The 136,443-nt window shown below is 49.0% G+C and overlaps 1 protein-coding gene across 1 annotated transcript; it reads left to right on the top strand.

Moving 5' to 3' along the window:
• The first annotated feature begins 25,368 nt into the window (after positions 1–25,368).
• On the top strand, positions 25,369–136,001 carry IQGAP1 (IQ motif containing GTPase activating protein 1). The gene is made up of 38 exons (XM_008275315.4): positions 25,369–25,568; positions 27,498–27,597; positions 64,072–64,228; positions 66,279–66,356; positions 71,207–71,283; positions 75,027–75,094; positions 76,117–76,230; positions 76,886–77,064; positions 78,351–78,435; positions 82,170–82,333; positions 83,079–83,163; positions 83,870–84,033; positions 84,221–84,381; positions 85,467–85,591; positions 89,001–89,164; positions 101,090–101,180; positions 101,380–101,547; positions 102,423–102,565; positions 105,178–105,348; positions 105,940–106,023; positions 106,115–106,186; positions 106,271–106,340; positions 106,814–107,022; positions 109,135–109,290; positions 110,334–110,497; positions 110,896–111,120; positions 116,249–116,389; positions 116,477–116,561; positions 117,597–117,829; positions 118,325–118,457; positions 119,665–119,767; positions 120,146–120,281; positions 120,697–120,784; positions 124,759–124,971; positions 125,511–125,677; positions 128,630–128,752; positions 131,942–132,050; positions 133,890–136,001. Exons 1-38 carry the CDS (start codon positions 25,514–25,516, stop codon positions 134,001–134,003), a joined length of 4,974 nt encoding a protein of 1,657 aa, XP_008273537.2. The 5' UTR covers positions 25,369–25,513; the 3' UTR covers positions 134,004–136,001.
• Positions 136,002–136,443: the final 442 nt, after the last annotated feature.

Below are 136,443 nucleotides of genomic sequence, written 5' to 3'. Positions count from 1 at the left end.
GCCAGGAATGCCATTCTGATCTCTCACGTGGGTGACAGGGGCCAAGCACTTGGGCCATCGTTCATTGCCTTCCCAGACTCATTAGCAGGAAGCTGGATGGGGAGCCAAGCAACTAGGACTCAAATTTATCTGGGATGCTGGTACTGCAAGCAATAGCTTAACTCTGAATCACAAAACTGAAGCCAGCAATGTGACCTTTTTTCCTTTTTTTTTTTTTTTTTTTTTTTTTTTTGACAGGCAGAGTGGACAGTGAGATAGAGAGACAGAGAGAGAAAGGTCTTCCTTTTGCCGTTGGTTCACCCTCCAATGGCCGCCGCTGCAGCCGGCACACCGCGCTGATCCGATGGCAGGAGCCAGGAGCCAGGTGCTTTTCCTGGTCTCCCATGGGGTGCAGGGCCCAAGCACCTGGGCCATCCTCCACTGCACTCCCTGGCCATAGCAGAGAGCTGGCCTGGAAGAGGGGCAACCAGGACAGAATCCGGCGCCCTGACCGGGACTAGAACCCGGTGTGCCGGCGCCGCAAGGTGGAGGATTAGCCTATTGAGCCACGGCGCCGGCCCTTTTTTTTTTTTTTGACAGGCAGAGTTAGACAGTGAGAGAGAGAGAGAGAGAGAGAGAGAGAGAGAGAGAAAGGTCTTCCTTCCATTGGTTTACCCCCCAAATGGCCTCTACAGCCGGCGCGCCAGGAGCCAGGTGCTTCCTCCTGGTCTCCCATGTGGGTGCAGGGCCCAAGCACTTGGGCCATCCTCCACTGCCTTCCTGGGCCACAGCAGAGAGCTGGCCTGGAAGAGGAGCAACCGGGACAGAATCCAGCGCCCCGACCAGGACTAGAACCCGTGGTGCCAGCGCTGCAGGCGGAGGATTAGCCTAGTGAGCCGCAGCTCTGGCCAAACTTTTTTTTTTAAGATTTTAAAAATTGGGGCTGATGGTGTGGTGTAGAAGGTTAAGCCTCCACCTGCAGTGCCAACATCCCATATGGGCACCGGTTTGAGTCCCGGCTGCTCCACTTCTGATCCAGCTCCCAGCCAATGTGCTGGGAAAGCAGTGGAAGATGGTCTAAGTCCCCCTGAACCCGTGTGAGAGACCCACAAAGAGATTCTGGCTGCTGGCTCTGGATTCGGGATTCTGGCTCTGTATCTCTGCCTTCAAATAAATAAATATTTATTTTATTTTTAAAATATTTATTTATTTATTGAAAGGCAGAGTTACAGAGAGGCAGAGAGAGAGAGAGGTCTTCTATCCTCTGGTTCACTCCCCAGATGGCTCCAATGGCCAGAGCTGCGCCAATCTGAAGCCAGGAGCCAGGAGCTTCTTCCAGGTCTCCCATGTGGGTGCAGCCACCCAAGCACTTGGGCCATCTTCTACTGCTTTCCAAGGCCACAACAGAGAGCTGGATTGGAAGAGGAGCAGCCGGGACATGAACCTGCACCCACATGGGATGGTGGCTTTACCAGCTACCCCACAGCGCCAGCCCCAATAAATAAATATTTTAAAAAAAGATTTTTAAAATTTATTTGAAAAGCAGAGTTACAGAGAAGGAGAGAGAGCGAGACAGACACAGAAAGAGATCTTCCATCTACTGGTTCACTCCCCAAATGGTCACCCACGTGGGCCATGTTTCACTGCTTTCCCAGCTGGATCGGAAGTGCAGGGGCCGGGACATGAAACCATTGGCCATATAAGATGGCAGCGTTGCATGCAGCAGCTTGACCCACCATGCCACAACGCTGGCCCCAAGATACGAACTCTTGAAGGGCAATGTGTGACCTCTTTGTGGCCTTGCCAACCCCTTCCCTTTTCCTTGTTCCCCCACCCCACACACAGAGACTTGAGTAGGGGTTATTTATTTGAGAAGCACACACACACACACACACAGAGCAAGCTCCCACCTGCCAGTCCACTCCCCAAATGCCCCTGGTGGCCCCAGGCTGGGGCTGAAGCTGGTAGGCAGGAACCCAATCCAGGTCTCCTTTGCAGATGGCAGGAACCCACCAACTTGAACACTCACTCTGGGTCTGCATTAGCAAGAGAAGAAACAGGCACTGAGCCCAGTGACTCTGATGTGGGCTGGCAGGCTTCTGAGTTGCTCAACCAACCTGAGCAGGGGAGTGGAAGAAAATGCCTTCCGCAGCTGGACCCTTTGATAGGTTTCCCAGCCCAGCATGCTCTAGAATGGGACCCTCTAAGAGCCTTTAATGTCTACATCTGAAGGCCTCTTGTTGGTCTTCCCATTCAGTTACTCTTTACTGTTTGCTGCCATTTTATGTACTAGGGTACTTCAACAAGTTTATGGAAAACGGGACTAAAAATAAGCTTATTTTGATGTAGAAACATTGAAAATTCAGGCAAAGCTTCCCCCTTGTGACTGGTTTCTTCTTGCACGTGCTCTACACATCCGGTCTTCTTTACTCCTAAATCGAGGTCTGTTGGTTTTACCTCTGACTCCTCTCAAAGCTGTCTGATAAACCTCTCCAGCTCCACTGCCCTCTCCAGTTGAGAACGACCCCAGTCTCTTTGCTGAATCCCTGATTTGGTCTTTGCTCGAATTTCTTCTCCCAGAAGCTGGAGGGGTGTCTGAGACTCCTAAATCTAGGTGCATCACCTTTCTTCCCATTGCTTGAAGACCCAACTCCTTCCCCAGGCCTGTGAGGCCCTGTGGGTTGGTCCCTCCCTCTCCCAGTGTCTTTTTTTTTTTTTTTTTTTGACAGGCAGAGTGGACAGTGAGAGAGAGACAGAGAGAAAGGTCTGCCTTTGCCGTTGGTTCACCCTCCAATGGCCACCGCGGCCGGCGCACCGCGCTGATCCGATGGCAGGAGCCAGGTGCTTCTCCTGGTCTCCCATGGGATGCAGGGCCCAAGCACTTGGGCCATCCTCCACTGCACTCCCGGGCCACAGCAGAGAGCTGGCCTGGAAGAGGGGCAACCGGGACAGAATCCGGCGCCCTGACCGGGATTAGAACCTGGTGTGCCGGCGCCACAAGGTGGAGGATTAGCCTAGTGAGCCGCGGTGCCGGCTCTCCCAGTGTCTTCCAATGTCAGGGTCCCCTCCCTCCTGCACCTCAGCACAGTTATAGTCTCTGCTCCCGGCTTGCACCAGGGTTGGGCAGAACTTAGCATCTTGGCATCATTGTTCCAGCTGCCCAGATCAACCAGGTCGCAGCCTAAACTCTTCTCCCTACCAGGACTCCTTCGCTTCCCGTCTATCTCATTTAGTCCTTCTCCCCCAACTCTCACCTTCTATCACAGTATCCCTTTATTTTCATCAAAGTCTTTATACCTGTCTAACAACTTCTTGCTTATTTTTTTGGGCAAACTCAAAGCCGCCACATATGATGCTGGCATCCTAAATTGGAGCACCGATTCGAGTCCCGGCTGCACCGCTTCCGATTCAGCTCCCTGCTAATGCACCTGGGAAAGCTGCAGAGGATGGTCCAGGTGCTTTGGGCCCCTGCATCCATGTGAGACCAGGATGGAGTTCCTGGCTCCTGGCTTCAGCCTGGACCAGCCCTGGCTGCTGCAGCCATTTGGGGAGTGAACCAGCAGCTGGAAGACCTCTCTCTGTCTCTTTCTCTCTGTCACTCTGCCTTTCTGTTAGACCCTCTGAGGATGCTAACATGTCGAGAGGCACGCCCCAAAGACTCAGAGTCCAGACCAGCTGATGCAAAAGCAAGAGGATTTATTCAGCGTCTGCGCAGACGGGCCTCCTGAATTCGGGAGTCCAGAGAGCACCCCCAGCACAGAGCCACACAGTTTATATACCCGCAGCGACCAATCAGAAGCACTATAGTGTCCATGCACACAGCAGTCCAATCCGTGAGCTGATCATGTGAAAGGCATGTGTCTTCTATCCAATCAGCTACAGGGTCACATGGGAGGCATGCACCTCGTCGCCATTTTGTTGTTTACTTCTTCAGCAGTTCCTTTCCCTGTCAGCGTCCTCTTGTTCACCCTGAGGGGGACGGCGTCTCGCTCCCTTCGTTCCCCTGGAGGGAGAGCAGCGTCCCGCTTCCCACACCGTTATTTGAGTATTAGGAGGTATACAAACTGGGTTAGGTCTTAGCACAGCCAGGCACAAGTGTCACAGCTAGCTAAGCATAGGGTCCCTTATTTTTATAGCTGCACCTAATGTTAGCTTTGGGGAAAAAGTTTAGGGCTATAATTTTTAAACTTTAATTTTATTTGGGGCAAAGGTGACTTCTTGTTTTTAATAGTGTTAGCTTAAATCACTCCATCTTGGTTTGATTTTTAAGGTTCTTCATTTCAAATAAATAAATAAACTTTTAAAAATTATCTGAGAGGCAGAGAAAAAGAGACAGACACACAGACATACAGATGAAAGAGCAAACTCACATCTACTGGTTCACTCCCTGCTTGCTTCCATTGGCTGGGGCTGGGGCTGGGGCTGGGGCTGGGGCAGGAACTCAATCCAGGTCTCCCATGTGAGTGTCAGGAATCCAATCACTTGAGCCATTGCTGCTGCCTCCCAGAGTCTGCTTTAGCAGGAAGCTGGAGTTGGAGCTGGATCCTGGAACGCTTAGCCTAGCAGTTAGGATTCTCATGTGTGTGAGCTAAACGTTTCCTCTCCAGCAAACGTTTGATAGGGTTTCCGCCCCTGGCAGGCTTCTAGAACTGGACTCTCTCAGGTCTTTTGATATCCGCATCAGAAACCTCTTGTTAGTCTCCTTCCCATTCAGTTAGTCTTTACTGTTGCTACCATTTACTTACGAAGGCACTTCAAAAAGTTTATGGAAAATGGAATTAAAAGATGAGCTTATTTTGGGGTAAAACATTTTAAAATCCATGGAAGTTTTTTTTTTTCCTGTGAACTTTGGAAGACCCCTTAGGTATATGGATTTCAAATTTTTTTTGCATCAAAATAAATGTGCTCTTTTTTTTTCTTTTAAGATTTATTTATTTGAGAGGGAGAGTTATGGAGAGAGAGAGAGAGAGAGAGAGAGAGGTCTTCCATCCGCTGTTTCACTCTCCAGATGGCCTCAACAGCCAGAGCTGGGCCAATCTGAAGCCAGGAGCCGGGAGCTTTTTCTGGGTCTCCCACACTGGTGCAGGGGCCCAGGCACTTGGGCCATCTTCCACTGCTTTCCCAGGACATAGCAGAGAGCTGGATCGGAAGAGGAGCTGCTGAGACACAAACTGGCGTTCATATGAGTTGCTGGCACCGCAGGTGGAGGCTTAGCCTAGTACGGCACGGTGCCAGGTGACAGGGACCCAGGCACTTAGTCCATCATCCATTGCCTTTGCAGCATTTTAACAGGGGAGCTGAGTAACCAGAACTCAGCTTTTTTTTTTTTTTTTAAGAGAAGCATCTTTATTCCCACGGGGTGGGGTGGGGTCCTGTGGTCGACGGGGAGGGCACCTCCGGGCTGGCTGCTCTCACCTCTTACCCGCCGGCAGCCTCAGACACTGGGGCACCTTGCCCTCCGATATGGGATGTCGCAAGCAGAAGCTTAGCCCTCTGTTGCACAACACACATTCCATCTCTCTCTTTAGAAAATTTAGATTTCTGTTTATATTTATTTGAATGGCAGAGAGAGAGAGAGAGAGACAAAGACAGAGTATTCCCATCTACTGGTTCACTTACCAAATGTACAGAACTACTAGAGTTGGACCAGACCCAAATCAGGAGCCCAGAACTCATTCTGGGTCTCTCTCTGGGTGTCAGAGTCCCAGGTACTTAAGCCATCAATGCTGTCTCACAGGGTGCACGTTCGCAGGAAGCTGGAATCAGAAGCAGAGGCAGGACTCAAACCCAGGCACTGACACGGGATGCAAATGTCCCAAGCAGCATTTTTTTTTTTTTTGACAGATAGAGTTAGACAGTGAGAGAGAAAGATAAAGAGAAAGGTCTTCCTTCTGTTGGTTCACCCCCCAAATGGCTGCTACAGCCAGAGCTGCACTGATCTGAAGCCAGGAGCTGGGTGCCTCTTCCTGGTCTCCCATGGGGGTGCAAGGGCCCAAGCACTTGGGCCATCCTCCACTGCCTTCCTGGCCACAGCAGGGAGCTGGACTGGAAGAGGAGCAGCTGGGACTAGAACCCTTCGCCCATATGGGATGCCGGCGCCACAGGCGGAGGATTAACCAAGTGAGCCATGGTGCCGGCACCCCAAGCAGCATCTTAAGAGCTACAGGAAATGCCCACCCTTCTATACCATCTCTTTAAAATAATAATAATAATAAAAGCATGTTGTCGTAAAAAATTAGAAAAAAATAAAAAAAAGAAGTGCCCAACTGGAAGCATGGAACTGCTTTGTCCCCTCGTCTCCTCCTCCGTCCCTCTCATCTCCCTCCGTGCATTCCAGCACAGCAATGGTCTGGCAGGCCACGTCCTGTTCCCAGCTCTTCTTTTCCATTGCCCACTGCCATCATCTGAGCTAAAGGGATGATTTTCCATCTGGTCTCCTTGACTTCACTCAGTTCAGCTCAACAAACACTTATTGAGTGCCTGCCACACACTAACTCCTACACCAAGACCCCAGAGGTTCAAAGACAAATGTTACTGTTTGGACAGGATTTGCTGCCCGAAACTCATGCAGCTGTCTAACCTCAAAGTCTTTTGTTAACAGTTAATGGTTGTTGGATTTAGGGCAGAGACGATTCAGTGATGGCGTTTGTCTGAAGATGGGGCCTCTGGGGCCTGACTGGGTTGGATTAGGTTGCTAGGGTGGGGCCCCATCGCTGAATCAGGATGGCTTTATAAAGGCAGACCCCTGGCCGTGGGGAGGAGCGTGCCTCCTGTCTCTACAGGCTGGCTGCTACCTGATTCTGGAGTTGCCATCCTCCTGTCTCAGCAGATACCGCCTGCTCTTGAACTGTGTGAACCCCCACACCTGTGAGCTGAAACAAGCCTTCTCCCTTTCTAAGTAGCGTCTCTCAGATATCGAAGTATCCCAAGTGGCACATCAACCACTGTGCCAAATTCCTGCCTTGGTAACTTTATTTTGGTGCAAAACAACTTTAAAATTCATGAACAGTTTTTACATAATATTTTTTCCATGAACTTTTTGAAGAGCTCTTGTATTTTTTAAAAAGATTTATTTATTTGAAAGGCATCAAGAGATTGAGAGAGAGAAAGAGCGAGATCTTTAATCCAATGGTTCACTCTCCAAATGGCTGAAATGGCCAAGGGGCTGGACCAGGCTGAAGCCAGGAGCCTGGGACTCCATCTGGGTCTCCCATGTGGGTGCAGGGGAGCTGCAGAGAGCTGAATCAGAAACAGGGAAGCCAGGATTGGCTCCCAGGCACTTCCATGTAGGATGTGGGTTTCCCAAGCAGCAGTTTAACTGTGTGTGCCAGAACACCCACTCCAAGTTTCTGTTTCTTTCTTTCTTTTTTGCTAAGATTTATCTCTTTGTTTGAAAGGCGGAGTTACAGAGAGAGATCTTCCCTCTGTTGCTTCACTTCCCAAAGGGCTGCAACGGCCAGGGCTGGGCCAGGCTGAGGCCAGGACCCAGGAGCTCCTTCCAGGTCTCCCACATGGGTTGCAGGGGCCCAAGCACTTGGGCCATCTTCTACTGTTTTCTCAGGTGCATTAGCGGGAGTTGGAGCGAAAGTGGAGCAGCTGGGACTTGAACTAGTGCCCATATGAGATGTCAGCATCCGAGGTGGCAGCTTAACCCACTGTGATTCAATGCAGACCCCATACTTAATATGGAGGTCTTAAAAATAATATATTCCATAATATAAACAATATATAATAATATACAATAAAATATAAGCAATAAAATAATAAAAATATTAAAAATAAATAAAATTAATCAATGGCTGTAAATATAAAATAAACTAATAACAATAATATATAATATACTTATTAAGAAGAAAAAAGCAAATAGGAAAATAGAACACTCTTCCAGAAATATTTTTTCTACTTAAATTTCATAGCTATACTTCAGGGAGAGGTATGGGATGGAAAGCTGTGTGCTCAAGCCCTGGGCAGACACCAAACCAGCCCCTCCATCCTGTCTTTCACACACATACACACAATGCACACTTTTGAAATCATTCTTTAACTTTTCCTGCCAAATCTCCCAAAAAAAAAATCTAAACTAAAAACCCCCTTCCTTTATGGACACAATCAGTGCAATCAACATCTCCCCTTCTGCATGTTATCCAGTGTGCACCTGCCCTCTGAATGTGGTGCTCTGTACGTGAACAATGCTCACGTCAACGTCCTTTTTCCCCAGACAAAAGTGTATCCACGTTTCAGTTTCCACAGAGTGTGAACGTTTTTCCAGCTCCAGTTTCTTGCTGCCAGTATCGTTCTCTAAGTGAATTGTACCAATTTCCAGTGTTCTCAGCAATAAATGACAACTAGTTTCAGCACACCCTTGCTGGTGAAAAATGATTCTGTTAATGTCATATACCTGGTCCTTTTTTTTTTCAGACCTGATTCTTTTTTTTTTTTTTTTTAACAGGCAGAGTGGACAGTGAGAGAGAGACAGAGTGAAAGGTCTTCCTTCCATTGGTTCACCCCCACAAATGGCCACTACGGCCGGCGTGCTGCACCAATCCAAAGCCAGGAGCCAGGTGCTTCTTCCTGGTCTCCCATGCAGGTGCAGGGCCCAAGCACTTGGGCCATCCTCCACTGCACTCCCAGGCCACAGCAGAGAGCTGGACTGGAAGAGGAGCAACCGGGACAGAACCCAAGTGCTGGTGCCACAGGTGGAGGATTAGCCACGTGAGCCGCAGTGCCAGCCCAGACCTGATTCTTACACATTGTCTTGATTTGCATTTCTTTGATTACTCAGGGAGTTAAACTTTTTTTAAATAAATAAATATATTTTATATATAAGTTTCTTTCTTGTATTTCTTCTGTCATCAGTCATTTGTATATTCAAAGCAGGGTCAGGAACTGAAAAACTTGACCACAGCATTTTGAGGACGTCTTTTTTAAAATTTTTTTATTTTTAGTTTGAAAGGCAGAGTTGGGCGGTGGGGGAGAATGCTTCTATCTGCTGGTTTACTACCAAAATGGCCCAAACAGCTGCGGCTGGGCCAGGCCAAAGCCAGAGCCTGGAATTCCATCCAGGTCTCCCGTGTGGGTGGCAGGGGACCAAGCACTGGGGCATCTTCCGCTGCTTTCCCGGGTGCACTAGCAGGGAGCTGGATCGGAAGAAGCAGAGCAGCCGGGACTCAGACCAATGCTCTGATACAGGGTGCTGGCATCGCCGATGGCTTAACCCACTGCGCTGCAACGTGTGCCCCTGTGCAAGTCACTTTTTTCCTGTTCTTTTTGTTCTCTCTCCCTGCTGTATTTTTTTTTTAAATTTCATGTGTTACACATGTTCGTTTATAGAAATGTCGGAAAGTACAACTAAACAAAAAGCAAACAAAGAGTATAATCACCTGTCTCCCACCCTTCGGAGATACCACTAGCACGTGTTGCATATCCCTTTAAGCTTTTTCTCTGCCAAAAATATATGCAAATAGCACAGCTAACTTTTCTGTCTGCTGCCTCATCTCTGAATGGGAATGCTTGGCCCTCGTTGATCGATGTGAGCTGGTGTGTGTGAAAGCGTCCTCTAAAACACAGGATATTGCACAAATGCAAGTGGCTCTTAGGACCAAAAAATGCCCTTTCTTCTGCCAAGCGGAGTGATGACGCTGTGTCCCTGAGCTCTCTTGGTACAATTTCTTCCCTCTAGAATGACTTCATGCCTCAATTCCTCCTGCTCAGCTTCCATCCCCCCTTGACAAACAAGGCGGTAATTAAAGCACACAAAGTGTACAAGGATCAGAGTCAGAAACAACCGTATACGCACTAAGCAGGTTAAGAAATAAAATGTTACTAAGACCCTTGAGTCCTGGGGACCCCCTCCTAGTCACAGGCCCTTTCCCAATCTGTGTTCCACTCTCCTGAGTGTGGCATTTCTCATTCATATGTGCCTTTATATTTACTTATGTATTCTCTCTCTCTCTCTCTCTCTCTCTCTGTATATCACATGCTATAAATGTATATATTGCAGTTATAGTTGAAGAGGTATCCCTAAGAACTGTATAACATTTGTTTGTATAAACTTGTTTAAACTGCCTATGGGGGCCAGCGCTGTGGCGTAGCTGGTAAACCTGCTGCCTGCAGTGCCGGTATTCCACATGGGCACTAGTTCAAGTCCCAGCTGCTCCACTTCTGATCCAGCTCCCTGCTAATGCACCTGGGAAAGCAGTAGAAGATGGTCCCTGCATCTTTGGGCTCCTGCATCTGTATGGGAGACCCAGAAGTAGCTCCTGGCTCCTGGCTTTGGATTGGCCCAGCTCTGGCCGTTGCAGCCATCTGGGGAGTGAACCAGTGGATGAAAGACTTTCTCTCTCTCTCTCTCTCTCTCTCTCTCTCTCTTTCTCTCCCTCTCCTTCTACGCCTCTGATCTCTGTAACTCTGCCTTTCAAATAAATAAATAAATCTTAAAAAAATAATAAACTGCCTATGAAACCATCAAGGGAACTGCTTTGTTTGTGAGGTTCACACATGTTGACACACGTGGTCGCGCTTTGTTCCTCTGCCTGCTTTAATATTCGGTACCTAATCATGCCGCTGTTGATCTGTTTTCCTGCTGGTAGCCACTTAGTTTATTTCTGGTCCTTGCTGTCGCAGGCATTTCTGCTATGAACATATTGGCACATCACTTTACCTGTGTAGGAACTTCTCCAAGTGTGCTTACCTGGGAGCGGGCTGCTGAGGCCACAGGCTGGGAGTACCTTTTTTTAAAATTTTTATTTATTTATTTTTCAACAGGCAGAGTGGACAGTGAGAGAGACAGAGAGAAAGGTCTTCCTTTTCCATTGGTTCACCCCCCAAATGGCTGCTGCGGCTGGCGCACCGCGCTGATTCGAAGCCAGGAGCTAGGTGCTTCTCCTGGTCTCCCATGCGGGTGCAGGGGCCAAGCACTTGGGCCATCCTCCACTGCACTCCCGGGCCACAGCAGAGAGCTGGCCTGGAAGAGGGGCAACCGGGACAGAATCCGGCGCCCCTACTGGGACTAGAACCTGGTGTGCCGGCGCCGCTAGGCGGAAGATTAGCCTAGTGAGCCGCGGTGCCGGCAGGAGTAGCTTTAAGCAGGTCTCGCCAAGGGATCCCAGAGCGGTTGCACCAATTTCCGTTCTCATCAGCCCCGCGCTTCCTTGTCAGCTCTTGGTTTTCCTGCCCTTGAGGAGATGTGCCGTCTGGTGGGTGCGGAAGGCTTTGCCATGGTGGCTTCAATCCATGTCTCCCTGATGGTGGGGAAGCCGAATGACTTGTACAAGTGTGTGGCTTTGCACTTGGCCTGGTCAGGAAGTTCTGTGTCCGTAAAGCCTCCTTCTTCGAGGCCTCTGGGAAACACCTCACCCTCCGGAGACTGTTTCCAGGTGTCCTCCATCAAGTACGCGGGATCCTTGGCACTCCTTCCTCCCCGCGGCTCAGGTTCCACCTGCCCTGCATCTCACCGTGTGCTACAGGCTCTTGTGTTCCCAACTGAAGGGCAGGGCTATGCTGAACTCACCGTTACGCCCTGAGGTTTACTGGTCCAAAGCAAACAGTTCATAAATCTTCATGGACTCAAACCATGCTCCTCCCCGTTTATAAAATCCTGGCTTCCTTCTGTCTACAGAAGAGAGCCCTCTTTTATCGTAGAATCGAAGACCCTGCCATGGGCTCTGCTGGCCATCTTCCCTTCTGTCTTCTGCAACGACCCTGTCCTGGCCCAGACACTGGATCCTGTGTCCGCGATGCGATGTCATCCAGGACCACACATCTGAGTTCCCTATGCAACATTGCGGAGCCTGTGGTTTCCGCTGCATAGAAGGGGGCATGGAAGGTGGGCTTTGCCTGCCACGCGGATGGCTGGGACTCTCCTGCAGGGCTTGGCTGCAGCTATCAAACCGTGGGGCGTTACACGGGTTAACAGGCAGCTAGGTCAGGAAAAACTGGATGTTTGTTGGAAATGGCCCAGAAATGTCCTCTGGTCCCACGATAAGCGAAGAGACCCATGACTCACTTAGTAGACATAATTTCAAGTCCTGCCTCCCTGGTCGGTTGTTGATCCCTACCTTCACAGACCAATTAAAAGTGTCTGTTTCCAGGGCTGGCACTGTGGTGTAGTAGGTTAAGCATCTGCCTGTGGCATGGGCAACCCGCATGGGCACCGGTTCGAGTCCCGACTGCTCCTCACTCTTTACTGATGGCCTAGGAAAACAATAGAAGACGGCTCAAGTGCTTGGGCCACTGCATCCATATAGGAGACCCAGAAAAACCTCCTGGCTCCTGGCTCTGGATCTGTCCAGCTCCAGCACTTACACCCATTTGGGGAGTAAACCAGCGGATGGAAGATTCTCTCTCTCAATCTCTCTCTCTCTCTCCCTCTCTGTCTGTAATCATGCCTCTCAAGTAAATAAATACATTCGCCTCTCCAATTAGACATAATTTCAATCCCTTAGCCAATCAGAGAGCAGAATGCCCCTTTTGGCTGATTTTGTGTGATAAATGAGCCTGTCCTTACAGGCTAGCCTGGCAAGTCCTCCGTAGGACCCTCCCCCCGACTGCCACAACAGGAGGCTCCCTGCTTTCAAGAAAACTCCCGCTTTGCTCACGCACTGTCCGCATGGGAATTCTTCAGCATGGAACAAGAACGGACGTCCTCCTCCTCGTGAGCTAAAACAAAACCACAGTTCAGCTAGGGCTGACACCGCACTCCCGCGTGAGTCAGCTGGGCCTATTGAACCTCAGTGCCTTTCTCTAGCACCACCTACCCCCTCGTATCAGCATGGGAGTCAAGGAAGACTTCCTGGAGGAGGTGTCACTTAGGCCGATTGGTATAGGGATAAGCAGACGCATTCAAGGCAGGATGTTAAAACAAAGCTTTGTTTCGCCTTCACGTGTGAATTCCACCACCTAAGACATGAGACATTTGGATACACGCAGGGGCTGCCAATAATTCCACTCAACTGAACCACGTGTTTGGTGGTTATGGTCTGGAGACCTTGTCTCTGTACTGTGAGGAGACAGCGGGAACCTGGCCATTTTCCTCTCAGACCAGACACGTGTCAGGTGACATTGCTGCACTGGCGAGTGTCACCCCTGGGTTTTCCATGTGGTGACTGGAGACTGACAGCGCTCCCCTGGGACCTGTTCTGGCGATATCAGCTGTGGCCAGAAAGTCCCCAGTTGTCTGGAATCTCAGGAGAGGCCCAGGCAGAGTTCTCCTAAGGGACTTCCAGAGGAACCCATGAGAAGGTGGCCTTCCACACGGGAAGCAGGCTTTCTTTTCTTGCTTTTATTTGTTTATTTGAAAGGCTGAGTGATGGGGAGATCCATCCTCTGGTTCACTCCCCAAATGGCTGCAACAGCCAGCGTGGCTGGGCCGGGCTAAGTCAGGAGCCTGGAACTCCGTCTGGGGTCTCTCACGTGTGTGGCAGGGGCTCAAGCACTTTGGTCAGCATCCATTGCCTCCCAGTTGCCTTAGCAGGGAGCTGGACCGGCAGCAGAGCAACTGGGACACAAACCAGTTCGCCGGTAAGGAATGCTGGTGTTGCAAGTGGCGGCTGAACCCATTGCGCCACAGCGCAGGCCCTGAGGGAAACCCCTTGCAGGAGACAGTAAAAATCAGCTGTCCCTGTCTGAGCTCCCAGATTTTGGCCCTGATGTCTGAGAGTTCCCTGAGCGTGCTCTGTCACGTGTGAGTCCATTGCGTTTATCGGTGGGTGTGGCCTCATACAGCTTTCGGCTGGGCTCTCTGGGTGGCCACTGCGTGCGTGGACAGAAGCGGCACATCAGTGGACAAGTGTCGGTCACTCACATAACATGGGCTTTTAGGTTTGAATCCAGTCTATGGAATTTACTGGTTGTGTACTCCTTGGAACATTAGTGCACCTTTCTCCTCCTTAATTGCATACATTCACGGGGTGTGATCATTGAACGCAGATAATGTGCCAAGGTCAACTCAGGATGGCCGGCATTTCCATCTCCATATATATATATATATATTTTTTTTTTTTTGACAGGCAGATTGGACAGTGAGAGAGAGAGACAGAGAGAAAGGTCTTCCTTTGCCGTTGGTTCACCCTCCAATGGCCGCCGTGGCTGGCGCGCTGCGGCCGGCGCACCGCGCTGATCCGATGGCAGGAGCCAGGTGCTTCTCCTGGTCTCCCATGGGGTGCAGGGCCCAAGCACCTGGGCAATCCTCCACTGCACTCCCTGGCCACAGCAGAGAGCTGGCCTGGAAGAGGGGCAACCGGGACGGAATCCAGCGCCCTGACCGGGACTAGAACCCGGTGTGCCGGCGCCGCAAGGCGGAGGATTAGCCTAGTGAGCTGCGGCGCCGGCCCATCTCCTTATATATTAACACACTTTTTTTTTTTTTTTCCAATTCACAGTTATTGTACACACTTTAGTTTTCTGGGTCTCAGTTTGCCTCAGCTTTGAACTGGAGCATTCTAGTAGTTCGTAGCCCGCAGGGCTGTTGAGGGCCGATGAGATAGGACATAGCGCATAGTGGTACAAGGTAGCACCGTTAAGCAATGCATTGCCATCCCTGGGGAGGTTTAGGAGGTGTGCTGAGAGTGACGTTAATAGCACAGAGAGTGAGGAGGCCGGGTCTGGTTCCTGTTCTCATAGCCACTGCTCCAGAGACATAGCGCCGGAGCAACGGGGAGCCGGGACAGGCGCTGGGCGAGTGTGCCACGCTAACAAGAAATCATTAGGCATGGGCAAAGGCAATTCTAAGAAGCCCAGAGGCAAAATGTCATCCTACCGGTTCTCTGTGCAAACTTGCTGGGAGGAGCACTAGAAGAAGCTCCCAGATGCTTCCGCCAGCTCTTCAGAGTTCTCTAAGGGCTCAGGCATAGCGGGTAAAGCCGCCGCCTGCCGTGCTGGGATTCCGTATGGTCGCTGGTTTGAGTCCTGGCTGCTCCACTTCTGATCCAGCTCCCTGCTGTGGCCTGGAAAGCAGTAGAGGAGGGCCCAGGTCCTTGGGCCCCTGCACCCACAAGGGAGATCTGGAAGAAGCTCCTGGCTCCTGGCTTCAGACTGACCCAACTTCCCCACTGTGGCCATTTGCAGAGTGAATCAGTGGATGGAAGACCTCTTTCTCTGCCTCTACCTCTATCTCTGGAACTCTGCCTTTCAAACAAATAAATAAATCTTTTTTTTTTTTTTTTTTAATTTCAAAACAAGAAGGGCTCAGAGAGGAGTAGGAACCATGGGTGCTAAAAAGAAGGGAAAGGTTGAAGACCTGGCAAAGGCAGACAAGGCTCTTGGGAAAGAGAAATGAGGCACCAGTGCTGTGGCGCCAGTTCAAGTCCTGGCTGCCCCACTTCTGATCCAGCTCCCTACTAATGTACCTGGGAAAGCAGCAAGGACACCCAAGTGCTTGGACCCCTGCTTTGGCCTGGCCCAGTTCCAGCTGTCGTGGCCATTTGGGAAATGAACCAGCAGTTGAGAGATCTCTCCCTCCCTCTTTCTGTAATTCTGTCTTTCAAGTAAATAAATAAATATTTTAGGCCGGCACCGTGGCTCACTAGGCTAATCCTCCGCCTTGCGGCGCCGGCACACCGGGTTCTAGTCCTGGTCGGGGCGCCGGATTCTGTCCCGGTTGCCCCTCTTCCAGGCCAGCTCTCTGCTATGGCCAGGGAGTGCAGTGGAGGATTGCCCAAGTACTTGGGCCCTGCACCCCATGGGAGGCCAGGAGAAGCACCTGGCTCCTGGCTTTGGATCAGCACGGTGCGCCGGCCGCAGCGCGCTGGCCGCGGTGGCCATTGGAGGGTGAACCAACAGCAAAGAAAGACCTTTCTCTCTGTCTCTCTCTCTCACTGTCCACTCTGCCTGTCAAAAATAAATAAATAAATAAATAAATAAATATTTAAAAAAATATGGACAAAGTAAAGGGTGCCATGATGTCTGGGAACCCGGCCCTTGCAGCCTTGTCTCGGGATTGGATGCTGTGTGTCTTGTCCCATCTACCTTCCTTTCCTCCCGTGCTTTGTTCTAACTGCCCCGAGCTCCGACTCCTACCCCAGTCTCTTGAGGGTCATTCGATTGTCCTTTGAGTTCAGCCTTGAGAGAGCACGGGCCTTGTGGCCTGTTCTAACCGCAACCCAGAAACCTGTGTCCCCATGCCTTTCGGGGCTGACTTCCTCACACAACTTCCGGGTCTCTGTTGCTATACGAGGTCCCAAGACTGAAACGTGGGCGTTCATAAATGTTTGTTGAGGGCTTTCCAGAGGGGTTAGTAGGTTCAGGAAGTGAGGGAACACCTGCTCACCGATACACTATTCCTAAACTGGGAGGTGGGGTGGACGGTGGCTTGTCAGAGCTTCTTAGAGCTAGGCTTGATTTTCAGCTTTCAACTGTTTGAGTGAAATATCTAACCTCTATGCCTGTTTCCTCATTTTACAAATTTTATAAACAGGGGTCGCTGTTGCGGTGCAGCAGGTTAAGCTGTTGCTTTGCAACACTGGCATCCCATATCAGAGTACCAGTTTGAGTCCTGGCTACTACGCATCCGATCCAGCTCTCTGCTATGGCCTGGGAAAGCAGTGGAAGATGGCCCAAGTGCTTGGGCCCCTGCACCCATGTGGGAGACCCAGAGAGAGTTCCTATCCTAGCTCCTGGCTTCTACCTGGCCCAGCTCCAGCTATTGTAGCCAACTGGGGAGTGATCTAGCTGATAGAAGACCTCTCTCTCTCTCTCTCTCTCTCTCTCTCTGTCACTCTTTCAAATAAGGAAATCTTTTTTTTTAATAAAAGACTTATGAAATTAATAAAATAAAATGAGGACTGTTATGCCTTACTGAAAGGGTTAGTGTGAGAATTAAATGAGTGTGTTCCAGAACATGGTAAGCAATGGATACGCCTGTGATTACAAACAGGTGGTTAAAGACTTGTGCTGCTTTCTGAAAAACTAAGAATTGAAGAAGTATCCAAGGTCAGGATGCCCAGGGTGGATCGTGTGGGTCAGTGGGTTAAGCTGCTACTTTGGAATGCCTGCTTCTAGGATCAAAATGCCTAGGACTGAGCCCTGCCTCTGCTTCCAATCCAGCTTTCTGCTAATGCACCTGGGAGGTAACTCTGACGCCCAAGTGCTGAGTTCCTGATACCCACTGGGAGACCTGGGTGGAGTTTCTGGCTCCTGGTTCTGGTCTGGTCCACTCCCAGCTGCGGTGGGCATTTGGGGGAGTGCACAAGCGTGAGGATGACCTCTCTCTTCCCGTTTCTGTCACTCTGCCATTCAAATAAATAAAAATGAATGAATGAATAAACATTTTAAAAAACACTTTTTTAAAAAAGATGCCACTTAGGACATTTACATTTCGTATGCGCGTGTCTGGGTTCAAGACCTGTTTCTGCTCCTGATTCCAGCTCCCTGTTAATGCACTTGGGAAAGCAGCAGAAGATGGCCCAAGTCCTTGGGTCCCTGCGACCCACGTGGAAGACCCAGATGGAGTTCCAGGCTCCTGGCTTCAGTCTGGTCCATCTCTGGATGTTATAGGCATTTGGGGGAATGAACCAGTGGATGAGTGATTTCTCTTCCCCCTCCCACATTTCAAAATGAATAAATAAGGAAACTATAATACAACCTTTCGCTCTCCAAATTATAATCCAAATATTATTCAATTTCAAAAATGATACCAATACAACTAGAAAACATGGCCACTATAATGATAAACTTTCTTTGTCCTGTAACAGTTTAAGATACAATCACATAAAAACTAGATGAAAATCAATTCTTAAAGTCTCAACATGAGAATGCTGCTTTTGTTAAACCATTGACATTGAGTTTTATTTACCCAAATTTTTGTCTTTGTTAATGACCTGTCTAGGAAGATGGACAAGTAAATAATCAATTTTAATTCAATGAGCTGCATGCTATAATGGAGCCATCGAAAGTTACAAGCTGGGGCCAGCGCTATGGCATAGCGGGTAAAGCCACAGCCTGCAGTGCTGGCATCCCATATAGTTGCTGTTCAAGTCCCGGCTGCTCCACTTCCAATCCAGCTCTCTACTGTGGCCTGGGAAAGCAGTGGAAGATGGCCCAAGTGCTTGGGCCCTGCACCCACATGGGAAGCCTCATAGGAAGCTCTTGGCTCCTGGCTTTGGATCCACGCAGCTCAGGTCATTGTGACCAACCGAGGAGTGAGCTAGCTGATGGAAGACCTCTCTCTCTCTCTCTCTCTCTCTCTGCCTCTCCCTCTCTCTCTGTAACTCTGACTTTCAAATAAATAAATAAAACTTCTTTAAAGAACGTTACAAGCTCTCTGGAATCCAAGATGTCTGTACGATTCCCACAGCTTCTGGGACTATGAACAAATGTGCTCTGGAATTGATATGGGCAGTAGGCAGCTGGAGGGTGGAGCTGCAGTTTGATGCCTTTGGGAGAACTGCTGTGGTTGCACAGCCATGCACGCAGGCTGTGACTGACAGAGCCAGCTGACCCTTGAAGCAGCGGGGGTGGCTTTGGACAGCTCCAGCAGCCCAGCCCGCATGACAACCCCCCTTCTGCACACCACCCAGGCCCATCTCTGTGCACCTCCACGTCCCCACTCCCACTCTGTCTTTTCTGTTTGGGAAACCTTTGTTGCAAAGGTAGAAGCGGGGTCAACTGGAAATATCCAATATGGCTGCAGGATGTATCCCCAGGATGACCTTTAGGTTATTATAATGTCATTATAGTAAACTTATTGCAGATGGCACTCCTACTCCTATCATGCGCCAGAGCCATTGATGCTTCCAATATCACCAAAAAAGGGCACAGAAACGGGTGGTTCTCCAGCCCTGCCCCAAACTCCGCCTCTGAATATTAATTAAGCCCCATCCCAGACACCCACCCTTATGCCTCCCAATGATGTGAAGAGACTGCCTGAAGCCCGTGGGAGGGGTTTGTTTTGGGTTTTTATGTTTTGGATCTTTGGTTTCATTCTCTCTCTCTTGAACTTTCCTACACTTTTCCCTTTGCTCCACATAAATCCTGTTTCCCTGCACAGCCCCGTGCCTCCACTTTGCGTGGAGCTGGGACAGCACCACCCACTACACAGTGTGTGTGTGTGTGTGTGTGTGTGTGTGTAGCAATGGCTCGCATCTGTCCTCAGGAATGACTTACCAGTCTTTTCTCCACATCACAGTCTGAGCCACGGCTGGCTCTCTCTCCTTGGAGCCAGCTGGTCAGTCCAAGGTGTGACTCTGTCTTCAAATCTAGCTCTGAAACGTCTCTGGCCTTTTGTGAGAAATTAGTTAAATCCACACATCTGCAGGTGCTGATAATTCTATTATGCTTCCATCTACGTTTGTCCTTGGTAACCAGCTAGTTTCTTTGAATGCTGGTGGTAAGAAATATCCTGATTTCTGGAGCACTTCAGCGTGAAAAATCTTGGGACTTTTTTTTTGTGTGTGTGTATGAAGATACAAATCGTGCCCCAGGGAAATAAATGCGGAAGTGATTCATTTTTCCTGGGGGAGGAGTGCGGTTTGTGTTGGGTCTGGGAAGCTGAGAGGGAGTTTCTAGGGCAGATAAGAGGCTGGAGGGTATTCCAAGGAAAACCTCTATTAGGGTGCTTATCTCCAGCTATCCTGAGATTACTGCTCCACTCCTGCAGCCTGCAAATTCCTTGAGGTTATGAGCCAATTTTATTTCTCAAAAATGACCATTCAGCTCATTATTTTGCCCATTAATAATTGCATATTCATCGTATGTTAATAGGCTTATTTATTTATTTACTTTCATTTTATTTGAAAGGCAGAGAGACAGAGAGTGAGACACAGACATTGTCCATAGGCTGTTTCACTCCTCAAATGTCTGCAACAGCCAGGGTTGGACCAGGTCTAAGTCAGGAGCTTGAAGTCCATCCCGGTTTCCCATGTAGATGGCAGGGACCGGAGCACTTGGGCTATCATGGCTGCCTCCGAGGGTGCATCAGCAAGAAGCCGGGTCAGAAGTGGAGTCCACAGAGCTCCACTATGCAGGCGTCCCAAGCAGCAGGTTAAGCGCTGCACCACACACGTGCCCCTGCATTTACTACTTCTACTCTGATTTATATTTACTAATAAAATCGTATTTTTAGTAGGTCATTGTAGAAAACGGTAAATATGGAGAAATACACAGGTCCAGCATAATTTTACCCCGGAGAGAAATCACTGAGAGTATATGCTTATTTTCTCTATCCTCATGCCCATTTCTTTTTCTTTTAGATTTATTTTATTTATTTGAAAGGCAGAGTTATAGAGAGACAGAGAGAGACACAGAGAGAGAGAGAGAGAGAGAGAGAGATTCCAGCCACTGGTTCACTCCTGAAATGGCCAAAACAGCTGGAGCTGGGCCAGGCCAAAGCCAGGAGCAAAGGAGTTTCTTCCAGGTCTCCCACTCCCAGGTGGGTGCCCGGGTCCAGGCACTTGGTCATCTGCTGCTGCTTTTCCATGCACATTAGCAGGGGACTTGGATCAGAAGTGGAACAGTTGCGACCCAAACCAGCGCCTATATGAGAACTGGATCAGAAGTGGAACAGCTGGGACTCAAACCGGCGCCTATATGGGATGCTGGTGTTGCCAGTGGCAGCTTTACCCCCTACACCACAATGCTGTCCCCATTCCTATCTATCTTTAAAGAAAGCTTGCTGGCTGGCATTGTGTGGCCCAGCAGGTTAAGCTGTTGCTTGCAATGCCATCATCCCGTATCAGACTGCTGGCCTGAGTCCTGGCTCCTCTGCTTCTGATCCAGCTCCCTGCCAACGTGCCTGGGAAGGCAGCAGATGATGCTTCAAGTACTTGGGTCTCTCACACTCGTGTGGGAGACTGGGAGGGAGGTCCTGGCTCCTGACTTTGTCCTGGCCCAGATCTGGCTGTTTCAGCCATTTGGGGAAAGAATCAGTGGACGGAAAATTTCTCTGTTTCTCCCTTTCTCTGTGCCATTCTGCCTTTCAAAAATAAAATAATAGCCCGGCGCCGCGGCTCACTAGGTTAATCCTCCGCCTTGCGGCACCGGCACACCGGGTTCTAGTCCCAGTCGGGGCGCCGGATTCTGTCCCGGTTGCCCCTCTTCCAGGCCAGCTCTCTGCTGTGGCCCAGGAGTGCAGTGGAGGATGGCCCAAGTGCTTGGCCCCTGCACCCCATGGGAGACCAGGAGAAGTACCTGGCTCCTGCTATTGGATCAGCGCGGTGCGCCGGCCATAGCGCGCTGGCCGCGGCGGCCATTGAAGGGTGAACCAACAGCAAAGGAAGACCTTTCTCCCTGTCTCTCTCTCTCACTGTCCACTCTGCCTGTCAAAAAAAAAAAAAAATAATAAAACAAAATAATAAAATACAACTACATTAATACATTTTCTTAAAAAAAAAGAAAAACTTGCATCAGAACATATTTATTAGGACTTTAAAAATGTTTTATTTATTTGAGAGGCAGAGACACAGAAATACAGAGAGAGAGAGAGAGAAGTAGACAAAGAGCTCTCATTTGTTGTTTCACTCCCCAAAAGCCTGCAACAGCCGGAGCTAAAACTGGGAGCCAGGAGCTTTCTCCTGGTTTCCCACATGGGTGGTAGGGGCCCAAGTACTTGAGCCAACCAACATCGTTGCCTCCCAGTGTCTGAATTAACAAGAAACTGGAACTGGGAGCAGAGCTGAGACTCAAACCCAGGCGTGGTTGTCCCAGGCGGTGTTGCCATGCTGGGTGTCTCATGTTGTCCCACACACCCACCTGACTTGTATTTATCCACCAGGAATGCAGACCTTGTCAATAGGTCAACATGGATTTGAGTCTCAGCTCTGCCTCTTGCTGTGTGGCTTCGGGTTAGGACGGCAGCTTGCTTAAGTGCAAAACAGAGATAAGAGGAGTCTTTACATTGCTGAATTATTACGAGGATAAGATGAGGAAGTAAATTCCAAACAGTGCACTGAGGTCTTGAGGAATTTCAGTTATTATAAAGACGGACTTAATAATCGTGACTATACATCAGCTAGACACCTAACACTCAATGTGATGTTGCTTTAAAATCCTGTGACGGGTTGGCATTGTGGTGTAGCAGGTAAAGCTGCTGCCTGCAATGCCAGCATCCCATATGGGTACTGGTTCAACTCGTGGCTGCTGCACTTCCAATCCTGCTCCCTGTGCTAATGGCCTGGGAAAAGCAGTGCTTGGGCCCCTTGTACCCACAGGGGAGTCCCAGATGAAGCTCCTGGCTCCTGGCTTCAACCTGGTCCAGCCCTGGCTGTTGTGGCCGTTTGGGGAGTGAATCAGCAGATGGAAGGTATCTTTCTCTCTTTCCTCCTTCTATAACTTTTTTTTTTTTTTAAATTATTTTACTTATTTGAGAGGCAGTTACAGAGAGAGGTAGAGATAGAGAGAGAGGTCTTTCATCCACTAGCTCACTTCCAAATGGCCACAATGGTTGGAGCTGAGCCAATCTGAAGCCAGGAGCCTGGAGCTTCTTTCGAGTCTCCTACACGTGTGCAGGGGCCCAAGGATTTGGGCCATCTTCTATTGCTTTCCCAGGCCACAGCAGAGAGCTGGATTGGAAGTGGAGCAGCCGGGACTTGAACCAGCACCCTAGGAGATTCTGGCATTGCAAACTGGGGCTTTAACCTGATGCATCACAGTGCTGGCCCAGAGGCAACGAGCTTTGAAGTCATGATATGTACCTGGGACATAGACCCAGCTCTGACTCCAGGTTTCTCCTAACGCAGACCCTGGGAAGCAGTGGTGATGGCTCAAGTAATTGGGTTCCTGACACCCACATGGAAGACCTGGATTTCGTTTTTGGACCTGACCATTGCAGGTGTTTAAAAAATGAATCAGTGGATAGGAGCTTTTTCTGCCTCTCTGAATCTTAAATAAATACATAAATAAAACATTTTTTAAATAACAAAGAAGTGACAGTTGGCACAGTGGAAAAATGGCTCTGAAAATCCACTTTACTTGGTGGAGGTCCTTGATCAGAAAACATTTATCTTTTTAAATTTTTTATTATTTTGAGAGAGAGAGAGCACGCAATCATGCTCATTAGGTGGTTCATTCCCCAGTTCCCCCAATGGCAGGGAGAGGAAGGGGGTCTGAGGCTGGGAGCCGGGAACTCTAACCAGGGCTCCCACACAGGTAGCAGGGATTCTACCACTTGAGCACCTGCTGTCTCCCAGGGTGTGCATTAGCAGGAAGCTGGAATCAGGAGCTGGAGCCGGGAGTCCAATCCAGGCACTCCCATGTGGGACTTAGGCATCCTAACTGGTGTCTTAACCACGAGGCCAAATGTTCCACACCTGTTCCCCATTGTTTACTAATTATTGTTATAATTTTAATTTTTCCCCATTTATATGAAAGAGCAAAAGAGAGAAATCCACTTTCCATCTGGTGGTTCACTCTCCCAAAGGCTAAGCCAGGCCGAAGCCAGCAGTCAGGAGCTCCATCTAGGTCTCCTGTGTAGGTGGCTGGGCCCAAGCACTTGTGCTGTCATCCCCTGCCTCCCAGAATGCATCAGCAGGAAGTTGGTTTGGAAGTGGAGTAGTTGGGACTGGAATCAGTACTGTGATATAGGATGCAGGGGTCCCAAGGGACAACCTGTCAAAACGCCTGCCCCATAACTCTTATGTGTAAAATTGAACGAATTTTACAGTCGGGGTTTTGAGTTGAAACCTTACTAAGTTTACAGATAGAATTGGGCCACCAAAGAAAACTTATGTTTAATTATATTTGTAAATATATTTGATTTATAAGGAATACCAAACTTTTAAAATATTCTATGCTAGACAATTGAAGGAATTAAAATTTGAAAAGATTTACTTATTTATTTATTTGAAAGTCAGAGTTACAGAAAGAGGAGACAGATCTTCCATCTGCTGTTTTGTCCCCAGATGGCCTCAATGGTCAGGGCTGGGCCAGGCCAAAGCCAGGAGCAAGGAGCTTCCCATATGGATGGCAGAGTCCCAAGTACTTGGGCCATCTTCCACTGGTTTCCCAGGCTCATTAGTAGGCAGCTGGCTCCGAAAGTGGAACAGCTGAGACTTGAACCGGCACCCATATGGGATGCCGGGGTTGCAGACAGCGGCTTTACCTGCTACACCGCAATACATTTTAATGTACTGTTACGGACATAAATTTAGGTGTCTGAAGACGTTGCGTTAATGAAGTCAGTTGTTTGGTTTCTGAAACGGGATTGGTAATAGAATAATACAAATTGTAAGGTGAACTCAAAAGCTGAAAAAGGAAATGACTTCGGTAACAATAACAGACCACACCCTTTTTTTCTGCGGGGGTGTTTGTTCTCATAGTTTTTTTTAACTGTCGACTTTAATAGTTTGAAGGAAGCGTGAATAAACTGTAAATGGCGGGTTGGAAAAGGCTGCAGCCAGACTGCGAAGAAGCTTGTTTGGCCTACATAGAAACCTGGACCACATTCTGGAAGGAATCACGAGGTGAAAAAGAAGAAAGCGAAGCACCGGGCATTTTTGGTTTAGGAAGTAGCCCTGGTCGCCGTGAGGCGCTGGCTGGCAGAGGCGACCACGGGGTCATCACAGCGGGGACAGGCGAAGGCGACACGCTGCAGAAATAGCCTGGACCGCACGTGGGTGGGCTGCCCTGACTGGGAACCGAGTACTTCTCCCGATGGCGACCACGGCAGGCGCAGGTGCAACCCGAAGTGTCTGCGGCACCCACAGGTGATACAGTGCTTCTCAGCTGCAAATCCCGAGCGGCTTCCTGACCGTCTGTTTAGCAGTCACCACGGTTTAAAGGCAGCGTAACCTCACCCAGAGCGGGCCCAGGGGCAGTGGGAGAGGGCCGAGCATGGCATTCCTTGGAATACCGGCATTTTAAGGGCAGGCTGCCAGGCGCAGAGAAAGGGGCGTCCGTGACGGGGGTCGAGAGTCCCCCGAAAAGGAACTCGCAGAGAACAAGGGCAAGGACACTAAAGGAAGGGCGTCCAGACAAACGCGGCGCTCCCGTGTTGGCTCCTGCATCGCAAATACTTGAGAGACTGCGCAGTTCCGAACCGGCGAGCGCCGGCGCACCTGGGCGGGACCGGGGCCAGATGCGCGGGCTGGGACCGGGCGTCCCTTACTTAGCACGCTGGGTTCTGCGTGGGTCCAACAGGAACACCGCGAGCCTCGGGGTAAAGGAGGCTAGCTGGGCCAGCAGGGGAAGCCAGCCGGCCCACCGCGTCGACTTCTCAGCCGCCGACCCTACCAGTCCGGCTGCCTGAGCTGCGGGTGGGGCGGCGGCCCCGCAGGGCGGGGCTGCAGCCCGGGAACTCCTTCCCGGCAATCGCCGAACCCAGCACGAGCCCGATTGGCCGGCGGACTCCGCCTCCTTCCTTCCGCCTGCAGAAGACGTAGCGGCTCGCGGGGAGGGGCGGAGCTAGGGGCGGTGCCAGGGCGGGCCCTGACGGGCACGGACACGCCCCCTTTCCGCTGGCTCTGGGCGGGGCCTGCGGGTGGGGCCGGCGGCACGGGGCGGGGCTCGGACACGGGGCAGCCCGCGCACTCGGCAGTCGCTGCAGCTGTCGCCGCCCGCGCCTTCGAGGTCTCACCGCTTCCTCAGCAGAGACCTGGGCTCGGCCGCCATGTCCGCCGCGGACGAGGTTGACGGGCTGGGCGTGGCCCGGCCGCACTATGGCTGTGAGTGAGGGGCTCCGAGGTGCAGGGGCTTCGGCTTCGGGGTCGGGCTTGCTGCCTCGGAGGGGACTCGGCCCCGGTGGGTGGGGCAGGGCGGGTGCGGGCCGCGCGCACCCGGAAGCGCTGGTTCGGCCGGTGGACGGCGAGGCCCCCGGCCCGCGCCTGCTCGGGCTCTGAGGCGGCGGGGAGGACCTCGGCGGCCTCCGTGCCGCGGCCGGGGGAACCCCTCCCGGCGCCTCCCGCCGCCCGGCTCTGCCGAGATTGGGAGCCGGCGCGGGTGAGGTGGCAGCACGGTGCAGGGCGTGCCCCGGGGGCCGGGGGCCGGTGCTCTGCCCGGCTCCGCGGGAACGTGCTGCCCCGAGGGCTGCCTGCCTGCCCGCGCCTGGCCGCGAGGTGCGGTCCCGGGCAAGTCGCTTCAGCTTGCTGGGGCTTTAGTTCGCTTGTAAAGATTTCAAAAGAAAGAAAGAAAAAAAACACCCCAAATCCTCTGACTTCCTCATTTTCTGTAGCCCATCCCTGGGACATTAAATTGTAGGCGGGATACTGACTGCTGTTTTGGGGGGGGTGTCGCTGGGTTCTCGATTTTATTCTCTGGAGGCTGTGTTATTGTTTTAAAGGATGATTTCCCCCACTGACAGTTATACGTGGGGTACTGTGCCACGTTTGTGAAATTAAAGATGAGTAAGACCCGGCCCTGCCTTCGAAGATTTTTTTTTGTTAATCAGAGAGACAGGTGTACACGCTGAGAATGTGCGGTAAAGATAAAAGGTGCATAAGTAGGCGTTCAGGGTGATCGGAGTGAGGAGAAGGGGTCTGGGAAGACGGCCCAGCGCAGGTGGGGACGCTGGAAGGGAGCCTTGAAGGTCAGGGTGGGGCAGGAGGCTGACTTGCAGAGGGAGGAGGGGTGACGGGCGCTGCCTCTCGGTGGTGTGCAGTGCACCGTGGTGGGAGGCAGCACGGGGAGAGGGCGAAGGGCTTCCGGAAAAACTGGGACAGGCCTTGAAGTCCTTGCCAGGCGGTTGGGAGTTTGTTCCCCAGCCTGGCTTGTGTGGAGGAAGCAGATTGCTTCAACCTCAGGCTCTCAGGCTGCAGAACCCAGGCCACTGCCACTTGGGGTGTGCCTGCGTGCGTGCATGCGTGCGTGCTGAACTCACTGAGCCTCAGTTTCCCCAGCTGAAAAACAAGAGTGCTCATCGCTGGGCCTTCAGTGAGCCAAGGCTGTAAGCTGCTCAGCACGGTCACTGCCGCTGGGTCCAGAGCTTCAGGGTCTGGGGAATGATGTGGCTGGACCTGGCGGATAGACAAGGCACAATTGGGCCTAAATAGCAAGTCAGCATTTTTAAGATTTGTTTTATTTTGAAAGACAAAATGACATAGAGAAAGGGAGAGACAGAGAGAAAGAGAACTTCCAGCCACCTGCTCACTTGCCAAGTGGCTGCAGCTGCCGGGGCTGGGCTAGGCCGGGCCTAAGCCAGGGGCGTGGACTCCATCCCAGTCTCCCACGTGGGCCCAAGGACTTGGGCCATGCTCCGGTGCTTTCCCCGGCGCATTAGCAGGGAGCTGGATGGGAAGCAAAGCAGCTGGGACTCTAACCTGTGCTCTGGTATGGGATGCCTGCATGGCAGGCGGTGGCTTAACCTGCTGCGTCACAATGCTGGCCTTTCAAGTCAGTGTTTTGCAAGGCTACACTGAAATGCAGTTCATGCTCGTACTTGTGTTATGCATTTGGAAAAAAGAACAAGATGAGTATAATTGAAACTCCATGGTTCTTTTTTTAGGAAAGCCATTGTAGCGTATCTAGCTGTCTACACAGCCTCCCGCTACCCTGACCTTGCGGGTGACTTGCAGCAATTTGAGGGCTGCCACATTCTCTCACCTCTCAGGACGGTGACCAATCTTGGGGTTCACGAGGTTCTTTCTTTCGCGTTTTAGCTGTCCTGGATAATGAGAGACTCACCGCAGAGGAGATGGATGAAAGGAGACGGCAGAATGTGGCGTACGAGTACCTTTGTCATTTGGAAGAAGCCAAGAGGTAAAGGAGACTGGGAGAGGGGAACTGGTCTGCTGGAAATGTGGTCACATATTCCCATGTGCGTGCCGCAGGTGCGGCGGTGGGACGTTGGGGCCGAGGGGATAAGTATAGGTCAGCCGTTTATTCTTGGGAGCAAGTAGCCTTGACGATCATTTATCATGAAACACTTAGAAATTTCCACGTTGGTGCTGTTAAGTTTTATCCTGAAGGTGCCTGTCTTAGGCTCCACCATCTGTGAGGGAAAAGTCGTATTTTTAGGATTTGAAGTTCTTGGTCTTAAAGTCCTATGAAATCTTCACTGGTTTTGGTTTATCTGTGACTTGAATCCCCTCACTTATGACTCGGGGAGTGTACTTGGTCTGGCAGGCTTAGGAAGTAGCGTTGTTGGGGCATAGCGGGTCAAGGCACCACCTGCAATGCTGGCATCCTATGTGGGCACTGGTTCCTGTCCCAGGGGCTCCACTTCTGATCGATGGCCCTGCCACCCCCCTGGGAGACCCGGATGAAGCTTCTGAAACTTTTGGCTTCAGCTTGGCCCAGGCCTGGCCATCTGGGGAGTGAACTGGTAAATGGAAGATGTCACTCTCTAACTTTTACTTTGAAATAAATGAATCTTTAAGAGAAGAAGAAGAAGGGTCGTATTGTGGATGTGGGCCATCCGCTTGGCAGCACTGGGACTGTTCACAGAGGCAGCGTCCTGTGCATGCGCCTGGCGAAGGTGCAGTTGCTGTTTGCCTTCTGCCGATGCCCCCGGTGGTTCATTTCTTTTGTCCTGGTGCTTGTGTTCCCTTGCGAGGTCCCGGGGCAGACAGGTGTAATTAGGGGTGACGTTTTCTGTAAGTTAACGCTGGTGGAAAAAGCTAGCAAGGGATAATTAAAGGCACTTGTCATCTAAAGTTAATGAAAATTAATGACATTTCAAATAGTGCTAATAAACTAGTTTTTTTTTTTTTTTTAAACAATTCTGAAAGTGTTAAAACAGACAGGAAAGTCTGTGGAACAATACAACCAGCATTCTTGATTCCCAGAACTAAGCCTTCAGCTATTTCCCTTTCCTTTAAAACAAAACAAACACAACAGCCAGTTGCCGTTGCAGTCCCTCAGGTGCCCCTCTGGGGTGACGTGCGTGTAGGGTGCTCTCTGGAATCCAGGCTGCTTTTCTGAGCCGAAAGCCTTTTCAGGGAACGGGGCAGGGATATTCGTGACGGGAATGCTTGTCTTTCTAGGTGGAAGTTGACTTAGCAGGAGGTGAATGTGCTGTTAGAAGAGGGGACGCTTTCTCCTGTGAAGTTTGTAAGGGAACAGAAATGATATTAGGTCTTCTGTCACTTAAATTATGGCCTTCTAGTTTATTTACTTATTCAAGATTTATTTGAAAGGCCAAGTGATGGGAGCCTTCATCTGCTGGACCCCCCCCCCAAATGGCTGTAGTGGCTGGGGCTGGTCCAGGCCAAAGCCAGGAGCCCAGAACCCCGTTGAGGTCTCCCCTGTGGGTGCAGGAGCCCAAGCACTTGGCACATCTTCTGCTGCTTTCCCAAGGACGTTAGGAGGTAGCAGCCAGAACTCAAACTGGTACTCTGATGTATAAGTGGCGGCATAGCCTGCTGTACAACGCCGGCCTGACTTCTAGTTTGGAAATTCCAAGAATTTGAAAGCTGCACTGCTCTAGGAGACCCTTCTGGGCTCTGTGGCATCATGGTGATTCTGTTGAGGTTCCCTGGGGGTGAGGAGGAAATGTCCCAACATACCTTCCTTCCTCCTCGTTGTTGTTGTTGTTTGTTTTTTTTTTTTTTTTTAAGAAGTTTGTAAAATGTGTTTATTTGAAAGAGTGGCAGAGTGAGTGAGAGCACATCCCCAGATGCCTTCAGCTGGGCCAGAAGCCTGGCGCTCAATCCAGGACTCCTACGTGTGCAGCAGTGCCCAGGTAGTTGAGCTGTCACCTGCTGTTCCCAGGGTGTGCATTAGCAAGAAGCTGGAGTTGGGAGCAGAGTGGAGACTTAAGCCCAGGTACTCCATATGGGTTCTCAAATGGTGTCTTTTTTTTTTTTTTTTAAGATTTATTTTATTTTAAAGACAGAGTTACAGAGAGAGGTAGAGAGAGAGCAAGGTCTTCCATCTGCTGGTTCACTCCCTAGATGGCCGCAACGGCTGGAGCTGTGCCAATCCAAAGGCAGGAGCCAGGAGCTTCTTCCAGGTTTCCCACGTGGGTATAGGGGCCCAAGGACTTGGACCATCTTCTACTGTTTTCCCAGGCCATAGCAGAGAGCTGTATTGGAAGAGGAGCAGCCAGGAATAGAACCAGCGCCCATATGAGATGCCGGTGCTTCAGGCCAGGGCTCTAACTTACTATGCCACAGCGCTGGCCCCTCAAGTGGTGTCTTTAATCACTGTACCACTTCATACCCTCCCTCCTGCCTCCAGCAGTGTTTGTGTGGCTTTTTTTTCCCAAGATTTATTTATGTGGAGGGTAGAGCAACAGACAAGGAGAGTCTGCACTTTTATCCACTGGTTCACTCCCAAATGAACTCAGTAGCCAGGTCTGGCCCAGGCTGAAGCCAGGAACCAGGAACTCTATCCTGGTTTCCCATATGGGTGACAGGAGCTGGATTGGAAGCAGAGCAGTGGGGATTCAAACCATCACTCCAGTATGGGATGCTGGCATTGCAAGTGGCTTAACTCACCACGCCACAATGTGGGCCTCTGTACGGTGTTTCCTCAGTATGTGTGTGCATTAGAACTGCCTGGGGGAACTTTAAGGGAAAAAAAAAAGGCGGGTAGGAGTGCTGGGGCCAGCCCTGTGACATAGCGGATTAAGCTGCCACCTGCAGCACTGGCATCCCAAATGGGTGCCTGTTCTAGTCCCAACTGCTGCATTTCTGATCCAGCTCCCTGCTAATGCACCTGGGAAGGCAGCAGAGGATGTTCCAAAGTGCTTGGGCCCCCGCACCAATGTGGGAGACCCAGAAGAAGCTCTTGGCTTTGGCTTGGCTGTTATGGCCACTGGGTGAGTGAACCAGTAGATGGAAGATTTCTCTCTCTGTCTCTCCCCCTCTTTCTTTATAATTCTGCCTTCCAAATAAACAAAACTAATCTTAAAGAAAAAAAAAAAAAAGGAGAGAGAAACTACGGGTACCCATGACTTACCACAGAGGTTCTGGTTCAGTAGGTCTGGGCTGGAGGGTCCGGACACCTGTGTATTTCAAGTGCCTCTAGTGGTTCTCGTGGTCTCGCCTGCCCCACAGTTGAGAAGCAGGATTTAAGTGGTTTGTAGAAGTCTGCCTTCCACGGGGAAGGGTCAGCTTGGATAGAAAGATTCCCTTTATCATGCTTTTGTCCTCAAGGCAGGTCATTTGCATGTATTCTTATGTTCTTTTGCAGGTATTTTCCAATATAGAAACATAGCCCATTTCTTTCCAGACCTGTTCAGGGGCTGTGATTCCTAGAGATTAAAAAAAAAATCATTTAAAAGGCAGAGATGGAGAGAAAGAGATCTCTCATACGCTGGTTTGCTTCTCAGATGCCTGTAACATCTGTGTCTGGACTAGGCTGTAGGCAGGAGCTGGGAACTCAATCCAGGTCTCCCACGTGGGCTGCAGGGACTCAGCTGCTTGAGCCGTCACCTGCCGTCTCCCTGGGCGCACATTACCTGGAAACCAGAATTGGGAGTGGAACCAGGCACCCCAATACGTCTTAATTGCTAAGCCAATCGCCTGCCCCCGGGAGGCTCCTTAGCTGGGTGCTTTCACATACTTAGGAAGTGACTAAGGCAGTGGAGACATTCATGATAGTACTTTTTTTTATGCTCCAGTTACAAGGGAGGTTATAATAGTGGCACATTGCCCTGGCATATACCACTCATTGGCCTGGCATTGTGAAATGTGCCTGGATCATTTTATGGAGGGAATTGTATAAAATTTAGAGGTGGTAATTTTTTTGTTTAGAGCTTTAATTAGGAAATCAATTAGAACTAAGAAAAGCAGCCTGGGAGTGTTATGGTAAGAAAAGAGGGCTGGTGTGGTTGCTGCCACTCTAATACATGTTCTGGGTGCACTGCAGGCTGACTGCGTGGTCTTCATTATCGGTTGAGCTGAGCGTTGGCTCCCGTGCACCTCAGCCCCTCTTTCCACTTTAGCACAGGGATCCGTCTGCCTTTTTGGGTTAGCCCTGTCCTGTTTCCTTCATCTCCTCCACCCCTCCCAAGTTGGAGGAGCCCCAAGGTCTGGGATTTGCAGCAGCTGCAAGGCCAGGAATAAAGATCAGAGAGATCGGAGGGAGAAAAGCTTTCCCTCTTCAGTTCTATTTATAATATCTCTACTCCTCCTACTGCAGGCTCCACCTTTGAGTACAGTGGCCGCATTGTGAGTCCTGGGGTACTCCACTTTCCTCTGTGCTGTAACAGAGCCCTTTCTTGGGAAAAGACGAGAGTGTGTAGAGTGCTTGTGAATGCAAGGGGGCGGCGAGTATGGGAGTGTGTGTGTGTGTGTGTGTGTGTGTGTAAAGACAAGTGTGGGATGGATGTGGGTGTATGTTTTCCCAAAAGGTTAAGTGGGAAGTTGTGAATTTATAAATAAGGGGCAGTTCTTAGAAGTGTACACTGGGAGTAGTTGGGAAATGGAAAATGGAGAGAGTTTTGCTTTTCTTCCCTGTTGGGAGAGTAACTTCCACATGGAAGTTACGCTGTTGCAATGAATCTCAGGATTCAAGGCTCTTTGCTGAGGGCTGTGCAGCGGATCAAGGACTTAAATTAAGTTTATTCTTTTTTTTTTTTTTTTTTTTTTTTTTTTTTTTGACAGGCAGAGTGGACAGTGAGAGAGAGAGAGACAGAGAGAAAGGTCTTCCTTTGCCGTTGGTTCACCCTCCAATGGCCGCCGCGGCCAGCGCGCTGCGGCCGGCGCAGCGCGCTGATCCGATGGCAGGAGCCAGGAGCCAGGTGCTTTTCCTGGTCTCCCATGGGGTGCAGGGCCCAAGCACCTGGGCCATCCTCCACTGCACTCCCTGGCCACAGCAGAGGGCTGGCCTGGAAGAGGGGCAACCGGGACAGAATCCGGCGCCCCGACCGGGACTAGAACCCGGTGTGCCGGCGCCGCTAGGCGGAGGATTAGCCTAGTGAGCCGCGGCGCCGGCCCTAAGTTTATTCTTAACTGTGGCTTTGTTTTATCTTTTTGTCTGTTCTGATTGGGTTTTGGACATGTTTAGGCTAAAGAGCAGTTACATAAGAGAAATAAATATTTCACTGAACTGAGTGAGTGACATTTAAATATGCAGTATAGTGGGTGCTCCGGTCTTGGACAGGAGGAAGTAACAGAGAAAGCTCAGAAGAAGGTTCAGGGAACAGAGGCGAGAAAGTGTGAGTAGTGCTGGAAGTGGAAGAAAATTCTGCCAGGGCACACTCCCCCTGCAGACGGAAAGAACAGCTGGGTCCCTGGAGGCTGTCGGGAACTACACAGTGTTAACAAGAGCTTAGCACTAAACAGAAGCACCTCACCTTCTGTAATTCAGGGAAACCAAAAAAGCATCTTGGAAAGAATCAGTTCTTGAGAACAGTTCTCTTTTGTGCATTTCTCTTTATTTTTGGCAGAGAAAACATTTTCTGGGATGGGCCCCTTCAGGTCTACATCTCCCTCTAAACCGTATCAGAATTCCAGGGACTTCTGGATCCTTCCAGGCTGGCATTCTGTGGTCTTTATAGTCTGCCTAGGGGCAAGAAGACACAGTGGGTAGGCAAGGTGACTGAAAGAAGAGCTTGCCCACCAGCTTCTAGAATCTTCAGACAGAGAAACAACACTGGAATAAGGTTGAGGGGGTCGCTTTTCTGAGGTTGACTCAAGATGTAATCTCAAGAAAACCAGTGTGATTCAAGGCTTCTAGCATGTGGTTGTTTAACCCATGATGTCCTGTTGCATATGTAGGGAACCTGTGAAGACTTAAATTGAGTAATAAATACACCACTTATGGTAACTTGGAAATAGAGGTCAATGAAATATTTGCAGAATTGAATACTTGGGACTCAATGGGTAATGGTGTGTTGCAACTGGGAGCTGGGTGTAAGTTCCCAGAGCTATTGAGGGGAAGTGTGGGGTGAGATTCATTCTGGACTGTTAAAATGGGGATGGGTGCTTGGCTCTGAAAGCGTAGCACAGCTGCCTTGGACAGACTCCATCTTAAGAAGTGGGTGTATTTAAGAGTGTATTTGTTAAAGTGGTTGAAACTAAGTGCTTTTTCACAGAGTAACAATGTTACAAGTGGGAGTGTTAGTTCCTAGTGTGGCCACCAAAGCCCAGTAGCTGAGACACTTAAGCAAAATTTGCAGTTAAGAAATGTGGAGAATAGTCTGTAGAGTATTAGGCAATCAGTTTAGTAGCTGTCATTATTCTAAAATGTCATATGACCGTGTACTCATAATACTTCTAGTGCTTAAGTAAGATTGAATTTCAGAAAGTGTCAATACCATGCCTTCGAGAGTCTTGATTGGTGAGATATCTGGGTGAAATGAGGAGTGAGGCTTTCAGTTCTGGCAGGTGTGAGCTCTGCTATTTTTGCACTCACGGGTGAGCCCGCAGTTGTGTTTCGCAGAGTGGGAGTAGTGTGGGTTGGACAGCGTTGCTATGAAGGAGGCACTCCATGTATTCTTTATCCTGGCCCTGAAGGTAACACAGAATTAAGATGGTAAAGCCCCAGTACACATTTCTGGGGAGTTTTCTGGGTACTTTGAAAGTTTTACAGGTTGGGAGTTGTAGGTTTTTCATCATGGACTTAAGTTTTTACCTGAAAGGGAATACCAGAAACAACGCTCCCAGGCAGTAGAATGGGGCGAAGGGCGTGAGGATTCTTTTTCATTTAATGCCATACTGTATATTTAAAATGCTAATGAGTTTTATAATAGAGAAAAAGGGGAGGGATCAAGAAAAAGAGAAAACTGTATAAACAGTCTTTTTTTTTTTTTTTAAGATTTTTTTTATTTATTTGACAGAGTTAGACAGTGAGAGAGAGAGACTGAGAGAAAGGTCTTCCTTCCGTTGGTTCACCCCCCAAATGGCCGCCACGGCTGGAGCTGCGCCAATCTGAAGCCAGGAGCCAGGTGCTTCTCCCTGGTCTCCCACGCGGGTGCAGGGGCCCAAGCACTTGGGCCATCCTCCACTGCTTTCCCGGGCCACAGCAGTGAGCTGGACTGGAAGAGGAGCAACCGGGACTAGAACCTGGCGCCCACATGGGATGCTGGTGCCGCAGGCGGAGGATTAACCAAGTGAGCCACCACGCTGGCCCCTAAATAGTCTTAATAACATCCAGATTTTAAAATTGCTATATTGTCTTAATTACTATTTTCAGTGGCTGCATGATGTCCATAATTTACTTAGGTTTATTCTAGTTGAAAGTCACATTGCTTTGATTGCTAGAGAGATTAAGCATTTTCCTATGTATTAGTTTATCAATTTTCTTATGAATTTTTTCTGTTTATCATTTGGCTGTCTTCTGGTGTCATGATGTTAATTTTTCCAAGTTCTCTTATAATATGCATGTTGACCTGTCATATTTGCTGGAAACACTTTTCCTTGAGTTTCCATTTTATTTTTTCCACTGTAGTTTTCAGGTTTTTTTTTTTTTTTTTTTTTAAGATTTATTTATTTTATTAGAAAGGCAGAGTTACAGAGAGGCTGAGGCAGAGAAACAGAGAGAGAGAGAAAGAGAGAGAGATCGATCTTCCAGCCACTGGCCCACTCCTCAGATGGCCACAACCACCAGAGCTGCACTGATCCGAAGCCAGGAACCAGGAACATCCTCTGGGCCTCCCACACAGGTACAGGGACCCAAGGACTTGGGCCATCCTCCACTGCTTTCCCAGGCAATAGAGAGCTGGATCAGAAGTGGAGCAGCCAGGACTTGAACCGGTGCCCACATGGGATGCTGGCACTGCAGGTGGCAGCTCTACCCACTACACCACAGTGCCGGCCCCCAGTTTTCAATTTTATGGTGTATTTAGGATGGGCGATGTGGTGCAGTGGGTTAAGCTGCAGCTTGTGACAGCTGCATGCATTCCTTATCAGAGTGTTGGTTCAAGTCTCAGCTCCTCTGCTTCCAGTCCAGCTCTCTGCTAATGTGCCTGGGAGGCAGCAGATGATGGCTCAAGTACTTGGGTCTCTGCTACCCATGTGGGAGACCTGGGTGGAGCTCCTGGCTTCTGGCTCCCTCCTGGCCCAGCCTTGGCTGTAACTGCCATTTGGGCAGTGAGCTAGCAGGTGGAACATCTCTCTCTTCTCTGTCTCTCCCTCTCTCTCCATAACTGTGCCTTTCAAATAAACAAATAAATCTTTAAAAACAATTTAAAAGATTCTTGGGTTAATGTGGTGTGAAGGAATACAAATTGTTTTTTAAAGATTTATTTATTTGAAAGAGTTACAGGGAGATGTAGTGACAGAGGGGGAGGTGGGGACGGGGAGTGGGGTCTTCATCTGCTGGTTCACGCCCCACATGGCCACAACAGCCAGAACTGAGCTGATCTGAAGCCAGGAGACAGGAGATTCTTCTGGGTCTCCCATGTGGGTTCAGGGGCCCAAGGACTGAGGCCATTCTTCTGCTGTTCTCCCAGGCACACTAGCAGGGAACTGGATTGGAAATGGAGCAGCCAGGACTCAAACTGGCCGGTGCTGCAGGCTGGGGTTTAACCTGCTACACCACAGTGGTAGCCCCATAAAAATTGTTTTAAAATATTATGGGATATAAATGTTAATCTCTCTGTTTATTATTTGTTTTATCAATTCAAAGCCTAGATTAATGTCCCTAAATTTTTGCTAAAATTTTGTTTTATATTGACATTTTTTGGGGGGAGGGGGGTAGAAATACAAATCCAAAGTTTATTCAAAAAGAGCAAATTATTTTGCTTCCCAAATTTTGCCACCCTTGTACACATTTCCCCCCAGTTCCAGTTCATCCTTCTGGTCAACCAGAACTTTCATTTTCATGCAGAAAAGCTCTTTCAGCACCCCTCCTGGCATCTGCCCATCATTTCCTGTTTCCTCTTCCAAATCCTCTTCACTAAGTCCCCAGATGTCATCTTTCTGCTCCTTTTCCTTTTTTCTTCTTGGCCTCTTCTTCCTGTTTTCTTTTTTCCATTTCTTCATACAGTTTTCTCCGTTGCTTCTCTATGTCTTTTCTTGGTCCCCAGGTATTATTTCCAACCTCTTCCTCATTCAACATTTGTTAGAAGGAAATTATCACCTGATTTTACCTCTCAGTTACACCCGAAACATCCACAACAGCCAGGGTTGAGCCTTAGCCAGGAGCCAGAAACTAAATCTGGATCTCCCACGTGAGTGGCAAGGACCCAGCAAGTTGAGCCATCACCTGCTACCACGCGGGGTGTGCACTAACAGGAAGCTGGAACTGGTAGTAGAGCCAGGACTCAAACCCAGGCCCTCTGATGTAGGATGTAGGTGTCCCAAGCAGCGGCTTAACCACTGTGCTAAACATCCACCCCTTCAGTCTTCATTGCTTTTTTTATTTTTTTTTTAAGATTTTATTTCATTCATTTGAAAGGCAGAGTTACAGAAAAAGAAGAAGAGAGAGAGAGGTCTTCCATCTGCTGGTTCACTCCCCAAATGGCCACAACTGCCAGGGTTGGGCCAGGACGAAGCCAGGAGTGAGGAGCTTCTTCTAGGTCTCCCACATGGGTGCAGGGTGATTGTTTATTCATGGTTTAATTTTTTAAGAATCTGAGTCTTCAGATATCATTCTGATACAATTTAGAAACCATATTTTTACTATGTGGTAGCAGTTGGTGGCTGTTTTGTCAAATATTAAATCACTTATTGTTATACTCCTGAACCTTTTATTCCATTGTGGTGAACCGTATTTCTTCTTGTTGAGAAAATATCTATGACTTCATTTTCTTGGACTTCCTATTACTGAGAAACAACGTCTGGAGCTAGGTTAAGTTTAGTTCCAAGGAACTTGATTTTTTTGTGTTTTCCTTTGTGATTTGAAACTTGTAGAATTCCTTGAAGTATAAATCTTTCCTCAAGTTACATATTAGAGTTGATATTGGCTTAGTAATTTTGCCAGTAATGTGGAGACTCTTCTTGATTGATAGTATCTTTTTTGTTTACTTTAGCTCTAGGAAATTGTCCCTTATACCTTTAATAATTAGCTCTGATTCATTAGTACTGTCTTCGGGGGTTAGACCTGCGTGGTCTCTTTTATGACTGTTCTTCATTTCTTTGTTTGGGTTAAACGATAACAATGATGATTCAACAAAACTCATGTAAAGCGTTTATTCTAGATGTGTGTTTCACATACATTTATCTTTTGTTTCGTTGACTCGATGTTCTACAGTTCCGATTCTTTTCCTGGGTTCTGTGAATGGCAGTTGCTGTTCTATTGTAGTTTTCATTTTGAACTGTTAGCTCCTCTCCTCTCTGTTGTTAATAATTTGACTGAATGGTCTCTGTGCAGTTCACGAAGAGTAGTGTGGCACATATTCTTTCCCTGTGGGGAAAAGGAGGGGGTAGCCAAGAGAGTGGGTGGAATCCTTCAGCCATTCTCACTCAGAAGTGGTGGAGCGGATGTGACCACGGGAGAGCCGTGCTAAGTGGCCAGCTAAGGGTGCAGGTTGTGCAGCAGTCAGGGGTGGGAGAGGCTGACTGCAGAGCAGCCAGTTGTTTGACCTGATTTGGCATATGCTTTCTTTTGGTCTCACGGTCAGAGCGATACTTGTGCTTGTATATTTTAAAGCCCCTAATACCAAAATAATAACAATACATCTGAGGACCCAAGTTGGCATGCACTAGGAGTGTCATGTTTTGGCTCTGCATGGTGACTCTCTCTGATTTTTGGATCATTCCTTCTGCTTCACGACATAGCGATCTGTTGGCAGCAGAACCTGCTTTGGACATTTTTGAGCCACATGGTGTTGGATAGACTCGGCTGTTTCCAGTTGGGCTGCTAAGTAAACCCCTTAACAAGAAGTATTTGTGAAAGAAAGTGCTGGTAGGCACAGTGAGACCATCCGGAAGTGATTCATATCACTGGGGCTGTTTGTTTGATTCAGGACTTGGTTGCCTGGAGACCATGTTCTTGAGCAAGTTGAGTGGAGTGGGGGTGGAAGTGTAGTATAGTGCTTGTGGCCTACCTGATCAGATCAGGACTCTGATGATCTTTCTTCTAGAAGGTTCCTCTGTGTGGTTTGACTGTGGTGAGTCAAATCTGAAACATATAAATAAAAAATTTGGTTAATGGCTTATTTTGAAGAGTTTACTTATTTTTTTCTTTATAATTGTATGTTGGAAAGATTTGGTGTTTCAGTAAGGCATTGTGTCATAGAAACCTCAATGCTTTAACCTTTAAGACAGCTAAGAGGAAGCTCCTGCCCACCCCAAGACAACAAGCAGAATCCTGCGATTTGCGCGCCCGTCGTGATCTGAGTATTTCCTGTGTGCCTCGGAGTCCGTGTCCTGCCCTGACGTCCTCCTCCTCCCTCAGTGGCATCTTCACGCTGAGCACCACTGCGTGATAAGCACTTACGTGCTTTATCTGATCAGCTTCTCCTGCAGCCCCGCGGAGTGCTCATTATTTGCATTTAACAGATCAGAAAGTCAATAACTCATCTAAGAAGTGGTTGATCCAGATTCCAGGTTTGGCCAGGGCTCCAGAGTCCTAGCTCTCACCCACAAGTAACCTGCTGCTTCTGCAGATAGTGGCAACAAGAGGAACCACCACTAACTTGTGGTGAAGGATGATGACGTTCACTGTGAGACAGGTGCTATTTTTATTTTAAAGAGAGGAAAAGTAAGTATCATTTGTCTCAACTATCTGGAATTCAGGCCCAAGTCTGTGTGATACCATCACTAGTGCTTTTAAGCTCCACAGGCACTGAAGGGACTCCAAGTCCAATCCCAAGTCTGCCGGTGCCCAAGGACATTCCGGGGTCTGCCTCTCTCTTAGGAGTGAGGAAACTGGAGCTGTGTCACGTCTCTCATTGCAGAATCTCTTCCACACGCCACTCAGTGTGAAGACCAGTCTCCAGCTCTGTCTCACACACTCTGAGTTTAGCTGGATTGTTGGCTCTTCCTGGTTGCTTTTCTTCTTCATTACCTGGTGGCTGCTTTGGATTCTGCGTATAAAGGTGTTCCTTCCTACAGATTTCTTGTTCGTGAAGTTGTGACCTTATACAGACAGGAGTGGCAATTGGACTGGAAGTCGCCTTGGATCATTTGGCAAGAACGATATTTTGGGGGTTGTGGGCGGAGGAGAGAGAGCCTGTCTGAAGGCTTCTATTACTTCTTGACTCAGAATACCTTCCTGCTGACTCACTGGAAATCCTAATGAAAAGCAGAAGGAACGTTGGAGAGGCAGCTGCCAGCCCAGGGCCGGGCTCCTGTTGGGGCAGATGTCTGGGGACTGAGAGAGTGCTGGGCTCTAAGGAGAGCTGTGAGATTTTTATAGTAGAAGGGAATACTGTTATGGAGGTAGGTGTTTATCCGTCACGTTACAAAGTATCAGACCGTTGCTTGGATTAATTGGTGATCCTACACACTGATGTGGAATGAATGAGGAAATGGGGCAAACTGAGAAAAGGAAAAGTTGAAAAGAGGAAAATAACCTCCGATCATGAAAGACAATGATAGAAAGTTAAATCAAAAGTTTCATTGGCAATTAGCATTTTATTGGAAATAACGTATACGTCTCAGATGACCTTTGAAATAACTACAAGTAAGCAAAAATTACCTTCTTCTCACATGACTATTATAACAGCATTTTTTGCCCTGAAGACTTTGCTGTGTCATTAGTCAGACAGTGCTTGTTGATCCTTGATAGTGTGAAAAGATAGGGCTTGACAATGGTTTAACTTTGGGGATTTTTTCCTTTAAAAATTTGAAAATTCCCATAAAAATATTTTTAGACAGATTTGGTCTTAATCAAAGAATTTTGAATTTAAAACATTTTTCAGTGCATGGACATGAAGCATAAATCAGAGGCTGTGCAAGGGCACGCGGGGGAAAGAGGCTGTTTCCTTACTCCGGTCTCTCCCTCCGCCCAGTGATAAGTGATTGCGCATCCTCCCGGAGATATTTGGGATCACCTTGTTTCTTCATTTACAAGAAGTAGCACACGCTACATCTTGCCGTGGCTACAGTAGAGTGTCTCATTTTTACTTTTCTGAGTTGCTAGTTTTCAGTTATGGATTTAACCATCAGTGGGCATTCCCCAGCTTCTGCTGCTGTAAACAGTGTGTTGGTTAGCAACTTTGTGTGTACACCTGCATATGTGTGTGTGTGTGTGTGTGTTTGAGTACTTCTGCAGGATAAATTTCTGAGAGTGAATTTCTGCGTTAAAGGGAAGATGCCCATTTGGTTTTGGCAAAGATCGCCAATCTGCTGTCCTTGGAGGCGACGCTGGTTCACGTGTCTGTCGGTCAGTAGTTTCAGCAGCCCCGAGTATTACAAGTTTCTAAACATCTTTGCCAATTTCATGGATGAAAATGGTATTTCACTGTAGTTTCATTTTTGATTATTTAGTCATGAGTGAAGTGAATGTCTTTCCATGTGTTTAAAGCCATTGTATTTACTTTTCTGAGCTGTTTTGGCAGACTGCTTTGCTCATTTTCTATTAGAGTAATAATCTTTTTTATTGATTTGTAACAGCTCTTTTCATATTGGGGAAGTCAACCCTTTGCATGCCATATGTGTTGTAAATATTCTGATTCTTTAATTTTTGACTCGTGTGCAGTGTTTGAATTTATTAATCTTCTATTTTTGGCTTTTGGGTTTTAAAAGAATCATTTATAGAGAGTCTGTCTATACTGAGATTGCATGGAGACGTTCCCCCATGTTTTCTCTGGGTATTTTTAGGGTGCAGAGAGTCCTCCTGCGGTTTGCTCTGCTTGGAGCCTGCTGAGCAGTGAGGCAGTTTTCCGTCTGGTGACTTTTGGACTCCGTCTCTACTGAGTGACAGCAGCTGCTCTCTGGGGACAGCACTCTGGAGTGTGCCCATCTCCAGGACACAAACTGAGATCTGGATTTTTTTTTTTTTTCCTCAGAACAAGACGCTCCCATTTTCGAGATTTGTGACACATGGCTTAAATATCCTCTTAGGAAAATTGGCCAGAGTTTTCCAGAGTGAGTTCAAGCAGGTTGCATTGTCATGTTCAGCAGATTAATAATGCGTAAGGAAGTTGGCATTGAGAAAACTGCTTTGACATGAAGACTGCAGAAGTGAACAGACTTGCCAAGCTGACATCATTTAGTCTTTGTGCTGAGGAGAGTACAGGTTTAGGATTTCAAAAACTGTGGCTGACTTTGTATATATATATTTTTAAATTGAGGCATATTCTATCAATGAACCCTGTACTGTTAAGGAAGAAAGGGTTTAGAGGGAAAACAAGTTTCAGTAATCCGGATTAAATCAAATTAGATCTTTTAACTGGTGAGTACATAGACTCCTTATCTGGAGTTGTGCGTTCTGAGTCTCCAGGGGAGAGAATACCTGGCGTATTATGTGACTCCTTCCTCACACACGACCATTTTAGGACCGGTGTCCCAGGTTTTTCTGGTTTGAGAAAAACAGTGTTCTCTATCAGAGTTAGATTTGAGGGACTGTATCAGGTAAGAGCTTAGGACATATCCATGGTCAGCTCTCGATTGTTTTGTGTCTTATCGTAATTTCTTTTCATTCTTCGTTCGAGTTTGCATGTTCTTGGTTTATTGAGCTCAGATTAAAGCTGCCGTTGTGCTAATTGGGTAGGTGTAATTGCTGGGCTGCGGTCAGTGGTCTGTAAGGCACCGTGAAGCCCAGAGTGTAGTCTTTGAAAATGAGGGAGTATTGCCTAACCAAAAAAAGAATGGGGAAGTGCAAATGTGCTAATTGTTACAAGGGAAAAGAAGGGAACAGCATTTAGCCTAGTGATTCCCAGCTCCAGCTCCTGTTTCCAGCTTCCTGCTAATGCAGACCCTGGGAGGAAGCGGTGATGGTTCAGGTGGTTGGATTCCTGCCACCCATGGGACACCTGGAATACACGTCAGCTCTTGGCTCCCTTCCTGCCCGGGCCCCTGCCATTTGGGAAGTAAGCCAGTGGATGAGGACTCTTTCTGTCTCTCAAATAAATAATAATTTTTAAAAATTAAAAAGGAAAAGAGGATGGATGTCAAACATTCTGATATGTAGTGAACTAGTTTCTGACAAAGTGTAAGACTTGCAGATTTCCAGAGTACACTGGCAAACAGCTCGGTGACTTAGACCACTGAGCGAGGAAGGCGTGATGCTTATGAGCCAGTGTGGATGTGCTGAGTAAAACCACGTGGCTGCACCATCACTTCCTTGTGGACGTGGTCACCGGACTGGGGAGCCAGAGAAAAGATTTCAGCGAAGCATTTCAAAGGGTGCTTTGTGATACTTTTTTTAAAAAATTAATTTATTTATTTGAAAGGCTGAGTTAGAGAGAACTAGCTTCCATCCTCTGGTTCATTCCCCCAGTGACCACAGCTGCTCAGGCTGGGCCAGGCCAGAGCCAGGGGCTTCTTCCAAATTTCCCATGTGGGAACAGGGGCCAACTACTATGCCAGCATTGTTCGTGGCTTAACCCATTGTGCCATATTGCCAGCCCAATTCGTGATGCTTTTGCAGACAGATTAGATAAATTTGAACTAGATGGTGATGTCATTAAGAAGATTTCTAGCTCGTTGAATAAACCAGATTCAAGAAGAGCTGCTAGATGGGAGTGACTGCTGAATGGGTGAGGTTTTGGGTGGTGAAAGTGTTCTGGGATTAGATAGTGGTGATGGTTGCACAATACTGTGAATATACTAGCAGCCACAGTATTGCCTGCTTTAACAAGGATGAAAAATTATATACTCATGTTATGAATTTCATCTCAGTAATAAAAAGAGCTTCTAGGCTTTTAATGCATACAAGCTGTCCAGGAACTCCATCGAGGTCTCCCACACGTGTGGCAGGATCATGGGCACTTGGGGCCATGGTCTGATGCTTTCCCAGGTGGATTAGCAGGCAGCTGGATTGGAAGCAGAGTAGCAGGGACTGAAGCTAGCACCCTAATATGGGATGCCCGTGTTGCAAACTGTGTTGTTAACCTACTGCACAACACCAGGCACTGTGGAACATTTTTTGGGGGGCAGTTATGAGGGCATCAATGATGTATCAATCAAATTTGGTTTGTTGGGAGGGGGATGGTTGATAGACTGCATGGCAGATTCCGTTTTCCAAATATCCTGAATCCAATGATGAACCAGTGTTGTGGCATAGCCAGCATCCCATATGGGTGCAGGTTCGAGTCCTGGCTGCTCCACTTCCTATCCAACTCTCTGCTATGGCCTGGGAAAGAGTGGAAGATGGTCCAAGCACTTGGGCCCCTGCACCCACGTGGGAGACCTGGAAGGTCCTGGCTTCTTTATGTCCCAGCCCCGGCCATTGCAGCCGTTTGGGGAGTGAACCAGCAGATGGAAGATCTCTGTGTCTTCCTCCCTCTCTCTTTCTCCTGTAACTTTACATTTCAAATAAATAAATAAATCTTTTTTAAAAAAAAGTCTTAAGTACAGGATAGGGAGAAAAACAGCATTAATAGGAATCGCAATAATAGGAAAAGAAGACAAAATGGGCCGGCGCTGTGGCTCAATAGGTCAATCCTCTGCCTGCGGTGCCGGCATACCAGGTTCTAGTCCCTGTCAGGGCACTGGATTCTGTCCCGGTTGCCCCTCTTCCAGTCCAGCTCTCTGCTGTGGCCTGGGAGTGCAGTGGGGGATGGCCCAAGTGCTTGGGCCCTGCACCCACATGGGAGACCAGGAGGAAGCACCTGGCTCCTGGCTTTGGATCAGCGCGGTGCGACCGCAGCGGCCACTCTGTAGTCCCAAAAAAAAAAAAAAAAAAAAAAGCAAAACCCAAAATGAAAGAAACCCGAGGTGTTCATCGACTCACTAATAGGAATGCACCTGCAGCAGAGGAGAAGACGGGCCTGCAGCTGGTGTTCTGCTTGGGAAGCCGGACTTTGAGAGGGACCCAACAGCCCCGAGCAGGGTGGAGGGCTGGTGGTGGGTCTTTCATACCCACAGCAAACCCTGCTGGTAGGTGAGTTAGGATTCTTCTCCAGCCGCAGTGTGAGAAGCCTGGGTAATTACTCCAGGACCGGAGTGTGTTGGACAAGTGTGACGAGAATGGTAAGAGGTCTGTAAGGAGTAACGGGGACTGAGCTGCAGAATGGGGAACAAGACTTAGGGGGAGCAGAGCCAGGATGTAGTACAGGAATTCATTCAGCTCTGTTAACATTTTGCTGTGAAAAAACTCCCGAGAAGTGGAAGAAGCGTGCAGTTATCATTGTGGTACCAGGGAGCTTCTAACAGTAAGACTTTTCCAAATAAACAGTCTTTAAAGAAAAGAAAAGAAATTTCCAGAACAGATTTGAACTGTTTTGGGAAAATCTGTTACAGAATATCTTCAAGTGTAACTTAACAGTTTAATGTGAGGTTATTATTATGCTCTAACCTAAGTGCTTTCTCAAGTTATTTAAAAGTAATTTTTATTTTCATTTCCTGTGTTAGTAAAAGCTATTTTTATTTTCAATGACTCGATAATATTCCATTGCTCATTTTTTTCTGATGTAGCTAAAAAAAATGGGAAAAATACATCCAGTAATCCAAAACACTGTGTTAAGGCAGGTTAAAAAATGAAAAACAAGATTTCTGAGCTCCTGCGTTGTTTAGGACTTCGGTAGAACTGGAAAGGACATAAAGCAGGAAGTTTGCAGGTTAATTGATAGGGCGCAAACGTTTGAGAAGTTGCCCAACCTCAAAGAATGAGAGGTCTAAGTGTCACAAGGCCTTAAGTGATTGCCAGTCAGTCAGTGTGTGAGAGTTTAGATGAGGGAGCAGTTGTTTTATGGCTGGGTTTTCCAAGATAAGCTAAAATAATATGAGAGAAGGGAAAGTATGTGGGACATGTGTGTCTCTTTCTTTTGTGCTCCTTCAGAGTTGTTTCTGTCTATTTCTACCTCTTGGTACCAAATAACATCTTCTACCGCACTGCAAAGTAGTCCGCTAAGAACATAGTTCAGGAAAGAACTGAGAGCCCAAAAGATTTATTTACTTGAAAGAGTGAGCGAGATGGAGGGAGGGAGGGGGGAGGGAGATGTCTGGCGTTCCTCTTCGCTGCTCACTTCCCCACAGGAGCCAGGAGCCAGGAACCTGCATTCGAGTCTCCCACGTGGGTGTCAGGAGCTCAGGCACTTGGGGCGTCGTCTGCGGCCTCCCATGTGCACTTCAGCTGGAAGCTGGATTGGAAGCGCAGAGTCTGGGGCTTGAACCAGGCACTCTGACATGGGGTGCAGGTGTCCCAAGCAGCAACCTAACCCATTGCACCACAGTGCTCACCCCAGTATTTTTATTATTATTATTATTATTATTTGGTTAGAATTGAGACCAGGAGTAGTATAGTATGGTTCTGAAGTAAGAGACAAAGAACAATTTGTGTCTTTCAGTGGTTAGAATATTATGTTTCACAGATTACAAAAGAATTCCAGCTTTATATAGGTGAATAGAAATACAAAGGGCCATGGGAAACTTCAGAGCAAGTTTGGGGGAGAGGAGATTCTTTCTGGAGTTCACAGAGGGGGTGCTGTTTGCAGGCAATCTGAATGGGCAGAGGTGGGTGGGACAGAGCAGAAGCCCACCAAACCTTTCTTCTCAGGAGCTGTCTCCATCCCATCCATGACCTCCGTTTTCTCGTCCAACGTCCTCAGGTTCTGGCCCTTATGAGTTTATCCTTCCTCCTTTCATATGCTGTTTTGTAGCGGTGGGAGAGGGATCTTTCCTCCTGAAATGGAGCCTCTGCCAGGGTTCTGGCTCCTCCCCTTCTGGTCATCTCAGGTCCTGGCCCTTGCACGTTTCCTGCTGGTTCTTTCTCCCTGGAGCACAGACATCTACCAATTCCAGCTATGCTCCCTGAGTCCTAAAATCTCCCCCGATTATTCCCCCCGCCCCCCTCCCCCCTTTTTTAAGACTGGAGATGTTAATTTTTTTTAAATATATTTTATTTATTTATTTGAGAGGTAGAGTTACAGACAGAGAGAGGGAGAGACAGAGAGAAAGGTCTTCTACCTATTGGTTCACTCCCCAAATGGCTGCAACAACTGGAGCTGGGCCGATCTGAAGCCAGGAGCTTCTTCTGGGTCTACCACATGGCTGCAGGGGCCCAAGCACTTGGACCATCTTCTGCTGTTTTCCTAGGCCATAACAGAGAGCTGGATGGGAAAAGGAGCAGCTGGAACTTGAACCAGTGCCCATATAGAGTGTGGTGTCATGCCATAGGTGGAGGCTTAGCCCGCTGCACCACAGTGCTGGCCCCCCTCCCCTCCTTTTTTTTTTTTTTTTTTTTTTAAACTTACAGGAAAACTTCCTAAATCCACCACTTTTTAACTCCTGTGGTTGTAATTCCCGCACCTTCCTTATCTCACTCAGAACACCAGAACTCAGTGCACCAAATGCTTTGTCCAATGGAAACTCTTTAGTCTTACCTTACTTGCTGTGTATTGCCACTCTTTTTCCTTTTAACTGAGTATCTTTTTATGTGTCCTGAATTTTGAACTGTGTGTCAAAGTATTGACCTGTGTGAAGAACATACTGCCTATCTTAAGAGAATTCGTTCAAGTAGCATTCCTTCAGGAAGTTTACCTGGACATCTACCTCTGCCCCGGGTTTGTGTCAGGTGCTAGCTGTTCTGTGTTTCTGCTGCCCCACTCTGTGTGTTACACTTTGCATGGCATACGTCCCTTATGCTTTTCCTTAAAATATTGTGAGCCTAACAAGGCAAGGGCTATGTCCTTCCTGAGTGTTATAGTTAAATATTCCTTTTTTTTTTTTTTAAGATTTATTTATGTATTTGAGAGAGTGATCTTGTATCCTCTAGTTCATTCCCCAAGTGGCTGCAGTGGCACAGGACTGAGCCAGGCTGAAGCCAGGAGCTTCATCCTGGTCTTCCACATGGGCGGCCGGGGCTCAGGCACTTGGGCCATCTTCTGCTGCTTTTCCCAGGCCATTAGCAGGAAGACTAAAACTGCTACCTATATGGGATGGCAGCATTACAGGTGACAGCTTTACTCACCGCACCACAGCACTGGCTGCAGTTAACCGTTCCTTGTTTTTACCATGTAATCAATCTGAAAATGAAATTTTTGACATATTTACAACACAATGCTGCTTGTGCCTGAGGTTCTAGCAGAGGTTTGCTTTTGCAAAGAAATGTGACCCCATCTTCTGCTTTGTGGAGGAGTCTTTCCTGTCTTTTTTTTTTTTTTAAGATTTGTTTATTTATTCGAAAGTCAGAGTTACACAGAGAGGAGAGGCAGAGAAAGAGAGAGGCTTCCATCCTCTGGTTCACTCCCCAGATGGCTACAATGGCCAGAGCTGTGCTGATCCAAAGCCAGGAGCCAAGAGCTTCCTCTGGGTCTTCCCACGCTGGTGCAGGGGCCCAAGGACTTGGGCCATCTTCTACTGCTATCCCAGGCCACAGCAGAGAGCTAGATAGGAAGTGGAGTAGCTGGGACTAGAACCGGCACCCATATGAGATGCCGGCAGTGCAGGCGGTGGCTTTACCTGCTGTGCCACAGCGCCGGCCACCTCTCTCTTTCTTTCTTTCTTTCTTTCTTTCTTTCTTTCTTTCTTTCTTTCTTCCTTTCTTCCTTTCTTCCTTTCTTCCTTTCTTCCTTTCTTCCTTTCTTCCTTTCTTCCTTTCTTCCTTTCTTCCTTTCTTCCTTTCTTCCTTTCTTCCTTTCTTCCTTTCTTCCTTTCTTCCTTTCTTCCTTTCTTCCTTTCTTCCTTTCTTCCTTTCTTCCTTTCTTCCTTTCTTCCTTTCTTCCTTTCTTCCTTTCTTCCTTTCTTCCTTTCTTCCTTTCTTCCTTTCTTCCTTTCTTCCTTTCTTCCTTTCTTCCTTTCTTCCTTTCTTTCTTTCTTTCTTTCTTTCTTTCTTTCTTTCTTTCTTTCTTTCTTTCTTTCTTTCTTTCTTTCTTTCTTTCTTTCTCTTATTTATTTATTTACCTGTCTGTTTTCTCAAGACGAGCTCACAGTTAGAAATGATTGGATTGTAGCTGCTGAGTAAGAGGTCTTTGGTACTTCATGAAGCTTGGTGAGTGAGGGATGGATGGTACACAGATTGAGCCTGGTAGTTGTCACCAAGCTCTTGATCTGAAGGCGGCCTGGGAGTAAGTAGGCAGTCCTGTTTTTCCAGAGACTTAAAAAGCAAAATCAACACTTTACTGATGCATAATTTATGTGCCATGAGATTCACCCACATCTTATGTGCAGTTCAGTGATATTTCTTAGATGAGGTGAGTTGTATAATGCATCACCATAGTTTAGTTTCCATCGCTCCAGTAAGACTGGGGAACCCTGCTGAGATAGGGTAACTGACATTTAATTTTAGCAAGTAGACTTGACCGGCCCTATCCAGTTCAGCTAATAATAAAATGATTTACTCAGGCATGGGTCTGTATAAGATAGAAATAAACAAAGAAGTTAACTATGTTGCTTAAGAGAAGGCAAACATTTTCCTGAGTTTTTCACTTACCTTACAGTTTTTCAGATTTGTCTAATTTCTACTCAGAAGTTTGTTACTGAGACTTCTCATTCTGCTTTATGCTTGGAAGTCGAGCCTTTCTGGTTCTTGCCTTTGTGCCTCACCTCCCTCTTTCCTCCTCTCCTCCTCCGTCCTGCTCAGAACCATCCCTTGAATGCGATGTGACCCTTTCCTCCCTGCTTCAGCTCCTCGCAGGGTCCGGACACTCCCGTGGGCCTGACGTGTTCTCTGCCGTCAGCATACACCTCCACGTCCTCCCAGACCTCAGTGCCGTTTTCTTTGGGAAATCACGGCTGCAGAAAGCTGTATTGGGTACTCTGCATTCCTTTCTCTCAAGACTGCACTTACCATGTTGTATTAAAGTCACGGGGCTCTTTCCCATGCCTGAGTAGTTCTCACATGATAGTGGATCCCAACGGCGGAGAAAGGCCACCAAATTTGGGAGGCTTTGGCATAGAATAACCCTGGTGCTGGCGGCATTTGCTCTGCCCGATGGGTGTGGCTCCCGAGGAGCTGTTCCTGGAGGAACTGAATCTCCGCGGCTTGGAGTAGTCGGTTCCGGCATCGCTCTGTTCCCCTTCTGAATTGCACTGAGCTGGGAAACCGCTGAAGTCATGTGCTCTGCAGAACTTGTTCAGCTGGTTTCCTCTTCACAGACCCCTAATTCAGATTCCCACCCTGTTTCTTTTCTACGTATGCTCTTGGTCTGGGCTTGTTTGGAGGCTTACCACAGTAGAGTTCTCAGTAGTCACCTCTTTGTCTCACTGAGTGGCAGGGTGGGTTGGGCGAATATTTACTCCCTCTGAGAAATGTTATCAGCAGGACAAGGTAGACAGGTATGACTTCAGTTACCGAGTGTTGGAATAGAAATAGGTTTATTTCTGGGAGTCTCGCTCTGTCCCACACAGACTCATGCAAACACACACAGATGTAAGGCTACCATTATTTAGAGCCTCCTCATGCTCCGATCTCACCCTCACAGCAGCCTTGTGAGGGTCACGGTGTTCCTGGTCCCGTTACGGACAGTGAGTGAAATACCACGCCGTTCCTGCTGGCTTGCATCTCCGTCCCTCCCTCCTCAGGGGAGAAGTGGCTTTGTTTCCTTCTGCATGTGGCTGCCACCTCTGCCCATCAGCACCTTCTTGCTTTTGTCCTTTGTTCTTGTACCTTTGTCCCTCCTTCACTGGTTCTCATAGGCTGCAGACACGTATTCCATCATTTAAAGGAAGGCGCCTTCCCCGGGCATGGCACCGTCTCAGACCAGCCTGCCTCTGCTCCCCAGTTTCTCTCTTCCCCTCCTAGACTCCGCCGCTTCCCCTGGCCTCCCGTCCCCCCCCCCGTCTGGTCTCCTCTCCGGTTGTAGTCTGGCCCCACGGGGCTCTCCTGGCCTTCCTGGTTGCCACGTCCTCCCCCTTGCAGCCCATCCCTCTGCAGCATTGGCAGTTGCTGGCCTCGTCTAGCTCCCTGGGTGGCCATCTTGTCGCTCTCTCCTGGCTCTCATTCCACCACCGCGACCGCCCTTTCTTTCTCTTTCACCTTGTGGCGTTCTCTGAGGTACAGCCCTTCACCCCTTTTATTCTCCCTCAACCTATGCCCCTGGCGAGCTCATCATCCACAGATGTGAAGGCGGTGCCAGCCTGGGTTTTTCTCCCTGAGTTTCAGACTGGAATCTCCAACTTCCTGCAGAATCTCACTGCTGGGTGCCCGCTGACATTTCAAGCCGAAAATGTTTCAGGCGCAAAGCTATTGTCCTCTTCTGTTTCTGCGGTGTCCCCAACCTTGTGTAATGACATCATCTTTTATTTAGTCATCCATGCCACCAGTCCTCAAGTCATCTTTTAAAAATAAGTTTCTTTTTCCTTTTATAGAAGTTTCTGTAAGTTTGCTATAGATGGCGCATGGAGCCAGGGTTTTTTCTGGAACTGTGTATGGGAATGTGGGATTTCCCCACACACTGGACAATAACAAGTTGTCATTCTTTTTTATCTTTGCTGGTCTGATAGCTGAAGATGATGACATTGTTACTTTAATTTGCATTTCTCTGATTAGTAGAGAGGCTGAGAAATTTCCCTATAATTACTAGCTGTTTATGTTTATTACTTTATGAATGCTTATTTGTGCCTGTATTCTCTTTTACTAAGGAAACATTTTTCTATTTATTTCAAGTGACTAAAAATGTATTTATCTGTGCGTGTGTGTGTGTAAAGATTATAGGAGAGGGCTGGGCGTTGCCGGGAAATGAGTTAAGCGGCCGATTGGGATGTCTGCACCTCATATCAGAGGGCCTGGGTGTGAGTCCTGCCCACCTTCTATTTTCCAGCTTTCTGCTAATGTGCACCTTGGAAGGCAGTGGATGATGGTTCAGGTAGATGGGGCCTGCCACCCACACGGGAGACTGGGATGGAGTTCCTGACTCTGGGCTTTGGCTTTGCCCAGCCCTGGCTGTTAATGAGCATAGGGAGGCTTGAACCAGCTTACGGAAGATCTCTCTGTCTTTGTCGTTCTGCCTTTCAAATAATTCAATCAACATTAAAAAGAAGACGACTATAAGAGAATGCTAGCTCTGTAATTTTTTCTTCCCAGTTTATCTAAATTTTTAAAAAATTGCCTTATAGAAATTTTAATGTTTTGCTTTTAAAAATTTTAATTGAGAAGCAGAGAGGGAGAGAGAACTCCCATCTGCTGGTTCACTCCCCAAATGCCTGCAATACCTGGGGCCAAAGCCAAGAGCTAAGAATGTAACCCATATTACCTGAGCCCACTCCTAGATAGTTTCTGTATAGCTGGTTTATTTATCTTTTCCTTTCTGATTTTTGCCTCTGCAGGCTTGTTTGCAAATTCCTTTCCCATTTCAAGATTACACAACTGCTCATCTATATTTTTTCCTTTTTAAAAATCTTTAACCTGGGGCTGGCGTCATGGTGCAATGGGTTAAGCCCCCACCTGCAGTGCCACATTCCATATTCCTGTCACAGCTGCTTCACTTCCAATCCAGCTCCATGCTAATGCCTGGGAAAACAGCAGAAGATGGTCCAAGTACTTGGACCCGTGCCACCCACGTGGGAGACCTGGATGGAGCTCCTGGCTCCTGGCTTTGGCCTGGCATGGCCCTGGCCATTATGGCCATTTGGAGAGTGAACCTGTGGATAAAAGATCTGTGTGCGTTTCTCTCTTTTTCCTTTCTCTCTGTAATGCTTTCAAATAAATAAATCTTTTAAAAAATGTCTGTAATCCATTTCGTGTTTCATACTCACTGCAAGATGTAAGGTGAGGAGCTAGTCTTGTTTTTTTCTTCTCAAGTCATCTGTGAAACCAGCTTCCCCATTAACTCTGTCACCCAGCTAACGGATTGTGAAACAGGGTGAATTTCTGCCTTGTAATTGCTCATCGTGGTGCTACTTAGACCTGATTACCTCTGTCTGGGCTCCTGAAATGGTTGCCTAATGTTTCTGCCTTGGCCGTTGCTGTCCCAGTCTCCCTCTGTGTCCCCCACCTGACTAGGGCACTCTGCTACTTGAAAACCTCCATGGTTGCCATGCCTGCAGGTCACCCGTCCCTCCCCACCCCTCACCCCCTGCATTTGTCACGCATGGAACAGGCCTTTTGTTTCCACACTTTTTTGGCTCTCTGTTTATGCTGTGTCATTATCTCAAATGTCTTTTCTCATTTTTTTTGCCTCTTTAAATACACGTTATCTTACAAAGCATAATTCACATATCATCTCCTGTGGTAGCTTGTCATTAAGTGATTTCCTTAAAGGCAGGGGCTGGTCTTTAGCATGTATTCTGCCACTGATAAACATTGCAGTAGTCAGAAATGCTTCCTGAGTGATTGTGTGGCTGCCAAGATAATTTTTCTGGAGAATTGATTTAAAATTTGTATAAAACAAAACTTTATAAAAAGAGATAATAAGAGCCAGTGCCACGGCTCAATAGGCTAATCCTCCGCCTGCGGCGCCAGCACCCCAGGTTCTAGTCCCGATCAGGGCGCTGGATTCTGTCCCGGTCGCCCCTCTTCCAGGCCAGCTCTCTGCTGTGGCCCAAGTGCTTGGGCCCTGCACCCCATGGGAGACCAGGATAAGCACCTGGCTTCTGGCTTTGGATCAGCACGGTGCGCCGGCCGCAGCGCGCTGGCCTCGGCGGCCATTGGAGGGTGAACCAACGGCAAAAGGAAGACCTTTCTCTCTGTCTCTCTCACTGTCCACTCTGCCTGTCAAAAAAAAAAAAAAAAGAGATAATAAGAAAGGTATATAAGATTACTGATAAGCGTTATATAATTATATTAAAGACAGGCTTTTGTGTAAGCACTCATTTTTTGCAACTAATTGTGTAATTTGGCCAGTGTTTAATAATTAATAGGACTCTGTCTTGGTGCTTGGTGGAATAAGGATTGCTAATGAGGCCGCAGACTGTGGGTGTAGGGGTGTGGGTGCTTCAGGAAGCCCAGTTTCAGAACCTGAACTTTTTATTTTAAGATTTATTTATGCCGGCGCCGCGGCTCAACAGGCTAATCCTCTGCCTAGCGGCGCCGGCACACCAGGTTCTAGTCCTGGTCGGGGTGCCGGATTCTGTCCCGGTTGCCCCTCTTCCAGGCCAGCTCTCTGCTGTGGCCCGGGAGTGCAGTGGAGGATGGCCCAAGTGCTTGGGCCCTGCACCCCATGGGAGACCAGGAGAAGTACCTGGCTCCTGCCATCGGATCAGCGCGGTGCGCTGGCTGCAGCGCGCTGGCCACAGCGCGCCGGCCGCGGCAGCCATTGGAGGATGAACCAACGGCAAAGGAAGACCTTTCTCTCTGTCTCTCTCACTGTCCACTCTGCCTGTCAAAAAAAAAAAAAAAAAAAAAAAGGTTTATTTATTTATTTGAAAGTCATATTGACAAGGACAGAGAGATTTTCTGTCTGCTGTTTACTCCCTAGATGGCTGCAATGGCCAGACTAGGCCAGGCCAGAACCAGGAGCCTCATCTGGGTCTCCCACAAGGGTTGAGGGCCCACGTACTTGAGCCATCTTCTACTGCTCTTCCCAGGTATTAGCAGGTAGCTGAATTGGAAGTAGAGCAGCTGGGACTCAAACTGGCGCCCACAAGGGATGCTGGTGTCACAGGTGGCAGCGTTATTTGCTACACCACGCCAGCCCTGAACCTGAACTTTTTTTTTTTTTTTTTTTTTTGACAGGCAGAGTGGACAGTGAGAGAGAGAGACAGAGAGAAAGGTCTTCCTTTGCCGTTGGTTCACCCTCCAATGGCTGCTGCTGCCGGCGCACTGCGGCCGGCGCACCGCGCTGGTCTGATGGCAGGAGCCAGGAGCCAGGAGCCAGGAGCCAGGTGCTTTTTCCTGGTCTCCCATGGGGTGCAGGGCCCAAGCACCTGGGCCATCCTCCACTGCACTCCCGGGCCACAGCAGAGAGCTGGCCTGGAAGAGGGGCAACCGGCACAGAATCCGGCGCCTGGACCGGGACTAGAACCCGGTGTGCCGGCGCCGCAAGGAGGAGGATTAGCATAGTGAGCCGCGGCGCCGGCCTGAACCTGAACTTTTGATAGGAGTGTTCAGTAGGTGTAGCTCTTAGTATCTTTGACAGGCTTTGTGTGGTAGCGATTAATTAAGAGTATGGACTTAAGAGTCAAGCCAGTTCTGCTCAAGTGTGAGCTGACGTGCTGGGTCATCTTGGACAGGTCACTCTACTTGGAACCCATGATTTCCTTATCTGTGAAATCACAATAACACTGCTTGCCTTATGTTGCACAGATCAAGTGAGATAATATATGGAAAGTCTTTAGGTTTGTATCTGCCACATGGTGTTACAGTTTTGTTGTTTTAGTTATTTGAAAGACAGTGACTCAGAGAGCGAGCGAGCTATCTTTCATTCACTGGTTCACTCCCCAGATGGCCATGAAAGCCATTGCTGAGCCGGGGACTCACCTGCTTGAGCCATCAGCTGCTGCCCTCCAGGCACGTGGGCAGGACTGGATGGGAAGAGGAATAGCTGCGACTCGAGCTGGTGTTCTGATACGAGATGCAGCTCTCCCAGGGGCAGCTTAGCCCGCTGTGCCACAATGCCTGCTCCTACAGGTTATTTTTTAGTTGAGAGTGAACCATTCACATGTTACTGTTTCCCTGTTTACTAGTCGTTTCAGATTTGGTATCTTTTTTTTTTTTCTTAATAATTTTATTTGAGTTAGATTTGCAGTTCTGGCACTCCCCTGGAGGAGGAGAAAATGTTGACTGACTGTATGCTCTTTGTGAGAGGAGGGCTGAGTGCTGGACTCTCCGCTTTTCTTCAGTCCTTGGGAGAAATTTGTTATTTGGGGACTGGTGTTGTGGCGCGGCGGGGAACCATATGGGCGATGTTTTGAACACTGATCCAGCTCCACTTCTGATCCAGCTCCCTGATAATGTGCCTGGGAAAGCAGTGAAGATGGCCCACGTGCTTGGCCCCTGCACCCACATGGGAGACCTGGACCTCCAGAGTTCTGGGCTTCTGGCTTTGGCCTGGCCCAGTCCTGGCCGTTGTAGCCATTAGGAGTGTGAACTGGCAGATGGAAGATTCCTTGATATTTGTCTCTCTGTTTCTCTCTGTCATGCTGCCTTTCAAATAAATAAATCTTTTTTTTAAAATATTTCTTTATTTATTTGATAGTCAGAGTTATACAGAGAGAGAAGGAGAGGCAGGGAGAGACAGAGAGGTCTCCCATCCATTGGTTCACTCTCACTCCTCACTTGGCTGCAACGGCTGGAGCTGTGCCGATCCAAAGCCAGGAGCCAGGAGCTTCTTCTAGATCTCCCATGTGGGTGCAGGGGCCCAAGGACTTGTGCCATCTTCCACTGCTTTCCCAGGCCATAACAAAGAGCTGGATTGGAAGTGGAGCAGCCAGGACTTAAACCAGCACCCATATGGGATGGTGGCACTGCAGGCGGTGGCTTTACCCACTATGCCACAGCTCTGGCCCCATCAAATAAATAAATATTAAGAAAACAAAAAAGTTTTGTTGTCAAGCTATGTTTTTGGCCGTGGCTGAATCCTGATCACATGTAGGGTGTGCTGATGTCATCATTTGGTATGCTATTCTCTGGACACTTTTCCCCTTCAAGTTACTTATTAGCTATTTAATTCACTTGTTTGCTATTGAAGAAAATCTGAAAGACCCCCCACGTTGTTGCCAGAGTGATTTTCTGATCAGAGCATCCTTCATTGCTCCCTGGGATAGGATGAACTGAAGGTTTCTTGGTGGGACAAGGCCTTACACTGTGCAGCTTGCTCACCTGCCCGCCCTCCCCTCCCAGCACTCCCTGGCACCGCGTTCCTGCAGTGGCGGTGCTGGGCTGAGCCACCACACACCGTGTTTCACAGGCCGCCTGTGCCTTGTCCATTTGGTAAACTCCTCTTCATTCTGTAAAGTCCCATTAATGTTTATGGACGTTGTAAAGCTGGAAGAGAAATTACTGTTCTAGGTAACGTAGACCTTGGGGACGGTCAGCTGAGTCTAACGTGAATGAGTGAAGCGGACATGGGTGCGAAGAGTGCTTTTAGTATGGGATTGTAGAGAGAAGACTTAGCAGCTCTGCCTTTAGGAGGAAATAAGAGCTTTTGTTGATTGGAAAAGTGTAATTAGAGAATTTAATCTGAAGCTTGCTTTGTGGTCAGGATGAAGAAGGTGACTGTCCCTTTCCCTTCCTGGCTGGTCAGACCATACCTGGAACCTGGCGTCCGGTGGGAGAACGTTCAGAGACGAATGAGACAGGTGTGAGGGGCGGGGAGTCGTGTCAGGCTGAGGTGACACTGGGGGATGTCCCGAGCCCTGCGCCAGGCGCTGCTCCTCGCACTTCCTGTGTCACACCTCTCAACCTCTGGTCCTCACAGCATTCTGTGGGCGAGTGCTATTCTTATGCTTGCCTTTTTTTTTTTTTTTTTTTAAGATTTGCTTATTTATTTGAGAGTAAGAGTTACAGAGAGAGGAGAGACAGAGACACAGAAAGAGAGAAAGGGAAGGAGCTAGCTTACATCTCTCTGATGGTTCACTCCCCAAATGGCTGCGGTGACCAGGGTTGGGCTGGGCTGAAGCCAGGAGCTTCTTCCAGGTCTCCCATGTGCTGGCAGGGGCCCAAGTGCTTGGGACATCTGCTTTTCCCAGGCCATTAGCAAGGAGCTGGATCAGAAGTGGAGCAGCCAGGACACAAATCAGCGCTTCTATGGGATGCCCTGTCACAGGCGGTGACTTTACTGGGTACGCGACTTCTGCGGGTCCCTGTTACTCTTTTTCTGAGGAATGCTTGGAGGAACTGAGATCAGTTTACTTAGGGAAGTGTCAGTGTGTGTGACTCATCCTCAGGGGACAGAGGAAGGATGCTCTGATTGCCCGTCTGGCACTGGCTTTGCTCTGCACTCGCTGTCTTTAATCCTCAGCAACAGAGAAGAGGCTGCTGTCTGGAGCAGTGCCAGGCTGTGGATACAAACCCAGGCCTAGCCGTGGCCAGTGCTGATCATGGTTTGTTTTTTTTTTTGACAGGCAGAGTGGACAGTGAGAGAGAGAGACAGAGAGAAAGGTCTTCCTTTGCCGTTGGTTCACCCTCCAATGGCCACTGCGGCCGGCGCACTGCGCTGATCTGATGGCAGGAGCCAGGTGCTTCTCCTGGTCTCCCATGGGGTGCAGGGCCCAAGCACTTGGGCCATCCTCCACTGCACTCCCTGGCCACAGCAGAGAGCTGTCCTGGAAGAGGGGCAACCGGGACAGAATCCGGCGCCCTGACCAGGACTAGAACCCGGTGTGCTGGCGCCACAAGGCGGAGGATTAGCCTAGTGAGCCGTGGCGCCGGCCTGGTCATGGTATACCTTTGCTGCAGTGTCCCCTTGCTCCAGAGGCAGCCTCGGTGCCCATGTGCTGTGGAGGACGGGCGCTGGCATCCAGGAGTGAGATGGGGACCATGAGGTTTCGGCTTCCCAGCAGCGTCCGTGTCCAGTCTCTGCCTGTGCGTGATTTGGCATGGGTGTTTCGGGGGTCTTCCGGCATCGAGGTGGGGAGGAGATGCAGGACTTGAGGTGGACGAGAAGCTCTCTCATGGACCTTCCGCCTCGAGGCTCTGTGACCGTGACCTGGGCAGTGTTCCCCTGAGGGCTTGCAGCAAGCCGTCTGCGCCAGTGCTTGTTTCTCTTGTGCGTGAGTTTATTTCTCAGTACATCGTAAGGGAGTTTGGTGTCTGAGTTGAGAATCACTGGTGGGTTAACAGTTAAGCCGAAATGCCAGAAACTCACCAGTGAATGGACAGAGTGTGGGGAAAGTTAAACCTTTTCTCCCGTGGAACATCTGAGTTTGCCCTGGCTGGAGCAGCGGTGGAGTGAGGAGGAGTCTCGAGTCAGCCTTGTTCTTCTGCCTTTGCCACAGTGGCTGGTGACCTTGGGCAGGCCTCAGTCTTCTGTGTAAAAGGTCATTGTGCATTGTGCATGTAACTGTAAGCTCTGAGTAGGCTTGTGGGCAATCAAATGTTTATGATTTTGGAGTTATACTAAAGGACTTCTAAGGAATGAATTTTAAATTCAGAAGAACAGTATGCACAGAGATATTCCTTACAGTGGTATTTAATGGTTGAAAACATATAGAACTGACATAAATATCCAAATGGGTGAATGGTTAATCACTTAGTAGAATTTTTATGTAATTTAAAGTCTTCAGAGTGATATAAAAACATGGAAATATTTATAAAATTTTGAAATGTTCAGTAATTTTCTTCAATGGGCATGTATTATATTAAAACAAAAATAAAAAACATATTTGCCTTCAAAGTGCATTAGGTTCCTGGCCCTTTGATTGACTGGCTGAGGGGGAGTCTCTTGTGGGCTGTGGAAGACTGAAAGGAGGGTTTGTTATCTTCTTGGAATTGGAGTGGAATCCAAACTTCTGCCAGCAGTAGAAATTACAGTCATGTGGCACCTGACTTTTCCACAGCAGTTCAATCCTGATCTAACTAACTCTTAACAAACCTGGTGATTGTCCCCTGTGAAACAGCCTGGACTGGAGGAGGAGCTGCACGTGTGGTCAACTGGTCACTTGGAGGGCAGTTAGTTTTCTCTCTCTCTCTCTTTTTTTTTTTTTTTTTTTTTTTTTTTTTTTTTTTTTAAGATTTGTTTATTTGAGGGGCTGGTGCTGTGGTGCAGCGGGTTTATAACGCCCTGGCCTGAAGCGCCAGCATCCCATATGGACGCCAGTTCGAGACCCGGCTGCTCCACTTCCGATCCAGCTCTCTGCTATGGCCTGGGAAAGCAGTAGAGGATGGCCCAAGTCCTTGGGCCCCTGCACCCGGGTGGGAGACCTAGAAGAAGCTCCTGGCTCCTGGCTTTGGACTGGCACAGCTCTGGCTCTTGCAGCCAACTGGGAAGTGAACCATTGAATGGAAGACCTCTCTCTCTCTCTGCCTCTCCTCTCTGTGTAACTCTGCCTTTCAAATACATCTTAAAAAAAAAAAAAAAGAAAAAAAGATGTATTTGAAAGGCAGAGTTACAGAGAGAGAGAAAAAAGAGACAGAGAAAGATCTTCTATGCAGTAGTTCACTCACCAAATGGCCCCAATGGCCAGAACTGGACTGGTTCAAAGCTAGGAGCTGGGAGTTTCTTCCAGGTCTCCTCTATGGGTGCAGGGACCCAAGCACTTGGGCCTTCTTCCACTGCTTTCCCAGACCATTAGCAGGGAGCTGGATCAGAAGCAGAGCAGCAGGTTCTCAAATCAGGGGCAGTTAGGTTTTGAGCAGCTTTTTAAAAGTTATTTTTATTTATTTGAAAGGCAGGAGTCGGGTTGTCAAGGTGACAGAGTGCTTCCAACTGCTGGTTCACTCCCCAAATGCCCACAACAGCCAGGCCAGGACCAGGCCAGGAGCCAGGAATGCAGAATTCAATCCTGATTTCCCACTTGGGTGGCCAAGACCCAACTACGTGAGCCGTCGTCTGTTGCCTGCCGGGGTACACATTAGCTGGAAGCTGGGATTAGAAGCAGAGCTGGGACTTGACCAGGTGCTCTGATATGGGTTGCAGGCATCCCATGTAGCACCATAAGCCCGCCCCAGGGCAGTTGTTCAGAAACACTTTGGTGACTGCAGTCTATTTATGCTAGCTCTCCCTCTGCTTATCCCCTTCACCAAATCACAGTTGGTTTTCCTTTCTGTGACCTGACCCTTGTGTGATAGGCAAAGAATTGCATCCTGCTTTAGCCTTTAATGGGGACTGTCTTATAGCATTGGCGCTAGGCAAGGCAAAGATTTTGATCTAGTAACCTTGGAGCAGAGGAGGCCCTACGTACTCCTGGGACCTGGCTCTGATGCAAGGCAAAAGTACCTCCTGCCCTTTTATGTATAGTCTTCCTGTGTGCGCACCTCATTTTGAGAAGAAAATAAATTTTCTTTGAACCATTAGTTGCTACTGAGCTACTTTTGGCTGAGGCTGTAGTTGTTGGGTTTGTCCCTGCTAATGGGAACCCACGTTGGGTTGTGACCCCGAAGACTGGGGTTGCCAGCAGCTGTGTGCCAGAATGATGTTACCCCTCTCCTCCCGGCAGTCAAGTCTTTGGAAGGCAGCTGTTTCCACACCAGCCACTGAGTCTCCCCCGCATCGCCCTTCTGGTCTTGAGGCTCTGCCAGGGGTGTAGTTCTGATGTTGTAGCTGTTGTGAATGGGCATCTACTTTAGTTACTATGGCGACTCTTCTGGAAAACCCATTCGTTTCTCGCCATTTGAGGGAGGAAAACCAATGGAGAACCTTATTGTCATTGGGTGTGGGGAACAGAAAATTCTCTGGTCTGTTGATAGATCCATCCTGCCTTTTTGAAGCAGTACCTACTGTGTGTCCGTATAGAGCTTACTTTAGAGATAGAATAGATTTGAAAATGATGATGGACTATTCTATAGAACTTGAAAGAAGTAGGAAAATTGTTGTTTTCCTTATTTAAGAAAAAGAAATTTTAACTTGAGAGGGAGGGAGAGAGAGATCTCCCATCCACTGGTTGATTCCCTAAACTTCCCAAATACTCACAACAGCCAGGGCGGGGCCAGGCTGAAGCCAGGAGCCAGGAGCTCCATCTGGGTCTCCCATGTGGGTGGCAGGGACCCAAGTCCTTGAGCCATCACCGGCTGCTCCCCTTGTTTTTTGTTTTAGATTTAGGCTATTTATTTGAAAGGCAGAGTGACAGAGGGCACAGAGAGAAAGAGATTTTTCCCATCTGCTAGTTTACTCCCCAAATGGCCGCAAGTGCCAGGGCCATGTCAGGCTGAAGTCACGAGCCAGGAGCTCCCTTGGGGTCTGCCCTGTGGGTGGCAGAGGCCTAAGCAGCCATCTGCTGCTGATTTCTCAGGTGTGTTAGCAGGGAGCTGGGTCAGAAGCAGAGCAGCCTGGATTCTAATGCCTGCAATGGCTGGAGCTAAGCAGGTGATAGAACCAGGGACCAAGAACACAATCCTGGTCTCCCATGGGGTGGTAGGTACCCAATTATTGAGCCATCACAGCTGCTTCCCAGGGTCCTCACAGACAGTAAGCTGCAGTCAGGAGCCAGAGCTGGGAATGAAACCCAGACACCTTGACAGGAGATGGGCATCTTAACCAGCAGGCTGAATACCTGCTTCCGGAACAAGACATTTTATTATGAATTATAAAATGATGATATATTTATGCTGATTTATTTTCTAGCAATTTTATTACTATAAGCAGTAAATAAAAACAAAAATGAGATTATAAATACATTTACCTGATATTTGACTTAGATTTCTTCTGATATGTTCATGTTTTTTCTTAGAAATTTTCATGGAGATTGTGTATATGCATATTCAGGGCTGGCACCATGGCTCACTTGGTTAATCCTCCGCCTGCAGCGCTGGCATCCCATATGAGTGCTGGGTTCTAGTCCCGGTTGCTCCTCTTCCAGTCCAGCTCTCTGCTGTAGTCCGGGAGAGCAGTGGAGGATGGCCCAGGTGCTTGGGCCCCTGCACCTGCATGGGAGACCAGGAAGAAGCACCCAGCTCCTGGCTTTGGATCAGCGCAGTGCCGGCCGTAGCGGCCATTTGGGGAGTGAACCAGTGGAAGGAAGACCTTTCTCTCTCTCACTGTCTATAACTCTACCTGTAAAAAAAAAAAAAAAAAAAGAAAAGAAATTTTCATGGAGATTGTTTATATGCATATTCAAATATTTCCTCTAGTTTTATGTGCCTTTAACAAAAGTCTGTGCATCAGTAAACATCCTGAATGTTTCGTTTCCATGTGACAGTTAAAATCTAGTTTTTACCGCAGTCTGCCATATCTTGAACTTTTTCATTTGACGTTTCAAAGATTTATCATTTTGGTAAAACAAACCAGACAACATGTAATGTTTTGGGAATTTTGTTCCCCGGTGTGGTTTGAAATGTGAGGACAGTATCAATTTTGTAAAATATGAGTGGAATAATTTTAAATTAGGAGTTCTTGGGGAGGGCATTTGGCACAGCCATTAAGATGCCACTTGGGATCCCTCTATCTGTATCAGAGTATGTGGGTTTGACTTCTGGCTCTGATCCCAGTTCTATCTTCCTGCTGATGTATACTCTGGGAGACAACAGGTGATAGCCTCAATAATTGGTCCCTGCCACCCATGTGGGAGACCTGGGTGGAGTTCTAGGCTCCCAGCTTGAGTCTGGCCCAGCCCCGGCTGTTATGGGCATTTGGGGAGTGAACCGGTAGATGAGAGCTGTGTCTGTCTCTCTGTTTTTCTAAGTAAGTAAAAAGAGGGGAAAAATTAGAGGTTCTTAATCTGGGGTTTATAAAATAAATGAAGCCCCTGAAATTAAGGCAAAATGTAAAGTCTAAGGATGTGAACATTTTTCTGGGAAGGGTCTGTGGTTTCCCTAAGCTGTTCGAGTCCCTGTCTTAGAAGTGGCCAGGGCCGGTGCTGTGGCATAGTGGGTAAAGCCACCGCCTGTGGTGCCAGCATCCCATATGGGGGCCGGTTCAAGTCCCGGCTGCTTCTCTCCCAATCCAGCTCTCTGCTATGGCCTGGGAAAGCAGTAAAGATGGCCCAAGTCCTTAGGCCCCTGCACCTTGTGGGAGACCTGGAAGAAGCTCCTGGCTCCTGGCTTTGGATTGGCCCAGTTTCAACTGGCCAGCTGGGGAGTGAACCAGCAGATGGAAGACCTATCTCTCTCTCTCTCTCTACCTCTACCTCTACCTCTCCTTCTCTCTCTGTGTAACTCTTTCAAATAAATAAATAAATCTTAAATAAAAAAGTGGCTAAAAACCACTGCCATGAGTGATTGTTCGTTACCTCCGTCTCCGCGGATAGAAACTGAAGCTTCCTTTGTTTTATCGTGGGCTTCCCTGTAATCTGGTGAGGGGTGGGATCGTGCGGGGAGGCGGGTGGAGTACGGTTTTCTTTTCCTTTCCTTGTTACGACCTCTTCCATGCCTCAGAATAAACACTGAAGAATTCACTACTTACTCTTTTCCTGGGAGTGTCTTTTGGTACTTGAGAGAACTGACTGTTTAGGCAGCTTGAAGCAAGCTGAGAACCTGAACCTAGACGTTCCCTGTGGATTTTGAGTTCTGAAACTGAAAAGAGGGTCAGCAACAAATTCAAGCTTTTGGGCAGTTGAGATGGTGGCTTCAGTTACAAATGGTTTTTCCTCGTGAGCAGGAACGGAAGGTCTGAGGCTCCCAGGGCAGTCCGGGCCGGGGGAGCCAGCTGGCCCTATCGTGCAGCCCAGGAGAGCAGGGGCGAGAAGGTGATGTTTGTGCTCAGGAATTTTCCTGAGTTCCCTGCCTCTGAGATGGGCCTGGGCCAGGGCACGGTTCTGTGTGGAGCTGCCTGTTGCTGTGCTCAGCTTCAGCTCCAGGGAGACTGGAAAGGAAGCTCCAGGCCTCCAGGGAGCCGTGCTGACCTCCTGCCTCTTTTCCGTGCCCTCTCCTTGCGTGCAGGTGGATGGAGGCGTGCCTGGGGGAAGATCTGCCACCCACCACAGAGCTGGAGGAGGGGCTGAGGAATGGCGTGTACCTTGCCAAGCTGGGGAATTTCTTCTCTCCCAAAGTGGTGTCCCTGAAAAAAATCTACGATCGAGAGCAGACCAGATACAAGGTGAGTCCTTCCTTGCTTGGTGCTCAGGTTTCTGTAAACTGGGGAGAAAAGCTCCATGTATTTTATTCCTTATGAGAGTTCTTGAGAGACAGGTGGAGGTGTGTTTTGTTACAGCAAAATGGTATAGCCTTTAAAAATGCCTGATAGAATGAAGAAAATACTTGCGCTGCAACAGCAAAATACAGCAGTAGAAGAATTTTAACTGTGTTTCTGGTCGAACTCTTACAGTTGTGTGTATCTAGTTGTTTTCATGGTTCTATATGAACTTTTTCATTCTTAGAAAGTAGAGGGATTGATTAGAGGAATTATTACTGTAAATCTGATTTTTAAAAAAATATTTATTTATTTATTTGATAGGCAGAGTTAGAGAGAGGCAGAGGCAGAGAGAGAGATCTTCTGTTTGCTGGTTTACTCCCCAAATGGCTGCAATGGCCAGAGCTGGGCCTATCCAAAGCCAGGAGCCAGGAGCTTCTTTCGGGTCTCCCACACTGGTGCAGGGGCCCTAGAACGTGGGCCATCTTCCACTGCTTTCCCAGGCCACAGCAGAGACCCTGATTGGAAGTGGAGCTGGGTCTCGAACTGGGGCCCATATGGATAGATGCCGGCACTGCAGGTGGTAGCTTTACCGACTGTGCCACAGTGCCGGCCCCCTGTAAATCTGATTTTACCTAAGCATTGAGATTTGTTAGCAAATTGAAAGCAATAGCAGCTTGAGGAAAAAAAAATACCACCCCATGATGTTGGAGTTTAAGGTAAAATGGAAACGTGATCCAGTTTGAGAGTCAGGTGAAGGAGTTTGATTCCTGTGGCCCAGTGCCCAGAGAAAGCAGACTGCTGAGGTGAGTCAGGATGTGGACCAGGGTGAGGCCTGTGTCCTGTTGTCTGCATGTCTCCTGGAGGGCGCTCGCGGTTGGCACAGGATGAGAACAGAAGATTGTGCAGGGCTGCATAACCCAGAGCAGACGTGAGAGAGGGGATGAGTGTGCGATGGGGCCAGAACTCAGGGTGAGCTAGGGTTGCAGTCTCAAAAGAGATTTAGAGATTTTTTTTTTTTTTTTTTTTTGGACAAGCAGAGTGGACAGTGAGAGAGAGAGACAGAGAGAAAGGTCTTCCTTTGCCGTTGGTTCACCCTCCAATGGCTGCCACGGCAGGGGCGCTACGGCAGGCGCGCTGCGGCCAGTGCACCGCGCTGATCCGACGGCAGGAACCAGGTGCTTCTCCTGGTCTCCCATGGGGTGTAGGGCCCAAGCACTTAGGCCATCCTCCACTGCACTCCCTGGCCACAGCAGAGAGCTGTCCTGGAAGAGGGGCAACCGGGACGGAATCCAGCGCCCCAACCGGGACTAGAACCCAGTGTGCCGGTGCTGCAAGGCGGAAGATTAGCCTAGTGAGCCGCGGCGCCGGCAAAAGAGATTTTTACGCTTTATGTTTAAATTCAAGGGAAAACAGGGAAGATGTAAGTCTTCAGCCAAAATTAACATCCTAAACAGAAGTTTTCTCAATCAAAAAGCAAAAACCTGTATGTTGAGTTTTAAATAAGCAGTTGTTCTGATGGCAGCTCTTGTGTTGCAGGCAGTGTAGTGAGAAGGGAAAGGAGAGGCCAGGCGGCAGCAACACTGGGAAGGACGTTCTGCCTCGCTGCCCTTCCTAGGAGCAAGCAGCAGGCATAGAGGTTTAGAGGGGGATCTTCTCCATGTAGTATGAAAGCCTGCGGAGTAGTTTCCGGCTGTACAGGCACCTCACCGGGCTTTATGTGTATTATGTCATTTAATCTACCACAGTCATGGAAAGCAGGTGCTACAGCCAGGAGTGTCACCTGGAGACGGCCAGCCTGGGGCCCGAATCCCCGATAGCCCTGAAGGCCACGTCCAGGCTGGCTCACTGCACACAGCAGTATTCTCTAGGTGGAAAACGAGTGAGAGGAGCTGACTTGTTGGTGTTGGGATGGGTAGAGCGACCTGGAGGTCTCACATGGGAACTTTTGCAAGGAGAATCTTTGGTATTTGCTTCAACATAGCCAACCGTGCCTCATGGTCTTTTCTTTCCCTAGGCCACTGGTCTGCACTTCAGACACACTGATAACGTGATCCAGTGGCTGAACGCCATGGATGAGATTGGGTTGCCTAAGGTAACTTCCCTGATACCCACAGCGCTGGCTGCGTCTGACTGTCCTGGCCAAACCGTTCTCGTTCTGTAAAATCATTCTGTCTTTGGTGACTGGCTGACTGCCTGCCTGCCTCTCTCTCTCTCTCTCTCTCTCTCTCTCTCTTTCTCTCTTTCTCTCTTTCTCTCTTTCTCTCTTTCTCTCTTTCTCTCTTTCTCTCTTTCTCTCTTTCTCTCTTTCTCTCTTTCTTTCTTTCTTTCTTTCTTTCTTTCTTTCTTTCTTTCTTTCTTTCTAATACTTACAGTCTGTTTCTTCTGTTTGATTTAGGAAATAGTTTTTCTTTCGTGTTTCTTTCACCTCCTCCTAGAGAAATACCCTATGATGATATTTACTTTCTCTACCTCAAAAAGTAGACTTATACTACAGAATTTTTTAAGGAAATAATTCATATACACTGAGATTCACAACTTTTAAAGTCTACAATTCAGTGATTTTAATTTAGTCACTACGTTGTTACTTTAAAATTAGACTTTAGGAAATATTTTAGAAATGTCGTCCTCAGCTTCAGAGTAGTGACACCCGTAGGGAGTGGGAAAGGTCGTTCTGTGTTTCAGGTGGTAGAGTGATAGGGTGGTGTTTCCCTCCCCACCTGTGCTTGGTGATGGTAGAGGCTTCGGTACAGGCGTGGGCGTCCTCAGGAGCTTACTGAGAACTGCTCGCAGCCACACCCGGTCGCCCAGGCCTGCCTGGAATCCATAAAGGCCTTGCTGCTTTGTCACTCTTAGATGAGTGGGTGTTGTCTTCACTCGCCCTTTCCCTTTCTCTCTCTCTCTCTAATTTATTTTATTTATTTGAAAGTCGAAGTTTCTTTTTTTTTTTAATATTTATTTATTTATTTTGAAATTCAAGGTTTTTTTTGACAGGCAGAGTGGACAGTGAAAGAGAGACAGAGAGAAAGGTCTTCCTTTGCCATTGGTTCACCCTCCAATGGCCGCCGCGGCCGGCGCGCTGTGGCCAGCGCACCGCGCTGATCCGACGGCAGGAGCCAGGTGCTTCTCCTGGTCTCCCATGGGGTGCAGGGCCCAAGGACTTGGGCCATCCTCCACTGCACTCCCGGGCCACAGCAGAGAGCTGGCCTGGAAGAGGGGCAACCGAGACGGAATCCAATGCCCCGACCGGGACTAGAACCTGGTGTGCCGGCGCCGCAAGGCGGAGGATTAGCCTAGTGAGCTGCGGCGCCGGCTAAAAGAGAAGTTTCTAAAGAGAGGGAGAGACACAGAGGGAGAGATCTTCCATCCTCTGGTTCATTCCCCAGAAGGCTGCAATGGCTGGAGCTGGGCCAGGCCAAAGCCAGGAGTCAAGAACTCCATCTGGGTCTCCCATGTGGGTGCAGGGGCCCAAGCACTCGGGCCATCTTCCACTGTGTTCCCAAGCTTTAGCAGAGAGCTGGATTGGACTGAAACTGGTGCTCATATGGGATGCTGGTGTCACAGGCGGCGGCTTTACCTGCTATGCCACAACGCTGTCCCTGCTTCTAGGAATCCCCTCAAAATGGGCAGACAAACCCAAAAAAGATGTTTATATAAGGATTTTTCAGAATTGCTTAGGATAGAACAACTTGATAGTAAACTACAAGGAGTATTGCTTGTGTTCAAGTCAGCTAAATACTAGTGCCATTACAGAGAATATCAACCCGGGTAGACAGAGGACGCTGTCTTTGGCATATTCATTGGCAGAGAATCCACTGAAGGTTATAAGAGTTAGTGTTCTGGCTGAAGTCACTACTTCTGTGTAAAAATAAAGTGGGTATTCTTAGGAAAACTCTGTAAGGAGATAGGGCTTTCATTTCTGTGTGATGAGATTAGAGAGTGATTTTTTTTTTCCTATTTTATACTTTCCTGTAGAGTCCAAATTCTTGTAACTAAAGGAAGTTTTAGAAAAAATGAGGTGCAGAATATCAAATCGTGGCTTAAGTCACTGGGAAATGAAAATTTGGTATTTAGTGCAGTTCTGCGTTCATTGTAACAGGCGTGTCCGTGGAGTTAGATCTGGAGCTGAGTCTTCGTGGCAGATAAGCTTTTGTCCTCTTTTTTTCAGAGCAGAGTGCTGACGTTCTCTTCCTTGCCTCTGGTATGTTTGAGAATTAGGTCCCACTAATGTCAGGAAGTGCAGACCGTTCAGTTCTTACAGCTTCTTGGCTTGTCTGTGTACCTGTAACTTCTTGTTCCTGTTTTTATATAGTTTATTGCCAGTGTGCAATGATGATTTAACCCCTTCCGAGTGGTACTAAGAGCTTTGTTAATATTTGCTATTGCTAGAAGACTGTTACTACAAAATGTCTTTTTAATGACATTATTTTATTACTTTTTTTTTTTTTTTTTTTACTAACAGTAGTATGTAATCCTGGCCCACATCTCAGTAGCTGTAGAATCCCTGCAGGCGTGCAGGGACAGTGTGACGGTCTGTCCATCAGCCTTGAAATGTCCCCCTCACACGATTCAGGTCCAGAAGACCCCTGAGCAATATGAACTAAGGAGAAAGATACTCAGCCTATTTTATATCCATCACTCCCTTTAAATATAGATATTGATGTGGGCTCCATTGGACGTCTTCCCTAATCTCTATATGGTGCCTACAGGCTAGTTGTAGAAAACGTAATACAATAAGGTTTTGGTTCTTATTCTTAGTGATACCTTGCTATAAGTGGTACTGCCAGCCACCCTCTCCTTGAAATATTTTATTTTGATTTAAAAAAAATTTTTGGTGATCTGCCTAACTAGCAGTTTTCTGTACTTTTTAGTTTACCTTCCTTGCAATCCTTGTTTTAGCTACTTTCTCCCATTCTCGTGGTCTCGGTTATTCTGCAAGTCTTTGCTATAAGACAAACACAGGAGCTTCAGTAGGCTATTGGGCGTTTCCCCTTGGATAGCTTCCTGTCACCTAGAATTTTTTCATGTCTCAAACCAAACCAGCCTTTTCCCCAAGTGAACTTCCTGTCCTCTGTAATAAAGAGTACTGTGTTGTCATTTTCACAGTCTTCCGGTCTCAAAACCTTGTAGGTACTTTGGACTTCTAAATCCTGTTGTTCCTGAAGGCTTCTCATTTGTTAGCCATCCACTGTTAAAACAGCCTCCCAGCCTGCCTCTTCAGTTCGTCTCTTCGTTAGCTAATATATTCTGTGTTGTGTCTCCAGACACAAACAAAGCTCTGTTTTTATCCTTAGCTCCAAAACTAAGATAATACTTTTTTTAAAAAAAGATTTATTTACTTATTTGAAAGGCAGAGCAACAGAGAGAATGAGAGATACCTTCTTTCCTCTGCTTCACTCCCCAAATGACCGTTAGTGTGGGCTGGGCCAGGCTAAAGCCAGAAGCCAAGAACTCCATCCAGGTCTCCCAGATGGGTGGCAGGGGCCCAGGTATTTGGGCAATCATCTGCTGCTTTCCCAGGGACATTAACAAGAAATTGGATCAGAAATGAAACTTGTGGGACTCAAAACTGGTGCTCCAACATGGGACACCAGTGTCAGAAGTGGTGGCTTAGCCGTAATGATGGTCCTACTCCTTTTTTTTTTTTTTTTTAAAGATTTTATGTATTGATTGATTTGAAAGGGGGGGGGGAGAGAGAGAGAGAGAAAGAAAGAGAGAGAGATATCTTTTATTCACTGGTTCACTCCCCAAAATGCCTGTAACAACCAGTGCTGGGCCAGGCTGAAACAAGGAGCCAGGAACTCCATCATGGTCTCCCACATAGGTGGCAGGAACCCAAGTACTTGGGCCATCATCTGCTGCCTTCCCAGGTGCATTAGTAGGAAACTGGATTGGAAGCAGAGCAGTGAGGACTTGAACCGACACTCTGATTTGGGATCCAGGCATCCCAGGTGGCGGCTGAACCTGCTACACCCCAAGACCCACCCCATCCTGTTTTGTTCTCGGTATTTCTTTTGTCTGTAGCTATCCCTATTCACTTGTTTCTGTAGTGTAGGATTTTGGCCTATTCTTAGTCTGGCCTTTATTGCTCACATACATTCTTTTGATCACCTCCTTATTCAGTCTTTGGTTTCTCCCAGCCACTGTTACCCCTTATTTCCCTAAGTTAGAGACTGAGTTGAATGGTGTCACATCATTGTGAGAATAGGTCTTGAAATTCAAGGCTGTTCTGAGTCTACACCTACTCTATTTATGTCTTACCTCATTCATCAAATATCAAGCTGCTTCCATGGACCTAGCTTGACCCTGAAGATAATACAGTAAGCAATATACAGACCTATTCCCTGCCTTCAGGTGGCGTATGGTTTGTTGGAGTAACCTTAGTTAAACACATGTAACTGACGGTGGTCAGTACCACCTAGAAAAAGTACCCATCTCCCACATTCTCTGTACATCCTCTATTCTAACGACTTCTTCCCACTTCCTCTAAGCTCTAGAGCACATTTGAATATTTTATAGTTTTTCCATTGGAACAGTTTGCACAAACTAAGGCACTTAGAGTTTATTGTTATTCCTCAGTTTAGGCATAGCGTATAGGAAGGTTATGGTCCTTTAGAGCCTTATATACTTGCCAGTGATTTAAATTGGACTGGCACTTGGATTTCATTTGCCTGCGTCTGGGTGTGTCGTAAGTCATATCACTTTCACCTACCTAATGGAGATTCAGTGGGTTGACCAAGTAGGATATTTCCAAGTAGTGTTCTTCATTCTGTATTGTAGCATCTTATTCCTTGTAGTACTTAAGATGAAGTACCTCTCCAGCCTAAGGAAGTCACTTGCTGAAGCTGACAGTGTTTTCTAATCCTCCCTTGATTTTTTCGTATTATTGGTGAATGATCAGATGAATCCAGTAGATGGATACCTTACTGCTTCTTTTCTCCCTAGATCTTTTACCCGGAAACTACAGATATCTATGATCGAAAGAACATGCCGAGATGTATCTACTGTATCCATGCACTCAGGTAATGAGATTTTCATGGTAAAATAGGCAATTTAGAAATAGCATCGCAATGATGTAGCTTTTTGCTCATGGTATAAGAATGAAAATGGTTTTCCATTAACTTGGATTTTCAAAAGGGTAGAATGCTATTATCCTAACAAAATATTGAGAAACAGCTGTGTTTTTCTAGGGACGAGGGAAGAAAGGATATATTTATTCCCACAATAGTGGATAATTTTGTTCTAAAAACATGGTGTAATGTTTCATTATTGATCGAGTGTTTGTGAATGATGCGTTTCCCGTGGGGGCAGTCTCTCTTATTTAATCTTCACCATTATTAAGCTGCTTATTCACTCATTAAACAATTTTTATACCAACACAAATATGGTAGTCAGAACTAAAGAACATATTTTTCTTAATTGCATAGTAAATTTGGAAAGTGACTTAGTTTTGGATCCCTGGCTCTTAGAATCAACAAGTTACTAACTTGGGAAGGAAAGGTGATCTGTCTGAAGAGGTGACATGGGGTAGGCTGGGAGGAGAAGCTTGTAGTACAGCGTCATAGTGCGGCATGGGAGCAGCGTATAGGAGTGTGCTGCGGGAATGAGTATGCTGTAGGAGTACAGCACACTGCAGGAAGTGGCGTAGGATCACACTGTGGTAGTGTCCTGTAGGAACAGAACAGTGCATCGTATTTCAGCAGACTTACCTGATGGTCATAGAGAAGATGGCAGAAGTAAGAAGGACATGAATATGAGATTTCTTTGGGCTGCTCTTTTTATATAGCATCCTGTACATGTGCTTAATAAATGATATTGCATGCATATGTATTTATAAGAAGCCTGTTATCTCCAATTTTTTGATTAAACATGTGCTAGATCCTTGGTTTTACTAGAATTAGTATGAAATACACCAAGAATGCATGTAGCGACTTCAGATGCATGTGTCTGAGCCCAAAGCCGGTCAATTCTGAGTGTTGTGATTGGCTTGGTGTTATGTGAGGTTTGTGTGTGTTGATAACCGTGCAAAGCCTTTACTCACAACTTGTATCTGAACTCTCCGGGTGCCAAGGGTATTTTTCTCTGCTAATTCTGTAGCTGCTACTCTGCAGTGTAACCTGTGCCCCAGCTCCTCAAGTTCTCTGTAAAACAGAGATGAAGAATTAACTGTGCCTTTCTAATGACAGCTCAGAACCACAAGGGAGGAAGCCCCCTGTTGTTTCCCATCCTCCTGAATATGCAGTTTGTGTATGCACAGAGCAGTGTGTTCTAGTTGGAGATTCATGGTTTCTTTCACGGTGTCTCTCCTGAAGGGCGAGTTGGCACCGTTTGGTGCTATGTGGGAAATGTTTATAACAGCTCAGAGCCTGTTCTTCAACCGTAGACGAAGCTGTGTTTGAGACGGGTTCCTTGCTGGCATCAGCAGTGACGGAAGCTTCATCTCCCTGCGCGTTCCCTCTCTGCTTTTCCCTTTTCTTTCCTACCGTCCTAGCTGGCATTATTCCAGCTGTAGTGGCTGTACTTCAGTCAGACCGAATTGCTTTTGTAGATAACATTCTGCTCTCAGATAAGATCCTGGCTCTCCATTATTCTGAAAGGATCTGTGTACTTCCTATGTTTTGTTAGTCTAAGAACTAATTTCTAATTTCTTATCCTAAATTAAGAAAAGCCTAAAAATCTCTGAAATTGAGTTTAAGTTGGATGTAAATCCATTTGTTGACAGAACCTGGTAAGAATTAATTGAGGTTATTTAGATTCTTTATTTAGTTATATGATTATTTGTGTGTTTCTGCAGAAAATTATGGATGTATGGATGTATGGAAGTATGGATGCTGCCACAGAGCTTACCGGTGTGTTTTGTGAATGCTCTGTAGACCTGGCCCAAAGAATTCGGATAAGGGACTGTGGCCCTGTACTAGATTCTGTTTCCTTAATCAACTGCCAAGCTTGAGAGTCTTTATTAATCACTTTGAGATTTGCATAGGGACTTACTTCCAGGTTACACTCACGCAGCAAGACAATTGTAATCCAAATAGATTAACACAGCTTCCTTCTCCCCGTTGTTACAATATACAGTTTAAATAGGAAAAAAGAGAATAAAAATATGTTAGATTTCAGGCTGGCTCGTTGTAGGCACTAACAGTCTACTTACAAGAGCAGGCATGGGAGACAGGAGCGAAGATTGGAAAGTGGTATTTATGGTTAGGACTTGTTAAGTTTCAGACTTGGGGGTAAGTACTTTTGATTCTGTGTAAGAGGATCTAAGTGGCCATTATGATTCTATTCATAGCTCCAGTATTGCATTGAAATATTCCTGATAACTACCTAATAATTAAAAAGGATTAAGGAAGGATCATGCCCACATCTTACCCTCTCCTCTACTTTTTATAGAAGCCAGCGATATCGTTGTAGCACCTTTAATTACCACTGAGAGGCATTAAACATTAACTCACTCTTCTTGGGTTGGGGCTGTGAGATCTTGTTCCTGAACTTTCTTCAAGTTTGACAACCACTTTCCTATTTCAAAATGGAAATTAAAGAGGAAAATTCCTGAAGAAAAGCATTCTTGGTCATTTAGAATGCAGGTGGATGGAGCATAGTAGTAGGAAAAATATATAAGGAGACATGTTGTATGTCTAGAAAGTTATTACTCTGTGTTGGAAAACTTTGGAATAGATTCACATCTTCTGAGGGGGAACTGTTAGCAGTTCCATACTGAGGGTTGCACACTGAAATAGGCACTTACTTGTGTGCATGCAGTGCATGCTTGTGCTTCTGTGAGAAAGCAGTTAGCTGTCCGGATTACAACTTCTCATGAGTTTCAAGCACTCTTGATGTGCTTTTTTTGTTTTGTTTTAGATTGTACATTTGAGTTTATTATATACAGTTTAAATTCTGACCAGTTCTATGAATGTAATATGCATGATACATGTTTGTATTTAGATGATACTGAGGTTTATAGATTATTTGCAAAACCTGTAGACCACTCTATTAAGCTTCTATGATTTGTTTATTTATTAAGATTCATTTATTTATTTGAAAGGCAGAGTTAGAGAGGCAGAGCCAGAGAGAGAGAGAGAGAGAGAGAGAGGTCTTCCATCCACTGATTTACTCCCCAAATGGCTGCTATGGCTGGAGCTGAGCCAGGCCGACCCAGGAGCCAGGAGCTTCCTCCTGGTCTCCCACGTGCATGCAGGGGCCCAAGGACTTGGACCATCCTCCACTGCTTTCCCAGGCCACAGCAGAGAGCTAGATTGAAAGTGGAGCAGCTAGGATTTGAACTGGCACCCATATGGATAGATGCCGGCACTGCAGGTGGTGGTTTTATGCATACGTCACAGTGCCAGCCCCAATTTGTTTCTTTTTTAAAAAAATGTTTCCCTCATTACTAAGCTGTCAGTGTCTTACTCGTGCTAAGTAAAGTGCCCTGCTGAAGTTCTCTTCTCATCCATCGACTTTGATATGCCAGGGCCTTAAAAGCCACTCAGCCTGCCTGTGGCTCAGACATCCCTCTATGAAAACAGTTTAGTATGTACTAGGCTCTGGGGAGACATTGGTTAGTGAGACCTTTCTTGTCCCTGCCTTCATGGAGCTTTGAATCTATTAGGTTTTTGTTTGCTTGCTTACTTGTTTCGTTTGTAAAACCTTAAGTTATCTGGGTTAAATTTGTCCATCAGTGATTCAGTTCGGTAAGGCTTGCTGTCTGACCATAAAGGCAGCACCTGGGTGGAGCGGGGCAGCTCACCTTCCTGTCTGTGTCTTCCAGCTTATACCTGTTCAAGCTCGGCCTGGCCCCTCAGATTCAAGACCTATATGGAAAGGTTGACTTCACAGGTAAGGGGTTACTCAAGTGGCAGGAGAAATGCTTAATTTACGTGGAAATAGCCTGGAGGGTCAGTTGTACCAGTTGAAATACTAGGGCTTAAGGAAATACTCTAGCAACAACGATGAAAGAGATATTAATAACTTGTTTCTGGTGTGGTGGAAAAGACATTGAACTTGGAATTTTGGGTTCTGTTCTCTGACAATGCGGGTGCGATTTTCTTTTTATGTTTGTTTTCTTTTAGGTAAATTGGAAATAATATCTTTCTCTTTTCCCTGTGGCAGGCACCTGTTGTGGGCAAAGCAAGGGGGAGAGTGGGGAGTAAGGTGATATGAGGATGCTAATCCAGCAATTTTACTATTTAAACTTCTTTGGGTGGGTGTTTCTGTGTGCATTTGCAGTCAGGTACTTGAAGAGACATGGAGGAAGGGGCCGTGGGGTAGTGTTGGTTAGGGGTAAGAGAGACGAGATCTTTCAAACTGCTGATTACTTTGTAGGCCTGAAGGTGAAAAATGGTAGCAAAGCTTTATCGGTGGCGTCTTTCCTTCCAGGGAAGTTGTTCACCAGGCTCGGGGCCAGGGCCAAAGCTTACATGCCATTTTCTTTATCATTTGGCATTCTGCCTCAGAATCCAAATTGTTGAGTAGCAGCTAGCAATCTGGATTGTACAGACTGAGATAACCGACCAGTTTGTGATTCACTTGCTGTTGAACTCCCTCTCAAGCTGCTGTGTGCATAAGTTCATGACAGGAAATGCCATAAGGAGCAGTTTTGGAAAACTGTTTCCTGTAGGGCCTTCTCACTTTAGAGTTGTTTTCGATGCCCTTGATAATAACAGCAACAATAATAGTTAATGTCTATTGAGTGCACTTGATATATCAGGTTCTTCCCGCTTAGTATCTCGTAAGTCCTTGTAGCAACCCTAGGCGTGGACGCCATTTCATCCTGTTGTGTAGTTGAGGAATCTTTTTCCTTTTCTAAGTTGTGGAATGGTGTTTAACTGGCTTGGCTGGGTGTTAATTCTCTCCTGTAGAAGAAGAAATCAACAACATGAAGATCGAGCTGGAGAAGTACGGGATCCAGATGCCTGCCTTCAGCAAGATTGGGGGCATCCTGGCCAACGAACTCTCAGTGGATGAAGCGGCATGTAAGACGACATCTGTGGGCTCAGATGGGGTTGTTGCTACCATTCCCAAAAATAAATGCCATAGTGGTGATCTTGAACATTTATATGCTTTGCTGGCAAGTTTAAGCACATAGATACCATTTTAAATGCTGTTATCTTCTATGTTATTATTATTTGGAAATAAGTGATATTTGATTAACCCCTTAAGTCCCACGTTTTCAATTCTGCAAGTATTTCAAGAGCATGCTATTTATTTCAAAGCTGCTGTAAGTGGTATGTTTATTGCCTAATTTAAGTCTTCATAGGTGTCTTGTATATAGGATGATGGGACATAATGGGTTAAAATGAAAGCATTTTGAAAGTAAGACCGACATTTCAGTGCCTTTTTGAGTGTTTTTGTGGTATTTGGTAACTGCAGGAGAACCTCTCCATAGGGATGCTCCTTGCAAAGCTCTCAGGTCGACCTTCCCTGTGAGGTCCCCAGCACAGGTTGCAGGCAGAGCTGCAGCCTTGAGCATCACAAGGAGAAACTCAGCTCACTGGGACCAGGGAGCCGTTCCGCCAGCCCCAGTCTGGAATGAGGGTTGCAGTGCAGCGCCACGTTTGTGTGTAGTGTGTATCCTTTACATGGTCTGTGTTCTGTGCTCTGATACATTTTCTTTTTCTTTTTTTTTAGTGCATGCTGCTGTTATTGCCATTAATGAAGCTATTGACCGTAGAGTTCCAGCTGACACGTTTGCAGCTTTGAAAAACCCCAATGCCATGCTTGTAAACCTTGAAGAGCCCTTGGCTTCCACTTACCAGGATATACTCTACCAGGCCAAGCAGGACAAAATGACAAATGCTAAAAACAGGGTAAAAGTGGAAAATCTGTTCTTTCTATCTGATTTAGATGCTTTCATTATTTGATGTGATTCCCATGTAAAAAGCCAGTTTTATTAAGGGAGAATTTACATATGGCAAAGTTACCCACTTTACTATTTGATGAGTTTTGACAAATAAGCATGGTCATTTAACCACCATTCCAAAATGTCACCTATACACCCTCCACCCCTGACCCCAGGCAACTACTGACCAGGTTGCTGTTGTAGGTATTTTTTTAGGAATACCCCATGTACATGGAATTACATGGCGTATAGTTGTTAGATTCCATTTTGACCTTTACATCTTGGATTTTGTGCAAATAAACTTCTGGAACGTGACCATTAACAATTGCGGTCCAGGGCTGGTGTTGTGTTGCAGAAAGTTAAGCTGCACTTGCGTCAATGCCAGTCCATCTCAGGGGGCTGGTTCGAGTCCTGGCTGCTCTGCTTCTGATCCAGCTCCCTGCTAATGTTCCTAGGAAGGCAACAGAAGACGGCTCAAGTACTTGGGCCCTTGCCTCCTGTTTGGGAGACCTTCCTGCTGCTTTCTCAGATGCATTGGCAGGAAGCTGGATCTGAAGCTGAGCAGCTGGGACTTACACTGTTCTGCTTTGGGAGACTAGCGGTGGCTTCACCTGCTGTGCCACAATGCTGGCCCTCAGAATAGTCTTTGTATCTCTTATCTTATTTGCCCCCTAAAGCAGGTGCTAAATTGGACTGCAGGCAAGCAGATGTGGGCTGCATTGCTAATGGGAGGCTCTAAGTTGGGTAGTGGGTATGTGCCACTCCTGCCTGGTCTACTGCAAGGGCGAGGGCCCTGAGCCCTACTGCCTTGTAAGTGAGCATGGCAGGGTTCATCCAGGGCTTGCTTTAAGTTCTCTTGTGGTTGGGGAAAAGCATAAGTGGGTTTATGTGGTTTTCTCAGAGGTGTGAGCTAATTTAGTTACACTTTAAAAAATTCTTTTAAAGGATTTATTTTTTATTTGAAAGGCAGAGTTGCAGAGAAGGAGACAGAGGTCTTCCACCTGCTGGTTCATTCCCCACACAGCCACAAGAGCTGGAGCTGGGAATCTCTTCCTGGTCTCCACATGCGTGCAGGGGCCCAAGCACTTGGGCCATCTGCTGGTGCATTCCCAGGTGCATTGGCAGGGAGCTGGATCAGAGGAGGAGCAGCTGGGACTCGCACCAGTGCCCGCAGGGACGCTGGCATCACAGGTGGCAGCTTAACCTGCTACGCCACAATGCCAGCCTCTAACTATAATTTTCACTCATCCTCAGACAGAAAACTCTGAGCGAGAAAGAGACGTTTATGAAGAGCTGCTCACCCAAGCTGAGATTCAAGGCAATATAAACAAAGTTAACAGTAAGTATGTTCCTGAGGTGGGCACCCAGGGGACACCATGAAGAACGTGTTGACCTGGTCTGGGACTTGCGATGCCATTTGTTTACTTCAGACGTTGGTGCACTTGCTTGGGAACTGTTGCCTATTACTGTCTGTGAGTTCTGTGCCTCTGGCTCTGTCATCAGTGTCCTGGGACTGCCCCCTCGCTTGCGTCTGCAGTGGCCTCTCTCCAGGTCTGTTTGGCTACAGCTTTTTCCCCTGTGTGTAATACATTTTTTTTTATAAAAAGCTTATTTTCCTGTTTTTAAAGTAGCATTATATTTTCAATTTTCTTTTGAAAGAAAAATACAGGCTCTCCAGAAATTCACAAAAAAAGTTAATCACTTACCACTCAAAGGCAACTTCTATTGTCATTTGTAAGCGGGAGCCTGGAACTGTGTATTTAAACAGAATGAGGGTTTTAATGTTAATTCTGACATGAGCATGCTTACCAATGAGAAGTGAATCTTCCAAATGTGTCGTTTTCTTTCTGTCACTCTGCCATCAAATCCACGTGGGCTCCTTTATTGCTTGCCACGTCCCTGGCCCGGTGGGGTTCTTTGTGCACTATGTCATGCACACAGCTCTCCAGGAGTTCCTTTACCCAGCCGTCCCCCATGTCTTCCTGTGCATTTCATGACTCAGGAAGAGTCTGGCTCGGAAGTAGCGTAGACCTGGGCTTGCTGCTCCTGTCCTGTCAACAACTGTGTGACATTGAGCCCCTACGTCAGAGTGGGGGGTAGGCGGTAGGTGATGACATGTGTGAATTGCCTGTGTTTAGTAAGTACTCAGCCAGTACTCAGTAGGAATGCTCTGTTCATCATGCTGTGTCCCCACTGAAAGGCCTGCCTGCCTCATCTCTTACCTGATCCAAACCACCCCTCATTCGAGGTCAGCCCAGTTCTCACCTTGGTGCCTATCTCGGTTCACAATGCTGTCCTTGTCTTTAAGCTGTACTACAGTGTTTATAGGCAAAACCATTCAATTCTGGACTTAATTGTGTATTGCCTTTCCAATGTCTTTATAAACTCCTTAAAGAAGTGGTTTATTTCTTTTGAAACCCTCACAATTCCTGGCATAGAGTTAGACTCACCCAAAGAACCAAAAGGTTTAATTTTAACCCCTGAGGCTAGGCTTCATCTTGTTTTGCTCAAGATAATGGTAACAGAAATCAGTGTCCTTGTTATTCACTTGGAGGTCCTGATCTCTCAGTGTCTGACGACTGGAGAGAGTTGTAAGATTTCACCAGCTCCGTGTGGCGCAGAACTCTACATCCTGACCCGGAGTCTGTGTGTTGTTACCTCCAGCCCACTTAGGATGGCGACTGTTTGAACAGTGCAGTGCTTCCGTTCAAGCTGGGTGACCCCTTGTGCCGGGCCGGCGTGAGGCCTTGAGCCTGCAGGCGTACACCGACGTCCCCGTGCTTTGTTATCTGTGGAGAAGAATGTCCAGCATGGGTCCTGTGCACAGAGCACATCCAACACTGTTCTAAACTAAGGGACTTTTTTTCTGTTGTATTATTTGGGATTTCATAACCTTTATAGCTTTACCTTGCCGTGAGAGTCAGTTATAAACGTACTAGGAAATAGCTGTATGTGTGTGTTCTTAACATGCTCTCTTGTGGTTCTCATGTTGTCAGAGAAGCAATGGCCACTCCCTCAAACACCTTCAGTGTCGTAGGGAAGGTAGCTAAGCAAGTGAATCGTTTCAGATTCACTAGAACGAGGTACCACGTGTGTGAGGGGCAGTCATGGATGAAAGGAAGAGAGGGTGGTTCCTGCTGGTGGTGTCGGGAGGTTTTCCCTGTACACGAGTCTTCACTGGGATTCTTGAGATGGAGAAGAGGGTGAGGATAAGGCAGAACTCCCTGCAAAGGGACGGTCTTTTCCTAATTGTGAGAAAGTGTGAGGCAAGGGAAAGTTGTGTGCTAGAAAGATACAGGGGCTTTCTTATTTTAAATGTAATTCTTGATAAAATTCTTTGCTGAGGGCACGAGAACCAGCAACAGGCAATAATACTGCCCCCGAAGAAAGCTGCTCTCCAAAGAGTTAAAAATGGAAAAGGTTTTATTTATTTTTTGTTAAGTAGAGTTCGATAACGTTTTAGTGGGAGGAAGCACTTACATATTCTATCCATGTTTGCAATATAAGTCTTAGTAAATGTTCGTTTTCTTGTTTGCACATTTATTTAATCAGCACGTTTTTGATTCTAGGAAACACACACTTGACTGGTTCTTTCAGAGACACAGCCTGAGACTGTGCAGGGCCTACCCGGGGGCAGTCTGGTTGTTGCCCACACTGATTTTGTTTTCTGTCCCCCACCACCTTGAAGGCTCCCTGGGGATGGGGACAGCAGCGTTTTGTTCACTGCCCTAGTTGCTGGGCGGAGCAGGTCCTCAGTGCATATGGCTGAAGGGGTGGGGGACTGCACCTGTGCCGTAAGAGGCCGCCCTGCACCCCAGCCCCGGCACAGGGAGCGGGCAGTTCCCAGGCATTTGGGAGAAGCCACGTCTGAGGAGCCCGCAGAGAGATGACAAGTCCAAAGCAGTTCCTAAGCCTCTGCCTCTCTCTCCTCGGTTTTATTTACTAGTTCTACAGGTGCTCGTCCCCCCACCCCGCACCTACCTCCTATTTTGCATTAATTTGTGCCTTTATTGTCCTTGAGCTGTATTGTTTTTCTTCCTCACAGCTTATATTAATTTTCTTTTTTACTAATGGAAATGTTTAAAACTAGAAAATGCTGCCCTAGATATTTTGATTTTTTTTTAAAGTTTTATTTATTTTTTCTTCTTTGGTAATAAAAATCATCCTGGATTGGATTTTCTTTTTATAAAATAAGGAACCTGAAAATAATAAAGTAATTATGATTTCTGCAGTAGCTATCATTTCTGAACTCAGAATTTACTTTATTCTGACTTTCAACCTAACATTTATTATTTTACAGTCAACAAATCAGGTATATGATTTCAACTTCATAATCACCCTATGGGGAAGATATCTATAATTTTCAGGTGAAGGGACATCTGGGTTTTCAGTGTCAGGTGTTTTATTAAAGAGGTTCCATGACTAGAAGGAGAGAATATTTGAGAGGGACAGACTGTGCCTTCCAGTCTGCACAGGTGGGGCCACTCTGGACAGAGTGTGTCCACGAGATGTCAGGGTGCTGACTGGGTTCCAGGTGGTGCTGTGTAGGAGACGGTTGAGGAACGAAGGCTGGTACTGAGCAGCGTGCTGGCCCTGGAGGGGCTTAGATGCATTTGATGTGAACTCTGGGGTGGGAGAGTTAGAAAGTTTTTTTTTTTTTTTTTAAACAGAACTGTCCAAGGATTTAGTAAGTTGGCATCTTCTCTTGTCTAGTGGTAAACGTAATCTGGACAGCCTCTCATTGGCATTTTGGAGGGAACTTTAGGCATCATATTGGTCTGGATGGTGGCCTTTGAATCACTACCCATACTGGTGCCCGCTCCCCACATCTGGAAGCTGTTCAGCTGGGCTGCGGTGGGGCCCAGGAGTCTGTATGAAGTCTGATGCACACCCTGCCCGGGATCCCTGGACTCGGTGCTTGGAAGTGGCTTCCATCCCCATAGCCTTGCTCCTGAGACTCAGAAGGAAGGCTGGGTTACGGGTCCCGAATCTGGAGCTGGACTGGGGAGTCAAAGATCCACGGGGCTGTCATCTTAGAGTTTTTGCTAAGCTGCTGCCCTTTGTCCTCCTCAGCATTTTCTGCATTAGCAAATGTCGACCTGGCTTTGGAGCAGGAGAACGCGCTGGCCCTGTTCAGGGCTCTGCAGTCGCCGGCTCTGGGTCTGCGCGGCCTGCAGCAGCAGAACAGCGACTGGTACTTCAAGCAGCTCCTGGGCGACAGGCAGCAGAAGAGACAGGTGAGCGCGCGCGGGGCTGCCTGCGAGACTCGCTACCTCCACCGGGGCCCCGTGCTGTCGTCAGCAGACATCGATGTCCTTTGCTTTGCCTTTTTCTCCTAAACACAGTAGGTTTCTTCCTCCCCCGTCAGCGTCCTCAGGTAAAATGCATATCATCTTTTGTGCCTTTACTTTTAGAGCCAAGGGTCTGCTTTTAAGATAAACAGAACCCACCTCTCCATCTAACCACCCCTTCCCACCCGCTCCCCAACTAAACACCGCTGGGGACAGAAAACCCGAGGCTTTTTTACATTCCTGCTTCAGGAATTTCCACTTTAAAAAACCCACACCTCATTAGTTTCCTCGGCCGGCACTGGGGAAGTACTTACTGTGCATAAGGGTAGGTTGTGTGCGATTACACTTTGTAGTTTTGCGGGGAACAAACATAAAGGACTTGCGTTTTGTCTAAATGAGGGCAAGTGTACATTTTACAAATTCCTAGCGTATGTTGGAGTAAGTAGCGTTAACGTGCAAAGGATTCTGTAATCACTTTTCTCTCAAAACATCACAAAGTGTTTTCGAAGACGTCATGGTGCCTGGGAAGTCATCGACCCTTGATTTCGCAAGGGCTGCTGCCTTGGCTACCTGACACTGTCACCGCTGTCCCCAGCGCTGTCCCCAGCGGTTGCTGTTGAGACACGAGGACTCTGTGGGCTGACGGCGTGGCATGAGAGAACCTTGCATAAGTGGTCTTTACTTTTCTCAGAGTGGTCAGGCTGATCCCCTCCAGAAGGAGGAGCTGCAGTCCGGAGTGGACGCCGCCAACAGCGCCGCGCAGCAGTACCAGAGAAGTAAGAGGCCTTTGCACTGGACACCCTTGCAAGTACTCAGGGGGGGCGCGCTGGGCGTTCTGTCAGGGAAGCATCCAGGTTAGCTTTGGTCACCTCCCAGCCCGCCCACTAGCCGTAGGCAACATCTGGGCACTGTTGGTGGCAGTAGGATTCCTCCAGTTGGGGAAGCAGGACTGGAGTCAGTGCAGCTTCACTTTGGCCAGCAAGACTGCTTGGAGGCAGGGGCACTTCTGGGATTGGTGACAGGAGAGAGGAGAATGCTGTACCGCGGGGAAAAGGAAGCTGGAGCAGAGGCCCAGGTGGTAGAAGATGCGTTCAAGGAACAGAGATTGGAGTACAACTTCTGTAGGCGTTTTGGGCCGAGTTGTGAAAAATAAGGAATTTGGAAAGATTGTGGGATGCTTTGAATGGCAGCTTAAGAAGCAGATGTTTTCTTTGCCAGGCTGCAGGGGAAGTTAGAGAACAGTGGGGACAAATGCTGTGAATTGAGTGGTGAGAAAAGTGTGAGTGAGGGCAGCAAACAGGTTTACTGAGATTGAGCCACCCTACATACACGGATGCTGCTCTGGGAAAGAAGAAGGTCCCGCTGCAGACTTCTTGGCCGGTGGTTTACCCACAGAACCCCCCCTTCTTCCGTGAACGCTGACCTCTCCTCCCCGCCAGGGCTCTCAGCCGCCTGCATGTCTGACCTGCTGTTTCCCCCCAGGACTGGCCGCAGTGGCCGCCATCAATGCTGCAATCCAGAAGGGGGTTGCTGAGAAGACTGTCCTGGAGCTGATGAACCCCGAAGCCCAGCTGCCCCAGGTGTACCCCTTCGCTGCCGACCTGTATCAGAAGGAGCTGGCCACCCTGCAGCAGCAGAGTCCGGAGGTAAGCGAGCCGAGCCCGCCTGTTTGTGAGAGAAATGAGCAGCAGGTGAACCCAGTCCCCACTTCGTGGCGTTGTCGGGTAACCTGTGTTCCAGACACAGTTGTCTTTGGTTCTTTATTAAACGTCCACTCCCTTGGTGTGTGAGAATGCCTTTGCTCACTGTTTGCCCGTCTCCCTTCCTGTGCAGCATAGCCTCACACACCCTGAGCTCGCTGTGGCCGTGGAGATGTTGTCCTCCGTGGCCCTCATCAACAGGGCACTGGAGTCGGGGGACATGAACACCGTGTGGAAGCAGCTGAGCAGTTCTGTTACCGGCCTCACCAACATCGAGGAAGAGAACTGCCAGAGGTGAGGGCCCAGAGTGAATGAGTCCATTGTGTAGCCCTGGCCCTGTCTTTCGTGTGTCAACAAGTGTTTTCTTTATGGCTTTAGAGCGGGCATCCTGTATTCATTCTACTTTGATTCGTTTTATTCTTTATTATGCTAAAGGAGGTGGCAGTACATGATAGATGCCATGACATTCGGCTCTCACATACACAAGAATCTTACTTAAGTTTGTTCTAGAGCCAAAGTAGCACTGCCTCACAGATGAATACTCCTTCCCCATCACCTGTAGTTCAAGTCCATCTTCAGTCTTCAGTTGTTCCAAAACTATCCTTTAGGGCAGGTTTGTTCACATCAGGATCAAGTGCAGGACCATGTGTTGCACCTGTCTGTTGTGTCCCTTAGGTATCTTCTAATGCAGAATTGTCCCTTTCTTCATGGCACTACTTGTTAAAAGAGGTGGAGCCAGTTGTCAAATAGAATGTCCCATCTGTGGATAGTTCTGGTCACTTTCTGGTTTATTCCTGGAGATCAGAGATTAGATTGGAAGGCTTCTCATGATTCACCTCAACATTTGTGGTGATGTGCGTTTCACATCACCTCGTATCAAAAAGCACGTAACGTCTGCTTTTCACACCATCACAGTGGGTTCCGAAGGTGACCCCTGGATTAGGGAGGTAGCTTCTGGCTCCATGTTTCCCTCATCTCTCTGTGCATCAAAACGTCTAGTTTCCTATTACCCATTCACCTAATATTTTAACCCCAGTTGGTACTCTTTGCCTCAGTCAGTATTTTCCAGAAGACTTGGTTCTACGCTTGTTAGTTCATGTATGGCCTTACTTTCTTGAGTTTAGAGGAATTACTTGAGCTGTTGCCCTGCCCCTGAGTTGGTCTTCCTTGGGATTGGAAATATGTAGCAGGCTATTGAATTGAGTGGTTTCCTTGCATTTTCACACTTTAAGGTACCTCCCCAGTTCAGAACTAGCCTCTAGAACACATCAAGTGGTTGGGGCGCCCTGGCAATCTCTGCTCATCCATATTCGTCTCTGCCAGAAGATCTTATTTTCCATGCTGTCCTTCATTGTCTTTTTCTTGGGGGCCTGGGGCAGGTACCTCGATGAGTTGATGAAGCTGAAAGCTCAGGCACATGCAGAGAACAATGAATTTATTACGTGGAATGACATCCAGGCGTGTGTGGACCATGTGAACCTGGTGGTGCAAGAGGAACATGAGAGTGAGTAGTACTCCTGCCTTCTCTCCCCAGTAATGTCACCATTCAGGATGGTGTGTTTCTGTGAATTGATTGTAAATAATAGTCCTAGAGGGGCTTTTGGGTGAGAGATTGAAAAATATCTATACAACTCAGAAAGCTAAGATTTGGTATAGTTTTCAAAATATCAAACAATTGGAGTGGGCATTTGACTTAGTGGTTAAGAAGTTGGTTAGGACGCCTGCATCCCACACTGGGTTGCCTGGGTTTGATTCCTGGCTCCTGACTCCAGCATCCTGTTAATGCAGACCCTGGGAGGCAGCAGTGATGGCTCAAGTAATTGGGTTGGTATCACCCAGTGGGAGACTTGGTTTGTGTTCCCAGCTCCTGGTTTTGGCCCAGCCTATCCCCAGGCATTGGGGGCGTTTGGGGAGTGAACCAGTGAATGGGAGTGCTCGCTCGCTCTCAAATACATTACAAAAAATTCAGACACCACCAGATAATAGATATGGTATGGATAGATAGATAGGTATGGATTTAATAAGAACTGTTTTTTAGAGATGAGTTGAATATGTTTTTTTTTTTTTAAGTACTGTTATTATTTTTAGATTTCTTTCTGTCTGTCTCCAAAGGGCAGAGCAACAGAAAGAGAAGGAGGGAAAGATACTGGGTGTCCTCTGGTTCACTCCCCAGATGGCCACTACAGCCAGAGCGGGGCCTGTTCTCCCACACGGGCACAGGCTGTCCTCCGCTGCTTTCCCAGGCGCATTAGCAGGAAGCTGACTCAGAAGCACTCTGATATGGGGTGTCAGCGTCACAAGCAGTGGCTTAACCCACTGCGCCACAACACTGGCCCCAAGTAGTTCTTGGAATTGGGCAAAATCACACAGGTTGAGGGCTTCTCTTATTTCAGACCCTAGCTGCAGGCTCTGGGGTTCCCAGGTCACTGTACTTCAGAATAGTTGGCTACAGATTTGGGGGGTTCCCTCTCCTCCCCTGGTTCAATGCTAGTATGGCTCATGGAACTCATAAGAGTGCTAGGCTTATGATTGCAGTTTTATTAGAAAGGGTCCCCCAAGACAAGACGCCTGTAGGACAGTGTCTGGAAAGGTCCCAAGAGGCAGCTCCTGTGCCCTTTCACGCTGGTGTGTCACCAACCAGGGAAGCGCACCTGAGCTTTGGGTACTCAGGAGTTTCTGTTTGGCTTCATTACATTGGAATGATTGAATTATTGGCATGTGGTTGCCAGTCTGCTCCCCGCCCGGAGATGGGGAGGCCACGCTGGGGTCATGTGACTGTGAGCCCCAGTCTTTACAACCACCGAGCTGATCTTTCCTGCTTGGCCACATCCTGAAACTTTCTAGAGGCCAGCCAAGAGTCATTGGGCAGCATGTACAGTGGCGATGGAGGGGCTGCGAGGAGTAGACACACCCATCACCTAGGGATAATCCAAGGGTTTCAGAGGCTCCTCCCAGGCTCCCGGGACGAAGAGCAGCCACATTTTTTACTAAACAATGGATTCCTTACACAGTAGCACAGCTGCCTGAGATACCTGAGGTGGGAAAGCTTCTAATTTTAATTTGTTGTTCCTGTGAGACACATTCACATAACTTAGAGGGAAGAGCCTGTACGTGGCCAGGAGCCCTGGGCCTCTGTCTTCCTTCTGCCACTTGTTTGTTGTGTGATCTTGGAGAAGAGGTTCCTAAGCCCCATCTTTCCTTCCGTTAAATGTTAAACTAAGTGACTTTTTTTTTTTTTTTTTTTTGAGATTTGTTTTATTTATTTGAAAGAGTTACAGAGGGAGGGAGGGAGGGGGAGAGAGAGAGGTCTTCTATCTGCTGGTTTACTCCCCAAATGGCTGTAGCAGCCAGAGCTGGGCCAATCTGAATCCAGGAGCTTCTTCTGGGTCTCCCACATGGGTGCAAGGGCCCAAGGACTTGGGTCATGTTTTGCTGTTCTTCCCCGGTGCATTAGCAGGGAGCGGGATTGGAAGTGAAGCAACTGGGACTCGAATTTGTGCCCATATGGGATGCTGGCCCTGCAGGCTGGGGCTTTAACCCACTGCACCACAGCACTGGCCCCAAACTAGGTGACTTTTTAAGATCCCTTGAACTCTTGACTTTTTGCAGATCAGGAATTATTTGCCTACACATTTGAGATCTATACTATAAAGCTCATTTTTATTAATTTTTTTAAGGTTTTATTTTATTTGAAAGGTAGAGTTACATAGAGAGTGGGAGAGACACAGAGAGAAAGATCTTCCATCTGCTGGTTCACTCCTCAAATGACAATGACTGGGGCTGGGCCAGGCTGAGGCCTGGAACTCCATCCAGGTCTCTCATGTGGGTGGCAGGGTCCCAAGCCCTTGGGACATCTTCCTGTGTTTCCCCAGGTGCATTAACAGGGAGCTGGATTGGAAGCAGAGCAGCCAGGACTTGAACCAATGCTCAGATGCCAGCATCATAGGCAGGCAGCTTAACCTGTGCTACAGCACAGGCCCCTAATGCTTGTTTCATCAAAATCTGTTGCTGTGGATTCGTTTCTGGGAGGAGGAGCGTGGTGGGGGCAAGAAACATGGAGTCACCACACAGACCCAGGGAGTTGGGTGAAAGCCGGTCTGAGGCAAGCAGCCTTGCAGACTCGTTTATTTCAGTTGCTACAGCAGCTTATATAGCCAAGGCAGCCAATCCGGTCAAGGGGCAGTCTGTGCCCTAACCAATCACACCCTGTTGCCAGGCAGTTTCTGAAGCCATCCAATCACAGCCTGTTGCCAGGCAGACTCTGCTGTCATGTGGTTTCCGAAACCATCCAATCACAGCCTGTTGCCAGGCAGTTTCTGTTGCCAGCGGCCATCTTGGCATGGCCTTCTCATTCCACCACAAAAATCCTCTCCATTTTTAAGTTTGAACAATTAGAAATGAAACAAAAGGACTTGTGCTTTCAATGAAAATAGGAATGCAAGGGAGTTTAGACGAAATAAACAGCAAAAAACAATGCTGTTTCATGGATGACAAATTGTAGTTTGAGTAATGTTTACATTCAGGGGGATTTAGTAACATGTTTCAGGATTGATATTTATCTAATTTCTTAATTAAAAATATAACTTTTCAGGCAAGCATTTGACAGAGCAGTTAAGATGCCTGTATTCCATATTGGAGTTACTAGGTTTGAGTCCTGGCTCTGGCTCCTGATCCCAGTTTCTTGCTAAAGTGCACCCTAGGGGACCACAGGTGATGGCTTATGTGGTTGGGTCCCTACCATCCATGAAGGAGACCAGAGTTGGGTTCCCTGCTCTGGCTTGGTTCAGTCTTGGTTGTTGTAGGCATTTAAGGAGTGAACCAGCCAATGGGAGCTCTCTTTCTTTGTCTGTATTGGTCTCTCTGCCTCTCAAATTGAAGAACAAAGCAGGAAAACGGTATGCCTTTCTATTTAGGGATTTTAGCCATTGGTTTAATTAATGAAGCTCTGGATGAAGGAGATGCCCAGAAGACTCTGCAGGCCCTGCAGATTCCTGCTGCAAAACTGGAGGGGGTGCTCGCAGAAGTGGCCCAGCACTACCAGGACATGCTGATCAGAGCAAAGAGAGAGAAAGCCCAGGTGAGTGGCATTGCTGTGGGTCTTCTCTGTTTAGAGCGCTTCCTCCCCCTCCTCCAACAGAGCTGGGGTGGGGGTGGGGGGGTATGTCTCTGGGTGCACCTAATCTGTGCTGCCTGGGCACCCTGAGATTCCGGGCACAGAGAGACACAGACACAGGTGACAGGGACTCTGCCTCCTAGGAGCGCCTGCTGTTTTACACATTTGGATTTTTTTTTCTTTCTTTCTCCCTCCCTTCCTCCCTGTTGTACAGCTGGCCCTTTAAGTAAATTCCTTATTGAATTACAAGGTCCAGAAAAATGCAGTTATATATAAGTATGCAGTTGCATGATTTTTCAGAAGTGAATATCCCTGTGCAATTGTATGTGGATTATATGAAGTGTTACCGACACCTCAGACGCCTCTCTTGTGCCCCTTTGCATCCGTATGCCCCTGCTATCTGGTAGTAACCACTATTGTGATTCCTAACCTCACAGTTCATTTTTGCCCATCTTTGAAGTGTACTTAACTGGGATCCTGTGCCATGTGCGCATCTGTCTGTGTGTGTTGTGTGTGTCCATTATGTCAGTGATTTCGTATGTGTGCTTGTGTGTAGCAGTTGTTGTTTGTTCTCATTGTTGTGTACTATTCCGTTGTGTGGTTATATAGTCTATCATTGCTGAAGTTTGGTTATTTCTTACTTTTTGGAGATATGCATATTGTATTGTAGCATGTCTTTTATGGTGCTATGAATATTGTAGCATGTCTTTTATTAGATTTAAGAGTGAAGATAGATCATAGGAAATACATGCTTGTTAAACTTCAGTAGATAGTTGTGGGGAGCAACTGGGAGCAACTCGGACTAGACTAAGTTACTGGAATTAAGACTTATTCTATGCATCTGCTCTCCCACAATATGGCGCTGGGAGAGGAGGAAACAGCTTCTACACAGCTACCTCCAGTTCAACCAATAAGCTGCAGGACCTGCTCCTGATTGGAGGAGAGCAGCGTACTTGGCGTGTGGGTAGCAGAGTTGGGATTGGTGGAGAGGACTATAAAGGAGGAGAGAGACAACATGCACCAGAAACATCTAAGGGGAACATCTATCTGAAGGAACACCTGTGCAGCCCCCGAGAGAGCCGGCCGGCAGTGTGCCGCTCCCCCGCGGAAGTGGGGGAAAGTGGCAGGGGAACCACCCTTCCACGGAGGTGGAAGGGATGGTAGCCAACCCGGGAAGAACCAGCAGCAAACCCGGGGAGGGCCGAGCAGACGAAAGAACAGCGCAGGGTCCTGTGTCGTTCCTCCACGAAGACGGGGAGCGACATAATGGTGCCGTGACTCGGATATGAAGCCTAGGCAGGGTTTAGTGTCGTTCCTCCATGAAGAGGGGGAGCAACAGATAGTGTCATAAATGTTTTAAAAAAATTTATTTATTTATTTTAAAGGCAGAGAGAGAAAGAGATGAATGCCCACAGCAGCTGGGGCTGGGTTAGGCTGAAGTCTGGAGCCTGGCATTCAATCCTACAAGGGTGTCAGAGACCCAAATACTTGAGCTACTGCCTCCCAGGGTGCATGTTTGCAGGAAGCTAGAATTGGAACACAGCTGGGACTCAAACCCAGGCACTGTGCTATGGATGCCGACATCCCAAGAGGCATCTTAACCATTGTGTGAAATGCCTACCCCAGATAATATCATAAAGATTTGGGGGCTGGCCTTGTGGCATAGCGAGTGAGGCTGCCACCTGCAGTGCTGGTATCCCATATGGGTGCTGGTTCGAGTCCCAGCTACTCCACTTCCAATCCAGCTCTCTCCTATGGCCTAGGAAAGCAGTAGAAGATGGCCCAAATCCTTGGGCTCCTGTACCGTATGAGAGACCCAGAAGAAGCTCCTGGCTCCTGGCTTCGGATTGACCCAGCTCTGGCTGTTTTAGCCAGGGGAGGGAACCCGCAGATGGAAGATCTCTCTGTCTGCCTCTGCCTCCCTGTAACTCTGCCTTTCAAATAATAATAAATAAAGATTTAATAATAATAATAAATAAATTGATTATTATTTGAAAGGCAGTTACACAGAGGAGAGGCAGAGAGAGAGGTCAGTTTTGTTGAGGTATAATTTATATACCAGGTACTTCATCATTTTAAAGTGTATCATTCAGTGATTTTTAGTATTATTCATAAAATTTTGCAGCCATCAACATGATCAATTTTAGAACATTTTTATCACCCCAGAAAAGAAACCCAGTCCTTTGTTTTCCCTCCATCTTCCTTCAGAATCCCACAGTCCTAGGCAGCTGTCAGCCGGCTGCTTTCCATGTATTTATTCTGATTATTTCATACAAACGTAGTCCTGCACTACATGGTCCTTTGTGACTGGCTTCATTCATCCAGCATGGTTTGTCCAAGCCGTAGCAGTTGCCAATAGTTCATTTCTTTCTGTTGCTGAATGAAACTCATTATATGGCCATTCTACAGTCTCCATCCATGGTCAATAGAGTTGTAGGGATGAGTTCCATTTATGACTATTAGGAATAATGCTGCTGTAAAAGTTTTTCAGAGTAATTGTAACACAAACCTATATATTTTTTTTTTTAAATTTTTATTTATTTATTTATTTTTTTGACAGGCAGAGTGGACAGTGAGAGAGAGAGACAGAGAGAAAGGTCTTCCTTTGCCATTGGTTCACCCTCCAATGGCCGCCGCGGCTGGCACGCTGCGGCTGGCGCACCGCGCTGATCCGAAGGCAGGAGCCAGGTGCTTCTCCTGGTCTCCCATGGGGTGCAGGGCCCAAGTACTTGGGCCATCCTCCACTGCACTCCCGGGCCACAGCAGAGAGCTGGCCTGTAAGAGGGGCAACCGGGACAGAATCCGGTGCCCCGACCGGGACTAGAACCCGGTGTGCCGGCGCCGCAAGGCGGAGGATTAGCCTACTGAGCCGCGGCGCCGGCTCCACAAACCTATATTTTAAAAGTTCATTTGTCTCGCCGCCTAGCTAATTTGTTGAGGAAACTGATGAGATTTATAACTCTTTTTATGCTGTTGCTGTCTAGGAAGTTATATGTTGCAGACCCTCATGTATTAATTGTGATTAAAACATAATTATAACTGTTTTACTAAATTGTGATTGATCTCATTTTGAAGTTGTTCCTAACTAATAACAATAGATAGGGAGACCCATAACTGTCTTGTCTTAGAAAATTCCTAAAGTGAAGTTCTTGGACAAGTGGAAGAGCTAAAAGTAAAACTTAATTTAGAGAGTCAGATCATTTCTGGAAAGCCAGCTGGATGAAAAGAGACCCAGGTTTAGTGTATTGGGGGTTTATGCACACTGACACAACATGCAGGCTCTATAAATTTAGTTTGGGGGTGGGGGAATTGTGGATAATGCTGTAATGCTGATGAATCTCCTTTGATTCCATTGCCATGAGAGGAGTTGACATTACTGTGTCCTAGTCATATGGACGCAGTGTCTCATAGCACCGGCTTTCATTTAAGAGGCGTATTACCATAGAATGTCACTTGATCCTGTGGAGAAGGTTGACTCACAGCAGCTTCATAGCCAGGGATTCGCGACAAAGAGATCAGCTGATTTCACTTACTTAGGTTGGAAGCTGGAAATAGGGGTCTCAGGCTCTGATTCCTTTTCTTGGCTGGTGATGAGAACACATTATTTTAAAAAATACAGATTCCTAAGCTTTAATTCCGATTCTGCTCATTCAGAGCCTCTAGGGTGGCGCCTGGCTGTAATGGCTCTCTGTGGGCCAGAGGAGGCAGCGTTTGCTTTCCTGGCCAGCATAGTCCTGGCGGAGCCTCACAGCTGGCTGTCAGTGGGGTGGGCTGGGGAGAATTAGCTGCACTGGGGTCTGTGTCTAAAGGAAAGTAGCTTTGAGGATGTAGCTTGTGTAGCTGTCACTCATGCTGCCGGGCGGTCTGCTCCCTTTGTGGGGGTCATGGGAGTTAAACTTTTAGAGGATGTGACTAGAGTTTGAAGCATTTCCTTTTGGTGTGGAATAACTTTTCAGAGTTCATCAAAAGCAGAGGATGGGGAAGTTAAAGGAAAGTTTGCTTAACGCTGCCAGGTCCATCCGAGTGTTGGTGGAATCGCCTCTTTTTTTTTTTTTTTTTTTTTTTTTTTAGGAATCTGCTTAACTTCTCAATTCCAATGACCCATCTTGGGAGTGGCTTTAAAAATAATTGTCACTGAGTTTCAAATTTAGCAAGCAAAAGATCCTAATTTAAATTTGAGCTGTAGTTTTCTTTTATTATTATTATTTATTTATTTATTTATTCGAAAGTCAGAGTTACACAGAGAGAGGAGAGGCAGAGAGAGAGAGAAGTCTTCCATCTGATGGTTCACTCCCCAATTGGCCGCAATGGCTGGAGCTGCGCCAATCCGAAGCCAGGAGCTGGGAGCTTCCTCCAGGTCTCCCACACGGGCACAGGGTCCCAAGGACTTGGGCCATCTTGTACTGCTATCCCAGTCCACAGCAGAGAGCTGGATTGGAAGAGGAGCAGCCAGGACTAGAACCGGCGCCCATATGGGATGCTGGCGCTTCAGGCCAGGGTGTTAACCCACTGTGCCACAGTGCTGGCCCCTGATCTGTAGTTTTTATGTGACATCTTATGTCACGTTTGGTGTCAAGGTAATACTGGCCTCATAGAATGAGTTAGGAAGTGTTCCTCTCTCTTGTACTTTGAAAGGATTGGTTAAACATTTGGTAGAATTCACCAGAGAAAACATGTGATCCTGGGGTGGGGTGTTTGTATGTGAGGTTTTTTGGTTAGTAATTCCATCTCTATACTTATTATGAATCAATTCAGCTTTTTCCTTGTCCAACATTCTCCTTGTCTTCTTGGAATTCGATTGTATTATATGTTAGTATGACTGATGGTGTCCACAGTCCTCAAGCTTTGTCCATTTTTTTTTAAAGATTTATTTATGGCCGGCGCCGTGGCTCAATAGGCTAATCCTCCACTTTGCGGCGCCAGCACACCGGGTTCTAGTCCCGGTCGGGGCGCCGGATTCTGTCCTGGTTGCCCCTCTTCCAGGCCAGCTCTCTGCTGTGGCCAGGGAGTTCAGTGGAGGATGGGCCAAGTACTTGGGCCCTGCACCCCATGGGAGACCAGGAGAAGTACCTGGCTCCTGCCATCGGATCAGCGCGGTGCGCCGGCCGCGGCCGCAGCGGCCATTGGAGGGTGAACCAACGGCAAAAGGAAGACCTTTCTCTCTGCCTCTCTCTCTCACTATCTACTCTGCCTGTCCAAAAAAAAAAAAAAAAAAAAAATCCAGATTTTCATCGTTGGTATGCTTTTTAGAAATAACATCTCTTTTTTTAAAAAAAAATTTTTTTATTTATTTGAAAAACAGAGTTACAGAGAGAGGTCTTCCATCTGCTGGTTTACTCCCCAGATGGCCGCAACGGCCGGAGCTGCGCTAATCTGAAGCCAGGAGCCAGGAGCCTCTTCTGGGTCTCCCACATGGGTGCAGGGGCCCAAGGACTTGGGCCATCTTCCAGTGCTTTCTCAGATCATAGCAGAGCGCTGGATCAGAAGAGAAGCAGCCGGGACTAGAACTGGCGCCCATATGGGATGCTGGTGCTTCAGGCCAGGGCATTAACCAAGTGAGCCACAGCGCCGGCCCCAGAAATAACATCTCTTTACTGATACTCTCTACTTGGTCTGACATTGTTCTCATGCTTTGCTTTAGTTCTGTAGACATGGTTTCCTTTAGTTCTTTGAACAGAATTAAAAGAGCTAATTTACATCCTTGTCAATCCAAGCTTGGGGTTCCTCAGGGTTGATTTCTGCTGTCTATTCTTTTTTATGTTTGTGTGTGGGAGGCACTTTCTGGTTTGTTTTTGCATGTCTTGAAAAAAATTTTTAGGTATAATTTCCACTTTATTATTATTATTATTATTATTTTTTGACAGGCAGAGTGGAGAGAGAGAGAGAGAGAGAGAGAGAGAGAGAGAGAGAGAGAGAGAAAGGGAGAGAAAGGTCTTCCTTTTGCCGTTGGTTCACCCTCCAATGGCCGCCGCAGCTGGTGCGCTGCGGCCGGCACATTGCGCTGATCCGACGGCAGGAGCCAGGTGCTTCTCCTGGTCTCCCATGCGGGTGCAGGGCCCAAGCACTTGGGCCATCGTCCACTGCACTCCTGGGCCACAGCAGAGAGCTGGCCTGGAAGAGGGGCAACCGGGACAGAGTCTGGCACCCCGACCGGGACTAGAACCCAGGGTGCCGGTGCCGGCCTCCACTTTATTTTGCTAGAGGATAGTTTTGCATGGTCCTTAAGGATTCAGCTCCCGACGTGGGCTTTGGCGGAGGTTGGTGGGGGTGTACACCAGCAGGTCTAAATCAGAGTGGGGGTGTTCCATCATTCTGAGCTTCACAAGGTCAATTCCTGACTCTCTTGCTGTAATTTACCCAACTGATGTCATAACGTAGCTTCACATACAGCTTCGGAACCACGTAGGTGTAGAAGACACTCGCCTCGAAATGTCCCCAATGACTGTAGCCTCCACCATGTTTCAGGTGGCCCGCTTCCTTGTGACCAGGCGAGCATCCAACAGCCTGTGCAGCGAGCCGGCCGCCTTGGCCCTGGTCCCTCTGGTGCCTGTTGTTCCTTCTTTGTCATTTTGCAAGTGAGGACCTGAGAGCGAGATTTTTAGAAAAGCAGGCTTTTAGGAATTCAGTGGTAACCCCGGAAATCAGAGTCCACCCCCTGAGGGTTTGTTGTCAACTCTTGTTATTACTGTTCAATGCCTCTTTTGAAACCTATAAACTGTCTGAAGTCTGCCTGGTTACTTAGTGGTCAGCTAATGATTGATAGAAATCTCCTTAAATGCGTTGAAGCGGTGGTGTGCCCAGCCTTTGCTGAGGGCTCTGGGTGTCGCCTTCAGCACTCAGCCAGGCCTTGCCTTTGTGCTTGCCTGGAATCTCCACGGCTGCTGGGGGTGAGAGCTGAGAGCTCTCCCAGGTCTTTTCTGAGCGTACGCACAGTCCACGCGTGCAGTGTGGCCCTCTGGATCTCTGATCCAGGAAATTGCCAGATTTTCAAAGCTCTGTGAAAGCCTCCTTCTCCAGCTTTTTCTTTCTTTTTGGTCAGTCTGTTTGCCTAACGTGTTATCCTTGCCTCCTCCTGTTTTTGACAAATACTCCTGTCTAAAAGGCTGTTTGTACAGGGTGAGCTGTTGGTTGGATCAAATACAGACAGCTGGGAAGTGTGATCTTACAGGGCATCACCCGACAGGTCACCTAATGCTAGTTCTCTGGGGATGGGGATTTCAAAGGAAGGGGAAGGCGGTAGAACAGGACAGTTTAAAGCACTGCAGAGCTCACCGTTCCTACTGAGATTCAGCTGTTTTTCTTGAGTAAGCTCTCTCCTATTTCTTTCTTTTTTTAAAGATTTATTTATTTATTTGTCTATTTGAAGGGCAGTTAGAGGGAGAGACAAAGAGAGGTCTTCTGTCTGTTGGTTCACTCCCCAAATGGCTGCAATGGCCAGATCTGGGCCAATCCAAAACCAGGAGCTTTATTTGGGTCTCCCACATGGGAGCAGGGGCCCAAGCACTTGGGCCATCCTCCACTGCTTTCCCAGGTGCATTAGCAGAGAGCTGGACTGGAATTGGAGCAGCTGGGATTCAGACCTGCGTTCATACGGGATGCCGGCGCAGCAGTCTGGGATTTTAGTTGGCTGTGCCACAATGCCGGCCCCTTTTTCATTTTTATAAGTCCTTGATTAATCTCTATGGATTTGAAAAAGTTGATTCTGGTGATTTTTTTTTTTTTTGACACTGTTCTTATTGCTTTTATGGTGGAGAAGATTTTTAGAGGCCCTTACTCCTTACTCTACCATTTCCCATTTCCACTGATGTCATTTCTTTTTTTTTTTTTTTTTTTTTGACAGATAGAGATAGAGAGAAAGGTCTTCCTTCCGTTGGTTCACCCCTCAAATAGCCGCTACGGCTGGCGCTGTGCTGATCCAGAGCCAGGAGCTTCCTCCTGGTCTCCCATGTGGGTACAGGGGCCCAAGCACTTGGGCCATCCTCCACTGCCTTCCTGGGCCACAGCAGAGAGCTGGACTGGAAGAGGAGTAACCGGGACTAGAACCCGGCGCCCATATGGGATGCCAGCGCGGCAGGTGGAGGATTAACCAAGTGAGCCATAGCACCGGCCCCTCACTTCTGTCTTATTTGGTACATTACTGTAGTCCAAACCTTCCCAAATCTCTGCTGCTACTCCTCAATTCTAGCTCTTTCCCGAAACTTCACTGTGCAGCAACTGAAGAGTTAATACCTGACCATTCTGAGTGGTCCGTGCTTGTGTTGTGTGGTAGATAAATATGTCATATAGATTTGTGTATGCTGTGTGTATATGTACAAAGACATGTATATATGATATTTCATCTAGCATTACACACGCAAAACACACCACATAATAAAAGAGAGACTTTAAAGGAAGTTTTAAACTGCTTTGGAGGTGTGTGTTTGTGCTGTCCATATACACATGTACACAAAGAGCCTTTGTTTAAACCCCTTCTCTCTTTTTGTCCCCCTACCCCCATGACTTGTGACCCCATCAACTCTTTCACCTCCGGTCATTGTTCGGCATTATTTCTGTTCCCCCTCGGTAAGCTCCTCTGACATGCACTCGCGTTCTGAGGTCACTCAGAGCCGCTCGCCGTCCGTACTTTGAGACGTCTTGTGTAGCATTTTCACCTTAAATCGGCTTTGTCTCAGGATTCCTCACAATAACTGCCCCAGGGTTTAGTGCTCTGCTCGGTGATCCGAGTTAATCTTGGGTGATCTCCCTGGGACGGACTTTGCGGGGAGGATATGGGGGTCTTGCGCTAGCTGGAGCAGAGCGGGAGCCCGTCTGTGCGCGCACTGAGTTGTGCTCTGCGCCTCTCTCCTCCTCTAGTCTGGGAGGGCGTTTCTGAAACGCGTTTCCTGAGACACTGACACTTTGTCTTTTTCTTGCCTTTCGTACGGTAGCTCTGTTGCCTGCCAGAGGAACGTGTACGAAGATTTCACTGAATCCTCTCTTAGTCTGCATGGGGCAGGGGAGAGAGCGCCTCTCTCAGGGTCAGAACGCGTCCTCAGTTCTGTCTTTCTCCGTCAGAGGACGTCGTGCTGAGCCTCCCAGCTTTGCTTACGATGGCTTCTGCCCAAGGATGTCTGATGTGAGATCAGCCTCGGAGTGGACCACAGAGCCCTTGGAAGGGCTGCTGACTTCATGTGCAGAGACCGCTGTGTCGCTTCTCTTGGAGCCTGGCCCTTCCACCTCCTGTTTTTGACTTCTTGGTTTAAGTTGTCACAGGCCCGGAGCTACCTCGTGTTATTTCACGTTGGAGCCATGGCTTAGCACTTCCGACAGTGACTCTTGGGACTGTAGGGGTTGTTTGTGGTCATTTTCTGTTTTCAGGAACAGAAAGTGACTGGCGGTGGAAGGAAGGAGGTTGTGCAGCTGTCCGCTGACTTGTTCCCCCGTGCTGGTTTCTCCTCCTCCTGTCCCGAGGCAGCAGGCAGATGGGGTCACCACCACCACAAGTCGGCTAAGTCACCTTTTCCTCCGAAGCTCTGCATCGGAGAGGAGCAGGGCCTTCCCTGGGCCTTCTCCTTCCGGCTGCACCCTGTGGGCCAGGGCGTCGCGGCTGCCCTGCTCCACTCGGTGACGTGTCATGTCTCTCGCCACGATGAGCCAGCAGGAAAGCCATGCCTCGCCAAAGGTTCCATGGCTTCAACTCTTGGGCAGTGAAGCTACCGCTTTGCCCCAAAGCCCAGACTTTCCCTGTCTGGCCACACAGCTAAATTCCTGAGTTCTTTACTCTCCTTCGTTGTTGCCTTGACTGGCTATATTCACACTGAACTATCTAAGTGGATTTTTGAGGTAATATTTTTTTTTTTAATGTTTGTGTGAAAGGGGGAGAGAGAGAGAGAGAGCGAGCAAGCGAGCGCTTCCATCTGCTGGTTCACTCCCCAAATGCCTGCAACAGCCAGGGCTAGGCCAGGCTAGAGCCAGGAACCAGGAACTCTGTCTGGGTTTCCCATGTGGGTAACAGGGATCAAGTACTTGAACCATCATTCGCTTTCCCAGTGCCTTAGCAGGAAGCTGGGTCAGAAGCGGAGTGGCGAGGGCTTGAACCAGCACTCTGATACTGGATGAGGGCATGACAAGCTCTGTCCCTAAGGTACCGTTTGCCCCAGTTGCTGTCAGTTCCAGCCTCAGGAGCAGGTTAGTTTTGCTGAGTCTTCCAGGATCATCATAAACATAGCTCTCGCAGCTGGGCCACCTTAAACCGCTGGCTCCGGGGCTGGCGTCATGACATAGCAGGTGAAGCTGTGGCACCCATATGGGTACAAGTTTGAGCCCTTGCTGCACTGCTTCCCATCCGGCTCCCTGCTCATGCACCTGGGAGAGCAACAGGGGGCGGCCCAAGCCCTTGGGCCCCTGCACCCACGTGGGAGACTGGAGGAAGCTCCTGGCTTCAGACCAACCATGGGGGTCCTTTGGGGAGTGAACTAGCAGATGGAAGCTCTTTCTTTCTCTTTCTCTCTCTCTCTAACTCTGCCTTTCAAATAAATAAAGAAATCTTAAAAAAAAAAAAAAAACAACTTGGTTCCTTGCCTTTTCTGAGAAGGCGGTCACGTTAATGTCCTTGGGCAAGGCTGTTCATGAAGGCCTTTGAGGCTTCTTAGCAAGCAAGGGCAAACTTGCATAATGCCAGTAAAATGTGGCTGCATGTTAGCGCTGGTTTCCGGTTCTGGCTGTGGTGCTGGGAGTCGGTGGCCAGCAGGATGCCTGTGGTGTGAACGGTATGAACGGTGTGAACGGTGGTTGCTACCGGGGGCTTGTCCACAAGCTACTGCCTCAACTCGGGATTATGGCCAGGTTCCTGGAAATGGGAAAGTAACTTGAGAAAGACGTTTTTGCTAATCCAGTTCGGTTTCAAATGCCTTTCAGAACAAAGGAGCGCCAATAAGCTGCTTGTAAACAGTCCCAGAGCCATATTTGGGGAGAGGGAAATCAATGTTTTCTATGTCACTCTGCCCCACTGGTCCCCTCAGACTATGCCAAGGCCAGTGAGGCCTTGTTGGTCGTACTGGGGAAGCGAATCCCTAGTTAACTGTAGTGTTTCTGTAGTGTGGAAATGTGACTAAGTTTCCTGCAACTGATTGAACATTGAAGTTTCAGAAATTTAGATTGCTGTGTGACTCTTGGCTCTAAAGGTTCTAATTAAAGTGAGACTTGGCAGTCTTTTAAAAGGAGCCGCTGACTCAGGGACTGCCATTGGCAAAGGAGGTGTTTTAGAGTAAGCACTGCACATTCATAGTCCTCCCTGTCCCTCATCACACTGAAAGTCCCTGGGCTCCCTCCCCGTCTATCTGCTCCTTTTGTACCTGCTAGCTGTCCTTGGCCTCCTGAAGCACTTGAATTCATCTTGGTTTACTGTTCACACATTCATCAGTTTCCATGGTTATAACAAAATACCCAAAGCCGAATATGTATGAAAAAAAGAGGCTGATTTAGCTCCCAGGAGCATCCAAGATCAGGCAGTCCCACTGGTTCGGTGTCTGGTAAAGACTGAGGGCCGATGATGTCCTGGAGGGAGTGTGTGCAAGGGAGGAGGGGGGAGTTCACGAGGTGGGATGGGGCTGCCGGAGCCAGGGAGGACCAGCCTTGCCCTTTCAACGACTTGCTGGGGAGCTGCCTCGGGGGGCCCTCAGTGGTCCTCAGTTCTCCCACACTGGGGAGCTCGGGAGCCACACGGAAACCGTATCCAGATCACAGCCCTTCACTTGCATCTGAGCCATCCCCTTAGAGCCTTCTTCCCTTTGACTGGTCCATGTGTCTCTTTCTTTTGAAAGTTTTTCCAGTTCTAATTGAGTCCCAGAAGCCCCCTACGATGCCCTGATTTCATCACCCTAATATTGTTTTGTTTTTAATGATCTGTAGGAAACCCAGGATGAGTCAGCTGTGTTATGGTTGGATGAAATTCAAGGTGGAATCTGGCAGTCCAACAAAGACACCCAGGAAGCCCAGAGGTGTACGTACCAGTTGTATTCCTGTTTTGGTGGCAATGGGTGTGGCAAGGTGCTCTGTAGCTCAAGTTACAGAGCTTGGCCAGGGCAGTGAGTGTTGGGGTGGCTGAAGGGAACCGTTGTGAGTAGGTGTAGTTGAGGGAATTGGTGTGTGGATTCAGATGCTTTCTAAACTGTTCTATTAACAATTCTCTTTCGGGATAGTTGCCTTGGGAATCTTTGCCATTAATGAGGCAGTTGAAAATGGTGATGTTGGCAAAACACTAAGTGCCCTTCGTTCACCTGATGTGGGCTTGTACGGAGTCATCCCTGAGTGTGGTGAGACTTACCAGAGTGACCTTGCTGAAGCCAAGAAGAAAAAACTAGCCGCAGGTGAGTGATGGGAGAATAAAACGAGCCTGAGCACTTCAGGATGGAAGGGGAGGGATGTGGAGGAAAGGGACGGCTGCAGGGAAGGAGGCGTTAGTGTGGAAGGACAGACTGAGGCCCGCTGTAGAGTGCGTGCGTCTCCCTGCCACGTCCCAGCTGCTGTGTTCCCCAGGATGCGGAAGGAGCAAATTCCCCGACTGTTCACCTTTCACAGGGTGTCGGCAGCTCTGATCATCTGGCCGACAGGCAGTTAACAGTAACTTATCTGCTAAAGAAGACCCTTTCAGGACCCTTTCTTCTTCTTTATTTTTAAAAGATTTATTGAAAGATCTTCCATCTGCTGGTTCACTCCCAAATGGCCCCAGTGACCAAGGCTGGGCCAGGCCAAAGCCAGGAGCTTTATCTGGGTCTCCAACATGGGTGCAGGGGACCAAGGACTTGGCTCATCTTCTGCTGTTTTCCCAGGCATATTAGCAGGGAGCTGGGTCAGAAGAGGAGCAGCTGGGACTTGAACCAGCACCCATAGGGGATGCCGGCACTGCAGCGGCGGCTTTACCCATTACACCACTGCGCCGGCCCCTGGCCCTTTGGTCTTATCGGGAGAGGCTGAGTGCTTGCAGATCTTGGGTCAGAACAGTTTTCTGACATGCAGGACTTAGACGTAGGCTTTGGCTGGCCAGGACCAAGTTAGTCCTGGGTAATTCCACAATTGAACTTCCCAGGTATCTTTTCTTCCTGCCATCACACTCGGCCATCAAGGCTCCTGCTTTTAGGAGGGTCTGCATTGCAAACTTGGCCAGGAGAGCCTGCAGTGTCGGGTGCGGACGTGTGGGGAGTGCGGTTCTGGATTCTTCTACCTTCCCTTTGTTTTCTGCCAGGAGATAACAGCAGCAAGTGGGTGAAGCACTGGGTGAAAGGCGGCTATTACTATTACCACAACCTGGAGACCCAGCAAGGGGGATGGGACGAGCCCCCGGATTTCGTGCAGAATTCTAGGCAGCTCTCTCGGGAGGAGATCCAGGTGGGTCACTCTTCTTGCACTGAGAGAAAGTGGTTGGGTGGTTGGTTTTGTAATGTTTATTCATTTTGACTTTTTTTTTTTTTTTGAAATGCAGTGAGAGGTAGAGAGGTCTTCCACTTGCTAGTTCACACCTTAAATGCCCACAGCAGCTGGAACTGGGCTAGGCCAAAGCCGAGACCCTGGAACCCCATCTGGGTTTCCCATATGGGTAGCGGGACCAACATCTGCTGCCTCCCAAGATGTGTGTTAGCAGGAAGCTGGTTTGGAAGCGGAGATGGGACTTGATCCCCAGCACTCTGATATAGGATGTGGGCATCCAAAGCCAAGGTTAACCCTCTGTGCCACAACGCCTGCTCCAAAAAAGTGTTTCAGAGCTAATATTAGTCAGGAGCAGTAGGGCCTGTGAGTGAAGAGCCCTAGACTAAAATTTAGGTTATGTGATGGACTACTAGGAGTAATCCTCTTTAATGTTTGGGGGAGTGACTGAGGCCTGAATTAGTAAAGCGTCTGAATAGTAGCATTAGGTGAGTCCATTGTGTGGTTGTTAAAGAAAACCTGCATGATCCAGATCTCTCCCTTCAGTCGTTCGATCTGTGAGGACAGCAGGTGCAGAACTGAGTAATGAGAATAAGGCAGAGACGTAGATGCTCTAGTAACACAGTGAAGGAAATGTCAAGGGGAAATCTGATTTTGTTTTAGAGGAAGATGGCGTAGGCTGTGTTTTAGCAATGAGGAAAGGCTCTCGGGAACAGGATGGGCCGTGCTGGGGAGAGGCACCGAGGCCTGGAGATCACCAGCCATTCCAAGGGAAGTGAAGGGCGCTGTTGACCAGCTCGGGACGGGACAGGGGACAGGAGGCAGAGGGGCCTTGGGTGCTGTGCTCAGGAAGCTGGGCTCCATCCCCTGGCAGAGCGATTTTTGACTTTCGTTGGCCAGGTACCCCTCTGAGAATCTTGCCGACCTCCACAGAGACACCTGTGCTTAGGCAGTGTTTTGCATGTAGACCTAAGAATTGAGAGAGGAGTGACGTCGCCTCAGTTTGAGCACATGATCTGACCTCCTGCCTTCGCCCCAGAGTTAGTGGCTTTCAAGTGTGGCTCCTCCCACTCCCCACTCTGAGAATTTCCACTGACGACTCCATCATTTCCCCCTGCACAGAAGTCTCTGCTTTCCTAAGCTCCCTGTTGGGCCACCTGGTCCCATCCTTGGCAGTATCTTACAGATCTCATACTTTCCGTCATCTCTAGTTTTCAGTTCCTCCTCTGCCACCCGGATCAGTGTTGTTAGAACACGTGTACGCAGATCTCCTGGAGACCCTGTTAGAATGGAGACGGGGGTCTGTGTTCTAGGGTGGCACCTGAGAACCTGCATTTCTGTCAAGCCCCCAGGTGATGCTCCTGCTGCCGGCACAGACACCACTGCGGCTCCCTGGTCTTTTAAATAAGACAGAAAACATAAAGCCCTTGCTCTGTCCTTGCTAAGTTCCTTGGAAGTTAGTCTGCCCATCGCTGATTTGTTCTCCATTGCCCTCTGCTTCCCGGCTCCCAGTGAGAAGTTTCCTATCCAGCCATGACTTGTGAAGCTCTTTGGAATTCACCAGCGACCTTTTACCTGCTGACTCGGTTAGGTGGCCATCGTATCTGACCCCTCTGCGTGCCTTCCCCGCACCCTCACTCTGGGCTTCTCCAGTGCAGCTCTGGCTCTCCCTTTTCTGAAGGCTCCCCGCTCCCCCATCGCTCCTGTGTCTTCGTTTCTCTGCCTGTGCTTGAGCGATGCCCGGATGGCAGCCCTTTTCCTCACCACCAGGTCTGCCTCCGCATTGGCCGTCTAGAGGTCAGCAGAGCCCTCAAACACGGAGTATGTGTGCGTGTGGGGGGGGAGGCTGACCTAGTGTAAACGGCTAATGCTGGAGTCGACACTGCAGGGGCGCTGTCTGCGTTGCTCTCCCTAAGGTCTCACCCAGCTGCTTCTGCTCGCAGCCCCAGGCCCCCTCCCAGCTCAGGCCGTCTTCTAGGTGCACATGTTGTCGTCCGGAAACAAAGCTGAGCCTCTGACAGCGAGAAGCTCTTCACCGCGGCTGGCGGGAGGGCAGCGGATGCCCTCACCACCCCTCCCTCTGCGCCCCCTCTGACTGTCGCTGTGACCCCAGCGTTCTCATTCACTCCCCGCTGCCACTCTGCTAACGTCGCTGGTTTTCAGGAAAAAAAGCTTGGTCATTTTATTCCTCTGCTTGGAAATTTGCTGATTTTCTAGTACCTGGAGTCAGGTCAGACCTGAAGACCATTTGCAGGCTCCCCAGGGCGAGGCTGTCAGCTGTCCCCTCTGTGGCATTCGTAGGAGCTTGGTCTCTGCTGTCACTCCGTGTGCTTGTCAGCGGTGACCCACATCAGCCAGCACAGTGCCCAGCGGACTCAGTGTCGGATAGATGGGTGCGGAAATGAGATAAAGGAGGATCAAGTTTTTGTTGATGATTTTTTTCTTTTTGATGTGAGAACAGCTGAAAAGCAGGCCCAACGTCTCTGTCCCCTTTGCTTAAAGATCTAGCAGCCGCTGTTGGTGGAACGCTGTGGCTGTGTCTCTTCTCACCTTGCATGCCTGCAATGCTTTTGCAGAGTTCCATCTCCGGGGTGACTGCTGCATACAATCGAGAACAGCTGTGGCTGGCCAACGAGGGCCTGATCACCAAGCTGCAGGCCTGCTGCCGCGGGTACCTGGTGCGACAAGAATTCCAGTCCAGGATGAACTTCCTGAAGAAACAAATCCCTGCCATCACCTGCATTCAGGTATCTCAGAGCCCGTCACACAGGCAGCAGGGGGGCTTCTAGAGCAGGCTGAATAAACTGGCGTCTCTCACCTTGGAGTGTCCGAGTGTGGTTTTTTCTTCTTTTTGACTTCTGACCTCATTGTCTGGTCTTCTGACGAGTACCTGCTGCTTTACTAACGCTGCCATCAGACTGTGCTTTCTGGAGCTTGGTCCTCGGGCTCCTCTTCCTGTCTTCCACGACTGTGCCCTTGTGTAAGATTTGAACCCTCAGAGACAGCGAGAGGTTTGTTAGTGCACTGTCATGGCACGAATGCTGAGTTGGGGATTAGGGCTGCGGTGCCCCCAGAGTGGGGACTCTGTTTCCTCTCTGTGCAACAGGGATCTGCTCTTGGCTTGCCTGGAATGGTGCATGGTGGTGCTGAGGACAGGGGAGTGAGAGTCAGCCCTTGTGTTCCAGTAGAGGGACAGCCCCTGCCCTTGTTCCCCCGGCCCTGCTGGGCATGGTCCTGGGTAAAGCTCCATCGTGAATTTGCGCTGGGCTAACACGAGAGCCTGGATGAGGTTTTGTTCTGACTTTGGCTGATCTTTGGGAAATGTCTGACGGTTGCAGTCACAGTGGAGGGGATACAAGCAGAAGAAGGCGTACCAGGACCGGCTGGCCTACCTGCGCTCCCACAGAGATGAAGTTGTGAAGGTACGGCCACCGAGCAGGCTTCCCGGTGTGGGGAGCAAGGGTGACGTGCAGCGTGCAGGGCCCTGCTGACTCCTAGGTTCTCTTTCTGCAGATCCAGTCCCTGGCAAGGATGCACCAAGCCAGAAAGCGCTATAGAGATCGCCTCCAGTATTTCCGAGACCATGTACGTACCCACCTGGGGCTGTCAGTTTGGCTGTATTTCTGATGGGCAGATGAGCAAAGGAATTTCTCTGTTTTTGTCCTGTAGATCGATGACATCATCAAAATCCAGGCTTTCATCCGGGCAAACAAAGCTCGTGACGACTACAAGACTCTCAGTGAGTAACTGGCTCAGCAGCGAGGAGCTGAGGTGTGGTTGAACACCACCAGGTTGTGGGTATTCTCGGTGGATCTCTTGTTGTCCTGAAGGCAAGGCCTAGGTAGGGTGCTGCTTGTGAGTGAAGCCCCTTTGCTGACGCCTGGCTGATGTCTGGTTGCTAGCTGTGTTGACAGCATGACCAAGAAGGCCGTCCTTGATGGCTGTCTTAGCACATCTCAGAAGAGAACAGAACCTTGGGTGTGAAGAGAGCTACTTTTTTCAAGACAGTTCTGATATGAGGATCTTGAGAAAGTTCATGGAAATGTGTAGTACGAAAAAAACTCATAGATTTCAAAACTTTTTTCACCAAAATAAATTCATCTCTGCATCTCATTTTCCATGAACTTTTTGAAGTGCCCTCGTGTTTCCTGAGACTTAGAAGTTTTTCTGGCAACTCTGTTCTTTGTCTGATGCGTGTTTTCTTTCTGTCAGTCAACGCCGAGGACCCTCCCATGATCGTGGTCCGGAAGTTCGTGCACTTGCTGGACCAGAGCGACCAGGATTTCCAGGAGGAGCTCGACCTCATGAAGCTGCGAGAGGAGGTGATCACCCTCATTCGCTCCAACCAGCAGCTGGAGAACGACCTCAACCTCATGGACATCAAAATCGGGCTGCTGGTGAAGAACAAAATCACGCTGCAGGTACGGCCCGGCGCGGGGGCCCGGAGCTGCCACAGGGAGGCTGAGGCTCACTTGCTTCTCAGCTCATGCCATAAATTATTTTTTTTATTTATAGAAGAAATAAAACAATTTTATAAAATTTTAGGCAGAGAAAAGAAGATGAGAATTCTCCCCTAACTCCAGCATCTGACAAGCATCTTGTGTGTGTGTATTTTTTTTTAAGATTCATTTATTTATTTGAAAGGCAGAGTTACACAGAGAGAGGAGAGGCAGAGAGAGAGAGATCTTCCATCCACTGGTTCATTCCCCAATTGGCCTCAACGGCCAGAGGTGGGCCGATCCGAAGTCAGGAGCCAGGAGCCTCCTCCTGGTCTCCCAAGGACTTGGGCCCTCTTCCACTGCTTTCCCAGGCCATAGCAGGGAGCTGGATTAGAAGTGGAGCAGCCAGGACCCGAACCACCACTCATACATCTGTTGGCGCTTCAGTCCAGGGTGTTAACCTGCCGCACCACAGTCTTGGCCCCTGAAAGGCAGAGTTATAGAGGCAGAGGCCAAGGCAGAGAGAGAGAGAGAGAGAGAGAGAGAGAGAGGTCTTCCATCCACTGGTTCACTCCCTACACGGCTACCAAGGCCAGAGCTGGGTCGATTTGAACCCAGGAGCCAGGAGCCTCCTCCAGGTCTCCCACAGGAGGGCAGGGGCCCAAGGACTTGGGCCATCTTCCACTGCTTTCCCAGGCCATAGCAGAGAGCTGGATTGGAAGTGGAGCAGCCAGGACTCGAACCACCGCCCATACAGGATGCCGGCCCTGCAGGGAGTGGCTTTACCTCTTACGCCACAGCGCCAGCCCCAGTAAACTGTTTTTACTTCATATTATAGGATGCAACTCTTATATATAGTCATAAATCTAATAATTTTTTATTTAAATTTTTTTTATTTGATAGAGCCAGGGAGAGTACTCTCATTTGCTGATTCACTCCCCCAAAAGCCCACAACAACCAGGGCCGAAGCCAGGAGCCAAGAACTCAATCTGGGTGTTCCATATGGTGGTAGAAACCCAGTCACCACCACTGCCTCCCAGGGTTTGTGTTGGGAAGCTGGAGTCAGGAGTCAGAGCCAAACATCAGACCCAGGCAACCCAGTGTGGAATGTGGGTGTCTTAACCACGCCCCATAAATGTTATTTTAAATTTTTAAATTTATTTTAGAGTTCTTGCCTGGGGCTGAAGTCCATCCAGGGCTCATGTGATAGGATAAACCCAATGACTTTAGCCATCACCACTGCCTACCAAGATCTCCATTACCAGGGCACGGAATCCATGCACTCTGCTGTGGGATGCGTGGGGCCCAGTGAGTGTCTCAACCACTAGGCTGAATGCTTGCCCCCAAATAATGTTTTTAATGGCAGCATAATAATCTGTTAGATTGTCACTTTTCCTTCCTGCAATTTGACTTTTAGATTGTTTTCTGAGTTTTTATTGGAAATAAAATCGCGGTTGATAGCTCCATGTATTTACTGTAGTTAAGACTTGGTTTTAAGACAGAGACCTAGGCCGGCGCCGCGGCTCACTAGGCTAATCCTCCGCCTAGCGGCGCCGGCACACTGGGTTCTAGTCCCGGTCCAGGCGCCGGATTCTGTCCCGGTTGCCCCTCTTCCAGGCCAGCTCTCTGCTGTGGCCAGGGAGTGCAGTGGAGGATGGCCCAGGTGCTTGGGCCCTGCACCCACATGGGAGACCAGGAAAAGCACCTGGCTCCTGGCTCCTGCCATCGGATCAGCGCGGTGCGCCGGCCGCGGTGGCCATTGGAGAATGAACCAACGGCAAAGGAAGACCTTTCTGTCTCTCTCTCTCACTGTCCACTCTGCCTGTCAAAAAAAAAAAAAAAAAACACAGAGACCTAGAAGTTGGTGTCCTGAGTCAGTGGACGTGTTTGTGGCTCAAGGTGTTCATGGGAAGATTGAAGCGGGAATGAGCTGGATTGTTGTGACGGAAGCAGGCCAGAATGCAGCAGCTGGGAACTGTTTAGCGAGACCCTACCAATGCAGTGGGCCTCCACAGGCGCCAGCAGGCCTCTCCACGGTGCTCAGGGCTCTATCTTTGACAGTGTTCTGATCTCTGTGTTGGGTTTCATTTCCAGGATGTGGTTTCCCACAGTAAAAAACTTACCAAAAAAAATAAGGAGCAGTTGTCTGATATGATGATGATAAATAAGCAGAAGGGAGGCCTCAAGGCTTTGAGCAAGGAGAAGAGAGAGAAACTGGAAGCTTATCAGCACCTGTTTTATTTATTGCAGGTAAGTGGCTCCTGGAATTGGTGTTGTCAAACTTAATTTACTTTTCCCCAAGGAAACCTAACTGATCTGTCTAGCAATATTTCTGATACCCACTGAGGGGTATGTGAGGGGCTGCCTTATTTTCTTTATGGGTGTTCTGACTGTTCAAGTTAAAAAATGTATATATTTTTACCAATTTTATGTTACAGTTATGCCTTGCTTAGTGAGAAGAGCGTGATCTGAGGAGTGTGTTGCTAGGCAGTTTCGTCGTTATGCAAACACAGTGTGCTCACGCAAATCTGCACACAGGCAATCACTCAGTGAGGTCTTTTTTTTTTTTCTTAAGTGTTATTTATTTATTTATTTGAAAGGCAAAGTGACAAAGAGATCTTCCTTCTACCGGTATCCTCCCCAAATGGCCACTATAGCCAGGACTGGGCTGGGCTGAACTCAGGGTCTCCCACATGGGTGGTGGGGGCCCAAGCACTGGGGCCATCATCTGCTGCCTCCCAGGGGCATTAGGAGAAGCTGGATTGGAAGCAGAGCAGCTGGAACTAGAACCAGCACTCTGCTACGAGATGCTAGTGTTGCGAGTAGCACCATGCCACAACGCTAGCCCCTCAGTGTGGCCTTTTGATTTGAATTCGAGAACACGTGAAGCTGCTGCCCCCTTCACGGCATCCTGTTGCACCATAAGCTTACGATCAGCCACCAGGAAGGAGTACACTCTGCTGCAACAGGAAGAGGTCTGCCGTGAATACAGACAGTAACACAGTTGTTTATGGTCACCACTGAGTGTCCCATCCTGCCTATGATCGTATGTGCTGTACTTTCATGGGACTGCATTGAAGTGGGTGGTCTTATCCTGGCAGCACCGGTAACATGTGAGTCGTATATTGTGCTGTGATCTTTCCTCGTCTGTGCCGTCACCAGGCAGTGGGACGTTCTCAGCTCTGTCTTAATCTCACTGGAACACCATTGTGTATATGGTCTGTCATAGACTGAAATGTGATTATGCGGCACACGTGTACGAAGCAGTCACTCATCCCTGGGTTTTGTTGCAGACCAACCCCACCTACCTGGCCAAGCTGATCTTTCAGATGCCCCAGAATAAGTCCACCAAGTTCATGGACTCTGTGATCTTCACACTCTACAACTACGCGTCCAACCAGCGGGAGGAGTACCTGCTCCTGCGGCTCTTTAAGACGGCTCTCCAGGAGGAAATCAAGTAGGAGCAGATTTCTGCAGAGTGCGGGGCGGGGCGCAGGCCTGCCTGCACCTCTCCTTGATGTCAGTAAATCCGTGAGGGAGACTCACTCCGAAGAAGCATCCACTCTTAAAATTACCGATTTAAAGTGTTGCTGCTTCTGGAGTAGAGGTAGAATCAAAGATTTGCCGGATTGACCCTAGGAAGGTTGCCTGTTAAGGTATCGTGGCAGACTCAGCTGATCGAGACGTGCGGGTTCTGCGTGTTTCTTTAACACAGGGCCTGAGCGTGACTCCATGAAGAGTGTGGCTGCAGGAAGGCCCTCCAAGTGCCGGGTGGTGTATCTGGAGAGACTCAGGCTCTCTGAGCTCATGGATCCCCCATTAACTTACACGCAATCTGTATCTGCTGTTTTATAGGTCGAAGGTGGATCAGATTCAAGAGATTGTGACCGGAAACCCTACGGTTATTAAGATGGTTGTAAGCTTCAACCGTGGTGCCCGGGGCCAGAATGCCCTGAGACAAATCTTGGCCCCTGTTGTGAAGGAAATTATGGATGACAAATCTCTCAACATCAAAACAGACCCGGTGGATATTTACAAATCTTGGGTTAACCAGATGGAGTCTCAGACAGGGGAGGCAAGGTATGGTACCCATAACACTTTTCCTTTCACGGTTTTCTTGTTTTTATTCTTTTTTATTTTTTTTAAGTGAAAATCACCACCAACTAATAATCGCTCCAGTAGTTTCCTTAGAAAACTGTTCTTTAAAATTGCTGGCCCAGGCTGGTGCTGCGGCTCACTTGGCTAATCCTCTACCTGCAGCGCCGGCACCCTGGGTTCTAGTCCCTATTGGGGCACCCGGTTGTGTCCCGTTGTTCCTGTTCCAGTCCAGCTCTCTGCTGTGGCCCGGGAGTGCAGTGGAGGATGGCCCAAGTGCTTGGGCCCTGCACCCATATGGGAGACCAGGAGGAAGCACCCGGCTCCTGCCTTCGGATCGGCACAGCGCGCCCACCACAGTGCGCCGGCCGTGGCAGCCATTTTGGGGGTGAACCAACGGAAAAGGAAGACCTTTCTCTCTCTGTCTCTCTCTCTCTCACTGTCCACTCTGCCTGTCAAAAAAAAAAAAAAAAAAAAAAAATTGTTGGCCGGTAATGAATGCATTTCCTTAGCCAATACTTGCTGTTACTGTGTGCCAGGCCCTGTGTTAGTGACACGTGCAGTGATGCAGTCAGTGGGGGCGCATCCAGGGATGTGTGCTGCCTGCCCTCTTAATAGATTAGCAGGTGGGAAACAGCAAACAGGCACATAAAAATACAGCATAATTACGAATTGAGGGGAGCTTTATGTAGGGTATTGCAACAGAGTGCAGGAGGGAGCTGATGTGGGTAGGGTGCTTAGGGGAGAGCCTGTGTGAGGCCTGCATGGTGGGGTGGGGCTGGCCCTGCTCGCTGATCGCTGGGTGCTGATTGCTGGGTGCTGAGTGCTCTAAGGTGGAGAATTAAGGACGTGCAAAGACCCTGGCCTGACCAGAGATGGTCATACAGCTCGAGTGAGATCACCGTGCTCCTTCAGTCTGGGGTAACGGCCTGCTGCCCTGGAATCCTGACAGTCGGACCAACATAGTCAGTTACAGGAGATCGCTGTGCTAGGCCGTGGTTCAACCACCAAGATTAACACCAGAAGCAAAGGTGTGGCTGTATGTGAGGCTGGGATAATTGTGTTCAGAGAGCCTCAGCGTTTCTGGTTTTCTTCTGTGTGGGCGAGGAACAGAGAGGTGAGCTTGGTGAGTGGTGTTTTTCCCTGGGAAGTTGGGTTAGCTCATGCTTGCAGCCCTCTGGAGCTTAGGAGTGGCTGTCCACGCCATCGCCCTGCGAAGCTTAGTTTGCAGAGCCGTGCAGAGCGCCGTCTGTGTCACTGGCGCGCGGTTTGGTTCAGTGATGTTTTCTCTGTGTCAAGGCTTTCTCAGCAGAGGAGGCGACACGTTGACTTACGTTCTGACCCAGTCTCCTTATCATGTCTTTGACTGGTCTTTATTTTTTTTTTTAAGATTTATTTATTTGAAAGTCAGAGTTACACAGAGAGAGGAGAGGCAGAGAGAGAGAGAGAGAGGTCTTCCATCTGATGGAATCCTCAATTGGCCTCCAACGGCCAGAACTGTGCTGATCCGAAGCCAGGAGCCAGGAACTTCTTCCAGGTCTCCCATGCGGGTGCAGGGGCCCAAGGACTTGGACCATCTTCTACTGCTTTCCCAGGCCATAGCAGAGAGCTGGATTGGAAGAGTTGCAGCCGGGAGTTGAACCAGTGCCCATATGGGATGCCGGCGCTTCAGGCCAGGGCGTTAACCCGCTGGGCCACAGTGCCGGCCCCCAACTGGTCCCTAGACTGACATTGGCCCGCACTAGTGCTGCTCCGCTGCACCCTGGGGAGAGAGCAGAGCGTTCTGCTCACTTCTGGAAGGACTTATCCCTGTAAGGAATCATTGGGCATCCAAGTTGGTTCCAGAACTCTGTAAGCTTGTCACCGGGAGTCACATCATTGGTGGACATGATACAACAGTTTTTGGCCTGCACACATTTGGCCTACCTCCCGAATGTGGTCAGCCCACGGCAGTACTCACCTGGGAGGTTTTACCTGCAACCCAGGGCATCCCTAGACAATAGCAGTGTGGACGCTGGCTCACGGCTACTGCATTATTTCCTTTGAAGGCCCAGGAGTCTGTTTTTAGACCAGAATTCCATGGGACATTTCAGGGTGTTTTTTCTTGGTAATGCCTGTAAGAAACTGGTGTCGTCTTTTCCTTTTTGTAAAATGGAGATGAATTTTAATAACTAGACATAGTTATGTCTATTTATTTATTTGAGAGGCAGAGAGAGAGAATGAGAGCAAGCCAGCTCCCATCTGCTGGTTCACTCTGCGTGTGCCCGCACCAGTCTGAGGCCAGGCCTTGCCGCCAGGATCTGAGAACTCCATCCAAGTCGCCCACATGGGTGGCAGGGACATACCCGCTTGAGCCATCACCACCAACTCAGGGCGTGCATTAGCAGGAAGCGGAGTCAGGAGCTGAAGTTGAGGATTGAACCTAGGTACCCTGCTGAGGCTTCTTAGCTGCCAGACCTAACATCAGTACTTCCTGGGTGTCGCTGACAGGGCGTGGCGGTGTGCTGGGAGCCTGTAAGCACACGGTGTCGGGTGCCGGACCGGCCTCCTTTACCTTGCACATCACACACATGGAATCTCAAAAAACTGAATATTCTAGTCTCTGACTACAGCCGTTCCTGTCATACCTTTAGCTTGTTAGGACTTTTTTTTAGATGTTATACACATGATGTCAATATAAATTTTAGTGATATGATAGGTGTATAGCACACAACTTATAAATAATAAAATACACAATACTCTTGACTACAGGTTTCATATAGCCAGTTGTTTGTCACGGAGTGTTTTTATTGATGTTTGCTGGATTCATGGATTCATAGTTTACTGAGATTATGATTCTGCTGCACTGTGACAAATGGAGCTGGCTCCCTGTCTGCTTGTCCCCGTCTCCAGGGGGCTGCTACACAAGCCTCTCCAACGCGGGTGACTTTCGCACCACAGAACTTTGTTCTCCCAGTTCTGCAGTCCAGCCGGGCCCTCCCCTCCCCCGGCCCCTTTCCCCTATGGCCTCTGTGGTGACGTGGCATCCCCGCTCCCAAATCCCTTGCCACCGCTCTCCGGTGAGGCTGCCCTGGCTGGGTTCGGGCCCACCTGGCTCATCCAAGATGATCCCTCCTCTCTGAAGTCTCAGACGCTCCGTCTCCACGTTTCGCTTCACTTCGTCGCCCTCTCTGTGTCCTGTCTGTCCTTGTGCCGGTTCCTTCTGACCAGCTCGGTCCCTCCCCTGAGAGAAGCTGCACTTCCTGCCCGTGATGGGCTCTTCCCTTGCCCGTGTCCAAAGGGTTGCCAGCCCCATTGTGACTCCTTGATGTCTGCCCGGTCTCCTTTCTGTGGTTTCCACTGCTACATCTTTCTTCATGCCCATATCATTTCTGAGGCGGAGATAGAGAGAACTTCCGTGTGTTGGTTCATTCTGCAAATGCCTGCAGTGGCTGGATTTGGGCTGGACAAAACCATGAGCCAGGAACTCGGTGTGCGCTCCTGTGTGAGTGGCAGGAACCCGACGACTGCTGCTGCCCAGGATCTGTGGTGGCAGGGAGCTGATTCCTGGGGCCGAAGCTGGGAATCAGACCCAGGCACTCCTGTGTGGGATGCAGACATCTTTATTTATGTATCTTTCTAAGATTTATTTATTTGTTTAGAAATTCAGAGTTAGGGAGATAAAGGTATCTTCCATTTGCTGGTCCTCTCCCCAGATGACCACAATGGCCAAAGCTGGGCCAAGCCAAAGCCAGGAGCTTCATCTGTCTCTCACGTGGATGTTAAGGGCCCAAACACTTGGGCCATCTTTTGCTGCTTCCCCAGGCACATTAGTAAGGTGCTGGATTGGAAGTGGAGCAGCCGGGACACGAACTGGCACACAAATGGGATGGTGGCATTGCAGGCGGCAGCTTCACCAACCACGCCACGAAACAGACATCTTAACCGTGATGCTAAATACCTCTTCTGCCACCCCTTTCCATCATTTTTTTACATTTTTCTGATTTATTTTCATTTTATTTGAAAGGCAGAGAGAGAGATCTCGCATGCCCTGGTTCACTCCCTAAATGCACGCAATAGCCAGGGCTGAGGCAGGCCCAAGCCAGGAGTCCAGATTCAGTCCAGGTCTCCCACGTGGGAGCACGTGAGCCACCCTCTGCTGCCTCCCAAGGTGCACGTGAGCAGGAAGCTGGATGGAAAGCAGAGGAGTTGGGGCTCAAACCAGGCGCTCCCGCGTGGGATGCAGATGCCTGCGGTGACAGCCACACGCCGCACCAGTACCCTGCACCCAGTCTTGACCAGCTGAGGCACCAGTCTCCCTCCTGTCTCGTCTCAGACTTGTCCGTCTGTAATTCAGAGCAAGCTTCCTGAAAACACAGGTCTCTTAACTTGCGATGGCTCTGCGGGCTTGTAGAAAAAGCCAGACCTGTTAGCATCTTAGACAGGACCTTCCATGGCTCGGTCCCAGTTTGCTTTTCCACTCCGGCATCTCTCCTTGCTTTCCTTCCTTTGCGTTTGACCTGCCTTCCGGGGGGCACTGTCTCTCCACTTCCTGAGTTTGGGTGTCCCTTCCTTTTGGAACTCTTCCTTCCTTCTCCAGTCTGAGTATAAGCCCTCCCTGTTGTCCTGCAGCACTGGTGCCGGCTGTTTGCTGACAGCACAGTGTGTTTATTATCTGTGTCTCTCCCACCAGACAGTAAGCCTACTACAGTGCCTGGGCACATCGCTCGAGGCACCCAGTTCCCACTCTGATGCTCATTTGAGTCCTGCTGCTCCAGGGAAAGCAGCAGAAGGTGGCCCAAGTGCTTGAGCCCCTGCCACGCTCATGGGAGACCCAGATGGAGCTCCAGGCTCCTGGCTTTGACCTCACCCAAACCTGGCTGTTGTGGCCATTCGGGGAGTGCACCAGCGGTGGAAGATATTTTTCTCTCTGTCTTTCCCTCCCTCTCTGTTACACTGCCTTTCAAATAAATAAATCTTTAAAAAAAAGTCGTCTAACTTCAGATTCTAGCCTGCCCCACTCCCAGGTCTGTGAGCGTGGGCCCAGCTCCCCGTCTCCGGGGTTTCTGTGTGAGAGATGCGTTCCTGCCTGCTGTCCTGCTGTTCTGACACAGCGGGGACTCTGTCTTCCCAGCAAACTGCCCTACGACGTGACTCCCGAGCAGGCTCTGGCTCACGAAGAAGTCAAGACCCGGCTCGACAACTCCATCAGGAACATGCGGGCCGTGACCGACAAGTTCCTGTCGGCCATCATCAGCTCCGTGGACAAAATCCCGTGAGTGCCAGCGGCTGGTGTGACCCCAGGGGCAGCCGGGCACCAGCGCCCTCTTCCGCCTCTCACTGGTTTCTGTCCGTCTCACAGTTACGGGATGCGCTTCATTGCCAAGGTGCTGAAGGACTCGCTGCACGAGAAGTTCCCCGATGCTGGTGAGGATGAGCTGCTGAAGGTGAGAACGTGAGAGCCGGCAGGTTCCTGCCCCACCTCCCACCCCCCACCCCCCCGCCCCCGGCCAAGTAGCCCTTTGAGGAAAAGCTGTGAAGCCAGGCCTGACCCTGGACCGTTAGTAAGTGCCTGAGTGTGGGTTCTGGCAGTAGCTCGCCGTTGACTGGGAGTTTTTAAAGGAGTTGTTCCTATGCAATTTGGCACACACACAAGTGGAGGAAGAGGGATTTTTCCTGCCTTGAGTTAAATTCCTGTCTTTCGCTGAAGAGCTGCTCCCTCTGCTGGTGGCCGGGTGAATAGCGGCGGGCACAACTTTCTGCTGAGGCTGCTGCTGGTGACTTTCTCAGCTGTGCTCCTCTCTCTCTCTAATCTGAACGCTCTTTTCTTCTCTCTCCTAGTTCTGTGCTTTCCTACAGTGAGGCCTCGGTTCTAGACTTTCTGTTCGTTCAGGTGAATTCATTTTATTTTTTCTGAATGAAACACCAGGGGAAGTGCTGTGACTGTCCTTGAGTCTTTCTGCGGGAGAGATGTGTGTTGCGTGGGTCCCAGGCATGAGCTGGGCCTCTGGGAGCCACAGCATGGGGGGGTGGGCTGCCGGGCGGTTGCACTTTGCTCATCGGGCTGTGCTGCAGGGTGTGCATCAGTAGGGGGAGCCCACCCGGGTGGAAGGAATGAGTTTCCTGGGCAGCACGGCGCTGATGTGTGAACAAAGGGTGCCCTGAAACCTTGGAGGGCACACTTTGAGTCTGTCTTGCCTTCCGAAGCTGCCCTTGCGTGAATTACCAGTCAGTCCTGTTCCCATCCCCCCTTCCCTTCTCCCATCTGACAGAGGGATATCTGGTGGTTTTAGTTCCAAGCTGTAAGGGGAAGTATGTGTGCATGCATGCATGTTGTATGTGCATATTTTTATTTATTTTTTTCCTCACAGGACTGCATTTTCTGTTTTTGTTGTGGTGGTGGTGGTTGTTAGCAAAGTAGTTTGTGGCTTGCCCAGTGGTGTAGTTTTTAATATCCACCTTTCTGCTTGCCCTCTTCCCAGATTATCGGTAACTTGCTTTACTATCGGTACATGAACCCGGCCATCGTCGCTCCCGATGCCTTTGACATCATTGACCTGTCGGCAGGGGGCCAACTCACCACAGACCAGCGCCGAAATCTGGGCTCCATTGCCAAGATGCTCCAGCACGCAGCTTCCAATAAGATGTTTCTGGGAGATAACGCCCACTTAAGCATCATTAACGAGTACCTTTCGCAGTCCTACCAGAAATTCAGGTAAGGGGAGGCGGGTGTCGTGTGGGCGTTTTCCCTCGGAGGGGGAAGACGAGGCGAGATCCCACCCAGCGCATGTGGGAGGCAGAGCTCACGGGCACGGGCTCCTGTGTGGCCGGAGGTGGCGTGTCCACACGGCAGAGGACTTCACACAAAAGCAGTGACTACACATTAGGCACCTGTTACTTTGCAACCAGAGAGAGCCATTGGATATGTATTCGTTAACAGTTAGTGTTGCAATCTATGCCTCAGAGCACTACCTTGGAGATAAATGGCCCGGATGTCTGAGAACAGTTGAATGATTCTTGTGAGTAGAACTACACTAGGTGAAGAGAAGTTTCTAGAACCTGTGTCCCAAAGCTGTCTATGTGAGCAGCCATTTGTCTGGAATGGGTACCCTCACTGGCTTCTGTTTGCCGGATGCGGGGCTGGTGGGCGTCTTCTGGCCTGCAGCTCCTGCGTCTCAGTGTGGGGGCTGCCTCCTGTGCTTGATTGCAGACGATTCTTCCAAACTGCTTGTGACGTCCCGGAGCTTCAAGATAAATTTAATGTGGATGAGTACTCTGACTTAGTAACTCTCACCAAACCGGTTATCTACATTTCCATTGGTGAGATCATCAACACCCACACTGTAAGTATCTTTCTTTAATTATTTAATCTCTCTGCTCTGTGCTTAATTACCTTTCCTGGCTGCTGCCTACCACCTCTGGTGGCCAGGCATCTCACCTAGCCGTGATCTTAATGGCACCTGTTGTCTTTCTTCCTTTGCTCATTGTTCTTAACATTGTCTGCAAGTTATCCCCAGGGCTGCTAGTTCAAGGTCAAGTTTCCCGGGCCCCACTCCCAGCTCCCTGACTCAGGATCCCCCAGAGTCTCCCTTGTGAGCGCTGATCTATGGACTTGAAAATCTGTTTTTCCCCTTTTTACTTAAGCCCTCTGTGTTGTTTTCTAACAGGATCTGGAATAGTAACTCCCTTGGAGAAGTGTTTCCCCTGAAAGCTGTTCCTTTGGGTTTCTAAAATGATGTGCTCCCGTCCCAGCGAGGGGTGGGGAGCAGGGAGCGAGGCATACTTGGAGTGGAATTTCCAATGCCCAGCTCTGAGGGCACTGCCTGGGCCCATGGCTCCTTGGAGGCTTTGTGCGGGCCCCTGCGTAAGGCAGCATTGCCCCGGTGTCCCTCTGAGCTAAAGCTGCACGCTGGGAGCAATCGCGACGTCTCAGTATGCGTCATGCGAACTGGCGGTAGCAGGGCACAGGGCGCACAGGCGACTTTGAGCACTTTGTTCTTAAGATTTGGTTTCTTTATTTGAAAGCGCAGGGTTTCAGAGATCTTCCGTCCCTTGCTTCGCTTCCCAAATGGTCGCGACAGCTGGGGCTGGGCCAGTCCAAAGCCAAGAGCCAGGAACTCCATCCGAGTCTCCCACATACTTGGCAGAGGTCCTAGTCCTTGGCCCATCTCCACTGCTTCTCCAGCCACATTAGCGTTGGCTGGATTGGAAGCGGAGCAGCCAAGATGGGATGCTGGCGTCTCGGGCTGCGGCTGCACCGCAGCACTGGGCCCAACGTGGGGTAGTGAAGCCTGAGGGTCTGCTCCACTCCGCTCCGTCTGAATGCCATATGGCCGCGAGGTTGAGAGAGTGCCAGTATTTCCTCTCCCTGTGTGGTAACGGGACACCAGCAGGGCACACGGTGGTGCTCTCGGGTCACGTTGGCTGGGCCCGCTTGCTGAGGTGAGGGTTGGTTTGTCCGTTCTTTGGACGAGGAAGCTCAGCACTCAGGGAGGGGCTGGGCGCGAGGACTGAGGACGCGAATGGACTGATGGTTGGTTTTGGACGCAGCTCCTGTTAGATCACCAGGACGCCATCGCCCCGGAGCACAATGACCCGATCCATGAGCTGCTGGACGACCTTGGCGAGGTGCCCACCATCGAGTCCCTGATAGGTAAAGTTCTGAGTCTCTGCACTGTCTCTGGATGTGCAGTGGAAAACAGAGACCACCCCTGTCTGGGAAGGGCTGCAGCCAGCGGGAGGGACGAGGTAAACGTGCAGTCACGGCTCGTCCTGTGACCGGTCCCGGAAGGGGAGGAGGCCTGGGGGAGCGCTGGGCCGCAGCGCCGACACGACTGAAGTTACTTTACCGTGTCTCCTTTGCCTTTATTACCTGGCGTAACATTTTACAAGACCTCTCAGGGAGGTTGCCCTGCCCTGCCGCGTGTGTCGGCTTGGTCGCCTGCCGTCCTCGGCTTGCGTCCTCTTCTGTTTGTGTTCTTTGCCTCCAGCGTCTCCTCTATTGATTCTTTCTGCCCTCCCAAAACTTCAGGGGAAAGCTCTGGCAACGTGAACGACCCGAACAAGGAAGGTCTGGCGAAGACGGAAGTCTCTCTCACGCTGACCAACAAGCTTGACGTCCCGGGAGACGAGAACGCAGAAATGGACGCCCGGACTATCCTGCTGAAGTGAGTATATCAGAAGCAGTGAGAGTCATGGTGACATTGTCCCAGAGGCCCCTTGGCCTTTGGTGACAGGCCCACTGGGTCCGACCTGAAAGGACCATCTCGGCCCCTCACCATCACAACTGTGGTTACGGTTACCTTGCGTATCTTACTCGGCATAGGACTTAACCACCTTGTTTTGCCAGTCTGCTAAAGTGAAGTTTACTGTTGTAAATACTGGCTCTGGGCCCACTCCACTGTACAGTGCAGTTGCATAAATAACCTAGGCCCTGAGTGCCTCGTGCGAGCAGCCGCCCGCTGGGACTCCCTGGGATGATGTTTGTGCCGCCGCCACCGCCGCCGCCGCTGCTGCAGTCACTGAACAGGGAGGGGAGCGCCCGCCAGCTGGTGTCTGAATGCTTCCCTCATCTCATTGCAGCACAAAGCGTTTAATTGTGGATGTCATCCGCTTCCAGCCAGGAGAGACCTTGACGGAGATCCTGGAAACACCAGCCACCAGTGAGCAGGTAGGGTTTGGGTTTGACATACACCACCGTGAAGCGGCTAACTCTCCTGTGACAGGCACGTGCCGGGTAGAGGGAGGCGAGATGGAGTGAGGAGAGCTCCTGGAGCAAGCGTGAACCTGCCCGGAGGATGGGGGTGGTTAGATCTGGTGTGAGCAAGTCCAGAGGAGATAGGTGTTCCTGGGTCTCCAAGCTCCTTGGCTGTCTCCAGCAGAGTGAAAGGGGGCGGGGCGTGGGTCTGTGACTCTAACCCGGGGCAGGATCAGTGAGTCCGTCCTGTAATTGATTGCCTACTGCAGAGTTGGAATTCTGTGTACCTTGGCAGATAGATGGAAAGTACAGAGGATGGTTCCTAAGCTCAGTGAGCTCTTGGCTCTTACTGGGGAAATGTGGCACGTAAACCTAACGCAGTGATAAAACCCATTAGAAATGTAAACCCGAAACAACGAGAAGACCATTAGAAATTAGTGATGGTGTTGACTGTGAAAATGACAGGGGATACAGGAAAGGCCAGGAGCAGCAGTGCTTCAGGAAGATTGCACAAGATGAGCGGGGCCTGAGCCAGACTTGACATGGGATGGGTAGGGCTTGAGTGTGCAGAGGAAGGGCATTCCAGGCCGGAGAGCCTGGCTGAGCCGAGGTGGAGAGGCGGGGAAGGCCCTGTGGCCAGACTACACCTAGAATGCGGTGTGCATGCAGGGGAGCGGTGAGGAACGAGACGTGAGGCAGGAATCTGGCACTGCAGCGTGAGAGCCTTTGGAAGCTTGGGGACCATTAGCAGTGAGGGATTCCAGTGCCACCCCTGCAGATGGCAGTTGGGTCAGCCAGGTGCGTGACACCAGTCCAGAGAAGGGTGCATGGCAGTGGGAAGGGTTGGGTGAGTCGCTTGGCTGCTAAGACACCTGTTTCTCATTGTCGAAGGAGAAAAGTAGTTTCCAGATATTAACCGTAGGACTCCGTTTCATTAAATGAAAACTTAGAAGCCCAATATGGAGAGCAGGTAAAGCTGCAGCTGCTCCGGCAGCTCCAGGACTGGGGCACCTGGAGCCCAGCCCTCGAGGGCTCTGGGAAGCCCCTAAGGCTGCACAGAGCACTGTTTGAAAGCCTCTCAGCCTTTGGATGCCGCACTGATTAGATGCGTGTGGGGGCGAGAACCTGCCTTCCCGTGACTGCAGCGTGCCGACCCAAAGCACGTGTGAGGCAGGGAAGGCGGAGCCGGTCCTTACTGAGAACCTACTGTCGGTTTCTTTTGTCCGTGCTCTTTCCTTTTATCTTGGCGGTATCCCTGTGAGGTGAGTCTTGTCATTCCCGTTCTATAGATAAGGAAACTGAGATCCTTATCCATTAAATAACTTGCCTGAGACCTACAGCTTGTAATGACAGATTCCAGCCCTGCCTGAGTCCAGAGCGTGTGCCCCTCGCATCGTGTGTGCGCAGTAGTGTTGATGTTAGAGGAGAGGGGACGACTGGGGAAGGGGGTTGTTCTAGTTGGGGAGGGATTACACGTTTGACCTGCAGCCACCCCAAACATCCCAAAATGCGGCAACAGAGCCTTAAAGATTGGGGTGGAGATCGTGGAAGCTACTGAAAGCAAGCAGAGACGAATGGCTTTTTTTTTTTTTTTTTAAGATTTATTCACTTTACTTGAAAGTCACAGTTACACAGAGAGAAGGAGAGAGAGAGAGAGCTTCCATCCACTGGTTCACTCCCCATTGGCTGCAATGGCCGGAGCTGCGCCAGTCCAAAACCAGGAGCCAGGAGCTTCTTTCTGGGTCTTCCATATGAATGCAGGGGTCCAAGCACTTGGGCCGTCTTCTACTGCTTTCCCAGGCCACAGCAAAGAGCTGGATTGGAAGTGGAGCAGCCGGAACTCGAACCGGTGCCTGTATGGGATGCCGGCACTGCAGGCAACGGCTTTACCTGCTGTGCCACATCGCCTGCCCCCAGAAATGGCTTTGAGTGCCTTGGAAGTCCCAGCGTAGGCCTAGGGCGGAAAGAGAGTGCAGAGACTGTGAGCCAGGTGATGACTAAGAATAGATGCTGGGTTTGGGAGGTGGGAATGGGGATCATAATTAATGGTGAGAGCTTTAGATACAGAAGCCAGGTTGCAAAGGGTTAAAGAAGAAAATGCTAGAAGAATTGAGCAGCAGATGTACTGAAATGTTGGGTGGGAACAGAACAGGCTTTGGGTAGAGACTAAGACAGACTCGGGGCAGCTGTCCTTGTTCAGATCCTAGTGTTGGAGAGAGAGGAAGGCTTGAGTGTGACTCCGCTTGCACAAGGCAGCGAGAACAGCCAGCGAGGATTTGCTGAGCGCTGCTGCATTCGTGTAATTACCACCTTCTCGGAGCCATGTTTGAAACAAAATTAAATGGTTTTTGTGTTCCAATATTTGATAGGAAAATGAAGAAATTTTTAATCCAGTAAAATCTGGGAACTCCTGAGATGTTATATGATTTCGTGGATGTAACCTCTTTTTTTTTTTTTTTTTTTTTTTAAGATTTGTTTGTTTAATTGAGCGGTAGAGTTACAGACAGGGAGAGGCAGAGAGAGAGAGGTCTTTCATCTGCTGGTTCACTCCCTAAATGGCCGCAATGGCTGGAGCTGAGCTGATCCGAAGCCAGGAGCCAGGAGCTTCTTCAGGGTCTCCCACACTGGTCCGGGACCCAAACACGTGGGCCATCTAACATTGTTTTCCCAGGACATAGCAGAGAGCTGGATCAGAAGAGGAGCAGCCAGGACTCAAACTGGCTCCCGTATGGGATGCCAGCACCACAGATGGAGGGTTAGCCCACTACTCCACAGTGCTGGCACCACCTCTTCTTCTTCTTCTTTTTTTTTTTTTAACATTTATCATATTTATTCAAAAGGCACAGGGCTAGCCCTATGGTACAGTGGGTCAAAGCCTCAGCCTGCAGTGCCAATACCCCATATGGGCACTGGTTTGTGTCTCAGCTGTTCCACTTCTATTCGAGCTCTCTGCTATGGCCTGGGAAAGCAGTAGAAGATGGTCCAAGTCCTTGGGTCCCTGCACTCATGTGGGAGACTCGGAAGAAGCTCCTGACTCCTGGGTTTGGATCGGGACATCTCTGGCCATTGAGGCCATTTGGAGAGTGGGCCAGTGGATGGAGGACTTTCCTCTCTGTCTCTACCTCTCTCTGTGCCTCTGTCTTTCAAGTAAGTAAAATAAATCTTTAAAAGAAAGAAAGAAAGAAAGAAAGAAAGAGAAAAGAAAGAAAGGCATAGTTAGAGAAAGAGAGAGAAAGATCTTCCATCTGCTGGTTCGCTCCCCAGATGGCCACATTGGTTGAGGCCAGACCAAAGCCAGAGCCAGGAACTTCATCTGGGTTCAGAGGCCCAAGCCATCTTCTGCTACTTGCCCAGGCACATTAGCAGGGAGCTGGATTGGAAGTGGAACGGCCAGGACTCAAACTGGCACCCAAATGGGATGCTGGCATTGCAGGCGGTGGCTTAGCTTGGTACACCACAGCACTGGCCCCAGATATGACCTCTTCTGTGGGGGAGATCTGTCTTGGTTCCAGGATACAGCCTGAGAGCTGTCCTAGCTCCCGTGTGCACGTGCTAGGTAAATTTGAGTTTAGGAACACTGTGGGTCAGAAAGTGGTGGTGCAACAGGTTAAGCCATGGCCTGCAGTGCTGGCACCCCACATGGACACCGACTAAGTCCCAGCTGCTCTACTTCTGACCCAGCTCCCTGCTAATGCATCTGGGAAAGCAGCGGAGGATGGCCAAAGTCCTTGGGCCCCTGCACCCATGTGGGAGACCTGGAAGACTTTGGCCTGGCCCAGCCTTGGCCGCTGTGGCCACTGGGGAGTGAACCAGCAGATGGAAGATTTCTCTTGTTCTGTCTCTGTAACTCTGCCTTTCAAATAAATAAATAAATTTTTAAAAGAAAAAAAAAATGGACCAGCGTGGTGAGCTTGTCATGCACTTCTTTTCTTTTTTTCCATCTGCAGGAAGCAGAGCATCAGAGGGCCATGCAGAGACGTGCCATCCGTGACGCCAAAACTCCTGACAAGATGAAGAAGTCAAAGTCTGTGCAGGAAGACAGCAACCTCACGCTCCAGGAGAAGAAGGAGAAGATCCAGACAGGCTTAAAGAAGCTCACAGAACTTGGGACTGTGGACCCAAAGAACAAATACCAGGAGCTGATCAACGACATTGCCAAGGTAATGCATGGGGTGGGGGAGGCCAGATGGCCTGGCCTCTGGAGAGCTGTAGCAGGGGCTCCTAAAGAGACAGTCGCTGCACAGGTCGTTTCGTATAACACAGGTTCGCCTCAGGCTGACCGTCAGGGCCTTGGTTTGTGTGAATCATCTCAAGCGAGGGCCCTGGTGTGGGCTGAGGGTTTAGGCGTCCTGTGCCATGTGTGCCCGCTCAGGAGCTTGGTGATGGACGTGTCAAACGTCCTTTTTCTCCCTCTCTTGATGACAGATCAAAGAGATCTAACCCAACTGTACAAGTAAATTCTAATGTTGTGGAAGTCTGAAAGTAACACATTCCCTGTTGCTGTAAGATATAAATGGGGGGAGGGGTTGATGATAAGAATTTCTTTATGAGTTTGTGGGCCCAGATTGTTCCTGTAAAGAATGCGTGGTCCTGTTCAAGGCATTTGGATAAACCCTGCTGGGTTCTGGTGTTAAATGGTAAGGATTCCAGAAGCACACGAGACCTGTCCTTTTCCTAACAGTAACCGTTCTGCCCCCAGGACATTCGGAACCAGCGGAGATACCGGCAGAGGAGAAAGGCCGAGCTGGTGAAGCTGCAGCAGACGTACGCTGCTCTGAACTCCAAGGCCACCTTCTATGGGGAGCAGGTGGATTACTATAAAAGCTATATCAAAACTTGCTTGGATAACTTAGCCAGCAAGGGCAAGTGAGTATTTTTTTTTTCTTGAAGAATGAATCAGGGGAAAGTAGGGGAGGGCAAAACAGCAGAGGCAACTGAGGCTACATTGGAAATTTTCTCCTAAAACATCCTGGCTCTGTTTATTGCACAAGTTCTTTATTTTGCCTCCAAGCATTGTGCAATTGCCTAGTTCATTGGTTAGTAAATGATGTAAGTCTCTGGTATCCGTAATGGGGGGCGGGGGAGTTCAAGGATGCTCATATCTGAGCGTCTCTTGCTCCAAAATATCTTCTTGGCCCTAGAAACCAGAATCATGGCAGGAGCCCATCTGGCAGTCCCCAAACCTAGGGAGACACAAGAATCACTTAAAGAATGTTATAAAAATAGGGATTCCTGGTCGCTCTCCGTACCTTTGGAGGGACGGGCTCACAGACCTGACTCCTCCTCAGGGGCTGAGGAGGATCTCTTGGCACCCTCCTGGCGCTGGCCACAGCCATCAGCGTGCCCGCTTTACAGGGCAGGGTCAGTTCACGTTCTGTGTTCAGGGTTAGTGCACTTTATTTTTCACTCCTAATTTTTTAAGGATTTCTCAAACCTCAGAAAGATAGATTGGAACAATAAAGACCAAGTAACTTTCAACTGACTTCCCCAGTTTTGAAATATTTGCCACATCTGCTTCCCCTCTCTCTGGCTTACTGGCTTACTTGCCTTTTTTTTTTTTTTTTTTTAAGATCATTTATTTTTGAAAAGCAGAGTTACAGAGAGGGAGAGACAGAGAGGATCTCCCATCCACTGGTTCACCCTCAAAATGGCCGCGATGGCTAGGCCGGAGCCAGGAGCCACATCCTAGGTCTCCCATGTGGGTGGCAGGGTCTCAGACCCTTGGGCCATCTGCCACTGCTTTTCCCAGGCCATTAGCAGGGAACTGGATCAGCAGTAGAGCAGCCAGGACACAAACCGGCGCCCATATGGGATGCCGGATGCCGGCATCGCAGGCAGCAGCTTTACTCGCTGCGCCACACCAGCCCTCGCTCACTTGCTCTTACACGTGCACTCTCTCCCCAGAGTAAGACAGGGCTCCCTCTGATGGGATGACAGCCAGGCCGCCCAACCCAGCCTTGGCGCTACCTCCTGTGTCCTTTTGGCATGTCCCCTCTGTTGTAGTACTTCCTGAAATCCTTGCACAAGGTGTGTCAGGTTCAACTTGTATTTCCCCTCCCCAGGCCTGGAGTGAACTGTTTCCCCAAGCCTCCCTGGTTCCTTTTTATGAAGAATGATGTTTAGTAACCAAGATCTGGGGCCAGGCATTGGCACAGCAATGGAGATGCCCCTTGGGATGCACACATCCCATATCAGAGTGCCTAGGTCCAAGTCCCAGCTCCATTTCCAATTCCAGCTTCCTGCTCACGTGCACCATAGGAGGCATCAGTGATGGCTCAAGTATTTGGATCTCTGCCACCAATGTGGGAGACCCAGATATTTTTTTAAAGTATTTTATTGACTTGAGAGGCACAGTTAGAGGGAGAAACAAATCTTCCAACCACTGGTTCACTCTCCAAATGGCTGTGACAGCCAGGGCTGGGCCAGGCCAAAGCCCAGAGCCAGGAACTTCTTCCTGGTGTCCCATATGGGTGGCAGGGCCCAAACACTTGGGCCATCTTCTGCTGCTTTCTCTGGCCATTAGCAGGGAGCTGATCCGACACAAACCAGCGCCCATATGGGATGCCAGTGTCTCAGGCGGCGGCTTAACCCACTGCGCCACGACACCCAACACCGGCCCCCAGAGTGGTCTAGGCAGACAGCGACAGGTCTCCATTTTATTAAATGACTGCATGGGATCCCGTTGTACAGGGAAATACAAGGATCTGTTTAATCAACTCCATTGGTGAACATTTTGCTGTTTCTAGTCGTTTAATGTTATTAAAAATTGTACAACAAACTAACTTTTGTCTCTCTAGACATACAGATAACAGATACATAGAGATATGAACATATGTATATATATATCAAATACGCTTTTGCAGATGGGATCATACTTTTTTTTTTTTTTTTTTTTTTAAGGATTTGTTTATTTTACTTGAAAGAGTTAGACAGAGAAGGAGAGGGAGAGAGGTCTTTCATCTGCTGGTTCACTCCCAAATTGGCCGCAATGGGCGGAGCTGCGCCGATCCAAAGCCAGGAGCTGGGAGCTTCTTCCAGGTCTCCCAGGCGTGCGCAGGGGCCCAAGTCTTCCTACTGCTTTCCCTGGCCATAGCAGGGAGCTGGATCGGAAGTGGAGCAGCCAGGACTCAAACAGTGCCCATGTGGGATGCCAGCACTGCAGGCGACAACTTTACCCGCTGCACCACAGCGCTGGCCCTGGGAGCGTGTTTCTGAAGATGAACTGCTGGAAGCGGAATGACTGTGCCTTTTACACTTTCAGTTGCCACCCCTGGGCGTTCCTCTCTTTGCTGCTGCCAGGGTTTCTGCCCTGCTTCGTGGAATGCTCCGCCTGGCGTCCCGCGCCTGTTCCTCCTCCTCTCCGTCCCTCCCTGCTTCCTGCCCTGACCACCCTAACAACCCCCTCACGGCTGTCTCTGCCCTCTTCCCTCTCGGATCGCTGTGCTAGCTTAGGCTCTCTTACAAACGATCTATCTGAAGATATTTTGATTCCGCCCCCTCCCCACCCGCCGTGGCCGAGGGGCCTGGCCTTCAGGGCCGTTCCCTCAGGCTGGCGTCTGGAGCTCGCACACTGTCCCTCGCTCGGGCGCCCAGGAGGAGAGGGAGGTCCAGTTCGGGGGAGTGTTCAGATCTAAGGACACGGCAGTTCCGCGACGTGCCCTGTTCTGCGGCGATGCTGGTTACTGAATCCTCACGCTGTTTGTCATGTGTTAGTGTGCTGCTTGTTTGGGGGTTTTCTGGCCTCGTCTCCTTGAGATGCCTGCAACAAAGACTGTTGGTGTAGTCATCATATGAAGAGGCCTGCTGTGATTCTTACAGGGTCTCCAAAAAGCCTCGGGAAATGAAAGGGAAGAAAAGCAAAAAGATTTCTCTGAAATACACCGCGGCAAGACTCCATGAGAAGGGAGTTCTCCTGGAAATCGAGGATCTGCAAGTGAATCAGTGAGTGCTGACTCTGCACTTTGTCCTGTGGGTTGGTTTGTTTCCACCTTCTTCACATCTGATCTCTCCTTTCTCTCTCTTTCCTGACAGCCAGTTTGTATTTTATTCGTAAATAAGTACACACGCACCCATGCAGAATTAAGCCTAGCACGCAGGGTTGATTTGTCTGTGCTAAACAAGAAAATATTTATTGCGGAACATTTGTCACCGGTTTGTGTAGGCCCCACCTTAACTTTTTCTCTTTAAATCAGTCCTTCAGTTTTCCTGTGTGTCTGGCCCAGAAATAAATAAGAGCAAGAGTAGGAGGAACTTACTTCATTCCACATGTGCCTAGGACCTAGGGCCCTGTCCCCGCCTTCTGACCTGATGTCCCCCCAGGTCCTGGGCCCGGTACCAGTAGCATCCATCCTCAGCTCCGGCTCCATCCACCCCATGACTCTAGGCTCCTCAGCTTTGTCGTGGGTTTTTTTTTTTTTTTTTTTTTTTTTTTTTAGCTTTGTCTTCTTGAGTCTGCTTAAAAACAAAACAGAAAGAAATCTTTGTCTGAAAAGGAACTTTTTCATTGTTGAATTTTGAAAAAATTCTGTAATAAAGCATAAGGAAAAAGCACCCCAGAGACCGAGATAACTCCTGCAATCATTGCAGTATACTTGGAGTTTCTTTTCTGCCTTGATTTATATGAAAATTATCCATCTACCCACTTGCCTGTCTTTTTTTTTTTAATGTTTATTTATTTATGTATTCGAAAGGCAGAGAGACACAGAGAAATCAGGACTAGGCCAAGCTAAAGGCAGGAGCCTGGAGCTCCATCTAGGTCTCCCACATTGGTGGCCAAGAACTAAGTACTTGGGCCATTATCTGCTGGTTTCCTGGACGCACTAGCAGGGAGCTGGGGCAGGGTGGAGCAGCCGGGACTGGAATCAGCACTCTGAAGTGGGATGCTCACCTCACAAGCAGCAGTTTAACCCAGTGTGCCGCGATGCCAGCCCCTACTACGTAATTTTTAAATATGAATCGGGATGTTATTGTTTATAGCCATGTATGCAGTCTTTTTCTTCCAACATTATATTGTGAGCTTTTTTCTTATTCTTTGAAAATATCCTTTTTAATGACTAGCATAAAATTCCATAATTTAACCATTCACTTGTTAAATGCTTACATTGGTATTTGTACATTATTACCAGTAATATTTTAAATCTTTCCTCCTCCTCTGAATTGTTTAACCAGTAGATGCCCAGAGCTGGAGTTTCTGGTCCGAGAGTGCTGTGTTATCTCTGTGTAAGATGTGCGCAGGCTGCAGTGTGCCGTCCCGGCTGTTGGAGGGCCGGTGCTGCGCGGTCCTCAGTGCGATCGCTTGGTTGTGCCGCAGAACTCACCTTGCAGCACTGCGACTCCACACCCATTAGAATAACAGCTCCCCATCCGCTTCCTGCCGGCCTCCGCGGCCACCCGTCCACTCTGTCTCTGTGGACTTGACTGCGTTAGTTCCCTCATGTAAGTGGAGTCAGGCCCTGTTTGTCCTTGTGGCTGGCTGATCGCATACAGTGACTGTAACGCCCTCAAGCTTCATCCCCGTGGGAGCAGGCAGCAGGATTCCCTTCTGTTTTCAGTCCATGATACGAGTGTGCCACACTTTGTTTATTCACTCGCTGGTCGATGCGTACCTGGGGCTCTGCCTCTTGGCTGTCATGAGTAGTGTTGCAGTGAGCATGGGTGTGCACATACCTCTTTGAGCTCTTTCAGTTCTTTGGGATATGAGCCTAGAAGTGGAATTGCTGGATATGTAGCAACTCTAGGATTTTTTTGTTTTCCTTTTTAATTACGAGAGAGAGAGAGTACTCCGATCCACTGACTCACTCCCCAAATGCCCACAATAGCCAGGGGTGGACCAGAATGAAGCCAGGAGCCTGGAACTCAATCCAGGGCTGTCATGTTGCTGGCAGGGGCCCAAGTGCTTGCACTGTCACCTGCTGTCTTCTGGAGTGTGTATTAGCAGGAAGCTGGGATTGGGAACCAGAGTCCAGAATCAAACCCAGATGCTTCCAGTATGGGATTTGGGCATAGTAATTGTCATTTTAACTACTAAGCCAAATGCCTGCTATGCTGTTTTGCAGTGTTAAGAAAATCTTCAATTCCTGTACGTATTGCCAAAATATTTTCTAGTAGAGTCTAAGGTGATATGAAAATGGCTTGCCACTGTTGAATAGTAAAATAATTTTTGATGTTTTTAAATTCAGTCATTAAAAATATTTTCAAATTTTATATTTCTTAGATTTCTAATTGAGTATTTTGTTTTCTGGGTTTTGGGGGGAGTGGTTAGATAAAGTTTGTCTGTATTTTCTCTGGTTAAGTTTTCAATCAGGAACCTTGGTCTGTCTTGGTCTGTCTGTTTTTGTGGGGTTTTTTTGTTTGGTGCTTTATGTAGTTTCAGATTTGTCTCGATATTTGTAACCTGTTCTCTGTTTTCATTATGTTCTGTTACTGTTCAAGTGCCTCTCTCTGTTTGCCTCTCTCTATTCTTCTTTATTTGCTCCTGAGCTTAGAAACCAGTTAACCAGGTCATAAAGAAAGCCTCCGTGAGGCGTTCCAGCAGAGTAAAGCACACGTGTTCCCATGCGTGGATGTTTTGGCCGCTTCTGTGGCTCTCAGTTCATTTAGAACAGGCGAGGAAGCATGCTGCTTGAACCTAGGGATGGGGCTGATGTGCGTGGGTCGCTCGTGGCGTCATGAGAGCAGTGACCTCTGGTCATACCCAGTACACTTGCATACTCACAGCACCTGCTCTGTCAGGAAACCTCCCCCCGGGCGCTGACACTGACCCCTCTTGTTTTCATTTGCTTGCTGTTCCCAGCCCTCAAACACGCACGCACTCGAACGTGTGCTCTCACCTCTCCCTCCAACCCCGCTCCTCCCCTAGGTTTCCGCAGGGGGACGTTGAAGGCCAGGAGAATGTCTGTGGTGTCATCCCGTCACAGGCCACTTGTGATGCCTGTCAGTAGGCGCAGGTGTGCGGGGAGAGATTGGTGTCCTCTTGCCAAGTCCCAGAGCAGGTGGTCCTGGGAGTGCCACGCCCCTCGCCTGCGGAAGTACCGTGCCCTGGAAGGCCTGGTTCCTCCTCTTCCCCGTCTCACAGGATGTTGTTATAGGAGCGCATAGAAAGCACACCCTTTCGTTGTTGTGTCTCAACAGGTTTAAGAATGTTATCTTTGAAATCAGTCCGACAGAAGAGGTTGGAGACTTTGAAGTGAAAGCCAAATTCATGGGCGTTCAGATGGAGACTTTCATGTTACATTATCAGGTGGGTGTGCGTCAGGGAGAGCTGGGAGCTTCCTGCGAGAGGCAGCCGCGTCCTGCTCCCAGGAGGCCAGGGAGATGGCCAGGAGACCGCGTGGGGAGAGCTGTCGCGGTCGGCGGGGCTGCGGCCGAGGCTTCTGGTGTCTGATTCGGTCGGCACACCCGGCCAGCTCTTCACAGATGTGCTCGTCCTCAGAGAGCGTCACTCTGACGCTGCCTCTTCGCGCCGCCACTGACCTGAACCCGGTGCAGGCGTTGCTAGCGCAGCGTCGGAAGCCTGCCTTGCCTGAAGTCCCCCCCTCCGCCCCGGGTCTGGGTTTGCACGGTCAAGCCTGTAAACTGAATTCCGCGGCCACTCGTTCTGCAGCATACCTGGCCCTGATTTTTCTTTGCAAGAGCTCTGATTCTGATGCACTAACGGCGTCGGGACCTCTAGTGATGCCAACTCCTCTAGCCTCGTGTGTGTGGCACTTCCACTCCGCTCCGGGCTCGCTGCCGGCCCTGCTCCACACCACTGCATTCCGCCAGGCCGCCCAGGTGCTTCTCTGCACGTGCTGCTCTCCACCAGTTGGGTGCCTCGCCTCTCCTCCCTGCCCCGCCCCCGTCGGGCCGTGAGCCCTGGGTGCGCGCCGCCTGCCCTGGAACCCTGGCTGCAGCGGGTTCTCCCCGGCCTCAGCAGCCCTTAGAGGGGGCCTCTGTTAGAGATGGGCATTTCCCTCCCACCCCCAAAAGCGAGAACTCCTAAGGGCAGGGAGCCTTTCTTAGTCATCTTGTTTCCTTCTTGGCAACCTACACCCTCAAAACGCGCTAGCTGAACAAGCGTGAGATGATTTGTATGCACACAGCTAACCAGGTACTTCCACGGAAACAGAGCCGTTTATGCGCTCCGTTTACCGGAATTCACCGAGGCCAACCAGTCTCCCCCGGGTGATTTACTCATTTGTGCACAGACTCCATCAATGGAGCCGCCGCCGGGAGCTGGGAATTGTGTTGGGCACAGGTGGTGCGCCACAGTCGCCACCCTCAGCGAGCTGCTCGGGTTTTCCCAAAGGGTGAACAGATTGCACTTTGAGGGTTGTCTCAAGCCTTGTCACCCTCGCTTCCTCGTCTCTGCTCTCCTGACATGGAGAGGCACACCCTCTCCAGTTTCTTCAACACAGTGGGGCAGCAGGGGGTCGTGGTAGTCAGGTGTGGACCTTCCTTTGCCAAGCCTGTTCTGCCAGACAAGTCATTCGGTCTCTGATTGGCTGCGGCTCCTCTCTGGAGCTGGGATGGTGGCACCTTGCAGGATTCTCGTGAAGACCTAAGACACTGTGCAAGGCGCTTCTTCGAAGCTGAGGGCACGTGCGCCCTGCCGCCCCCTGCCTTCAGGAGAGAAAGGCTGCTCCCGTGACGCGGGGCTCCAGGCCTGGGCCGCGGCCCCGTCGCAGCCTCCGTGGTCAGGGCACTTCCTCGTGGGCTGAGGCACCTCCACCCTCCCCAGGTGTACGAAAGCTGGTGACCCGTAGCTTGGGATGAAGTGGGGAAATGTCACCGTAACTTCTGAAATAAAAAGGTTAGATGTGTGTGATAACCAGGCACACTTCATTTTCTTTCCACGCCTGCTGGGTTTTAATATAAACAAAAGCCTTCCTAACTCCAGCTGAACCAGAACCCTCTGCCGGCCAGGGTGCCCCATGGCCCGGCCCTCGGGCGGCTCCGTCGCGGGAGCCCTCTTCTCGCCCTGCTCCCTGGCTGGCACCCGGGGCCTGCGCCCCTCCCTGCGTCGCGGCCATTCCTCTCGAGCTGCACAGGCTTGGTTCACCGTCCGAGTGTTCTGTTCTGTTCTGTTTTTTTTAAACAGGACCTGCTGCAGCTCCAATACGAAGGCGTCGCCGTCATGAAACTCTTTGATAGAGCTAAGGTAAACGTCAACCTCCTGATCTTCCTTCTCAACAAGAAGTTCTACGGGAAGTGAGGAGCCCGTGCTGCCGGCCGGGGTGCAGGGGAGAAGGCGGCGCGGCTGCCCGGCGGGAGTCCTCCACTCACTGAAGCCAGCCCCAGCCCGCAGCGCTCCTCGGTCTCGGTAGCCCAACGCCACTTTGCTAACTCCTGCCCTCCTAGGCCGTGCGTTGCCCCTGTTCATAGAGAAATTGTATTTCAGGCTTAGTCTGGCGCTCTGGCTCCTTTGTTTTCCTCCACGGCTTCGGAAAGAGTGGGAACGCCACTAAAATCTCTGTTGTTACAGTCTCCAAAATTGCATTACTGTATCGTAAGCTCTGGTGTTTAGGTAGCAGTCAGAAGGGTGGGATTCCAGTTCTTGTTTTAGACATGGAAGCTGTGAGCACCAGTGGCACGCCTCTGCGTGAGCTGCACAGTGAACCTGTCAGGTGGTCGGGGGTCGCTGGGAAGGGAAGTTCCTCTGTATCTCTGCCCCGTCAGTACAACAGAAGGGCCAGGGATCGCTGCCGCTCCTCCGTTCTGTTGTACTTTGTGGGCAGGAGCTAGAGGAAGTCACCACTCTGTATTCTAAGGGAGTATTTATAGAGAAAAGGAGATTAAAAAAAAAAATCACTGTCAAATTCAGGCGTTTCTGTTAGTGTAGCGCCCTCTGCGCTGGATGGAGAGTCCCCTTGGCAGTGTGCAGTGGCTCAGGTGAGCTCAGGAGGCCACGACGTCCGTGTGTGCGTCCCTGCTGAGAGACAGACGTACTTCTGGCCCGTGGCCTGCTCCTCCCCTGGCGCCAAGACTGGGGTCTCCCCGTGTAGGGTAGAACTGGGTTTAAAACTGTTTTATATCTTAAGAGTGCCTTCTTAAAATGTAGATTTATTTCTTAAAAAGGGGGTGATAGGAATTTAAGATTCATATAATGCTTCAAGCCTTTAGAGAACTACTTGGAGAGGGTTTGAAAGTTGGTTTATCTGTATATCTGAACTCTTGAAGCTCTCTTATAGCTGAAACACTAGGATTTCTCTGCCAGGTTGCAGAGAGAGAGAATCCTGCCTTAACTAGCCAAGACAAAGACAAGCAAACCTGCGGATGTCACACTTGAGGTTCAAATCCACTTCTCCCTCCTCTCCTCTCCTGCTGCCTGCACTGTGCCTTTGTTCTCAGAGCCCCGGTTTTCTGGGCTCAGTCAGAAACAGTTCAGTTCAAAACACTGAAGTAAGGAAGCCTTTCTTCTTGGGTGAAAACTCTTGTACTTTAAACAAAATCTATGTGTCCGAGGAGATGCCGACGTCAGGCTCCCGAGCCTCCGTTTCCTCCACGGTCTTGGTTCAGTGCCCTTTTATCCCCAAAGCTAAAACTTGGGAGGCTGACGTGAAAGAATTTACAGATGTTTATTGAAAGCCAGTAAACTTTTAATTAATGACAAATGAGGCGGCGAGTCCCGTGACAGGTGTTATGCGAGCGTCTCTCCTGACAGGCGGCTTCCCCGGTGCAGCAAGGCGCGGGGAGCCGGGGAGGAGTCGCCTCCGCCCTGATCTTCTCTCGTATTTTGGAAGAGGATTTATTTTTTAGTGGGCTCCGTCCTTAGATCTAAAGGGGGAGGCAATCGCAGCCAGCCCCGCCACGGAAGCTGTGTCAGGCGCTTCCCTGAAGAGGGGACAGCCAGCCCAGGTGCCACCTCCAAGGCACCCCGTGGTGAGCAGAGGTTACGACCGCTGCAGTCAAACACCATGCCCCCATTCCGGGTGAGGATCACCGCTCCTAACACAGCACGGGCGCCGGGTGCCCTCCGGGGGTCTGCAGTCAGAGGACGCCCTGTGGCATCCCACGCCGCACGGGGACCCCGCAGGGCCATGCAACCATTATTTATTAGCCATAGCGTTCCTTCTCCACCCCCCTCCTCTCTGGCCAGCCATCATGACATTTACCATGAATTTACTTCCGCCCCAGAACCTGGACTGCCCGTCGGATTGTTGCTACACACAATTGCCTTTGTATCTCTGTATGGAATAAAAGGTCATTTGTTCGTGTTTGTGTTTATTTTTCTCAGTGTCGTTGTTAGCAGTTCCTGCTAAACAGTGTCGCCTAGAGGGAGATTTAATAATTAAAAACCACAACAGAGAACAACCCCTCGTGTGCTGGCGACCGCGGCCAGCGTGTCGGTGCTGCCCGCCCCACGTTAATACAAGAAAAGCCGCTTCAGCATACAAAGGTGGGCGAGCAGATGCGACTCACTTAATTCTGACTGGCGGGGGCTGGAGCTTTAAAGCTGAGCGGCATTTAACGTCACTGTGGACCACGGCACAGGGGGGCGGGCTGGGTTCCCATGCGAGGAAGGAGCGGGGACATGGGGTCTGGAAAAACACGAAAGGGGGCCCTTTTGAGCGAGTAAAGCCAAAGCCCGGGCGGGAACTCCGCCTCTCCCACGGTGGCAGGGCAAGCACGTGGGCCGTCATCCGTCTCCCAGG

Source organism: Oryctolagus cuniculus, chromosome 12 (genome assembly GCF_964237555.1).
Source record: "Oryctolagus cuniculus chromosome 12, mOryCun1.1, whole genome shotgun sequence".
NCBI classification, from domain to species: domain Eukaryota; kingdom Metazoa; phylum Chordata; class Mammalia; order Lagomorpha; family Leporidae; genus Oryctolagus; species Oryctolagus cuniculus.
The sequence above is the reverse complement of the archived record's forward strand: the minus strand, read 5'-3'. Positions and strand labels throughout refer to the sequence as shown.

What these genes read in the sequence shown, in the direction of transcription:
- IQGAP1 (XM_008275315.4), top strand. Translation starts at nt 25,514, where the DNA reads ATGTCCGCCGCGGACGAGGTTGACGGGCTGGGCGTGGCCCGGCCGCAC. An exon ending in TCTCAGACAGGGGAGGCAAG is followed by an intron (nt 111,121 to 116,248) that starts GTATGGTACCCA and finishes CTGTCTTCCCAG; the next exon opens with CAAACTGCCCTACGACGTGA. An exon ending in GTGAGGATGAGCTGCTGAAG is followed by an intron (nt 116,562 to 117,596) that starts GTGAGAACGTGA and finishes CCCTCTTCCCAG; the next exon opens with ATTATCGGTAACTTGCTTTA.